This window comes from Panulirus ornatus, chromosome 3 (genome assembly GCF_036320965.1).
Source record: "Panulirus ornatus isolate Po-2019 chromosome 3, ASM3632096v1, whole genome shotgun sequence".
In the NCBI taxonomy this organism is placed as follows: domain Eukaryota; kingdom Metazoa; phylum Arthropoda; class Malacostraca; order Decapoda; family Palinuridae; genus Panulirus; species Panulirus ornatus.
Genome location: NC_092226.1, coordinates 43,176,396 through 43,320,574, shown reverse-complemented (window position 1 = coordinate 43,320,574; position 144,179 = coordinate 43,176,396). Strand labels below are relative to the sequence as shown.

General features: G+C 41.0%; 1 protein-coding gene and 1 long non-coding RNA gene across 3 annotated transcripts in view; both read right to left on the bottom strand.

The window, feature by feature from the left end:
* The window catches only part of LOC139759816 (uncharacterized), a 622,851-nt gene extending 610,189 nt beyond the window's left edge, over nt 1-12,662 (bottom strand). Inside the window, exon 1 of the long non-coding RNA XR_011715155.1 lies at nt 12,239-12,662. This is a non-coding gene — a long non-coding RNA (uncharacterized lncRNA). The remainder of the gene's footprint in view (nt 1-12,238) is intronic.
* A 14,312-nt stretch (nt 12,663-26,974) lies between these two features.
* Nucleotides 26,975-91,362, bottom strand: RpLP0 (ribosomal protein LP0). Of its 2 annotated transcripts, XM_071687483.1 has the most exons (6): nt 91,322-91,362; nt 69,384-69,656; nt 67,007-67,241; nt 51,082-51,267; nt 43,421-43,579; nt 26,975-27,151 (listed from the first exon to the last, which is right to left on the bottom strand). In XM_071687483.1, exons 2-6 carry the CDS (start codon nt 69,611-69,613, stop codon nt 27,017-27,019), a joined length of 945 nt encoding a protein of 314 aa, XP_071543584.1. In that variant the 5' UTR covers nt 69,614-69,656; nt 91,322-91,362; the 3' UTR covers nt 26,975-27,016. The 2 variants fall into 2 exon arrangements, with proteins under 2 accessions (XP_071543584.1, XP_071543575.1); XM_071687474.1 differs by lacking the exon at nt 26,975-27,151 and having other exon boundaries at nt 43,395-43,579; nt 91,234-91,333.
* Nucleotides 91,363-144,179: the final 52,817 nt, after the last annotated feature.

The following is a 144,179-nucleotide window of genomic DNA, read 5'->3' as shown; positions in this document are numbered from 1 at the left end:
GAGGAGCAGAGGATAAAGAAGAGGGGCATCACGGGTGAGGGAACGTTAGAGTCATCCAAGGCGGAGTTACAGGAGAAACGGGAACCAATGAGAGTTGCTTTGTCAACAGGAAAGACAGCTACAGTGCTAGAAGAACGGAAAAGCGAGGGAAAGGTAGCGAGACAGAATTTAACAATGATCTTAGCTAAAGAACAAAGAGATCTATACAAGGAGAGGTTATTGCACTTCCTGTGAATAAAGAACCGCTTACCCTCATCAATAACGTACATGCAGTGATAATGGGCAGTGATAAATGCTGTATACCTTCCACCTAAAATACGTGTCTGGCCGGAAGTACGTCGAGGTTTATACGGATACATCTACCAGTCTCTATCCGTACCTGTTGTATTACTAGGCCTCAGTTATCGTCCATATCGGATTCTTTCGCCAGTAATTACCAAACACCAGCCGACCCTCCTCCAGTTCTCCCCAGGACATGTACATTACACCTGCAAGACTATTTCCCTCATCATCTTTGGATGCTTTCCTTAGTCTTGCAAGTACCGAGCCGTAGATATACATCTGAACCAGTATCATCATCACCACTCATCATCATCATATTCTGAATATTCTGAATATTTTTTCTCTAATTTTATATATTTTATGACAGCGAGAAGCCTATTTAATTTTTCATTTACTCTTCTGCAGAAGCTCAACAGCTATCTTATTCATTCATCTATATGCACATCTATCTGTCTACCTAGCTATATATACATATGTGTATATATATATATATATATATATATATATATATATATATATATATATATATATATATATTCCCGGCATGTGGCAGCGGTCAACTAAAAGGGTTGGGAGAGGGGGCTGGAAATCTCTTACTGTTTTACTTTCTAAAAGAATGAATAGAGAATGGGGCCAAGTGAGGATTTTTCCCTCAGACTCGGTCATTTGTTCTTGACGTTACCTCGCTCACTCGGTACTGTGGGACGAATATAGTTCTACATTTAATAGTTTAACCACAACATCCACATTCCCATCCAGTGAGGACAGATAATCCTGCCCTCCTGCAGGGGATGACGCTGCCGCTGAACAACCTTATGCCTCACCAAATACCCTCACATTTCTCATAACTTCAGCCTCACATTCAGCCATGTAAATGTAATAACATCATCTACTCCTCTTACTACGGTTATTGCATTTATCAAATTAAGTTTCTGTAACTTATCACGAGTATCTTATAGCCTTACTTCCACCTACTGCTTTCACACAATATCGTATTCGCCCCAGTATAATTTCCACGGTTTCGTTCTACATTAATATTATGAATCCTACTTTGACCCAGCACAGAACAGGAAGGTACATACCTCATCCACTCAACCTAACACCTTATGTGTACATCGTATGTAAGACCGGCACCTCAACACAGGACAACACAGAGAGCGAACCAGTTATAATCCAGCTTCACACAAAGCTGTAACACTTCTCACTTCAACAACTTTAGCAACCCATTTACCGTTACTAAAATATTCCACCACGATTTACAATGGTACTCCCTTCCTTCGCTCAACAAATTCCAAATGTTTGCAGATATCTCTGAGCTCCCTTAATGCCACCTCCGGTAAGCTGTCATGATACTGTACATTACCCGTGTAAAATGTTGGTCTCACCTCTCGACCATACCCGACCCTTGTAATTCATTTCATTCATGCAAGAGCGTTGAGCATCCAGCCCTTATTGGATAATTTCCTAATGCAGGATATCTTATTACGGACAGTTTACCAAAGCCTAGCACACCTCTCACTAAAATAATGTGAGTTCCACCCTAATATTCTGCCAATTCATACACTATTAGTAAAAGGCACTGGGTTTGAATCCTGGTTTGTTGGAGAGTGTAATGTGTTTTATGAAAGTGCGCGTTCATATGCACTATACTCGTGTGTGTGTGTATATATATATATGTATGTATATATATATATATATATATATATATATATATATATATATATATATATATATATATATATATATATATATATATATATCATTATTTTTATCATTTATACTTCGTCGCTGTCTCCCACGTTTGCGAGACAGCGCAAGGAAACACGAAAGAATGGTCCAACCCACCCACATACAAATGCATATACATACACGTCCACGTCCACACACGCATATATATATATATATATATATATATATATATATATATATATATATATATATATATATATATATATAAATATATATATATATATATATATATATATATATATATATATATATATATATATATATATATATATATATATTATCCGTGGGGATAGGGGAGAAAGAATACTTCCCACGTATTCCCTGCGTGTCGTAGAAGGCGACTAAAAGGGGAGGGAGCGGGGGGCTGGAAATCCTCCCCTCTTTTTTTTTTTTTCAATTTTCCAAAAGAAGGAACAGAGAAGGGGGCCAGGTGAGGATATTCCCTCAGAGGCCCAGTCCTCTGTTCTTAACGCTACCTTGCTAACGCGGGAAATGGCGAATAGTTTGGCAGATATAGGGTGTTTTGGTCGAGGTGTTGTGCAAAGTGAGAGGGTTAGGGAAAATGATTTGGTAAACAGAGAAGAGGTAGTAAAAGCTTTGCGGAAGATGAAAGCCGACAAGGCAGCAGATATGGATGGTATTGCAGTGGAATCTATCAAAAAAGAGGGTGACTGTATTATTGACTGGTTGGTAAGGTTATTTAATGTATGTATGACTCATGGTGAGGTGCCTGAGGATTGGCGGAATGCGTGCATAGTGCCATTGTACAAATGCAAAGGGGATAAGAGTGAGTGCTCAAATTACAGAGGTATAAGTTTGTTGAGTATTCCTGGTAAATTATATGGGAGGGTATTGATTGAGGGGGTGAAGGCATGTACAGAGCATCAGATTGGGGAAGAGCAGTGTGGTTTCAGAAGTGGTAGAGGATGTGTGGATCAGGTGTTTGCTTTGAAGAATGTATGTGAGAAATACTTAGAAAAGCAAATGGATTTGTATGTAGCATTTATGGATCTGGATAAGGCATATGATGGAGTTGATAGAGATGCTCTGTGGAAGGTATTAAGAATATATGGTGTGGGAGGCAAGTTGTTAGAAGCAGTGAAAAGTTTTTATCGAGGATGTAAGGCATGTGTACGTGTAGGAAGAGAGGAAAGTGATTGGTTCTCAGTGAGTGTAGGTTTGCGGCAGGGGTGTGTGATGTCTCCATGGTTGTTTAATTTGTTTATGGATGGGGTTGTTAGGGAGGTAAATGCAAGAGTTTTGGAAAGAGGGGCAAGTATGAAGTCTGTTGGGGATGAGAGAGCTTGGGAAGTGAGTCAGTTGTTGTTCGCTGATGATACAGCACTGGTGGCTGATTCATGTGAGAAACTACAGAAGCTGGTGACTGAGTTTGGTAAAGTGTGTGAAAGAAGAAAGTTAAGAGTAAATGTGAATAAGAGCAAGGTTAATAGGTACAGTAGGGTTGAGGGTCAAGTCAATTGGGAGGTAAGTTTGAATGGAGATAAACTGGAGGAAGTAAAGTGTTTTAGATATCTGGGAGTGGATCTGGCAGCGGATGGAACCATGGAAGCGGAAGTGAATCATAGGGTGGGGGAGGGGGCGAAAATCCTGGGAGCCTTGAAGAATGTTTGGAAGTCGAGAACATTATCTCGGAAAGCAAAAATGGGTATGTTTGAAGGAATAGTGGTTCCAACAACGTTGTATGGTTGCGAGGCGTGGGCTATGGATAGAGTTGTGCACAGGAGGGTGGATGTGCTGGAAATGAGATGTTTGAGGACAATGTGTGGTGTGAGGTGGTTTGATCGAGTAAGTAATGTAAGGGTAAGAGAGATGTGTGGAAATAAAAAGAGCGTGGTTGAGAGAGCAGAAGAGGGTGTTTTGAAATGGTTTGGGCATATGGAGAGAATGAGTGAGGAAAGATTGACCAAGAGGATATATGTGTCGGAGGTGGAGGGAACGAGGAGAAGTGGGAGACCAAATTGGAGGTGAAAAGATGGAGTGAAAAAGATTTTGAGTGATCAGGGCCTGAACATGCAGGAGGGTGAAAGTCGGGCAAGGAATAGAGTGAATTGGATCGATGTGGTATACCGGGGTTGACGTGCTGTCAGTGGATTGAATCAGGGCATGTGAAGCGTCTGGGGTAAACCATGGAAAGTTGTGTGGGGCCTGGATGTGGAAAGGGAGCTGTGGTTTCGGGCATTATTGCATGACAGCTAGAGACTGAGTGTGAACGAAGGGGGCCTTTGTTGTCTTTTCCTAGCGCTACCTCGCACACATGAGGGGGGAGGGGGATGGTATTCCATGTGTGGCGAGGTGGCGATGGGAATGAGTAAAGGCAGACAGTGTGAATTGTGTGCATGGGTATGTATGTATGTGTCTGTGTGTGTATATATATGTGTATAGGTATGTATATTTGCGTGTGTGGACGTGTATGTATATACATGTGTATGGGGGTGGGTTGGGCTATTTCTTTCGTCTGTTTCCTTGCGCTACCTCGCAAACGCGGGAGACAGCGACAAAGCAAAATAAATATAAATATAAATATATATATATATATATATATATATATATATATATATATATATATATATATATAACAGGAGGGAGCAGGCTGGGAGATATGGCGCTTGTGTGTGTGTGTGTGTGTGTGTGTGTGTGTGTGTGTGTGTGTGTGTGTGCGGTGTATAAACATTATGCCTACCACAGTGCGGCCTATGTTGCCAGGGTCATGGGAGTCCAGCCCAGACTACCACCGCAGCGATAAGTCCTCTCTCCAGCTCGAGCCACATTACACGCTCTCCAGCCGCACCCCAACTCATCCGAGCCAACCAGCCGACCCCGAGTAATAGTGAACATGAGACTAGCCGACCGGACGACCACCACAGAGAGAGGTTATCTCCAGGTCCTGCCACCCAGCAAGCTCTGACCGCTCTCTGCACCCATACGGGCCGAGTTGCGCTGGAGTTTTGCTCGCCTGTCGGTGTTTTGCAGAGAACAGACGGACAGAAATCTTATGCGTGGTTACCAAAAGCATCGACCATAGTGTACGATATAGTGCACCTGATATAGTGGTACACACTGAAACACTGTGTACCAACCGAAAAATGATGTTTAGTGATATAGGATTGAACATCGGACGACAACCCCTCTCTGAACAAGGCCAGTGCCACGACTATCGACTCAGTCCCTGATAACTCCATCACCGCTACCAGCCAAGCCACCGCCACCCCCCACCAACAGGGATGGATCCATTTGGTAAACAGAAAACGGGATATCAGAGGGCCACCGTAACTTATCGGGAAACTGCGTTTTCCATGACGCCCTAAGAGCCCCGACCGCCACAACGATGACCACCATCACCGCCTCCACGAGCTCAACTCCGGCGCCTCCCAAGTTCCGGATTGTGACCACAGAGGCAACAACGGCCCATGGAACCATCCCGGGATTAGAGAAAAAGTTGCCCAATGCCAGCCAGGTTCACGGTCAAACCCAACCTTAAGGGGTGATGATTCTCTACCACAAAGACGCCTCCTTACCCAACGCCCTGGATGTCCTTCTGAAGGACTTAAGCACGGCCACCAAATCAGACCCAGCCAAGAAAGATACCAAATCCTTGGTAATGAAGTACCCAAAGGAACTACCCCTGGATCCCCTGAAAAACTGCCCCAATGTTCTGAAGGCGGAGCGCTGCACTCCGCTGACAGATAAAACTGCATAGACTCGGCAGGTTATCATCACCCATTATGGGCTATACTGAGTCACATACGCTTAAAAGTCTGGGGCAAATACGAGGAGAGGCCTTACGTGTGCCGGAACCCCTCACATGTTACCGCTGCCAGAGGTTCGGGCACCACCAGTCAAGGTGCTCCAACAAGGATATATGCGCAATAAGGCACAACACAGAACTGTGCCTCGCCAAAGAAGAGCGAGAAAGTAACGCCCAAATGTGCCAACTGAGAAGGGAAACACCAACGCGTGGAACCCGGGCTGCCCCGAGCGAACAAAGAGGGTGCACGTCAGCACGCCCGCGCCCCCTCCACCCACCAAACAAGCTGCCATCGCATACCAGCAAACCCCTCCAAGTACCTTCGTTTGAGGAGAGCAAAAGAAGAAGCAACAGCAGCAGCCACCGTCCCCACGGGATACGAAACACTTCCCCGAGCTCCCCAACGTCTTACAGGAAAAGCCACTCGAGACATCGGTGAAGAACGAGCAGCCGATCCGGAGTGGCATGATCCACGTGTCGGACCTAAGCAAGGTCCTGACCAACTTCGCAGAAGGTCTGACAACACTGCTGAGCCACAGGAACCAAGCGATACAGCTCTCCGCCCTCATGGGGAGCGTACCCGGACACGTGGCCACAGCCCCCACTTCAGTCAACAACTCCACAGCCCCCGTTCCAGTCAGCAAACCCACAGCCTCCCTTCCAGTCAACGATCCCACATCCACGCTGGAACAAATAAAAGTAACAGCCGAGGTGCACTCCACCCCAAAGAGAACCCCACGTGAAGACAACCGCAGCCACAGACAAGAAAAGAAAGCCCCGAGACTCACCAAACAGGAAGACCACCTCACTGTATCCCTCCGTCAAGAGAAGGCCAGCGAGAAACCCCAGCAAGACTTAGAGATGGACTTCACAGAGCTTGTCACCGAGCTGGAGCCTCCGACCAGGGAATCTCAACAAGGTCCAGCTCACTAATGGACGGAAGCACCTCCCTGAAGATTCTGTCATAGAACTTTCCGGGAATCAAGAACAACACGTACCTCCTCCAGACAGCAGCAAACAGTGAAGGCCTTGACATCATACTCCTTCAATGAACACTCCTACAGGAACACCTAAGCTTCCGTATCAGTGAGTACAAGGTGTAGAGGAAGCACTTTGGTCAGGCATCGACCAGAGGCTGCATGATCCTTGTCACATCGCACATCCCTTGATGCCTTGTGGCCAGGACGTCGAAGCGCAAGCCATAAGAATCACATTGCAAGACCTCACATCATCATGTATAACATCTACAAGAGCAAGAGGGGCTCTCGAGAAACCACGGAGTTATTTGCATCGGCCGCACACAACACCAAGCTAGTAGGGGGAGATTTCAATGCTCACTATCCCTTCCTAAACTAAACAAGAGCCACCAGTGAGGATGAGCTACACCTCTACCACACACTGCTTGACACGCCAGACATCACCCTCCTCAACAACGGCGAACCAACCCACATCAGGGGAAGAAGACCTGACCTCACCTTCCTCTCCCGCTCCCTTAAAGACTCAGCCCGCTGGCAACTGCACCCTTCTCTTGCAAGCGACCACTCTGCCATGCTGAACACTCTATCGGTCAAGCTCCCTCCGCCTCCACCAACGAGATGGAGGTACAACACCCAAAAAGCCAACTGGGAGCTTTTTAGAAGCAAGAGTAAAACATGGCAAGATGAGCACCAACAGCAGGTGGGTATCACACTCACGGACGAAGGTCACCTACATGAGGAACTAGTTCGAGCCCTTCAAAAAGCAGCAGATCTGGCCATCCCCAAGCCCTCAGCCAGACGACACCAAGACTATTGGTACTACTGCAGGAGACTGAAGGAGCTCAACAACAGGGTTAACATGGCAAGAAAAAACTACAGGAGACACCCCACCGATGCAGCAAGACACCTTCTGCAGGATGCAATCCGGCACACCAAAGTGACCAGAAGCATCAAGAAAGCAAGCTGGCTCAAACTGTGCTCTTGAGCTGAACGAGCACACCTTCCTCAGCAGGATGTGGGGGCCAGATATAGAGCATCTGGCACGACTGTACCGCCACCACCAGCTCACCCCAGTCCCAGGGTGGAAGTAGAGAGGTTTGTGAGTCTCTTCTGCGGCCGAACAGCCACAAACAACCGACCCACACAGGCAGAAGAAACACAAGAAAGACTCAGACAGGGTAGGATACAACGCATACGGGAAGCAAACAGCTGGCAAGACACAACGGACAAGGACCTTCACCAAGCAAGAACTACACAAAGCGATGAAACGGAGCAGGGACATGGCACCAGGGGCCGACAGAATTACGTCCCCCATGGTACGCCACGCTGGAGAAGCTGGACACGAGGCACTGCTGCAAGTCATCAACGCCTCGTGGACAACACAGAAACTTCCACTGGAATGGAAAAAGGCAGACATCCAGCCCATTCCCAAGCCCAACGAACCAGAGACACCACGACCCATCTCCCTCAGTTGCACTGCCAAGACGGCAGAGAGGAGGGATCTCAACAGGCTCAAGTGAAAAGTCGGCCTCGTACACTCCCACATCTTCGCCGACACGGGAAACATTGGGTCAACAAACAACACAGCGGAAATACTGAACATCATCGACAGCAAACCGGCTATAGCGGTCTTCCTGGACCTGGAAAAAGCCTTCAAATTAGCCAGTCCGCCGGCTACATTAGAGACTCTAGCTGAGAAGGGAGTCCAAAGAAGGCTCATCGGGTGGATCCAGGACTACCTGACGCATCATCAAGAACGAGTTCGATTTCATGGAGTCGTCTCGTCATACAAGCCCCTTGAGAACAGCACCCCACAAGGAGGCATCCTCAGCCCAACACTTCAACGTCCTGATGGAGAGCTTATTGAAGCTCCCCTTCAAGCCAACGGTTAAGCTCCTCTGCTAAGCCGATGATCTCCAGCTGATAGTGTGAGGGCACAAGAGATTCGCCAACGCCCAACACGGACTCAATTGAGCTGGTTGAGAACGAGGGCAATAGACTGGACCTCAAGATCAACCCTATCAAAAAAAAGTGATGTCCCTCTGCTGGATGAAGCCAGACAGGACGCACTCCATTCAGGAAACGCCGGTGACCTGGGTCGACACCCACCAATGTCTTGGGGTGTGGTTTGACAGAAACCTCAGCTTCAGTATCTCCGACACAGAACTAAAAATAGAAAAAAAATCACAAGGTCGATGACTAGCCTAGCCTCTAGTACTTAAGACGCACTACACCGCCGCCTTCAGATCGCTGGTAGACTACTGTGCTCAAGCACTAATTGGCTTGAGGGATGACCAGGTGACCAACAAGGTCATCCAAAATGATGCGCGCAGGGCCATGCTGGGAGCTCCCATGTAGACCAGCTTCTGCAACCTGCAGATGGAGACTGGGCTGCCACCCCTAGCAACAACTACGAAAGCCAAAGTCCGGGCAGCCCTCCACTTAGACCACAGAGTGCGAGGAACCTCCTGGACGCACGAGACGACCAATGCCATCCAAGCCTTTCAAGCGGCGACCTCCACACTGGAGACGGAGGATACACCACACCACCGTTACAGCGTACCGCCTCCATGGCACCCTCCACCTTCGCAGTCACAGCTTAAGGAGACAAGAAAGTCCAGCCTCCAGCAAGAAAACTTGACCGGCCTTAAAAGACATGGCCACTGAGACATCAGCTGAAACTGTGGCACACTTCACAGATGGCTCAGTGGATCCGACAGATGAAGGAAGGTCGGGCGCGGCCTTCCTCACCCAAGGTCATACTCGCCTCTGAAGGCTGTCAGATGGCTGCTTCACACTACAGACGGAGCTGGTAGCCATCTCCAAAGCCCTGGAACATGCAGCCGCCACGCACTCCAAGCCCATGATAATACACACGGACTCCAAGTCATCAGTGTTAGGCGCTGCAACACAGCCTCCCAAAAGACATTAAGCTTGTCACCTCGATCCCCGCTCAACTTCAGGAGCTACCAGCGACAGTGACGTCACCATACACTTGATCCCCAGCCACGTGGGGATCAAGGGGAACCAGACAGCAGACGAGGCAGCTACAGAAGCTACAAGCTTTAGCAATATCCAGGAGCGTGTTTCAGTGAGCCTACAACAAGTCAAACAAGTCAAACACCAGCTACAAAAAGCAGCAAGGCTCCGGACCAAGAGGAATCTACTGGACGCCTACAATGCCGGATCCCTGTCAGCCAAGTGGTGCATACATGATGGCCACGTCACTGGAGCCACCATATAACGACAGATGCATAAGAAGGAAAACACTAGTCAATCTACATCATCTACGACCTGGGTACTAATGTAGCTGGCAAAAAAATTGACGGCGTCATCAGAGACTGCGTAAACTGTCAGCCGTCAACACACCCACTGGAACACTACATACTGGACTGCTAAGTGTCAGTCTCCGCGCAAGACTCCCTGACTTCAATGAGGAAGACCATGTATTACCAGCGGTCTCACTACTTTGCAAGACCCAAAAGAACTAAATGGAACACCTGTTCCGGAACATAGGTGAATACCCACCTCCCAAATGAAAACAGCGCGCCCAGCACATCTGAAAAAGAGATTACCGGCATCTCAGAAGACCATGAACACACACACATACACACACACACACACAAAAAAAAAAAATATATATATATATATATATATATATATATATATATATATATATATACCATGCATAAAAACCAGGAAACGGGCCGCCAACAAGCAAAGGTTCGTACGGTCGGACCAAGCAGAGGTCGACCATCTTAAAACAAAAAACAAACTGGGTCATGAACCATCACGCCTCACTCACGCATAGAGAGATTACTGACTGAGGATATTCTTGTAAAATCAGTTAGTAGTAAATACAACTTCAGGTTGTAGGAGTAATGAAAGAGACAATCAATGTGACAACAAACGAAAATTTATCGACTTTGGAAAAGTGACCAAATGAATAAGTGGAGTAATTAACCAAGGATACTGAAATAATTGCCTTGGTAATACAACAAATGGCATCCTACATTCGCAGAGCAGAGACGAGGTCAATGAGTATCCAACCACCTTGGAGACGGTTTGCCCAGCCCGCGGGGAATAACATCAACATCTTCCAGGAATCCCGGGTACCAGTAAAGGTCGAACAAGAGTGCATGTCAATCAACAGCAGGGAATGAGTGTCAACAGTAGAGACAAGAGAATCTTAGCAGTGTGTGTACAAAAACAGTGAGCTGAACCAAGGACGTAAGCTGGGTGCACCGCTGCATGTGAATAGTGCACGTACAGGCCGACTTGACCTGGGCATCGGTGGCAGTCGCTTGGCACACCTACACAGGTTAGCTTCCCACCGGATGGCAATTATAAACCTTTATTATCAGTGGACTACATACTACATGTATTTACGAGCTTCTTCACCTTGTTGCAAGTAAAATTAGAAATAATCTTATCCAAAAGCCTACCTTTCGCCACGGTCATATCTACTTAGCCTTAACACAGTGTGCTGATTATAACGTTTTGTTTGGCCATATTCAACGAAGCCTACCCATATTAAGTTACACCCATATATCCCAACTAATCTTCATCAAACACAGCTTATTTCTATCTAGATGTCGCTCAATGCCAAACTCATCTACTGATGGGTTATACAAATATAAATGTGCTGTACGCATTACGCGGCACAACACGAAAAGTGATGTATAAGGCTAAGTAGATTTGACTGAGGGGAAAGATAGGTTTTTGCATAAGATTATTTCTAGTTTCCCTTATAATAAGGGGTAGAAGCAAAGTAGTATAAGGTTTTCTTCCACAAAGACTTAAGATAGCTTAGAGTCTTCCACAAGCACTGAGTTTACAGTAAGTCGGGTTCTTCCATAAACACTTGAGTTTAAGCAAGGTTAGGTTCTGCAAACTAAGTTTGCTAGGATATATATATATATATATATATATATATATATATATATATATATATATATATATATATATATCCTAGTAACTTTGTTTGCAGAACCTCACCTAGCTTAAACTCAGTGTTTATGGAAGACTCTAACCTATCGCAAGTCTTTATGGAAGAAAACCTTATCGTACTTTGCAGTTCAAATTCTTTTCCGTTATTTTAGTAGAGGCACAACATTCACATGAAATATTTAGACTGACCCTATGTCCACTTACCTTCTATACAGCCCAGTAAAATACAGTATATGAATGCAGCTGTATTAACCAGTGCTCGTCTCCCTAAATTCGAGAGAATGATTACAAACAAAAATGCATGCATCAAACGCCCGAATACTGGTTATCATTTGTATAAATCATCTTAATCAATATGCCTACATCCACCTGCTTTGCTTTTAACAAGACATACTTTCCCTTAATATGATTATAAACATTTTCAGCCTATTCTAGCAAACTGTACTGGAGCTAAACAAACTGAATGCTAATCACGATGCAATATATGTGCTGAACCATTCTATTAGGTACTTACCTTGGACTGCGTACAACCGTCTACCACGTATAAGGTCGTGTTGTTTCTATATTGCACTTATCATTACAATGTCAATTCAAGTTTCTAAATTGCACTTGTCCTGACTACGTTAATTTAAGTTTCTAAAGTCCACTTATCATTACCACGTCAGTGATACACGACCGACTGTACAGCGCTATAAATGAGTTTATCACAGTTATTACCATATAACTCGAGTGTTTCCAGAAGTTTCCCAGATGAACCAGTTCCTTATGTTTTGGTCAGTTTCTGGCATAAACTGAGAACGATTTCTCAGATTTTGTTGCGAGACTTTTGACAGAACACTTTTTATGTCTTCTCAACTTCACAATCACTTTCACAAACACGTCGGTAAGGTTAATCAGCACAAACAATATACACACTTCACCTCCGTCGTCCATCACGCCGGCTGGCGACCCTCTGCCTTCTGATTGGTCGGACGTCTTTTCAAATAACATAACGTTCGACTACGTGTCCGTATATAAATAAACAAGAAAATTCGGTATTGAAACCGTTCATCATAAACCTCATCTTACGAATCATATTACAATTTCTTATTTTTTTTTTTAAATAGTGTTTATCAACAATCTTTGCATAACTATTTATTTTAGTGAAGAAAAAAGTTGGAAGTTCGACAGTTTGCATCACATCAGGAAGTGCATTTCTGAAGTATAAAATGCATAGCATGAATGAGTTAGAATTATTGCTTACCTTTAATCTGCTTACCTTTAATCTATAATTATGTTTTAGGGAAGCAGTTGCATATTTATAAGATCCATCCTTACCCTGAACTGTCATCTCTATAATAGACCTTCTATCTATCTATACAGGCCACTCCCTGTACATGCAATATACCCGTAGCTCTTCCTTTTTCACATGGAATATTACTGAGGAAATACTGAAGGCTAACCTGCTTCAGGTCAACGTTGAATCATTGTTTACGTGTTAAAAATGTGAGGCTATCGTGACGAGCCTCTGCTGAGGATGCAAGATTTTGTACCAGGTTATCACAGTCATAACATATCAAAGTCCAAATCAAAAATTGTGCACAATATTCTTGCTATTTTGAGATGATCATATACGAGTAGTTCATTCAGAACGGGTCATACCGGAGCACCATTGCTAATCTGAGGGTAGCATTAGTTTAACGCAAAGACGTACATTGTGCTACTGAAATACTGTTTTTTTTTTTTTTTTTTTTTTTTTATACTTTGTCGCCGTCTCCCGCGTTTGCGAGGTAGCGCAAGGAAACAGACGAAAGAAATGGCCCAACCCCCCCCCCCCATACACATGTACATACACACGTCCACACACGCAAATATACATACCTACACAGCTTTCCATGGTTTACCCCAGACGCTTCACATGCCTTGCTTCAATCCACTGACAGCACGTCAACCCCGGTATACCACATGACTCCAATTCACTCTATTTCTTGCCCTCCTTTCACCCTCCTGCATGTTCAGGCCCCGATCACACAAAATCTTTTTCACTCCATCTTTCCACCTCCAATTTGGTCTCCCTCTTCTCCTTGTTCCCTCCACCTCCGACACATATATCCTCTTGGTCAATCTCTCCTCACTCATTCTCTCCATGTGCCCAAACCATTTCAAAACACCCTCTTCTGCTCTCTCAACCACGCTCTTTTTATTTCCACACATCTCTCTTACCCTTACGTTACTTACTCGATCAAACCACCTCACACCACACATTGTCCTCAAACATCTCATTTCCAGCACATCCATCCTCCTGCGCACATCTCTATCCATAGCCCACGCCTCGCAACCATACAACATTGTTGGAACCACTATTCCCTCAAACATACCCATTTTTGCTTTCCGAGATAGTGTTCTCGACTTCCACACATTTTTCAAGGCTCCCAAAATTTTCGCCCCCTCCCCCACCCTATGATCCACTTCCGCTTCCATGGTTCCATCCGCTGACAGATCCACTCCCAGATATCTAAAACACTTCACTTCCTCCAGTTTTTCTCCATTCAAACTCACCTCCCAATTGACTTGACCCTCACCCCTACTGTACCTAATAACCTTGCTCTTATTCACATTTACTCTCAACTTTCTTCTTCCACACACTTTACCAAACTCAGTCACCAGCTTCTGCAGTTTCTCACATGAATCAGCCACCAGCGCTGTATCATCAGCGAACAACAACTGACTCACTTCCCAAGCTCTCTCATCCCCAACAGACTTCATACTTGCCCCTCTTTCCAGGACTCTTGCATTTACCTCCCTTACAACCCCATCCATAAACAAATTAAACAACCATGGAGACATCACACACCCCTGCCGCAAACCTACATTCACTGAGAACCAATCACTTTCCTCTTCCTACACGTACACATGCCTTACATCCTCGATAAAAACTTTTCACTGCTTCTAACAACTTGCCTCCCACACCATATATTCTTAATACCTTCCACAGAGCATCTCTATCAACTCTATCATATGCCTTCTCCAGATCCATAAATGCTACATACAAATCCATTTGCTTTTCTAAGTATTTCTCACATACATTCTTCAAAGCAAACACCTGATCCACACATCCTCTACCACTTCTGAAACCGCACTGCTCTTCCCCAATCTGATGCTCTGTACATGCCTTCACCCTCTCAATCAATACCCTCCCATATAATTTACCAGGAATACTCAACAAACTTATACCTCTGTACTGTACACATGTATATTGTCTGAACACTAATTCCATAATGAAGGAAAACTGAGGCTGTAAACAAGTAAAAGATTCTGAGTCATTAAAGACAGGAACAGTAGGGTGTACAGAGCGGGGGATATCACCTAGACCAACCAGGCTCATTTCAGCATAATGATTCCATTTATGAAAACCCAAGATAACAAGAAATAGAAACAGGAACAATTCTGGGATGGGTCTACTCTTAAATAACCAGCCATATGTGGAATAGGCCTTCTGAAAACTGTGGTAAAGAATATGGAGAGGGAAATATTTGTGATGACTAAAGACTAAAGACAATTTTCCAAACAGGAAATGTAAAATGTTTTTATCTTTACGTAAGACCAAACTGCGCAGTAAACAGGTAAAAAACAAACAAACAATTATGAGCATTTAAGAAGGAAGTCCCGTAAACAACTTTGTCAGTTGGAAGAAAACTATTGTAGGGAAACTCACCGAGGGGCGGGGTCAGGCTCTGGCCCAGTGCCAAATTGATGGACAGACCCGGGCCTGGGCCCAGACGCCTGGCTCCCTCCCTACCTCACCCGCTCCCACTACGTCCATCCCACGTCTTCCCTCAGTGGGTCCTGCAACACCACTGTTTAGAAACTAAGATGTTAACTTGATAGTGAGACACTACCAGGTGTTAACACCACCAGTAAGATGAGAGATTCCTTGTTGTTAACTCTAGTGGTAATTCTTGGATGTTAACACTAGTGGTGAGATTACCAAGTGTTAAAACATGGAAGAACTTCCAGGTATTAACACCAGTGATCAGATTCCTGGGTGTTAACACAAGTGGTGAGACTATCAAGTCTTAACACCAGTAGTGGGAGGCTCACAGGTGTTAGCACCAATAGTTAACACCAGATCAGACTCTCAAGTGTTAAGACTTATGGGGAGACTCCCAGGTGTTAACACCAGTGATGAATGACCCAAATGTTAACATCAGTGGTGAATTATCGAGGTGCTAACGCTAGTGGTGAGATTCCCAGATGTTAGCTCCACTGGTGAAAGATCCCATCTGTTAACACCTGTGGTAAAAGAGTCCCAGATGTTAGAGGCGGTGATGAGAAACTCCCAGGTGTTAACACCAGTATGATGAAAGATCCGTGTGTTAATTTCATTAGTGGAAGACACTAAGTTGTTAACACCAGTATGATGAAAGATCCGTGTGTTAATACAACTAGTGGTAGACTCCTACGTGTTAACACCAGTATGATGAAAGATCCGTGTGTTAATATCAGTATTGGGAGATACCCAGATGTTAGCACCAGTGGTGAGGGACACCCAGATGTTAGCACCAGTGGTGAGGGACACCCAGATGTTAGCACCAGTGGTGAGGGACACCCAGATGTTAGCACCAGTGGTCAGGGACACCCAGATGTTAGCACCAGTGGTCAGGGACACCCAGATGTTAGCACCAGTGGTCAGGGACACCCAGATGTTAGCACCAGTGGTCAGGGACACCCAGATGTTAGCACCAGTGGTCAGGGACACCCAGATGTTAGCACCAGTGGTGAGGGACACACAGATGTTAGCACCAGTGGTGAGGGACACACAGATGTTAGCACCAGTGGTCAGGGACACCCAGATATTAGCACCAGTGGTGAGGGACACCCAGATGTTAGCACCAGTGGTCAGGGACACACAGATGTTAGCACCAGTGGTCAGGGACACCCAGATGTTAGCACCAGTGGTGGGAGACACCCAAGTGTGCAGTGTTATTAACACTGTAGGACGTGGGTCCTGGAGTGTATGGAACACATCCAAGATAACATGTGTTGTTGTGGAAAGTAAGAAATACGTCAAAGATAATGTAATTAGGAGTCAGTAACCTAGGAGCACATCAACGATAAAAGTAGTAGTCAGTAGATAAGGAATACACATCCAAAGTATGGTAGAAGTAGGTAGGCAACACAACTGAATCAGTAAAAGTGGCAATTCAAAAGTAATGAACACGTCTCAAGTCATAAAAGCAGTTGGAAAGTAAGCAAAACATCACAAATTTATCCCCTCGAGCACTGAAGACTGAAAACGGGATGTTAGATTTCGTTCTAGCTTGATGTGCTGTGGAGCCAGGTTTGGTTAGGTATCTCGGAACTTTGATAATCCCAAGGATTCTGAGTGAGTGTAACGGAACGAAGATGGAGCACGGCGAGGTGATAGATCCAGCCACATCTCTATGGTTATGTACGTGATATTAAAACACAGACACTGTAAAATGTCCACAACTACTTTCTTTCTTTCCTGTAGCTGAAGCATGAACAAGCTGAATATGTCAGACAGAGTGAAGATCACGAAAGGATGTAACTGTGATGTGTCTGGAAATAAGAAAAATCGTAAAAAAATATCAGAAATCTCTTATTCGCACTGTTAACAAATATAATCATATGCCACTGGCGGCAGCATAGCCAGAAGCAAGACCTGGATATATATGACCAGATCAGGACGGCCATTTGAAATGAAGGCAACTGATCTTACTGATGAATGCAAGATAATCATGCATGGATGAATGACCACAAACGATTATAGAGGAAAATGGAAGTTCAGTCCACGCATACATGGTGGAAGCCTTTAGCGTCGACACATGAGGCTGACCTTGTGGCGCAGACGCCTGCAGCACGTGTGGTGGCCTGTGATTGGTGTAATTGGTGTGATGCAGGAACCAATGAGATACCTAGAATTCCACGAGGAACAGCTGAGGGGTCTCTTGGCGCCCTCTTGATCATCCGACAGCCACATCCGCGAACTGGCATCGCTGCGTTGCGTCATCGGTAGAGTTTGTTACATTGTTTTGTACTTCAATGTTGTCAACAGTGAGGCGTGTTTGTTAAGTTTGGTGACTGTGGCTGTTGTGTTGGCCCGGCTGTAACAGCACAGCAATCGCCATGAATTTGGAAGCAATTGTAACACTGACGTTGCTCCTCGAGCGACTCTTAACCTCGTCATAGTTGTTGTGGTGTTGTACTTCCTCCGCCGTCCAGCTGGTCATCCAGGCCAGGTTCTACACATCCTTGGCCTCTGTGGCTCTCACATCATCCCTTGTGTTTTCTTGTATTGTCTTCTTGGAAGTGTCAGCAGGCATTCATTTTTTTTTTTTCTAATCACTGGAGGATGTGATACTTATCTCTGGCGCACAGCAGTTACTGCAGATGGCAGCACCAGTAACACTACGACGTGACACTCTTGGAATAATAAATATTTATGGCGGGGTGTGTGTGTGTGTGTCAGCGGGGAATATTTCGCGCTAACAACCCCATCCGATCTTTTCTCAGAAGAGTTTAAACCCTGAGTGGCAAAACAATACCACAACCTATGCCTTCGGTAACTTTCACCACAATAGCTGAGGTCAACTTCCCACATAAAGCCTAGATTAGTAAGAACGAATGACCTAAATATCTGCAGGCTACAAAGCCAGGCCTGGATGACCTACACTGGTCGGTTATTTAAGTGATGCTTGTTACACATAAACACACAAGGGTCGTTCTTTCATGACGCTTCATAATGAAGAATGAATACTCATACATCCTGTGTGTGTGATGACTTGTTACCTATTGATTACCTGTTCCTTGTTTGTACTGTACGGGGAGGGAAGTTAACACTCGTGGGGCCCAACCTCCTGAAAATTCTCGTCACACGTCTTAGATTTGTATATGCTGTCTTCACTGACCATGTCCTCAACCATTCCATTCTTATAACCGGAAAAGCACTTGTTTTCTTTTAATTAAAACAAATTCTTCGCTCAGTTTCACGTCCTCTGGCTGCTCCATCCCTACATATCTCGAGTTTGTGTGTGTGTGTGTGTGTGTGTGTGCGCGTTCGGTTCTGGTATTACCTGTAAATGTATTAGGGTCGTACCAATAGCTTTCCGAAACCAAAAATAGTTTCCTGTTCTTCATCGACCTTCTTGGAATCCACGAAATAATGATGATGATGATAATAGGAATAAGAATAATGATGATAATAATAATAATAATAATAATAATAATAATAATAATAATAATAATAATAACAATAATAATAATAATAATGACAATAATAATAATAATAATAATAATAATAATAATAATAATAATGGATACATGTAAATCACAGATTCATAACGATGGTAGTAATGAGTAGCAGCAGAGATTATGGTGATAGGAACATCAGACCAACACACTGAGTTATCCATATATTTCTTACACTGGCATTGCAACAATAGAATGGTTGGATATTTGATATAAAGCAATACATCATGAATATTCATACTTTTCTTGTGTTTCGTAAATTGAAATCATCACGAATCAAATCTAAAATATCCATCTTCTTAAGAAGTCTAAAAGCATTTCGCCTCCTCAGATGGGCTAAATCTGTCGGTGAGCGTCCATCTTGGGCTGCCAATGTCAGCAGCAGATGTGAACGACCCACGAGCTACGCTGCCCAAATACAGTGTTCCACCGCCGGGCCGGCCTGGCTGAGCATCATCATGCACGGCTGCTGGAACCTTCTATATGTTTTCTCAACTCTGTTTTCATATCCATCTGGCGGGAAATTCCAAAGATTCACTTAAATGATTATACAAACGTTACGGATATAAATATATATATATATATATATATATATATATATATATATATATATATATATATATATATTTTATTTATTATACTTTGTCGCTGTCTCCCGCGTTTGCGAGGTAGCGCAAGGAAACAGACGAAAGAAATGGCCCAACCCCCCCCCCCCCATACACATGTATATACATACGTCCACACACGCAAATATACATACCTACACAGCTTTCCATGGTTTACCCCAGACGCTTCACATGCCTTGATTCAATCCACTGACAGCACGTCAATCCCGGTATACCACATCGATCCAATTCACTCTATTCCTTGCCCTCCTTTCACCCTCCTGCATGTTCAGGCCCCGATCACACAAAATTTTTTTCACTCCATCTTTCCACCTCCAATTTGGTCTCCCTCTTCTCCTCGTTCCCTCCACCTCCGACACATATATCCTCTTGGTCAATCTTTCCTCACTCATTCTCTCCATGTGCCCAAACCACTTCAAAACACCCTCTTCTGCTCTCTCAACCACGCTCTTTTTATTTCCACACATCTCTCTTACCCTTACGTTACTCACTCGATCAAACCACCTCACACCACACATTGTCCTCAAACATCTCATTTCCAGCACATCCATCCTCCTGCGCACAACTCTATCCATAGCCCACGCCTCGCAACCATACAACATTGTTGGAACCACTATTCCTTCAAACATACCCATTTTTGCTTTCCGACATAATGTTCTCGACTTCCACACATTCTTCAAGGCCCCCAGAATTTTCGCCCCCTCCCCCACCCTATGATCCACTTCCGCTTCCATGGTTCCATCCGCTGCCAGATCCACTCCCAGATATCTAAAACACTTCACTTCCTCCAGTTTTTCTCCATTCAAACTCACCTCCCAATTGACTTGACCCTCAACCCTACTGTACCTAATAACCTTGCTCTTATTCACATTTACTCTTAACTTTCTTCTTCCACACACTTTACCAAACTCAGTCACCAGCTTCTGCAGTTTCTCACATGAATCAGCCACCAGCGCTGTATCATCAGCGAACAACAACTGACTCACTTCCCAAGCTCTGACTCACTTCCCAAGCTCTCTCATCCCCAACAGACTTCATACTTGCCCCTCTTTCCAAAACTCTTGCATTTACCTCCCTAACAACCCCATCCATAAACAAATTAAACAACCATGGAGACATCACACACCCCTGCCGCAAACCTACATTCACTGAGAACCAATCACTTTCCTCTCTTCCTACACGTACACATGCCTTACATCCTCGATAAAAACTTTTCACTGCTTCTAACAATTTTCCTCCCACACCATATATTCTTAATACCTTCCACAGAGCATCTCTATCAACTCTATCATATGCCTTCTCCAGATCCATAAATGCTACATACAAATCCATTTGCTTTTCTAAGTATTTCTCACATACATTCTTCAAAGCAAACACCTGATCCACACATCCTCTACCACTTCTGAAACCACACTGCTCTTCCCCAATCTGATGCTCTGTACATGCCTTCACCCTCTCAATCAATACCCTCCCATATAATTTACCAGGAATACTCAACAAACTTATACCTCTGTAATTTGAGCACTCACTCTTATCCCCTTTGCCTTTGTACAATGGCACTATGCACGCATTCCGCCAATCCTCAGGCACCTCACCATGAGTCATACATACATTAAATAACCTTACCAACCAGTCAACAATACAGTCACCCCCTTTTTTAATAAATTCCACTGCAATACCATCCAAACCTGCTGCCTTGCCGGCTTTCATCTTCCGCAAAGCCCCCACAACCTCTTCTCTGTTTACCAAATCATTTTCCCTAACCCTCTCACTTTGCACACCACCTCGACCAAAACACCCTATATCTGCCACTCTATCATCAAACACATTCAACAAACCTTCAAAATACTCACTCCATCTCCTTCTCACATCACCACTACTTGTTTTCACCTCCCCATTTGCGCCCTTCACTGAAGTTCCCATTTGCTCCCTTGTCTTACGCACTTTATTTACCTCCTTCCAGAACATCTTTTTATTCTCCCTAAAATTTGATGATACTCTCTCACCCCAACTCTCATTTGCCCTTTTTTTCACCTCTTGCACCTTTCTCTTGACCTCCTGTCTCTTTCTTTTATACATCTCCCACTCAATTGCATTTTTTCCCTGCAAAAATCGTCCAAATGCCTCTCTCTTCTCTTTCACTAATACTCTTACTTCTTCATCCCACCACTCACTACCCTTTCTAATCAACCCACCTCCCACTCTTCTCATGCCACAAGCATCTTTTGCGCAATCCATCACTGATTCCCTAAATACATCCCATTCCTCCCCCACTCCCCTTACTTCCATTGTTCTCACCTTTTTCCATTCTGTACTCAGTCTCTCCCGGTACTTCCTCACACAGGTCTCCTTCTCAAGCTCACTTACTCTCACCATCCTCTTCACCCCAACATTCACTCTTCTTTTCTGAAAACCCATACAAATCTTCACCTTAGCCTCCACAAGATAATGATCAGACATCCCTCCAGTTGCACCTCTCAGCACATTAACATCCAAAAGTCTCTCTCGCACGCCTGTCAATTAACACGTAATCCAATAACGCTCTCTGGCCATATATATATATATATATATATATATATATATATATATATATATATATATATATATATATATATTCCTATAAGTCCACGGGGAAAAATGAAACACGAAAAGTTCCCAAATGCACTTTCGTGTAATAATCACATCATCAGGAGAGACACGAGAGAGCAATATAACAGTCAGTTGATATACATCGAAGAGACGAAGCTAGGACACCATTTGGTAAACATGCGTTAGCAAGGTAGCGCAATGAAACAGACGAAAGAATGGCCCAACCCACCCCCATACACATGTATAAACATACACGTCCACGCACGCAAATATACATACCTATACATATCAACGTATACATATACATATATATATATATATATATATATATATATATATATATATATATATATATATATACAGACATATACATATATACACATGTACATAATTCATACTGTCTACCTTTATTCATTCCCATCGCCACCCCGCCACACATGGATAACCCCCCCCCCCTTCATGCGCGCGAGGTAGCGCTACGAAAAGACAACAAAGACCACATTCGTTGACACTCAGTCTCTAGCTATCATGTTATAAAGCACCGAAACCACAGTTCCCTCTCCACATCCAGGCCCCACAGAGCTTTCCATGGTTTACCCCAGACACTTCACATGCACGTCGACCCCAGTATACCACATCGTTCCAATTCTCTCTATTCCTTGCACGCCTTTCACCCTCCTGCATGTTCAGGCCCCGATCACTCAAAATTTTTTTCACTCCATCTTTTCACCTCCAATTTGGTCTCCCACTTCTCCTCATTCCCTTCACCTCTAACACATAAATCCTCTTGGTCAATCTTTCCTCTCATTCTCTCCATGTGACCAAACCATTTCAAAACACCCTCTTCTGCTCTCTCAACCACACTCTTTTTATTACCACACATCTCTCTTACCCTATTATTACTTACTCCATCTAACCACCTTACACCACATATTGTCCTCAAACATCTCATTTCCAGCGCATCCATCCTCCTCCGCACAACTCTATCCATAGCCCACGCCTCGCAACCAGATAACATTGTTGGAAGCACTATTCCTTCAAACATACCCATTTTTGCTTTCCGAGATAATGTTCTCGACTTCTACACATTCTTCAACGCTCCCAGAAATTTCGCGCCCTCCCCCACCCTATGATTCACTTCCGCTTCCATGGTTCCATCCGCTGCCACATCCACTCCCAGATATCTAAAACACTTCACTCCTCAGTTTTTCTTCATTCAAACTTACCTCCCAATTGACTTGTCCCTTGCTCTTATTCACATTTACTCTCAACTTTCTTCTTTGACACACCCCACCAAACTCAGTCACCACCTTCTGCAGTTTCTCACATGAATCAGCCACCAGCGATGTATCATCAGCGAACAACAACTGACTTACTTCCCAAGCTCTCTCATCCACAACAGACTGCATACTTGCCCCTCTTTCCAAAACTCTTGCATTCACCTCCCTAGCAACCCCATCCATAAACAAATTAAACAACCATGGAGACATCACACACCCCTGCCGCAAACCTACATTCACTGAGAAACACTCACTTTCCACTCTTCCTGCACGTACACATGCCTTAAATCCTCGATAAAAACTTCTCTACTTCTAACAGCTTGCCTCCCACACCATATACATTTAATACCTTCCACAAAGCATCTATATCAACTCTATCATATGCCTTCTCCAGATCCATAAATGCTACATACAAATCCATTTGCTTTTCTAAGCATTTCTCACATACATTCTTCAAAGCAAACACCTGATCCACACATCCTCTACCACTCCTGAAACCACACTGCTCTTCCCCAAGCTGATGCTCTGTACATGCCTTCACCTTCTCAATCAATACCCTCCCATATAATTTCCCAGGATTACTCAACAAACTTATATCTTGTAATTTGAGCACTCACTTTCATCCCCTTTGCCTTTGTACAATGGCACTATGCAAGCATTCCGCCAATCCTCAGGCACCTCACCATGAGTCATACATATATTAAATAACCTTACCAACTAGTCAACAATACAGTCACCCACTTTTTTAATAAATTCCACTGCAATACCATCCAAACCCGATGCCTTGCCGGCTTTCATCTTCCGCAAAGCTTTTACTACCTTGTCTTTTTTTACCAAATCATTCTCCCTTACCCTCTCACTTTGCACATCACCTCGACCAAAACACCCTATATCTGCCATTCTATCATCAAACACATTCAACAAACCTTTAAAATACTCACTCCATCTCACGTCACCACTACTTGTTATCACCTCCCCATTAGCCACCTTCCCCAATGTTCCCATTTCTTCCCATGTCTTACGCACTTTATTTACCTCCTTCCAAAACGTCTTTTTATTCTCCCTAAAATTTAATGATACTCTCTCACCCCAACTCTCATTTGCCCTCTTTTTCACCTCTTGCACCTTCCTCTTGACCTCCTGTCTCTTTCTTTTATACATCTCCCAATCACTTGCATTATTTCCCTGCAAAAATCGTCCAAATGCCTCTCTTCTCTTTCACTGATAATCTTACTTCTTCATTCCACCACTCACTACCCTTTCTAATCTGCCCACCTCAAACGCTTCTCATGCCACAAGCATCTTTTGCGCAAGCCATCACTGATTCCCTAAATACATCCCATTCCCCCCCCCCCCTCCTTTATGTCCTTTGTTCTCACCTTTTTCCATTCTGTACTCAGTCTCTCCTGGTACTTCCTCACACGTCTCCTTCCCAAACTCACTTACTCTCACCACTCTCTTCAACCCAACATTCTCTCTTCTTTTCTGAAAACCTCTACAAATCTTCACCTTCGCCTCCACAAGATAATGATCAGACATCCCTCCAGTTGCACCTCTCAGCACATCAACATCCAAAAGTCTCTCTTTCGCAGGCCTATCAATTAACTCATAATCCAATAATGCTCTCTGGCCATTTCTCCTACTTACATACGTATACTTATGTATATGTCTCTTTTTAAACCAGGCATTCCCAATCGCCAGTCCTTTTTCAGCACACAAATCTACAAGCTCTTCACCATTTCCATTCACAACACTGAACACCCCATGTACACCAATTGTTCCCTTAACTGCCACTTTACTCAACTTTGCATTGAAATCACCCATCACTATAGCCTGGTCTCGTGCATCAAAACTACTAACACACTCACTCAGTTGCTCTCAAAACACTTGCCTCTCATGATCTTTCTTCTCATGCCCAGGTACATATGCACCAATAATCACCCATCTCTCTCCATCAACTTTCAGTTTTTCCCATATCAATCTAGAATTTACTATCTTACACTCTATCACATACTCCCACCACTCCTGTTTTAGTAGTGCTACTCCTTCCCTTGCACTTGTTCTCTCACTAATCCCTGACTTTACTTCCAAGACATCCCCAAACCACTCTCCCCCCTTACCCTTGAGCTTCGTTTCACTCAGAGCCAAATCATCCAAGTTCCTTTCCTCAAACATACTACCTACCTCTCCTTTTTTCTCATCTTAGTTACATCCACACACATTTAGGCACCCCAATCTGAGCCTATGAGGAGGATGAGCACTCCCCGCATGACTCCTCCTCCTGTTTCCCCTTTTGGAAAGTTAAAATACAAGGAGGGCAGGGTTTCCAGCCCCCGCTCCCGTCCCCTTTAGTCACCTTCTACGACACGTGAGGAATGTGTGGGAAGTATTCTTTCTCCCTTATTCCCAGGGACAAATTTCAAAATATCACTGTCCTGATCAGAAAGGCAAAGTTTTAAGGGAATAATAGTCTTATCTCTTACTTTTTACACATAAGCAATGAGGAAACATTTCATCTCCAACACATCCACTCTCCTTCACATAACCGTATCTATAGCCCACGCCTCGCAACCATATAACATTGTTGGAACCACTATTGCTTCAAACATACCCATTTTTACTCTCTGAGATAAATAACACTAACTACTAAGGAACAAAATAGTGTTACACAGTCTTATCCTTCAACATGCAATCTTTGCAGTCTCTTCATTTCAACTTCTTACTCATGCCTAGCACCTTCCTTACAGTTTACCTCTCTCAAAAAACTTTGAAGAAAGAATATAAAGTAATATATTACACAAAGCAAGACTAGTCTCCACACCTCAACTCGTAACTTACACATTATGTCTACTGCGTCTGATATACATTCAATATCATCATCAGTTATATCTCTGGCCCTAAAGAACTTCACTCTGCTTCTGCAGTTCCTCTAATTTGGTCTATCTCTGCTCTCATTATGAAGCAAGCCAATATATATCATCTTACCAACTGCCTTGCATTCTATCGTCATATGATCTTTAAATGGCTTCATCAGGATCTTTCTAACAATTGCCTCAAATTATAAATATACAGCATTCTGCATACTATTTACGTCCTCCCTCAGCATTACCTTTGTTTCCCGAGTTGAAAATTGCTCTTTATTTCATGTCTTTAACTCGTTCTAAAAATCATACTTCCTTCCCCATCGATTTATAACACATATGTAAAAAGTACAATTTTAACCAATGCCTAAATACTTCAACTGATGAATTATCTGATCAGTAGACAGAAGTCGTCCATAATTGCGAAACACAGTACAACCTTCAAGCTTTAGATAAGAATGCCTGATCTCCAGCAACTTTGTAAATTATTAATTTTTGATGCAGGATATTGCTTACAATTATTAGTTCAAACTAATGAAACTATTTCTATGAGTGCAGGAAATAAGTTTTATATGGATAAGATGCATGGGAATAAAATAAATCCACAAATTAACTTCTTACAGAAGGCTATGAAAAAAAAAAATAATTCTCTCAGTTTATTCAGAGGTGATTCCATAAAATGTATCTAGTCAAAAAGACCCATTCCAAGGTCTTCGTCAGACTCTTCCTCTGATTCTTCCTTCTTGGGCTCTTCCTTAGGGGCTTGTGCAACAGGAGCTGGGGCAGCAGATGCAACAGCTGCAGCAAACTTACTCGGGTCCTATGAACAGAAAGTTTTACAAATTTAGAAAGAAATAAAGTAGCATGTGGTGGGACGGGAAAGTACAGTGGTAAGTGAAAGACGAGCAAATTATAGATGCATTACCTGCAGGGAAGGGATGTAAGTAATTGGGAGATGTAACCAAGAATGTGGCAGGAGTTCAAGAAGGTGCAGGGACTGAAAAAGGATGGCACATAAGAATTGGGGTGAGAGAGCAATGGCAAACTTTAACGAGAATAAAAAGATGTTTTTTGGAAGGAGGTGAATGACATGCATGGGACAAAAGAACAAATGGGAACATCTGTGAAGGGGCAAGGGGAGTACTAACAAATAGTGATGAAGTGAGGAGACAGAGAAAATATTTTGAAGGGCTGTTGAATGTGTTTGATGATAAGATTGGCATACATAGGGTGATTAAGTCAGGGTGGTGTGCAAAGTGAGAGGGGTCAGGAAGAATAGTTTGGTTAAGAGAGAAGAGGTGGTGAGAGCTTTGCAGAAATCTGGCAAGGCAGTGGATTTGGAAGGTATTGCAGCTGAATTTATCAAGAAGGGGTGACTGTGTTGTTGATTGGCTGGTAGGATCTTCAGTGTATGTATGGATCATGGTGCAGTGCCTGAGGATTGGCAGAATGTGTGCATAGTGCCACTGTACAAATGCAAAGGGGATAAATGTGAATGTTCAAATTACAGAGGCACAAGTTTGTTGAGTATTCCTGGGTAATTATATGGAAGGGTACTGATTGAGAAGGTGAAGGCATGTACAGAGCATCAGACTGAGGAAGAGCGGTGTAGTTTCAGAAGTGGTAAAGGATGTGTGGATCAGGTGTCTGCTTTGAAGAATGCGTGTGAGAAATATTTAGAAAAACAAATGGATTTGTCAGTAGCATTTATGGATCTGGAGAGCGCATATGATGATGATTGGGATGCTCTCTGGAGGGTCTCAGGATTATGTGATGTGGGAGGTGAGTGCTAGAAGCAGTGAATGGTTTTTACCAAGGATGTGAGGCTTGTGTAAGAGTAGAGAGGAGATTGATTGATTCCCAGCAAGGGTCAGTCTGCAGTACGGGTGTGTGATGTTCCCTTAGTTGTTTAATTTGTTTACGGATGGGGTGGTTAGGGAGGTGAATGCAAGAGTTTTGGAGAGAAGGGCAAGTAGGCAGTCTGTTGGGGATGAGAGGGCCTGGGAAGCAAGTCAGTTGTTAGCTGATAATACACCTCTGGTGGCTGATTCAAGGGAGAAACTGCAGAAGTTGGGGAATGGGTTAAGAAAAGTGTGTGAAAGGAGAAAGTTAGGAGTAAATATGGATAAGAGCAAGGTTGTTAGGTTCAGTAGGGTTGAGGGACAAGTTTACAGGGAAGTAAGTTTGAATGGAGAAAAATTGGAGGAAGTTAAGTGTTTTAGACACCTGGGAGTGGACTTAGCAGCGAAAGGAACCATGGAAGCAGAAGGTTTTGGGAGTGATGAAGAATGTGTGGAAGGAGAAAACATTATCTCAGAGAGCATAATGGATATGTTTGGAGGAATAGTAGTTCCAACGATGTTATATGGTTGCGAAGCATGGGGTATAGATTGGACTGTACAGAGAAGGAAAGGATGGGTCGGAAATGAAATGTTTGAGGGCAATATGTGGTGTGATGTGGTTTGATCAACTAAGTAATGAAAGGGTAAAAGAGATGTGTGGAAATGAAAAGAGTGTGGTTGAGAGTGCAGGTGTGTTGAAATGGTTTTGAGACATGGAGAGAATGAGGGAGAAGAGATTGACAAAAATGATATATGTGTCAGAGGTGGAGGGAACAAGAAGTGGGGGACCAAATTGGAGGTGGAGGGATGGAGTGAAAAAGTTTTCAGTGATCAAGGTCTGAACATACAGGAGAGCGAGTGGTATGCAAGGCATAGAGTGAACTGGAAGGATGTGGTATACCGGGGTTGATGTGCTGTCAATGTACTAAACCAGGGCATGTGAAACATCTGGGGTATACCATGGAAAGGTCTATGGGGCCTAGAAGTGGACAGGAAGCTGTGGTTTCGGGGCATTACACATGACAGATAGACACCAACTGTGAATGAATATGACCTTTCTTTGTCTGTTTTCTTGGCACTACCCCGCTGAAGCATGTGGTAGCAATGCTGTTTCCTGTGGGATGGGGTAATGCCAGAAATGGATGAATGCAAGCAAGTAGGAATATGTACATGTGTATGTATGTATATGTCTGTGTATGTGTATATATGTTTATAGAGATGCTCTGTGGAAGGTATTAAGAATATATGGTATGGGAGGCAAGTTGTTAGAAGCAGTGAAAAGTTCTTATCGAGGATGTAAGGCATGTGTGCGAGTCGGAAGAGAGGAAAGTGATTGGTTCTCAGTGAATGTTGGTTTGCGGCAGGGGTGCATGATGTCTCCATGGTTGCTTAGTTTGTTTATGGATGGGGTTGATAGGGAGGTGAATGCATGAGTTTTGGAAAGAGGGGCAAGTATGCAGTCTGTTGTGGATGAGAGTGCTTGGGAAGTGTCAGTTGTTGTTCGCTGACGATATAGCGCTGGTGGCTGATTCGGGTAAGAAAATGCAGAAGCTGGTGACTGAGTTTGGTAAAGCGTGTGAAAGAAAGCTGAGAGCAAATATGAATAAGAGCAAGGTTATTAAAACTGGAGCAAGTGAAGTGTTTCAGAAATCTGGGAGTGCAACTGGCAGCGGATGGAACCGTGGAAGTGAATCATAGGGTGGGGGAGGGGGGCAAAAGTTCTGGGAGCTTTGAATAATGTGTGGAAGTAGAGAATGTTATCTTGGAAAGCAAAAATGGGTATGTTTGTGGTTCCAACTATGTTATATGGTTGCAAGGCATGGACTATGGATAGAGTTGTGTGGAGGAGGGTGGATGTGCTGGAAATGAGATGTTTGAGGACAATATGTGTTGTGACGTGGTTTGATCAAGTAAGTAATGAAAGGGTAAGAGAGATGTGTTGTAATAAAAAGAGTGTGGTTGAGAGAGCAGAAGAGGGTGTTTTGAAATGGTTTGGTCACATGGAGAGAATGAGTGAGGAAAGATTGACAAAGAGGATATATGTGACACAGATGGAGGGAACGAGGAGAAGTGGGAGACCAAATGGGAGGTGGAAAGACGGAGTGAAAAAGATTTTGAGTGATCGGGGCCTGAACATGCAGGTAAATTATATATATATATATATGGTATTGCAGTGGAATTAATTACAAAAAAGGGGGTGACTGTATTATTGACTGGTTGGTAAGATTATTTAATGTATGTATGACTCATGGTGAGGTGCCTGAGGATTGGCGGAATGCGTGCATAGTGCCATTGTACAACGGCAAAGGGGATAAGAGTGAGTGCTCAAATTACAGAGGTATAAGTTTGTTGAGTATTCCTGGTAAATCATATGGGAGGGTATTGATCGAGAGGGTGAAGGCATGTACAGAGCATCAGATTGGGGAAGAGCAGTGTGGTTTCAGAAGTGGTAGAGGATGTGTGGATCAGGTGTTTGCTTTGAAGAATGTATGTGAGAAATACTTAGAAAAGCAAATGGATTTGTAAGTAGCATTTATGGATCTGGAGAAAGCATATGATAGAGTTGATAGAGATGCTCTGTGGAAGGTATTAAGAATATATGGTGTGGGAGGCAAGTTGTTAGAAGCAGTGAAAAGTTTTTATCGAGGATGTAAGGCATGTGTACGTGTAGGAAGAGAGGAGAGTGATTGGTTCTCAGTGAATGTAGGTTTGTGGCAGGGGTGTGTGATGTCTCCATGGTTGTTTAATTTGTTTATGGATAGGGTTGTTAGGGAGGTGAATGCAAGAGTTTTGGAAAGAGGGGCAAGTATGAAGTCTGTTGGGGATGAGAGAGCTTGGGAAGTGAGTCAGTTGTTGTTCGCTGATGATACAGCACTGGTGGCTGATTCATGTGAGAAACTGCAGAAGCTGGTGACTGAGTTTGGTAAAGTGTGTGAAAGAAGAAAGTTAAGAGTAAATGTGAATAAGAGCAAGGTTATTAGGTACAGTAGGGTTGAGAGTCAAGTCAATTGGGAGGTAAGTTTGAATGGAGAAAAACTGGAGGAAGTAAAGTGTTTTAGATATCTGGGAGTGGATCTGGCAGCGGATGGAACCATGGAAGCGGAAGTGGATCATAGGGTGGGGGAGGGGGCGAAATTTCTGGGAGCCTTGAAGAATGTGTGGAAGTCGAGAACATTATGTCGGAAAGCAAAAATGGGTATGTTTGAAGGAATAGTGGTTCCAACAATGTTGTATGGTTGCGAGGCGTGGGCTATGGATAGAGTTGTGCGCAAGAGGATGGATGTGCTGGAAATGAGATGTTTGAGGACAGTGTGTGGTGTGAGGTGGTTTGATCGAGTAAGTAATGTAAGAGAGATGTGTGGAAATAAAGAGAGCGTGGTTGAGAGAGCAGAAGAGGGTGTTTTGAAATGGTTTGGGCACATGGAGAGAATGAGTGAGGAAACATTGACCAAGAGGATATATGTGTCGGAGGTGGAGGGAACGAGAAGTGGGAGACCAAATTGGAGGTGGAAAGATGGAGTGAAAAAGATTTTGTGTGATCGGGGCCTGAACATGCAGGAGGGTGAAAGGAGGGCAAGGAATAGAGTGAATTGGATCGATGTGGTATACCGGGGTTGATGTGCTGTCAGTGGATTGAATCAGGGCATGTGAAGCGTCTGGGGTAAACCATGAAAAGCTGTGTAGGTATGTATATTTGCGTGTGTGAACGTATGTATATACATGTGTATGGGGGTGGGTTTGGCCATTTCTTTCGTCTGTTTCCTTGCGCTACCTCGCAAACGCGGGAGACAATAAAAAAAAAAAAAAAAAAAAAAAAAAAAAAAAATATATATATATATATATATATATATATATATATATATATATATATATATATATATATTTTGCTTTGTCGCTGTCTCCCGCGTTTGCGAGGTAGCGCAAGGAAACAGACGAAAGAAATGGCCCAACCCACCCCCATATATATATATGGATGTTTTGGCTCTGAGTGAAACGAAGCTCAAGGGTAAAGGGGAAGAGTGGTTTGGGAATGTCTTGGGAGTAAAGTCAGGGGTTAGTGAGAGGACAAGAGCAAGGGAAGGAGTAGCACTACTCCTGAAACAGGAATGGTGGGAGTATGTGATAGGGTGTAAAAAAGTAAACTCTAGATTGATATGGGTAAAACTGAAAGTGGACGGAGAGAGATGGGTGATTATTGGTGCATATGCACCTGGGCATGAGAAGAAAGATCATGAGAGGAAAGTGTTTTGGGAGCAGCTGAATGAGCGTGTTAGTGGTTTTGATACACGAGACCGGGTTATAGTGATGGGCGATTTGAATGCAAAGGTGAGTAATGAGGCAGTTGAGGGAATAATTGGTATACATGGGGTGTTCAGTGTTGCAAAGGGAAACGGTGATGAGTTTGTAGATTTATGTGCTGAAAAAGGACTGGTGATGGGGAATACCTGGTTTAAAAAGAGAGATATACATAAGTATATGTATGTAAGTAAGAGAGATGGCCAGAGAGCATTATTGGATTATGTGTTAATTGATAGGCGCACAAAAGAGAGACTTTTGCATGTCAATGTGCTGAGAGGTGCAACTGGAGGGATGTCTGATCATTATCTTGTGGAGGCGAAGGTGAAGATTTGTAGAGGTTTTCAGAAAAGAAGAGAGAATGTTGGGGTGAAGAGAGTGGTGAGAGTAAGTGAGCTTGGGAAGGAGACTTGTGTGAGGAAGTACCAGGAGAGACTGAGTACAGAATGGAAAAAGGTGAGAACAATGGAAGTAAGGGGAGTGGGGGAGGAATGGGATGTATTTAGGGAAGCAATGATGACTTGCGCAAAAGATGGTTGTGGCATGAGAAGCGTTTGAGGTGGGCAGATTAGAAAGGGTAGTGAGTGGTGGGATGAAGAAGTAAGATTATTAGTGAAAGAGAAGAGAGAGGCATTTGGACAATTTTTGCAGGGAAATAATGCAAGTGAGTGGGAGATGTATAAAAGAAAGAGGTAGGAGGTCAAGAGAAACGTGCAAGAGGTGAAAAAGAGGGCAAATGAGAGTTGGGGTGAGAGAGTATCATTAAATTTTAGGGAGAATAAAAAGATGTTTTGGAAGGAGGTAAATAACGTGCGTAAAATAAGGGAACAAATGGGAATTTCAGTGAAGGGGGCTAATGGGGAGGTGATAACAAGTAGTGGTGATCTGAGAAGGAGATGGAGTGAGTATTTTGAAGGTTTGTTGAATGTGTTTGATGATACGGAGAGTAGCAGATATAGGGTGTTTTGGGCGATGTGGTGTGCAAAGTGAGAGGGTTAGGGAAAATTATTTGGTAAACAGAGAAGAGGTAGTAAAAGCTTTGCGGAAGATGAAAGCCGGCAAGGCAGCGGGTTTGGATGGTATTGCAGTGGGATTTATTAAAAAAGGGGGTGACTGTATTGTTGACTGGTTGGTAAGGTTATTTAATGTATGTATGACTCATGGTGAGGTGCCTGAGGATTGGCGGAATGCTTGCATAGTGCCATTGTACAAAGTACAAAGGCAAAGGGGATGAGAGTGAGTGCTCAAATTACAGAGGTTTAAGTTTGTTGAGTATTCCTGGTAAATTATATGGGAGGGTATTGATTGAGAGGGTGAAGGCATGTACAGAGCATCAGATTGGGGAAGAGCAGTGTGGTTTCAGAAGTGGTAGAGGATGTGTGGATCAGGTGTTTGCTTTGGAGAATGTATGTGAGAAATACTTAGAAAAGCAAATGGATTTGTATGTAGCATTTATGGATCTGGAGAAGGCATATGATAAGAGTTGATAGAGATGCTCTGTGGAAGGTATTAAGAATATATGGTGTGGGAGGCAAGTTGTTAGAAGCAGTGAAAAGTTTTTATCGAGGATGTAAGGCATGTGTACGTGTAGGAGGAGAGGAAAGTGATTGGTTCTCAGTGAGTGTAGGTTTGCGGCAGGGGTTTGTGATGTCTCCATGGTTGTTTAATTTGTTTATGGATGGGGTTGTTATGGAGGTGAATGCAAGAGTTTTGGAAAGAGGGGCAAGTATGCAGTCTGTTGGGGATGAGAGAGCTTGGGAAGTGAGTCAGTTGTTGTTTGCTGATGATACAGCGCTGGTGGCTGATTCATGTGAGAAACTGCAGAAGCTGGTGACTGAGTTTGGTAAAGTGTGTGAGAGAAGAAACTTGAGATTAATGTGAATAAGAGTAAGTTTATTAGGTACAGTAGGGTTGAGGATCAAGTAAATTGGGAGGTAAGTTTGAATGGAGAAAAACTGGAGGAAGTGAAGTGTTTTAGATATCTGGGAGTGGATTTGGCAGTGGATGGAACCATGGAAGCGGAAGTGAATCATAGGGTGGGGGAGGGGGCGAAAATTCTGGGAGCCTTGAAGAATGTTTGGAAGTTGAGAACATTATCTCGGAAAGCAAAAATGGGTATGTTTGAAGGAATAGTGGTTCCAACAATGTTGTATGGTTGTGAGGCATGGGCTATGAATAGAGTTGTGCGCAGGAGGGTGGAGGTGCTGAAAATGAGATGTTTGAGGACAATATGTGGTGTGAGGTGGTTTGATCAAGTAAGTAATGATAGGGTAAGAGAGATGTGTGGTAATAAAAAGAGTGTGGTTGAGAGAGCAGAAGAGCATGTTTTGAAATGGTTTGGTCACATGGAGAGAATGAGTGAGGAAAGATTGACAAAGAGGATATATGTGTCAGAGGTGGAGGGAACGAGGAGAAGTGGGAGACCAGATTGGAGGTGGAAAGATGGAGTGAAAAAGATTTTGAGAGTTCGGGGCCTGAAAATGCAGGAGGGTGAATGGCGTGTAAGGAATAGAGTGAATTGGAATGATGTGGTATACCAGGGTTGACGTGCTGTCATTGGGTTGAACCAGGGCATGTGAAGTATCTGGGGTAAACCATGGAAAATTCTGTGGGGCCTGGATGTGGAAAGGGAACTGTGGTTTCAGTGCATTATTACATGACAGCTAGAGACTGAGTGTGAACGAATTGGGGCCTTTGTTGTCTTTTCCTTGCGTACCTCGAACACATGAGGGGGAGGGTGTTGTTATTCCATGTGTGGCGGGGTGGCGTTGGGAATGAATAAAGGCAGACAGTATGAATTATGTACATGGGTATATATGTATATGTCTGTGTGTGTGTTTATATATGTATACATTGAGATGTACAGATATGTATATTTGCGTGTGTGGACATGTATGTATATACATGTGTATGTGGGTGGGTCCGGCCATTCTTTCGTCTGTTTCCTTGCACTACCTCGCTAATGCAGGAGACAGCGACAAAGCAAAATAAAAATAAATAAATAAATGTGTATGTATGGGTGTTTATGTACATATGTATGCATATAATAAGAAGGGCCATTCTTTGTCTGTTTCCTGGTGCTACCTCACCGACACGAGAAACAGTGATAAGGCATAATATAAATAAATACTTCAACTAAGTCACAGCCTTCATCTAGACTTCTGTCAATGACTGGAGACTCCATCAGGTCAAATGAAATGGTCTATGAGACTTCGCTGAGGATAGAGCGCTCTGGTTTTGGTGTATCATCTATAACATACAAAGCAGTTGTGAGCAAATGAGGCCAATCTTCATTTGCTCCTGGCACTAACATGCTACTTAAAAAAACAACAAACAAGTGTGGAAAAAAAAAATCACCTACTTATGTTGGTTCCAAAAAATAAAACTTGTCATACCTAAAAATCTTGATGTGATAAGAGTATTTTGAATAACAACACTAAAGCAGCACCATAAATTACTTAAAACCTCAAATATTGTCATCAGTTAAGAGAAATAAGCTTAAAAATCTCAAATGTGTAATTATTATCCAGTTAAACAATAACTGACATAGCAATAAGAAGGTAGTAATTGGTACTATCCATCTGGGTATTGGGTGGGTCAGTGATGACTGCATAGAGAGCAAGTGCTTCAATGGTTGTCAAGTTTGAACTCTGACCCACGTAGATTTCTTTTCTCTCTGCTCAACTACATATGAACTACAAGCAATCTGCCCACAAACATACAAACTCTCCTTTGTAACACATAACAACACTCAACTCACACAGCTGATTCTTCGCAACTCTGGATTTTCTTGTGGTGAGCACTATGCGCTACTCCTGCCTTTTGGCAAAAAGGTGGGAGCAACAGATAGAAGTAGTAGGCAGGAATATTTAGGCAGGAGCATTAGGTGGAAACATTAGGTAGTAGTGCAAAGGAGCATTGGTGGGATATTAGACAGATGTGGTCAATTGGTACATTAGGCATGAACATTATGTAGCCATATCAGGTAGAGGTAGAAGCCACTGCAAATACTGCTCAAGAGTTGCCTTATGCCAGTTGTTTGTTAAAGGTGAAGCACTACAGGCTAAGAAGCGACAATGGAGTTCAAATTTTATGAAGACTACTGCCATGGCCACCCCTTCAAAGGGAAATTCAGGAGGAAACATGCGAGAGAGAAATAAACAGACAGAAATGAGTTCTAAATGGCTACTCTTTTCACACAAAAGTTTAAATTCATAAACAGACAGACAGAAATGAGTTCTAAATGGCTACTCTTTTCACACACAAATTTAAATTCATAAAAAGAAGCATGAGATTCAACTCACAGCTAAGTACTCCTTCAGAGTTTCTGCCTCCTTAAAGGTGATATCTGTGACTGCTGCAAGTGCCAGAAGCCTCTTGAAGCCATTACTAACAGAATGGGGTATAGAGACAATAGTGGGGTACCCAATGGAAAGAGATAAAGCAGCCACATTACTCAGCCCCTGAAATAATGAATTAAGTTATCAATACACATAAACATACCAAATGAAATATACAAATCAAACTAAGTTAATTACTTGTGGCAGACTGAGTCAAATACAACAAAATTCCATTTATCCATGACCTAGTTAACCTTAAACAACGTTACCTATCAATTTTTCATTGTACAGATAAAAACCTTTCAATCCCTGTACAAATAAAAACCTTAATCAATAGCACTGTTCAATTTTCCTCCTCCATGATCCTTACAAAGTTATATAATTCATACAATCAATGAAAAATGATTGAACTAATACTTTCAACAAAATCCCATTACAGCATAGCAATAGGATGATGCTTCTTATCTCGTCCTCAATACCTTTTTAAAATAATAGTAACTTGGGTATGTTCTATACTCTTCCTTGATATATTCAATCACTAATAGACAGAGTACACATACAAGGACCTCTTGTTTAAGCATATTTGATTTAAGCCATTTTCAGAATAATGTGCAATGCCAATTTAAACTTTTTCTAAATTTTCATAGGCTTAGTTCAGGAATAATGTGACCATCATTGAGCTGGCAGCATGGAGCTGCCAGCACACAGTGATAAGCATATGTATGCATGGCATGGATAAAGAATTTTTTGCTGATGTATACTGTGTATTGCATGTGTTTTGCCCCTTGCTTCAAGCCATAAAAACATCTTTGAAGTTCTCCCAATAACAGTGGTGCTAAGGAGCATGAGGATATCACCATTACGGTTAAGATGGATGTGCTAAAATGTTGTGAGAGGTGAACAAACACCTAATGTTAAATGTGCCCTTGGAATTAAAGAACATACTTTATGGGCTATTGGTGATAGTGCAAATAAGATCAGGGAGGGTGCCAAGACAAAAAGAGAAATCAGTGCATCTTAAACCCTTAATTCCAGAAGTTCATTTATGGAAATAATGAACGGAATGTTTAGCACAATGATTGAACCCCAATTTCGTCAACATGCCTGAAGTACAAGCAAAGGCCTGGAGTATATACGATGAAAAGGGGATGGAGGGAGGAACAAGAAAGACATTTCAAGGAAGTCTAGGTTGGTTTGCAAATTTTAGGAAACATTAAAACTATCAAAACATCAAGATCACTGGTAAGGCTGCTTATACGGATGCCGTTGCTACTGAAAAGGCCATTATCAAGTATGGTAGCTATCCTCCTAAGCTTATTCTTAACATGACTGATATCAGATAATTTTGAAGAGAATGTCTTCGAAAATGTACATTTCCAATGAAGAAAGAGCTGCAACATGATTAAAACTTTGATATCTTTTATTTTCATTCCTAGAATTCAGTGAACAGTATGTACATTACAGTATCTTATGTTTCCTGGTATAAATATACTACAGTTTTTCTCTTGTATAATGTTAGGTACTACCTTATTAATAACAAAACCACCTTATCTTCATTATCAACATTATTTGATTTATGCTTTTTGATTTACATAATCCTTTTCAAGAATATAAATATAATGTAAATCAAGACGTCCCTGCCTGTTTCATCAATACGCGACTCATAAATAATTTTCAAAACTGAAAACCCAAATGTGGTCACTGCATAAATCTACCTGCCTGTTTCATCAATACGCGACTCAAATAATTTTCAAAACTGAAAACCCAAATGTGGTCACTGCATAAATCTAGAGACCTCCAGAAGCAAAGCATTATGAATTTACAAAATAAATAAGAAACACAGAATCATGTCTTGACCTCCTCACAAACCCAGTCCCAAATATACTTTTTTTTTTTTGCTTTGTCGCTGTCTCCCACGTTTGCGAGGTAGCGCAAGGAAACAGACGAAAGAAATGGCCCAACCCACCCCCATATATATATATGGATGTTTTGGCTCTGAGTGAAACGAAGCTCAAGGGTAAAGGGGAAGAGTGGTTTGGGAATGTCTTGGGAGTAAAGTCAGGGGTTAGTGAGAGGACAAGAGCAAGGGAAGGAGTAGCACTACTCCTGAAACAGGAATGGTGGGAGTATGTGATAGGGTGTAAAAAAGTAAACTCTAGATTGATATGGGTAAAACTGAAAGTGGACGGAGAGAGATGGGTGATTATTGGTGCATATGCACCTGGGCATGAGAAGAAAGATCATGAGAGGAAAGTGTTTTGGGAGCAGCTGAATGAGCGTGTTAGTGGTTTTGATACACGAGACTGGGTTATAGTGATGGGCGATTTGAATGCAAAGGTGAGTAATGAGGCAGTTGAGGGAATAATTGGTATACATGGGTGTTCAGTGTTGCAAAGGGAAACGGTGATGAGTTTGTAGATTTATGTGCTGAAAAAGGACTGGTGATGGGGAATACCTGGTTTAAAAAGAGAGATATACATAAGTATATGTATGTAAGTAAGAGAGATGGCCAGAGAGCATTATTGGATTATGTGTTAATTGATAGGCGCACAAAAGAGAGACTTTTGCATGTCAATGTGCTGAGAGGTGCAACTGGAGGGATGTCTGATCATTATCTTGTGGAGGCGAAGATGAAGATTTGTAGAGGTTTTCAGAAAAGAAGAGAGAATGTTGGGGGTGAAGAGAGTGGTGAGAGTAAGTGAGCTTGGGAAGGAGACTTGTGTGAGGAAGTACCAGGAGAGACTGAGTACAGAATGGAAAAAGGTGAGAACAATGGAAGTAAGGGGAGTGGGGGAGGAATGGGATGTATTTAGGGAAGCAATGATGACTTGCGCAAAAGATGGTTGTGGCATGAGAAGCGTTTGAGGTGGGCAGATTAGAAAGGGTAGTGAGTGGTGGGATGAAGAAGTAAGATTATTAGTGAAAGAGAAGAGAGAGGCATTTGGACAATTTTTGCAGGGAAATAATGCAAGTGAGTGGGAGATGTATAAAAGAAAGAGGTAGGAGGTCAAGAGAAACGTGCAAGAGGTGAAAAAGAGGGCAAATGAGAGTTGGGGTGAGAGAGTATCATTAAATTTTAGGGAGAATAAAAAGATGTTTTGGAAGGAGGTAAATAACGTGCGTAAAATAAGGGAAACAAATGGGAATTTCAGTGAAGGGGGCTAATGGGGAGGTGATAACAAGTAGTGGTGATCTGAGAAGGAGATGGAGTGAGTATTTTGAAGGTTTGTTGAATGTGTTTGATGATACGGAGAGTAGCAGATATAGGGTGTTTTGGGCGATGTGGTGTGCAAAGTGAGAGGGTTAGGGAAAATTATTTGGTAAACAGAGAAGAGGTAGTAAAAGCTTTGCGGAAGATGAAAGCCGGCAAGGCAGCGGGTTTGGATGGTATTGCAGTGGGATTTATTAAAAAAGGGGGTGACTGTATTGTTGACTGGTTGGTAAGGTTATTTAATGTATGTATGACTCATGGTGAGGTGCCTGAGGATTGGCGGAATGCTTGCATAGTGCCATTGTACAAAGTACAAAGGCAAAGGGGATGAGAGTGAGTGCTCAAATTACAGAGGTTTAAGTTTGTTGAGTATTCCTGGTAAATTATATGGGAGGGTATTGATTGAGAGGGTGAAGGCATGTACAGAGCATCAGATTGGGGAAGAGCAGTGTGGTTTCAGAAGTGGTAGAGGATGTGTGGATCAGGTGTTTGCTTTGGAGAATGTATGTGAGAAATACTTAGAAAAGCAAATGGATTTGTATGTAGCATTTATGGATCTGGAGAAGGCATATGATAAGAGTTGATAGAGATGCTCTGTGGAAGGTATTAAGAATATATGGTGTGGGAGGCAAGTTGTTAGAAGCAGTGAAAAGTTTTTATCGAGGATGTAAGGCATGTGTACGTGTAGGAGGAGAGGAAAGTGATTGGTTCTCAGTGAGTGTAGGTTTGCGGCAGGGGTTTGTGATGTCTCCATGGTTGTTTAATTTGTTTATGGATGGGGTTGTTATGGAGGTGAATGCAAGAGTTTTGGAAAGAGGGGCAAGTATGCAGTCTGTTGGGGATGAGAGAGCTTGGGAAGTGAGTCAGTTGTTGTTTGCTGATGATACAGCGCTGGTGGCTGATTCATGTGAGAAACTGCAGAAGCTGGTGACTGAGTTTGGTAAAGTGTGTGAGAGAAGAAACTTGAGATTAATGTGAATAAGAGTAAGTTTATTAGGTACAGTAGGGTTGAGGATCAAGTAAATTGGGAGGTAAGTTTGAATGGAGAAAAACTGGAGGAAGTGAAGTGTTTTAGATATCTGGGAGTGGATTTGGCAGTGGATGGAACCATGGAAGCGGAAGTGAATCATAGGGTGGGGGAGGGGGCGAAAATTCTGGGAGCCTTGAAGAATGTTTGGAAGTTGAGAACATTATCTCGGAAAGCAAAAATGGGTATGTTTGAAGGAATAGTGGTTCCAACAATGTTGTATGGTTGCGAGGCATGGGCTATGAATAGAGTTGTGCGCAGGAGGGTGGAGGTGCTGAAAATGAGATGTTTGAGGACAATATGTGGTGTGAGGTGGTATGATCAAGTAAGTAATGATAGGGTAAGAGAGATGTGTGGTAATAAAAAGAGTGTGGTTGAGAGAGCAGAAGAGCATGTTTTGAAATGGTTTGGTCACATGGAGAGAATGAGTGAGGAAAGATTGACAAAGAGGATATATGTGTCAGAGGTGGAGGGAACGAGGAGAAGTGGGAGACCAGATTGGAGGTGGAAAGATGGAGTGAAAAAGATTTTGAGAGTTCGGGGCCTGAAAATGCAGGAGGGTGAATGGCGTGTAAGGAATAGAGTGAATTGGAATGATGTGGTATACCAGGGTTGACGTGCTGTCATTGGGTTGAACCAGGGCATGTGAAGTATCTGGGGTAAACCATGGAAAATTCTGTGGGGCCTGGATGTGGAAAGGGAACTGTGGTTTCAGTGCATTATTACATGACAGCTAGAGACTGAGTGTGAACGAATTGGGGCCTTTGTTGTCTTTTCCTTGCGTACCTCGAACACATGAGGGGGAGGGTGTTGTTATTCCATGTGTGGCGGGGTGGCGTTGGGAATGAATAAAGGCAGACAGTATGAATTATGTACATGGGTATATATGTATATGTCTGTGTGTGTGTTTATATATGTATACATTGAGATGTACAGATATGTATATTTGCGTGTGTGGACATGTATGTATATACATGTGTATGTGGGTGGGTCCGGCCATTCTTTCGTCTGTTTCCTTGCACTACCTCGCTAATGCAGGAGACAGCGACAAAGCAAAATAAAAATAAATAAATAAATGTGTATGTATGGGTGTTTATGTACATATGTATGCATATAATAAGAAGGGCCATTCTTTGTCTGTTTCCTGGTGCTACCTCACCGACACGAGAAACAGTGATAAGGCATAATATAAATAAATACTTCAACTAAGTCACAGCCTTCATCTAGACTTCTGTCAATGACTGGAGACTCCATCAGGTCAAATGAAATGGTCTATGAGACTTCGCTGAGGATAGAGCGCTCTGGTTTTGGTGTATCATCTATAACATACAAAGCAGTTGTGAGCAAATGAGGCCAATCTTCATTTGCTCCTGGCACTAACATGCTACTTAAAAAAACAACAAACAAGTGTGGAAAAAAAAAATCACCTACTTATGTTGGTTCCAAAAAATAAAACTTGTCATACCTAAAAATCTTGATGTGATAAGAGTATTTTGAATAACAACACTAAAGCAGCACCATAAATTACTTAAAACCTCAAATATTGTCATCAGTTAAGAGAAATAAGCTTAAAAATCTCAAATGTGTAATTATTATCCAGTTAAACAATAACTGACATAGCAATAAGAAGGTAGTAATTGGTACTATCCATCTGGGTATTGGGTGGGTCAGTGATGACTGCATAGAGAGCAAGTGCTTCAATGGTTGTCAAGTTTGAACTCTGACCCACGTAGATTTCTTTTCTCTCTGCTCAACTACATATGAACTACAAGCAATCTGCCCACAAACATACAAACTCTCCTTTGTAACACATAACAACACTCAACTCACACAGCTGATTCTTCGCAACTCTGGATTTTCTTGTGGTGAGCACTATGCGCTACTCCTGCCTTTTGGCAAAAAGGTGGGAGCAACAGATAGAAGTAGTAGGCAGGAATATTTAGGCAGGAGCATTAGGTGGAAACATTAGGTAGTAGTGCAAAGGAGCATTGGTGGGATATTAGACAGATGTGGTCAATTGGTACATTAGGCATGAACATTATGTAGCCATATCAGGTAGAGGTAGAAGCCACTGCAAATACTGCTCAAGAGTTGCCTTATGCCAGTTGTTTGTTAAAGGTGAAGCACTACAGGCTAAGAAGCGACAATGGAGTTCAAATTTTATGAAGACTACTGCCATGGCCACCCCTTCAAAGGGAAATTCAGGAGGAAACATGTGAGAGAGAAATAAACAGACAGAAATGAGTTCTACATGGCTACTCTTTTCACACAAAAGTTTAAATTCATAAACAGACAGACAGAAATGAGTTCTAAATGGCTACTCTTTTCACACACAAATTTAAATTCATAAAAAGAAGCATGAGATTCAACTCACAGCTAAGTACTCCTTCAGAGTTTCTGCCTCCTTAAAGGTGATATCTGTGACTGCTGCAAGTGCCAGAAGCCTCTTGAAGCCATTACTAACAGAATGGGGTATAGAGACAATAGTGGGGTACCCAATGGAAAGAGATAAAGCAGCCACATTACTCAGCCCCTGAAATAATGAATTAAGTTATCAATACACATAAACATACCAAATGAAATATACAAATCAAACTAAGTTAATTACTTGTGGCAGACTGAGTCAAATACAACAAAATTCCATTTATCCATGACCTAGTTAACCTTAAACAACGTTACCTATCAATTTTTCATTGTACAGATAAAAACCTTTCAATCCCTGTACAAATAAAAACCTTAATCAATAGCACTGTTCAATTTTCCTCCTCCATGATCCTTACAAAGTTATATAATTCATACAATCAATGAAAAATGATTGAACTAATACTTTCAACAAAATCCCATTACAGCATAGCAATAGGATGATGCTTCTTATCTCGTCCTCAATACCTTTTTAAAATAATAGTAACTTGGGTATGTTCTATACTCTTCCTTGATATATTCAATCACTAATAGACAGAGTACACATACAAGGACCTCTTGTTTAAGCATATTTGATTTAAGCCATTTTCAGAATAATGTGCAATGCCAATTTAAACTTTTTCTAAATTTTCATAGGCTTAGTTCAGGAATAATGTGACCATCATTGAGCTGGCAGCATGGAGCTGCCAGCACACAGTGATAAGCATATGTATGCATGGCATGGATAAAGAATTTTTTGCTGATGTATACTGTGTATTGCATGTGTTTTGCCCCTTGCTTCAAGCCATAAAAACATCTTTGAAGTTCTCCCAATAACAGTGGTGCTAAGGAGCATGAGGATATCACCATTACGGTTAAGATGGATGTGCTAAAATGTTGTGAGAGGTGAACAAACACCTAATGTTAAATGTGCCCTTGGAATTAAAGAACATACTTTATGGGCTATTGGTGATAGTGCAAATAAGATCAGGGAGGGTGCCAAGACAAAAAGAGAAATCAGTGCATCGTAAACCCTTAATTCCAGAAGTTCATTTATGGAAATAATGAACGGAATGTTTAGCACAATGATTGAACCCCAATTTCGTCAACATGCCTGAAGTACAAGCAAAGGCCTGGAGTATATACGATGAAAAGGGGATGGAGGGAGGAACAAGAAAGACATTTCAAGGAAGTCTAGGTTGGTTTGCAAATTTTAGGAAACATTAAAACTATCAAAACATCAAGATCACTGGTAAGGCTGCTTATACGGATGCCGTTGCTACTGAAAAGGCCATTATCAAGTATGGTAGCTATCCTCCTAAGCTTATTCTTAACATGACTGATATCAGATAATTTTGAAGAGAATGTCTTCGAAAATGTACATTTCCAATGAAGAAAGAGCTGCAACATGATTAAAACTTTGATATCTTTTATTTTCATTCCTAGAATTCAGTGAACAGTATGTACATTACAGTATCTTATGTTTCCTGGTATAAATATACTACAGTTTTTCTCTTGTATAATGTTAGGTACTACCTTATTAATAACAAAACCACCTTATCTTCATTATCAACATTATTTGATTTATGCTTTTTGATTTACATAATCCTTTTCAAGAATATAAATATGTAAATCAAGACGTCCCTGCCTGTTTCATCAATACGCGACTCATAAATAATTTTCAAAACTGAAAACCCAAATGTGGTCACTGCATAAATCTACCTGCCTGTTTCATCAATACGCGACTCAAATAATTTTCAAAACTGAAAACCCAAATGTGGTCACTGCATAAATCTAGAGACCTCCAGAAGCAAAGCATTATGAATTTACAAAATAAATAAGAAACACAGAATCATGTCTTGACCTCCTCACAAACCCAGTCCCAAATATACTTTTTTTTTTTTGCTTTGTCGCTGTCTCCCACGTTTGCGAGGTAGCGCAAGGAAACAGACGAAAGAAATGGCCCAACCCACCCCCATACACATGTATATACATACGTCCACACATGCAAATATACATACCTACACAGCTTTCCATGGTTTACCCCAGACGCTTCACATGCCCTGATTCAATCCACTGACAGCACGTCAACCCCGGTATACCACATAGATCCAATTCACTCTATTCCTTGTCCTCCTTTCACCCTCCTGCATGTTCAGGCCCCGATCACACAAAATCTTTTTCACTCCATCTTTCCACCTCCAATTTGGTCTCCCACTTCTCCTCGTTCCCTCCACCTCTGACACATATATCCTCTTCGTCAATCTTTCCTCACTCATTCTCTCCATGTGCCCAAACCATTTCAAAACACCCTCTTCTGCTCTCTCAACCACGCTCTTTTTATTTCCACACATCTCTCTTACCCTTACGTTACTTACTCGATCAAACCACCTCACACCACACATTGTCCTCAAACATCTCATTTCCAGCACATCCATCCTCCTGCGCACAACTCTATCCATAGCCCACGCCTCGCAACCATACAACATTGTTGGAACCACTATTCCTTCAAACATACCCATTTTTGCTTTCTGAGATAATGTTCTCGACTTCCACATGTTCTTCAAGGCTCCCAGGATTTTCGCCCCCTCCCCCACCCTATGATCCACTTCCGCTTCCATGGTTCCATCCGCTGCCAGATCCACTCCCAGATATCTAAAACACTTTACTTACTCCAGTTTTTCTCCATTCAAACTTACCCCCCAATTGACTTGACCCTCAACCCTACTGTACCTAATAACCTTGCTCTTATTCACATTTACTCTTAAGTTTCTTCTTTCACACACTTTACCAAACTCAGTCACCAGCTTCTGCAGTTTCTCACATGAATCAGCCACCAGCGCTGTATCATCAGCGAACAACAACTGACTCACTTCCCAAGCTCTCTCATCCCCAACAGACTTCATACTTGCCCCTCTTTCCAAAACTCTTGCATTCACCTCCATAACAACCCCATCCATAAACAAATTAAACAACCATGGAGACATCACACACCCCTGCCGCAAACCTACATTCACTGAGAACCAATCACTTTCCTCTCTTTCTACACGTACACATGCCTTACATCCTCAATAAAAACTTTTCACCGCTTCTAATAACTTGCCTCCCACACCATATATTCTTAATACCTTCCACAGAGCATCTCTATCAACTCTATCGTATGCCTTCTCCAGATCCATAAATGCTACATACAAATCCATTTGCTTTTCTAAGTATTTCTCACATACATTCTTCAAAGCAAACACCTGATCCACACATCCTCTACCACTTCTGAAACCACACTGCTCTTCCCCAATCTGATGCTCTGTACATGCCTTCACCCTCTCAATCAATACCCTCCCATATAATTTACCAGGAATACTCAACAAACTTATACCTCTGTAATTTGAGCACTCACTCTTATCCCCTTTGCCTTAAGACTTAAGACTTCAAATTACCACACATTAAATTGAGAAAGGTAGGGATTAACTGCACAGCAGAAAATAGCAGCACTGAAACAGCTTGATTTTTTTTTGTTTATTCTATTTTTACTTTTTATTATCTTTTTTTTTGAGAGAGGGAGAATCAGACAGAAAAGTTTTCCCTCAGCCAACAAATAACAAAACCAACCAAAGGAAATCACATTCTGAACATAATCTATACAAATAATGTGGACCTAATATGTAATATCAATATCTCAAACACTATATTATGACCACAACCTAAATGATGTAAAAACAAGCTTGGATGTTACACCACCAAATCAGCACACACAAAACAGCGGATATATTTTTAGTAATTTCAGTTTTTAAGAGTAAACTGATATACTGGGAGGTGGTGATCAATAAGATGTCTGCAACACAAAAGGAAACACTGCTGAGTACCAAAACAATACCCACAATGGTACTTAAAACATGCAAGACATACATTGACGAGAAAAAAAACACACAAGGTCTAACAAGAAAAACGAGCACCTTAAGGATTGCAAATCTTCAAAAGAAGCCACAGCTCACCCAGTGCACCTTAAGGATTGCAAATCTTCAAAAGAAGCCACAGCTCACCCAGTAAAGGAAAGCAAGCCAAAAACATTAAAAATGAACCAACAAACATTTCCTAAAAAGTAATTACTCCATGTACACACTTAGCAGACATTACCTTCCCAACACAAGATTTAGAATCTCTAGAGGGCAAATGAGATCATGACCACGCATTTCTGAAACAGATCACAACAGAGTTGTAAACCATGCCATCTCCATTGCCACCTAAGTAAAACACTCAAGTCTCCCAAGAAAATGAACTTGCACCCCTCCCATTCCTCATTTTCATATCTGGTACTTAGGCAAACACATGCAACAACTTCACATCATCCTTTGCACATGACATAAGAAAAAGTACGAAAATCACTTCAATAGATAATGCCAAAAGGCTTCAGAGAGACATAAACAAAACTTTTAACTGCAACAAATGCTTTTAAGTGGAGATAAATTTCAACTCCTATGGTATGGGGAAAATGAAATCATAAACAATCCAGAATATCATACAGACACAGACACTATCATAAACCAAATACATGCTTTGAAAGACCTTGTAGTAAAAAAGGGGCTAAGAAGTGAACCCTTCAAAACACACAACAAAACAACAGTTGCCTCATAGATGACAGACTGGTTCATGCAGACCTTCAAGACATGGGAGGAAACACCAATAATATTATTCAAGGCAACAATTCTTTCATGGACTAAATAGTTTATGTTCTAATATCACCCAGGGAATAGGGGAGAAAGAATCCTTCCCACACATTCCCCATGAGTTGTTGAAGGTGACTAAGGGGGATGGGAACATGGGGCTACAAACCTTCCCCTCCTTGTATTCTAACTTTCAAATTGGGGAAACAGAAGGAGTCATGCGGGGAGAGCTCATCCAGCCGAAGGCTCAGATTAGGGTGTCTAAATGTGTGTAGATGTTGAACAAGGAAATGGTGAGGACCATATGGATTTGTGTGCTGAAAAAAGACTGGTGATTAGGAACACCTGGTTCAAAAAGAGAGATATACAAAAATATACATATGTGAGTAGGAGAGATAGTGAAAGGGCATTACTGGATTACATGTTAATTGATAGGAATGTAAAAGAAAGACTTTTGGATGTTATTGTGATGAGAGGGGCAGCTGGAGGGATGTCTGACCACTATCTTGTGGAGGCGAAGGTGAACATTAGTAGAGGTTTTTGAAAAAAGAAGAGAGAATGTTGGGGAGAAGAGAGTAGTGAGAGTAAGTGAGCTTGGAAAGGAGATTTATGTGAGGGAGTATCAGGAGAGATTGAGTGTAGAAAGGCAAAAGGTGAGAGCAAATGATGTGAGGGGAGTGGGTGAGGAATGGGATGTATTCAGAAAAGCAGTGATGGCTTGCGCAAAAAGAAGCATGTGACATGAGAAAGGTGGGAGGTGGGCAGATTAGAAAGGGTAGGGAGTGATGGGATGAAGAAGTAAGGTTGTTAGTGGAAGAGAAAAGAGAGGCATTTGGATGATACTTGCAGGGAAATAGTGCAAATGACTGGGAGATGTATAAAAGAAAGTGGAAGGAGGTCAAGAGAAAGGTGCAAGGGTTGAAAAAGAGGGCAAATGAGAGCTGGGGTGAGGGAGCATCATTAAATTTTAGGGAGAATAAAATGATGATTGAGAGGGTAAAGGCATGTACTGAGCATCAGTTTGGGGAAGAGCAGTGTGGTTTCAGAAGTGGTAGAGGATGTGTGGATCAGGTGTTTGCTTTAAAGAATGTATGTGAGAAATACTTAGAAAAACAGATGGATTTGTATGCAGCATTTATGGATCTAGAGAAGGCATATCATAGCATGGATAGAGATGTGGGAGGTAAGTTGCCAGAAGCACTGAAATGTTTTAACCAAGGATGTAAGGTATGTGTACAAGTAGGAAGAGAGGAAAGTGATTGGTTCTCAGTGAATGGCAGTTGCGGCCGGAGTGCATAATGTCTCCATGGTCGTTTAATTTGTTTATAGATGGAGTGGTTAGGGAGGTGAATGAAAGAATTTTGGAGAGAAGGGCAAGGATGCATTACGTTGTGGATGAGTGGGGCATGGGAAGTGAGTCGGTTGTTTGCTGTTGATACAGTGCTGGTGGCTGATTCGGGTGAAAAACTGCAGAAGTTGGTGACTGAGTTTGGTAAAGTGTGTGAAAGAAGAAAGTTGAGAGTAAATGTGAATAAGAGCAAGGTTATTAGGTTCAGTAGGGTTGAGGGCCAAGCTAATTGGGAGGTAAATTTGAAAGGAGAAAAATTGGAGGAAGTGAAGTGTTTTAGATATCTGGGAGTGGACTTAGCAGCGGATGGAACCACAGAAGTGGAAGCGAGTCACAGGGTGGGGGAGGGAGCGAAGGTTCTGGGAGCCATGAAGAATGAGTGGAAGGCGAAAACATTAACCTGGAGAGCAAAAATGGGTATGTTTGAAGGAATAGTGGTTCCAACACTGTTATATGATTGCAAGGCATGGGCTATAGATAGGGTTGTGTGGAAGAGGGTGGATGCATTGGAAATAAAATGTTTGAAGACAACATGTTGCATGAGGGGGTTTGATCGAGTAAGTAATGAAAGGGTAAGAGAGGTGTGGTAATAAAAAGTGTGGCTGAGAGAGCATTGGAAGGTGTGTTGAAATGGTTTGGGCACATGGAGAGAATGAGTGAGGAGAGATTGACAAAGAGGATATATGTGTCAGTGAGGAAAATTTGACAAAGAGGTTACATGTGTCAGAGGTGGAGGGAAGAAGGAGACCAAATTGGAAGTGGATGGATGGAGTGAAAAAGATTTTGAGCGATCGAGGCCTGAACATAGAAGATGAAGAAAGGCGTGCAAGGAATAGAGTGAACTGGAATGATGTGGTGTACTGGGGTCGACGTGCTGTCAATGGATAGAACCAGGGCATGTGAAGCGTCTGGGGTAAACCATGGAAAGGTGTGTGGGGCCTGGATGTGGAAAGGGAGCTGTGGTTTTGGTGCATTACACATTACAGATGGAAGAGGAGGGGGAGGAGGATGAAGGGAGGAGGAGGAGGAGGAGGAGGAGGAGGAGGAGGAGGAGCAGGAGATTTCATGTGTGGTGGGGTGGTGACGGAGATGGATGAAGGCAGCAAGTATAAATATGTACAAGTGTATATATGTATGTTTGTGTATGCATATGTATGTATATGTGCATGTGTGGGCATTTATGCATATACATGTGTATGTGGGTGGGTTAGGATATTCTTTCGTCTGTTTTCTTGCACTACCTCAGTGACGTGGGAGACAGCGATTAAGTATAATAATAAAATAAATTATACTAAAATCAAAGAATGATCAAGAATACCCTAATGATATGAGTAATAAGCCTGATGAGCTGTGTGATGTTAGATCTGACCCTTACGACTCAGTCTGTCATGTGAAAACCTAAGCAGAACAAAAATCAGAGGCTCAAATAAGATGGGGTAATTTTCCTATCCATCTTTGAGATAGGTGTAAAGGCAAATACCGAGACAATAGCAAACTAACTAATCATGTATTTGCATCTTCACATTACATCCCAATGATTTAACTTTCATTTCAATGGCATTAATACCATGCAAGAATACATATATTACAAGAAAATAAAATAGTAAGGGTGAAATAATATCTTACCATTTGGAATGTCTTGGATAGGTCTTCATTGGTGATGTCAAGCACCTTCGGGGAGAAGACTGTGCCTTGGTCATACACCTGCAGCACTAACAGACCATATGTGAAGGGGGACACATTCAACATGTTAAGCAGTGTTGCCTCGCTAGCACCCACCTTGTCTCCTTCCTTCATTAGTTGCACATCATTCTGGGAAAGGCAAAATCCTATGAAAAATCTGTTACAGTGGGCATATCTGACTCAATGGGATTCTACCTTAATTAGACTTTCCCAATACAGAACATGTGATTTCTCCAGTAACTCAGATTGAAACCTGGAGTTCAATTGCCAGGAACCAAGGTAATGTGATGAGAGGTTTTGTGAAATTTACAGTGGGGCAGTAGAAACATGGGTAATTCAAGCTTCAAATACAGAGGGGATGTTAGAAAAAAGGGAAGAATGCTTTAACCCCTTAACATAATGATGATATTCTATGAGCTGATTGACACCTCTAGATGGATGGCCAAACATTGAGATTTGCACCTAAATTTCATGCCTGGATGGTGGCTGCAATTTATCATCGTCCAGTCATGCTAAGGAGAGCCCATTTTTGTGTACTTTCTAAGGAAACTGAGTATCTTTTAGCTAAGTATCTAGGCCTACAATGATCCTTAATTATCAAACAATCATTTAGAGACTGGTTCTTCCACCAATAATAAGTTGACCACTATACCAGAGGATAAGGTTTCCAAGCAAAAGTAAAGACAGTACTGTCAGTGCCTGCCTAACAGGAGGAGCCAGTAATTCTACAATTTTTAGTTTTGTTCCTATAAAAAAAAATCATCCATGAATGACATTGATATCAAGATTTATTACATTACATAAAACAGTAAATAGTAATAAATTAATCAGTGTAAACATTACCACATGCAGTGGAAACTCATCTAACACTAAGGCCTTAATACTACACTTTCTGGAGTAAATGTAGAGGATAAAATACATTTACGCCTAAAGAGAGATTTCATATTATAGGAATATCTTCAAAACTGTTTTTTTTTTTTTTTTTTTCCCAAACTATTCGCCATTTCCCGCGTTAGCGAGGTAGCGTTAAGAACAGAGGACTGGGCCATTGAGGGAATATCCTCACCTGGCCCCCTTCTCTGTTCCTTCTTTTGGAAAAATTAAAAAAATTGAGAGGGGAGGATTTCCAGCCCCCCGCTCTCTTCCCTTTTAGTTGCCTTCTACGACACGCAGGGAATACGTGGGAAGTATTCTTTCTCCCCTATCCCAAGGGATAAAAAACTGTAGTTAAATATGCTTTAAAATCTTGAAAAATCTGACTTTTGTGGGATGAAAAGAAAAACACAGCGACAACTATGGTTTCATAAAAGACAGTAAAAAGCAAAGGAGCTTCAAGATGTGCAGTGGTAAAGATATACAAACCAACTTTTGCTAGGTATGAGGGCACAAGGAATAAGTAATGCAGTATATAAAAGTAAGAACAGAGAAAATTTGAAATGAAAATTGTGAATGAGGCTGAAAAAATCCAAAACTTATCCAAATCAGGCTATAGGATTCTGAGAGAAGAAATGCTGTGAGGATAATGTGAGGATATGAGAGGAACTGTACTAGTGAGACGGAGCACAGATTAGGTTTCAGAGGATACTTAAAAGATGGAGAGGATGCCTAACAGGGTATACATGTCAGAAGTGGAGGGTAAAGAGGGAAGCTAAGGAAGGTGTGGAAGAAAAAATTAAAGAATCTTTGAAGGTTCAGGGCCTGAACATACAAGAGGGTGTGAGGTATAAGAATGATACAGTGAAATGGAATGATACGGTGATACGTAGTAGTCAGGGGAAACAACAGAATGGTCTGTGGGGTCTGGTTGTAGACAGGGGGCTGCAGTTTTGGTACTTTGTACATGACTACTAAAGAGTGGATGTGAGCAAATAAGTTTACTGCTTTGTCTTTTCCCGACAATTCCTCGCTAATGTGGGGAAAAAAAAAAAATTTTGTCCCACAAAATGGTCATGGTCCAACTGAAATTTCACCATGTGTGTGGAAGATACGTGCAGACATATTAAACAAAACTCTTGTTCAAGATATTGCCTGAGAAAGACAACAAGCCCAAAGGGTGGAAAGGAGCAAACACCATACCTGTCTATAGAGAATGAGACTGGGAACAGGAAATGAACTACTAGTCAATGATGAGTGTAATCTCTGATATTATATAAAAGATAATCAGAAAGAAAATGTCCAACTTTCAACACAGGAGAAATTATCCATGTGAAAAACAGCATGGCTTTAGGGAAAAGTTATGTGTAACAAACCACTCACATTTCTACGAAAGATCTGTCTTAGTCAGGAGTGAAGGCTGAGTGAACTGCTTGCATTTGGATTACCAGAAAGCACTTGACATTGAATTGCATACAAGGATGATTTAGATGCTGATCACCAGGTAGGAATATGGAAGAACTCCTTTGATGAATATTAACTAAGTAGAAGCACACAAAGGATGCATGTCAGAGGAGCCTTCCCAAGCTGGGGTGAGGTTACCAAGAGTGCCACAGGGTTCTATTGTAGGACCACTCCTTTTGATTTCTGCAAGTTACTTGCCATAAGGAATGGACTCCTTTGTAAATATGATGCACATGATGTGAGAAACTGCAGAAGCTGGTGACTGAGTTTGGTAAAGTGTGTGGAAGAAGAAAGTTAAGAGTAAATGTGAATAAGAGCAAGGTTATTAGGTACAGTAGGGTTGAGGGTCAAGTCAATTGGGAGGTGAGTTTGAATGGAGAAAAACTAGAGGAAGTGAAGTGTTTTAGATATCTGGGAGTGGATCTGGCAGCGGATGGAACCATGGAAGCGGAAGTGGATCATAGGGTGGGGGAGGGGGCGAAAATTCTGGGGGCCTTGAAGAATGTGTGGAAGTCGAGAACATTATCTTGGAAAGCAAAAATAGGTATGTTTGAAGGAATAGTGGTTCCAACAATGTTGTATGGTTGCGAGGCGTGGGCTATGGATAGAGTTGTGCGCAGGAGGATGGATGTGCTGGAAATGAGATGTTTGAGGACAATGTGTGGTGTGAGGTGGTTTGATCGAGTGAGTAACGTAAGGGTAAGAGAGATGTGTGGAAATAAAATGAGCGTGGTTGAGAGAGCAGAAGAGGGTGTTTTGAAGTGGTTTGGGCACATGGAGAGGATGAGTGAGGAAAGATTGACCAAGAGGATATATGTGTCGGAGGTGGAGGGAGCAAGGAGAAGAGGGAGACCAAATTGGAGGTGGAAAGATGGAGTGAAAAAGATATTGTGTGATCGGGGCCTGAACATGCAGGAGGGTGAAAGGAGGGCAAGGAATAGAGTGAATTGGAGCGATGTGGTATACCGGGGTTAACGTGCTGTCAGTGGATTGAATCAAGGCATGTGAATCGTCTGGGGTAAACCATGGAAAGCTGTGTAGGTATGTATATTTGCGTGTGTGGACGTATGTATATACATGTGTATGGGGGGGGGGGGGGGTGGGCCATTTCTTTCGTCTGTTTCCTTGCGCTACCTCGCAAACGCGGGAGACAGCAACAAAGTATATAAAAAAAAAAAAAAAAAAAAAAAAAAAAAATGATCCAAAGGACATGAGGGAAGTGAAAAGCCTGAAGGACTGCATCACCTTAATAAAAGACATAGCAACCTTGACAAAATCTGAAATTGGTATGATACATAGATAATTTAGTTCAACCAGTGTAAATGTAACATAACAAGTCACTGTTCACGATAGCCTAAATATCATCCTCATCTAGCTCGAAACAAGCTCTAGGAATCTGATTGTGTGATTAAGACTTAGGAGTCAACATCATCCCTAATCTGTCACCAGAATTCCATCTTTGGAAAATTAAGGAGACCATCTATCATTCTTGCTTGAAAATACTGCAGCTGCAGTGAATTTCATGGATAAAGAAGTAGCAGGGAAGCACTTGGAAAACAAACAAGGCCACATTTGTTCACACTCAGTCTCTAGCTGTCAGGTGTAATGCACCAAAACCACTGCTCTCTATCCACCTCCAGGCCCCAGAGACCTTTTCATGGTTTACTCCTCCAGACACTTCCCATGCAATGGTTCAGTCCATTGACAACACATCAACCCCAGTATACTATATCGTTCCAATTCACTCTATTCCTTGCAGGCCTCTCACCCTTCTGTATGTTCAGGCCCCAGTCGCTCAAAATCTTTTTCACTCTATCCTTTCACCTCCAATTTGGTCTCCTGCCTCCGCTTGTTTCCTCCACTTTTGACATTTATATCCTCTTTGTCAATCTTTCCTCACTCATTCTCTCCATATGTCCAAACCATTTCTGCTCTCTCAACCACACTCTTTATTTCCACACATTTCTCTTACCCTTTCATTACTTACTCGATCAAATCACCTCAAACCACATATTTTCCCCAAACATTTCATTTCCAATGCATCCACCATCCTCCATACAACCCTATCTATATAGCCCATGCCTCGCAACCATGTAACAAATGTTCTTACCACTATTCCTTCAAACATACCCATTTTTGTTCTCCGAGATAACTTTCTCTCCTTCCAAACATTCTTTATCACTCCCAGAACTTTGCCCTCTCCCCCACCCTGTGACTCACTTCTGCTTCCATGGTTCCATCCAATGATAAGTCCACTCCCAGATATCTAAAACACTTCACTTCCTCTAATTTTTCTCCATTCAAACTTACACCCCAATTAACTTGTCCATTAACCCTATTGAATCTAATAACCTTGATCTTGGTCACATTTACTCTCAACTTTCTCCTCTCACACACTTTTCCAAACTCAGTCACCAACTTTTGCAGTTTCTCACACGAGTCAGCCACTAGAGCTGTATCATACACTGGCGAACAACAACTAACACTTCCCAGGCCCTCTCATTCCCAAAAGACTGCATACTCGCCTCTCTCTCCAAAATTCTTGCATTTACCTCCCAAATCAACCCAACCATAAACACATCAAACAGCCATGGCGACCTCCAAAATCATCCCATCCATAAACACATTAAACAGCCATGGGGACATCATACAACTCTGCTGCAAACTGACATTCACTGGGAACCGATCACTCTCCTCTCTTCCTACTCATACACACGCCTTACATCCTTGGTAAAAACTCTTCTCTCACAACCAAACAACTTGACCTCTACCAATGAATTATCCAATGCATTAAAAAATCCTTCAAAGTACTTACTCCATCTCAACTTCATCATTGCCTGTTACTGATTCCCCATCTGCCCCCGTCGCTGATGTTCCCACATCATCTTGTTTTTCACACTATTAAACACCTTCCACTATACCCTCTTGACCTCCAACAACTTTCTCTTGTACATCAACCCCTGCACCCTCTTGACCTCCCAACAACTTTCTCTTGTATATATCCCAATCATTCACATGCCTTTCCTGTAAATACCACCCATATACTTCTCTTCTCTTTTACTACCAACTATACTTACAAACAACAAAAGAAATGAAGTAAATATTTTCAAGTTGAAAGCTGAAGCAGTAGCAGATATGTTGCATTTGAAAAAATAAATGACATGCAAAATTACTAAATGCAGTGAGCATATCATTATTTTGACTGTGAGGGTGCAAATAATGAGGATTGTTGACTTGAAACGAAATATTAATCACGTATATTCTTAAAGATACCTATAGTACTGCTTGCAATCACTCTACTTGGCAAATCTTTCCATGTGTGTGTAACAACCTTGTTGATGAAAAAGTACTTTGCCTCATTCGAGGTAAATCGTTTGCCCATGTCTGTTTCCCCTACTACTAGTAAAATCAGACAAATTAAGTCTTATTCAACTTGATGGATAAAGATCATCACAGCCTTTGATCATTTCTAATACTTGTATTCTATCACCTCTTAACCTCTTTTCTATGCAAAACTGATTCATTTTGTTACATCTAATATCACAGAATTTGTTTCTCAGTCTGGGAAACATCTTGGTACTCTACCCTTTCCATTTGGCCTCTGTCTATTTTTGGGTAGGTTGAGCCAAAGTGAACACAATATTGAAGATGGGGATGAACCAATGAATCTTAAAGGGGCTGGATGATTTCCCTTAAACTTAAATTCGAAAGTTCTATCAATGAAATCAAGAGCTTTGTTCTTTTCTCTGCTTCTGTGGACTGCATACTTGCTTTTAGATCACATGAGATTATCATATCTCAATTTTCTAACTCATATAATTTTTGAAGTTCAACAGAATTCATATTACATCTTGCTGTTTCGTTTTTACCACAAATAAGTAAATCTGTGCACTTAACAATATCAAAATTCACTTGCCACTTACGAGTTCTGTTTATCAGTTTGTCAGATGAAGATACAGACATTCATGTTCATTTGTAAACTATTTCCCAGATATGTATCATCAATGAATTTTGATATCTTGCAATGCATCCTATTATCAGTTTCATTAATATACGAGAAAAAGAACTGATCCCAAAATTGATCCTCGTGGCATTCCAAGTATTACATCTAACCATTCTGAGGCCTGACCATGAATTACAACTCTTTGTTTATGGCCGGTTAACCAATTCCAAAGAAGTATAACCCCATCAATATCATGTGACTTAATTTTTGCTAGTAATGTTTGATGCATAAAAGCTTTTTGAAAGTCTAGATATATATAAAAATAAATGCTTTACTTCTGTCGCACAAAATGATTACATAAATGAAATTAGGCACATTTATCAGGCGAGCAATTCCATCAAAAACCATGCTGCGAAACACTAAGTACTGGTTCTCTAATTGGTTTACAATTACATCTTGAATGACAGTTCCCCTTAGTTTTACAACCACATATGTTAATGCTGTAGGACAAAAATTTCAAGCAGTGACTTGTTATCTTTTTTAATATTAGTGTTCTATTAGCAAACTTCTATTCATCTGGGTCATTTCCTGTAGTGAATGATTTATTAAAAAGGGCAGTCAAAGGCTAACTATCTCATTTTATGCCTCTTTCACTGTTTTTGGATAAAACTTATCATGACATGGTTTAATTTTCATTGTTTATTGCTTAAAGTATATCTTTGGCTTTTATGTCAATTCCTTGAAGAACATTACCCTCTCTTATTAATAAAACTGGATTTGAGAAATGGGTTGTGTCTTCAATCATCACCATTTTCCTTAATTAATGGACCTATTGACTGGATAATGACTCTTGATTCTTTTTTTTTTTTTTTATACTTTTATACTTTGTCGCTGTCTCCCGCGTTTGCGAGGTAGCGCAAGGAAACAGACGAAAGAAATGGCCCCCCCCCCCCCATACACATGTACATACACACGTCCACACACGCAAATATACATACCTACACAGCTTTCCATGGTTTACCCCAGACGCTTCACATGCCTTGATTCAATCCACTGACAGCACGTCAACCCCGGTATACCACATCGCTCCAATTCACTCTATTCCTTGCCCTCCTTTCACCCTCCTGCATGTTCAGGCCCCGATCACACAAAATCTTTTTCACTCCATCTTTCCACCTCCAATTTGGTCTCCCTCTTCTCCTCATTCCCTCCACCTCCGACACATATATCCTCTTGGTCAATCTTTCCTCACTCATTCTCTCCATGTGCCCAAACCATTTCAAAACACCCTCTTCTGCTCTCTCAACCACGCTCTTTTTATTTCCACACATCTCTCTTACCCTTACGTTCCTTACTCGATCAAAACACCTCACACCACACATTGTCCTCAAACATCTCATTTCCAGCACATCCATCCTCCTGCGCACAACTCTATCCATAGCCCACGCCTCGCAACCATACAGCATTGTTGGAACCACTATTCCTTCAAACATACCCATTTTTGCTTTCCGAGATAATGTTCTCGACTTCCACACATTTTTCAAGGCTCCCAAAATTTTCGCCCCCTCCCCCACCCTATGATCCACTTCCGCTTCCATGGTTCCATCCGCTGACAGATCCACTCTTGATTCTAACAACTGTAAAATTAATTAGGGTCTCTAGTACTATTTTCAGCAATATATGCTTTACATTGACATTTGCTACGTCATATAACTCTCTTACTTTATGCAAATTTACATACCTTTCTGTATCATGTTGGTTACTAGATTCTATGTTTAAGAAGAGCTACATTCTTAGACAACAGGCACTTTTTTTTATTGTTCCACCACCTTGGTTTCATTTTAGAAACATCACCTAGTATATGCACAGGTACATATGTTCCCTCTGCTGCTTTGAAGGTTATTGTAAGGCTTTTCCAAGCTATGCTCATGTCATTTTCTTTGACCATCATTCCTGGTTTGCCGGTTAAGGGCAATGCAAAAATCATAAAAATTTGCATGTTTGAGAACAGGTATTTTATCATGATTGTCATTCTGACTAAAAAACATGCAGGGTTGAAAATGACCTCAAAAGCAATTTGTTGGTGATCACTTGCACCAAACTTTACTCCAACTTCAATGCAATTAACAAGATTCTTATTTGTAGTAAGAACTAAATCTAATATATTCTTGTCATGATTATGTTTCTCAACTAATTGGATAAGGGCACTATAAAAAAAATCTAGGTAAAGTCCATGCCCAGTGGTACTGAAAAGGGATTCCCTCCATTTAGATTATGTTAAAATCTCTTACAATGATACAATCTTCTTGTTTAATGACAATTTTCTGCAAGCTCATCACAAAATCTTTTGTCTACCTCTGGTGGCTGTGGAAGTAGAAGTGGAAGGATGGAATGAAAAAGATTCTGAGCGATCAGGGCCTGAACATTACAGGAGGGTGAGAGGCCTGCAAGGAATAGAGTGAATTGGAACAATGTGGTGTAATGAAGACGATGTGCAGTCATTGGACTGAACCAGGGCATTGGAAATGTCTGGAGTAAACCAGGAAAGGTCTGTGGGGCCTGGATGTGGATGGGGAGCTCTGGTCTTGGTGCATAGCACATGACACCTAGAGACTGAGTGTGAACGACTGTGGCCTTTTTTTTTTTGTCTTTTTCTGGCACTACCTTGCTGAGGCAGAGGATAGCGATGCTGTTTCCTGTGGGGCAGGGTAGTGCCAAGAATGGATGTAGGTAAGCAAGTATGAATATGTACACCCTTATTTGAAGTAAGAACTAAATCTAATAAATTCTTATCATGATTCTGTTTCTCAACTAATTGGATAAGGGCACTATAAAAAAAATTTAGGTAAGAGTCCATGCCCAGAGTTACTGGAAAGGGATTCTCTCCATTTAGATAATGTTAAAATCTCTTACATTATACAATCTTCTTGTCTAATGACAATTTTCTGCAAGCTCATCACAAAATCTTTTGTCTACCTCTGGTGTCTGTGGAGTTGGAGGTGGAAGGATGGAGTGTAAAAGATTTTGAGCAATCAGGGCTGGAACATAAAGGAGGGTGAGAGGCATGCAAGGAATAGAGTGAACTGGAACAATGTGGTATACTGGAGTCGACGTGCTGTTACTGCACTGAACCAGGGCATTTGAAATGTCTGGAGTACACCATGGAAAGGTCTGTGGGGCCTGGAGGTGGATGGAGAGCTCTGGTTTTGGTGCATAGCACGACAGCTAGCGAGTGAGTGTGAACGATTGTGGCCTTTTTATGTCTGTTTTTCTGGCACTAACTCACTGAAGCAGAGGATAGTGATGCTGTTTCCTGTGGGGCAGGGTAGCACCAAGAATGGATGTAGGCAAGCAAGTATGAACATGTACATCCTCAATTGTAGTAAAAACTAAATCTAATAAATTCTCATCATGATTATGTTTCTCAACTAATTGGATAAGGGCACTATCAGGAAAATTTAGGTAGAGTCCATGCCCAGAGGAAAGGGATTCTTTCATTTAGATAATAATAAAATCTCTTACAATGATACAATCTTGTTTAATGACAATTTTCTGCAAGCTCATCACAAAATCTTTTGTCTATCTCTGGTGTCTGTGGAAGGATGGAGTGAAAAAGACTTTGAGATCGGGGCCTGAACATACAGGAGGGTGAGAGGTGTATAGAGTGAATTGGAACAATGTGGTATACCAGAGTCAACATGCTGTCAATGGACTGAACCAGGGCATTTGAAATGTTTGGAGTTAACCACGGAAAGATCTGTGGGGCCTGGATGTGGATGGGGAGCTCTGGTTTTGTCACATAACACATGACTGCTAAAGACTGAGTGCGAACAATTGTGGCCTTTTTATTTGTCTTTTTCTGGCACTACCTCGCTGAAGCAGAGGATAGCTATTTGTCTATTTTTCTGGCAATAACTCACTAAAGCAGAGGATAGCGATGCTGTTTCCTGTGGGGCAGGGTAGCGCCAGGAATGGATGTAGGCAAGCAAGAATGAAAATGTACATTCTTATTTGTAGTAAGAACTAAATCTAATAAATTCTCGTCATGATTCTGTTTCTCAACTAATTGGATAAGGGCACTATCAAGAAAATTTAGGTAGAGTCCATGTTAAAATCTCTTACAATGATACAATCTTCTTGTTTAATGACAATTTTCTACAAGCTCTGGTGTCTGTGGAGTTGGAAGGATGGAGGGAAAAAGATTTTGAGTGACTGTGGCCTGAACATACAGGATGGTGAAAGGTATGCAAAGAATAGAGTGAATTGGAACAATGTGGTATACTGGGGTCAATGTGCTGTCAATGAACTTAACCAGGGAATGTGAAACATCTGGGGTGAACCTTGGAAAGGTTGGTGGGGCCTGGATGTGGATAGGGAGCTGTGGTTTTGGTGCATTACACATGACAGCTTGAGAGTGAGTGTGAACTATTGTGGCCTTTTCTTGTCTGTTTTCCTGATGCTACCTCACTGAAGCAAGGGGTAGCGATGCTGTTTCCTGTGAGGCAGGGTAGCGCCAGGAATGGATGTAAGCAAGCAAGTATAGGTACATCCTTATTTGTAGTAAGCAAGCAGGTATATGTACATCCATATTTGTGGTAAGAAATAAATCTAATATATTCTCGTCATGATTATGTTTCTCAACTAATTGGATAAGGGCACTATCAAGAAAATGTAGGTAGAGTCCACTCCCAGTGGTACTGGAATGGGATTCACTCTATTTAGATAATGTTAAAATCTCCTACTATGAAAGAATCTTGTTCATGACAATCTTCTGCACGCTGATCATAAAATCCTTTGTCTACCTCTGGTGACTGTGGAGGTGGAAGGATGGAGTGAAAAAGATTTTGATTGATCAGGGCCTGAACATACAGAAAGGCGAGAGACAGAGTGTAAATGAATGTGGCCATTTTTGTCTATTTTCCTAGCGTACCTGGCTGAAGCAGGGGGTAGTGATGCTGTTTCCTGTGGGACGGGGTAGCGCCAGGAATGGATATACACAAGCAAGTGTGAATATGTATGTGTATATATGCATATCTGTGTATGTGAATGTATAAAAGTGTATATGTTGATATGTATATGTGTGTGTATTGGTGTTTATGTATGTATATGCGTATATGAGTGGATGGGCCATTCTTTGCTTCCTGATGCTACCTTGCTGACACAGGAAACAGCGCTTAAGTATAATAAAGATATATTTCATTTATTCATTTATTATACTCTGTCATTGTCTCCCGCATTAGCGAGGTAGCTCAAGGAAACAGACGAAAGAATGGCCAAACCCACCCACATACACATGTATATAAACGCCCACAGATGAACATATACATACCTATACATTTCAACATACACGTACATATACATACACAGACATGTACATGTATACAAAAGTACATATTCATACATATTGCTTCCATCCATTTCCAGCCGCTACTGCGCCACACATGAAATGGCATCCCCACCTCCTCAGCACCCATGCGAGGTAGCGCTAGGAAAAGACAACAAAGGCCACATTCCTTCACACTCAGTCTCTAGCTGTCATGTGTAATGAACCAAAATCACAGCTCCCTTTCCACATCCAGGCCCAACAGAACTTTCCATGGTTTAACCCAGACATTTCACATGCCCTGGGTCAATCCATTGACAGCACGTTGACCCAGTACACCATATCATTCCAATTCACTCTATTCCTTGCATGCCTTTCACCCTCCTGTATGTTCAGGCCCTGATCGCTCAAAATCCTCTTGACTCCATCCTTCCACCTCCAATTTGGTCTCACGCTTCTCATTCCCCACACCTCTGACACATATATCCTCTTTGTCAATCTTTCCACACTAATTCTCTCCATGTGATCAAATCATTTCAATACACCCTCTTCTGCTCTCAACCACGGTCTTTTTATTACCATACATATCTCTTACCCTTTCATTACTTACTCGATCAAACCACCTCACACCACATATTGTCCTCAAACATCTCACTTCCAACACATCCACCCTCCTCTGCACCACCCTATCAATAGCCCATGCCTCACAACTATATATATTTGTTGGAACCACTATTCCTTCAAACATACCCATTTTTGCTTTCCGAGATAGCATTCTCGCCTTCCACACTTTCTTCAATGCTCCCAGACCCTTCACCCCCTCCCCCACCCTGTGAATCACTTCCGCTTCCATGGTTCCATCCGCTGCCAAATCCACTCCCAGGTATCTAAAACACTTCACTTCCTCCAGATTTTCTCCATTCAAACTTACCTCCCAATGCACTTGTCCCTCAAACCTAATGAACCTAATAAACATGCTCTTATTCACATTTACTCAGTCGCCAACTTCTGCAGTTTCTCACACGAATCAGCCACCAGTGCTGTATCATCAGCGAACAACAACTGCCTCACTTCCCAAGCTCTCTCATCCACAACAGACTGCATACTTGCCCCTTTCCAAAACTCTTCCATTCACCTCCCTAACATCCCTATCCATAAACAAACAACCATGGGGACATCATGCACCCCTGACACAAACCAACATTCACTGGGAACCAATCACTTTCCTCTCTTCCTACTCGTACACATGCCTTACATCCTCAATAAAAACTTTGCACTGCTTCTAGCAATTTACCTCCCACACCATATACTCTTAGAACCTTCCACAGAGCATCTCTATCAACTCTATCATATGCCTTCTCCAGATCCATAAATGCTACAAACAAATCCATTTGTTTTTCTAAGTACTTCTCACATACATTCTTCAAAACAAACACCTGATCCATGAATCCTCTACCACTTCTGAAACCACACTGCTCTTCCCCAATCTGATGCTCTGTCCATGCCTTCACCCTCTCAATCGATACCCTCCCATATAATTTCCCAGGAATACTCAACAGATTTACACCTCTGTAACTTGAACACTCTATATCCCCTCTGCCTTTGTACAACAGCACTATGCATGCATTCCACCAATCCTCAGGTACTTCACCATGAACCATACATACATTGAATATCCTCAACAAGTCAACAACACAGTCACCCCCTTTTTTAATAAATTCCATGGCAATACCATCCAAACCTGCCGCCTTGCCGGCTTTCATCTTCCGCAAAGCTTTCACTACCCCTTCTCTGCTTACCAAATCATTCTCCCTGACCCTTTCACTTCAACCACCAACTTGACCAAAACACCCTATGTCTCCCACATTCAAACACATTTAACCTTCAAAATACTCACTCCATCTCCCTCTCTCTTCAACACTACTTGTTATTATCTCCCCATTTGCCTCCTTCACCAATGTTCCCATTTGTTCTCTTGTCTTACGCACTTTATTTACATCATTCCAATACATCTTTTTATTCTCCCTAAAATTTAATGATACTCTCTCACCTCAACTCTCATTTGCCCTCTTTTTCACCTCTTGCACCTAATATATATACATATATATATATATATATATATATATCTTTCATTTTGGTCACATGGAGAGAATGAGTGAGGAAAGATTGACCAAGAGGATATATGTGTCAGAGGGAACGAGGAGAAGAGGGAGACCAAATTGGACGTGGAAAGATGGAGTGAAAAAGATTTTGTGTGATCGGGGCCTGAACATGCAGGAGGGTGAAAGGAGGGCAAGGAATAGAGTGAATTGGAGCGATGTGGTATACCGGGGTTGACATGCTGTCAGTGGATTGAATCAAGGCATGTGAAGCGTCTGGGGTAAACCATGGAAAGCTGTGTAGGTATGTATATCTGCGTGTGCGGACGTATATATATACATGTGTGTGAGGGTGGGTTGGGCCATTTCTTTCGTCTGTTTCCTTGCGCTACCTCGCAAACGCGGGAGACCGAAAAAAAAAAAGAAAAAAAAAACAACTTTCATTTCTACAAAAATTGAAGTTGACTTTCCCAATGGCAAAATTTTTCTTCAACTCGATTTAAATGAGCTTTAAAAAAGAGACCACCACCACCTACTTTATTCTCCCTATCCTATTCATCCCTTTTAAACAATAGTGTATCCTAGTACTGAGTATTCGGCAAGGAAATTTCAATTTTGATATCAAACCAAGATTCCGAAATGGCAATCCCTTCATGAAACCAACTAGTTCTGGGTTAGGAAGGTTGTTCACTTCCATAAATTCGGTCAGGTTTACCTCTCAGGATTCTTAAAATAATCTAATGATGAGCAATAGTAATACTATCGGTCTACAGTTTTTTGGGACTGCTCAGCTTCCATCTTCATAGAGTGGATCAATGTGAATCAGTTGCAGACTATCGGGAATGATGCCAGAATCTAGACTTTCTCCAGAGGATACCTAATCCATGTGCTAGAGGTGACTCACATTTCTTTATACCCCCCTACCTAGAGTATACTATGATTGGGTGGTATGGAAGGTAGATTCAAGGGATCTACTTTATGCTGGGGGTAATGGGCATGGGATGTCAAGTACTTGATGCTGACCTGACCTTGGTGGCAGACTCCAAAGAGAAACTCGAGAAACTAGTGACAGGATTTTGGTGTGTGAGAAAAGAGAAAGTTAAAAGTAAATATGAACAAAATCAATATGGTATAGCAGGAAAATGAGATAGGATGGTTTCAGTGAAGTCTGAATTGGAAGAACTGAAGTTAGTCATACTTTTGGAAAGGGAGCTATGGTCCTTCTTGCATCTGCGGGTGTGGAAGGAAGAAGTCAGTGTCTCTTTCAGTAAAGACGATTATGTTTGAAGATACAGAAGTCCCAAAAGTGTTGTGGATGAACTCTCCTCACACCATATTAATCTTCAGTAAATTTACTTCCAATAAGGCCACTGTCTTCCATTCTTCTGCATTTAGGGTCCAGAAGTCATCCATAAAACCATGATATTGTTACAATACTTTAAATATACCCATCTTTGTCCTAACAGGCAATGACTTCTTCCTCACACTCCTTTGTGCACCCATAATCTGACCATCGTCTTCCATTATGTGACTCACTTCAGCACCAATGATTTCAACCACTACCATGTCCACTCCCATATACTTCTTCCACTTCCTCCAGGTTTTCCCTAGTCAAATTAAAACCATCATGTTTCAGCTACTGCTGCATCTCATTGGCTTAATCTTGTTCACATTTCCTCTCAACTTACTTTTCTCAAACTTTCCCAGCTTAGTAGTCTGCTGTAAAAGCCATAAGATCTGCAAACAGCCGCTAATTCAACTCCCATGACCCCTGACCCGACCTTGCATGGAACCCACCTTTAACTTAAAGACACACATTAAACTCAATGCTACCTAATCCATAAACTGATTAAAGAGCAACAATAAAAATCAAACAACTTTGACATACACTCACCACCAGGGACCACTCACATGCCTTATTATCCCATGAAAAACTACTCACTGCATTTACTAACTTTACATCTATTCCTTCAACATCATATGATTTCTCAAGATCTCATTGAGGATAATGCAATAAATAAACAATCTTTTGACCTACACTACCAAACTGAGATGAAAAATCCAAGTAAATAAGTACCTTTTTAATAATATCCAACAAACCCTAAAAAATATTTTTCATAAAGGACAAAAAATAAACAACTCTGACTATACAATCCTTCAACTTACGACAATTTCAATCGTGCCCCTGGAAATCTTGGTTGGGATCTGCAAAGCCTGGAAGAAACTAGTCTTCTCAGGACCAAGACCAGTGTTCTGAGCTGGGATGGTCACAGCACATGGAGCAACAGCTCCAGGACGAGCAGGGGCCTTTTTCTTGTTAGCCAACAGCTTGTCGCGCACATCAACAAGGTCATCATTGGTGAAGACAAACCCCACATTGTTCACGATATGAGGAAGCAACCTATCAAAGGAAAAAGCTTACTAATACCTCTTCAACCCACTTTCTCTGTTTAACTTATGGATATATTCATGAGGCAAATTTAAAAAAAACAAATATTTGAAATTTTCAAGAACATAAAGTAACACTAAAGCAACATTCAACCTCAATTAAATGGGAATTATTTTTGCCTTGAGAGTCTGGAAATTATTTTTGCCGTGACAGTCTGGTGATGAAATCTCATGATCAAACTAGGAAAAGACAAATAATAGTTCTGATTGCTCACATCCATCCCTAGTTCTTAAGTACAATGCGCCAAAACCAGAGCCCATCACACACAGTCAAGCCCCACAGACTGTCTCATATGCCCTGATTAAGTCCACTGACATCAAATCTTCCTACTTTTAACATATCACATTCACCACACCTCTGTAACATCCTTAAATGTTCAGGCAGTGATATCTCAGAGCACCTTTCACTTCATCCTTCCATTTGCTCCCTCAACCTGTCACAAATTCTCTTACTTGTTCTTTCTTTCCTCATACTTTTGTTCTGTCCAAATCGTTTCAGCACACATTGGTCTGCTCTCTCAATCAGACCATGCTTACTCCCTTAACTTATTCGAATACTGTCATTCCCATCATAATCAACTAACTTCACACCCAATACCTATACAGGCATTTAATTTTCAACACATCCAACCTCTCTCGTTGTTCTCCATTAAAAGCCCAAGATTTGCATCCATAAAACACCAAATGGTCTACTATATCTTCAACAATACCCATCTTTGCTCTGACAGAAACAGACTTCTTATTCCACACACACTCTCTGATGCACAATATCCCATGCATGCCTTTCACCTCCCTGCATGTTCAGCAGCCAATCACTCAAAATCTTTTTCACTCAATAATTCCACCTCCAGTTTAGTCTCCTCCTCCTTGTCCTTTTAACTTCTGACACATATTTCCTCTTTGTCAACCTCTAATCACTCATTCTGGATGCAGATTCCTGTCAGAAACTGCTGACATTGCTGAATGAGTCTGGAGGACTGTGTAAAAGGAGAAAGTTGGGAGTAAATATGAATTAGGCCAAGTTATAATGTTTAGCAGGGGAGAGGGAAAGGTTAGCTGGGGTGTGAGTTTGAACAAAGAAAATTTGGAGGAAGTGAAATGTTTCAGATACCTAGGGGTGGACAAAGCTGCAAATGGGGCCATGAAATACAAATGAGTCATAGATTGAGAGAAGGGGTAAGGGCAAAGGATTTGGAAAGCACTGAACAATGTGTGTAAAGAGAAGTCACCATCTGGGAGGCAAAAATGAGTATGTTTGACAGTACATTAGTCCCAACAATGTTGTATGGATGTGAGGCATAGGCCATGAATGAGGATATGTGGAGAGGATGGAAGAGCAATAAATGAGATATCTGAGGATGATATGAGGTGTCAGGTAGTTTGATCATGCAAGGAATAAAAGGTTAAAAAGTGTGGCTGAGAGAACTGATGAGGGTGTGTTGACAATCTGGACACAGAAAATGGGTGAGGAGAGGTTGACAAAAATGATCCATGAGTCGAAAGTGAAGGGGACATGGAGAAGACCAAACTGACGATGGAAGGATGGAATTAAAGATTTTGAGTGATTGGGGACCAAACATGCAAGAAGGAAAGGCGGGAATGTGACTTAGTGAACTGGCGTAATGTGGCATACTGGGGTCAACAGGTTGTCTAAAAGACTGAACCGGGGTATGTGAATCAGCCAAGGGAAACCACAGAAAGGTCTACAAGGCCTGGTTGTGGATAGGAACATACATCCATCCAAAACCACACTTCCCAGACAAATACGAGTCACACTCTCCCATTTATCTGGATATCATCTATCACTTAAACACTACAAACATCGTTTCAGCATATTCCAAGACCATTCCTACCCATGACGGAACTACTATAAGGAAGACAACAAGCACTGATCACTTAACTGCTCCACACTTTCTGCACACAGACACACATCACAAAACTTTAAGACCTGTTTTCCCAAAAGATAGATGAGGCTAGTGCCGAGTCCAACAGGAGCCATGTAAGGATAGCAGGGACTCCTTAGGAAAGAAGGTATGGTATATACACACACTCATACATACATACACCCAGGGTGAATCATATATGTTTTACTTACTTTTCCAGAGCTGGGATGTTCTCCAAATGGCCACGGATTGCCTTGCGCATCATAGTGTTCTTCCCCATCAGTACAACCGCATAGCCACGCAGAGCCACACGGATCTCCTGCATCTGCCTGGAGCCCACATTGTCAGCACCAACTATGAAACAACGGCTATACTCATCAAAAAGCTGGGTGATCTTCGTGAAGTAATTAGCTTTCCACGTTGATTTATCCACCCTAACCATCTTGAATTTGTGGATTAAGGCACCGATGAAACGGACTTAGGGACTGGAAAGAAAATGTAATCTTGAGAATTTCAGAGAAATTTAGTTAAGTGTGGCTATATGTTACATAGTTTGAACATCATTATGTACACAGATCTGTTATGCTAAACCTGCAAACCATACCAACCACACTCTGATAAATACACTTGAGAGTCTGTAGACAGACAGAAATTCAGTTAAGGACATAATTACCTTCACTTGGTGATTAAAGTTGGGCTACTACCACAGATGTTACAAAACACTAAACAAAGTTATTTCTGTTGTTCTGACACCAGAAAATACATAAACACTAAACAAAGTTACTTTGGGGGAAAAAATCAACCCTAAGGTAAATCATATTAAAAAGACAGAAATCCATATCGCCACATTCATATGACATCTTTTCAAGAGATTGAAAGACTGATCAAGTTGACACAAAAAGTAAAAAAGATGCAATGAGGTACACCCTAAAGTATTCTTCAGTAGAGATTTAAGGAATACATGAAAATACTGTACTTTGAAAAAAAAAAAAACTGTGGACCCAATTCATTTTGCTAAAAAACTGCTATTACTTACAAGTCTACGAATACAATTCACGTAACAAACTTTTACTGTACTATATATCATGTCTACACAGATAGAAAAATAAGTTCAAAGGAAATCTGACAAAACAAATCTATCAAGACATTTTGAGAAACAGCATGCAACTCACAGCCCATACAAGAATTTCAGTATTATTAATGAAAGGTAATGCAAGTTGACTATGGCCCATAACTGCAATACTGGTAATACATATATATATAATGACATCAACCTTCATTTTTTGAACATGAAGAATAGGTAACCCCTTTACACCTCATACCAAACATGAACTCCATTATGCAAAAAAGATAATTAAGCAAAATTACTGGAGCAGATGAAAGAAATTTTAAAAAATAATATGCAATCACTTAAAACTAATTTACAAAGTGATTGGTACATGTCCCTTTTCAGGCAAGATAAAAAGGATGAAAAGTTTTTGAAATGCTATTCAATCTCACATCAATCATAGTTCACAAAAAATGTACGCTGTTTTCCTTTGTTTCTGTTACTCTTATTCTGAGTGAATTGCCAACAAATTTTCACTTATACACAGCTGAATCTCTAAGATGTAATAAATACAACAACCTAAAAGAGTAAGGGATGTCAACATCAGTGTATTCAACATGTGTGACAACCCCATAAGGGTTTAGTGTGGAGTTACAGATGATATTTCTAAGTATTCTCTTTTTCCTTCCTTAATGACCTGGAAAAAGTAACTGAACACCCAAAATCACCTTTGCTCTTCCGACACATCAAGTCTTTTTCACTTCTGAACCCCTTTCAAAAGTTACACCATTTCTGCCCACTTAAGGTCCTTCAACCAAAATCATATTTCCATCACTTCTTGTTGGGCAGGCCCACCTTCTTCTATCTCTGCCTTGAAATGCCAACTTTGGCACTTTGAGAAAACTCACTTTTCATTCTTGCACTGTTTTACTATTTCTCAGCATTGTTTCACTAGACGGGTGCCTTGTGTACTGAACGCATATCAGAGGTTATGTAGGCTGAGACTGGGGTATATATCCCATCTTCAACTAAATGAATCTCCCCTTAGTCATGGTATAACAGCTCCTACTCTGAAGCCTGTTGCATTATGGACTCAGCATGCAATGCCATGAAACTCTTAACTTCCACTGAAATCCACTTCACTTGTTCATTTTTGCATAGAATCACAGCAAAACCATTCTTTGTAAAGCAAACCTTCATAGATAAAAAAAAAATGTGCATGTCTGATTTCTGACAAATCAATCAGCTCACTAACCTAACACATCTCAAATAACTTATGTAATTCAAACGTTCTGCTTCTCTGTTTCCTAGAAAGGAGATTGCTCTTGTGACCTGATTAATCTACAGCTAACTCTCCAAATGTTACAGCCCATTCTTCTTAGTTCATATTTTCTTATAATTCAACTTGGAGGATTTTGTTTCTAGTCCTCCACACCTATCTCCTTCCAATAAACCTATGCCTGTGTTAAGCTAATGCAGGGTCTTTAAGCACTCTCCCAGGAATATAACCTAGTTGGCATACCTCCTCAAGTCCTACGGGGTGCTGTGTGTACCCCTGAGCTAACTCTGATTCTTGTTCAACAGTTTTGCCTGTCTAAATCTTACCTTCCTCTTGAAAGCATGCCTTGGTGCAGCCCATCCCTTAGAAAGGAGATTGCTCTAACCCCTTTAACCGTGCCACAGTAGCTTTTGACGAGTCTTCCCCTCCTATCCTATCAAAAGTGGTGTTTCTCAGGATTCTGTCCTATTGTTCCTATTCGAATCAATATTCACCCTTAGCCTGATAATTCACATTGATTTATGTCTGTACCACTGAGATACCACTGGTATCACTGGAGAAAAATGTAGCTTAGACATTGAAGCTTATTGATACAGTGGTTAAATTGATGAGAACTGCTATTGACGTTTGTGTAAATAAATTATACATTTCCTTTTTTCCATAGCCAGAGGTTGAACCATTATGTGACATTCATTTTTTTTTTTTTTTTTCAAGCTAGAAGTTTCAGTTTTCTAAATTGTTTCTTACATTTTTCATATGTATATATATGTATGTGTGTGTGTGTGTATATGTGCGTATGTATGTGTATGTGTGTGTATGTGTATCTGTATATATATATATATGTATATTATCCCTGGGGATAGGGGTGAAAGAATACTTCCCACGTATTCCTCGCGTGTCGTAGAAAGCGACTAGAGGGGACGGGAGCGGGGGGCCAGAAATCCTCCCCTCCTTGTATTAACTTTCTAATATGGGAAACAGAAGAAGGAGTCACGCGGGGAGTGCTCATCCTCCTCGAAGGCTCAGAGTGGGGTGCCTAAATGTGTGTGGATGTAACCAAGATGTGAAAAAAGGAGAGATAGGTAGTATGTTTGAGGAAAGGAACCTGGATGTTTTGGCTCTGAGTGAAACGAAGCTCAAGGGTAAAGGGGAAGAGTGGTTTGGGAATGTCTGGGGAGTAAAGTCAGGGGTTAGTGAGAGGACAAGAGCAAGGGAAGGAGTAGCAATACTCCTGAAACAGGAGTTGTGGGAGTATGTGATAGAGTGTAAGAAAGTAAATTCTCGATTAATATGGGTAAAACTGAAAGTTGATGGAGAGGGGTGGGTGATTATTGGTGCATATGCACCTGGGCATGAGAAGAAAGATCAAGAGAGGCAAGTGTTTTGGGAGCAGCTGAATGAGTGTGTTAGTGGTTTTGATGCACGAGACCGGGTTATAGTGATGGGTGATTTGAATGCAAAGGTGAGTAATGTGGCAGTTGAGGGAATAATTGGTATACATGGGGTGTTCAGTGTTGTAAATGGAAATGGTGAAGAGCTTGTAGATTTATGTGCTGAAAAAGGACTGATGATTGGGAATACCTGGTTTAAAAAGCGATATACATAAGTATACTTATGTAAGTAGGAGAGATGGCCAGAGAGCGTTATTGGATTACGTGTTAATTGACAGGCGTGCGAAAGAGAGACTTTTGGATGTTAATGTGCTGAGAGGTGCAATTGGAGGGATGTCTGATCATTATCTTGTGGAGGCTAAGGTGAAGATTTGTATGGGTTTTCAGAAAAGAAGAGTGAATGTTGGGGTGAAGAGGGTGGTGAGAGTAAGTGAGCTTGGGAAGGAGACTTGTGTGAGGAAGTACCAGGAGAGACTGAGTACAGAATGGAAAAAGGTGAGAACAATGGAAGTAAGGGGAGTGGGGGAGGAATGGGATGTATTTAGGGAATCAGTGATGGATTGCGCAAAAGATGCTTGTGGCATGAGAAGAGTGGGAGGTGGGTTGATTAGAAAGGGTAGTGAGTGGTGGGATGAAGAAGTAAGAGTATTAGTGAAAGAGGAGAGGCATTTGGACAATTTTTGCAGGGAAAAAATGCAATTGAGTGGGAGATGTATAAAAGAAAGAGACAGGAGGTCAAGAGAAAGGTGCAAGAGGTGAAAAAAAGGGCAAATGAGAGTTGGGGTGAGAGAGTATCATTAAATTTTAGGGAGAATAAAAAGATGTTCTGGAAGGAGGTAAATAAAGTGCGTAAGACAAGGGAGCAAATGGGAACTTCAGTGAAGGGCGCAAATGGGGAGGTGATAACAAGTAGTGGTGATGTGAGAAGGAGATGGAGTGAGTATTTTGAAGGTTTGTTGAATGTGTTTGATGATAGAGTGGCAGATATAGGGTGTTTTGATCGAGGTGGTGTGCAAAGTGAGAGGGTTAAGGAAAATGATTTGGTAAACAGAGAAGAGGTAGTGAAAGCTTTGCGGAAGATGAAAGCCGGCAAGGCAGCAGGTTTGGATGGTATTGCAGTGGAATTTATTAAAAAAGGAGGTGACTGTATTGTTGACTGGTTGGTAAGGTTATTTAATGTATGTATGACTCATGGTGAGGTGCCTGAGGATTGGCGGAATGCGTGCATAGTGCCATTGTACAAAGGCAAAGGGGATAAGAGTGAGTGCTCAAATTACAGAGGTATAAGTTTGTTGAGTATTCCTGGTAAATTATATGGGAGGGTATTGATTGAGAGGGTGAAGGCATGTACAGAGCATCAGATTGGGGAAGAGCAGTGTGGTTTCAGAAGTGGTAGAGGATGTGTGGATCAGGTGTTTGCTTTGAAGAATGTATGTGAGAAATACTTAGAAAAGCAAATGGATTTGTATGTAGCATTTATGGATCTGGAGAAGGCATATGATAGAGTTGATAGAGATGCTCTGTGGAAGGTATTAAGAATATATGGTGTGGGAGGAAAGTTGTTAGAAGCAGTGAAAAGTTTTTATCGAGGATGTAAGGCATGTGTACGTGTAGGAAGAGAGGAAAGTGATTGGTTCTCAGTGAATGTAGGTTTGCGGCAGGGGTTTGTGATGTCTCCATGGTTGTTTAATTTGTTTATGGATGGGGTTGTTAGGGAGGTAAATGCAAGAGTTTTGGAAAGAGGGGCAAGTATGAAGTCTGTTGGGGATGAGAGAGCTTGGGAAGTGAGTCAGTTGTTGTTCGCTGATGATACAGCGCTGGTGGCTGATTCATGTGAGAAACTGCAGAAGCTGGTGACTGAGTTTGGTAAAGTGTGTGGAAGAAGAAAGTTAAGAGTAAATGTGAATAAGAGCAAGGTTATTAGGTACAGTAGGGTTGAGGGTCAAGTCAAATGGGAGGTGAGTTTGAATGGAGAAAAACTGGAGGAAGTGAAGTGTTTTAGATATCTGGGAGTGGATCTGGCAGCGGATGGAACCATGGAAGCGGAAGTGGATCATAGGGTGGGGGAGGGGGCGAAAATTCTGGAAGCCTTGAAGAATGTGTGGAAGTCGAGAACATTATCTCGGAAAGCAAAAATGGGTATGTTTGAAGGAATGGTGGTTCCAACAATGTTGTATGGTTGCGAGGCGTGGGCTATGGATAGAGTTGTGCGCAGGAGGATGGATGTGCTGGAAATGAGATGTTTGAGGACAATGTGTGGTGTGAGGTGGTTTGATCGAGTAAGTAACGTAAGGGTAAGAGAGATGTGTGGAAATAAAAAGAGCGTGGTTGAGAGAGCAGAAGAGGGTGTTTTGAAGTGGTTTGGGCACATTGAGAGGATGAGTGAGGAAAGATTGACCAAGAGGATATATGTGTCGGAGGTGGAGGGAACGAGGAGAAGAGGGAGACCAAATTGGAGGTGGAAAGATGGAGTGAAAAAGATTTTGTGTGATCGGGGCCTGAACATGCAGGAGGGTGAAAGGAGGGCAAGGAATAGAGTGAATTGGAGCGATGTGGTATACCGGGGTTGACGTGCTGTCAGTGGATTGAATCAAGGCATGTGAAGCGTCTGGGGTAAACCATGGAAAGCTGTGTAGGTATGTATATTTGCGTGTGTGGACGTATATATATACATGTGTATGGGGGGGGGGGGGGGGGGGCCATTTCTTTTGTCTGTTTCCTTGCGCTACCTCGCAAACGCGGGAGACAGCGACAAAGTATAATAATAAAAAAAAAAAAAAAAACACTGAGATGTTTATTGTGCACCCCTTGAGACTCAAGTGGCCCGACAACTGCTAGATATACTAGTAAAAATTGGTCAGTCTTTCACTTGGGAAGTCAGATGCAAAAAGCAGATACAAGCTTGTGATTTCTGGCATCTTGTTATATACAGTCCCTTGAAATTCTTCAACCCATTTTAATTCTCCTCCTCCTAATACTTGTTCTCTTTCTTGCTGAATAAATTCCTCGCAAACGCGGGAGACAGCGACAAAGTATAATAATAAAAAAAAAAAAAAACCAATGAGATGTTTATTGTGCACCCCTTGAGACTCAAGTGGCCCGACAACTGCTAGATATACTAGTAAAAATTGGTCAGTCTTTCACTTGGGAAGTCAGATGCAAAAAGCAGATACAAGCTTGTGATTTCTGGCATCTTGTTATATACAGTCCCTTGAAATTCTTCAACCCATTTTAATTCTCCTCCTCCTAATACTTGTTCTCTTTCTTGCTGAATAAATTCCATCTCCCAATTCAGACCAGTGCATCATTTCTGAGTGGGTACACAGTAACTTAGTCAATTTGAATGGAGCTAAAACACAATTTCAACCTATATTTCTATCTTGGTCAAACATTTCTCAGTTATATACATAAAAAAAGAGAACAAAATATGGGCATAACCATATAGTTGGTTCTGCTTCTCTGTTTCCTAGTGCAAATTTCTCTCTGGCTGTTTCACTGCAGCAGCTGTTGATGATAGGTCTTTCCCCTCCTAACCCATTGAAAATGGTTTCTCAGGGTTCTGTCCTATTGTTCTGAATAAATTATCTTTCTTCTTCAAACACTATTTACTCATCCTCATATTTCTCCTTGATTTGATTTATGCCTGTATCACTGAGAAGTTTATTGTACACCTCATACTTCTCATCCTGTGAGTGGTAGTGCAAAAAGATTAGAAATCACATATGGTCTTTGTCCAACTCCAGTGGTCTGATAATCAATACACAAATTAGTAAAAATTGATTCATCGTATAAGCTATCAGTCTTTCACATGGTAAGTTTTACCAATTAGATGCAAAATGTGGATACATTCTTGGAATTTTGGAATTTCTGTTATCTTGTTATAAAGTCCCTTTACATACATCAACCCCTTTTAAACTCTCCCCCTCCTTCTTCTAACACTTGCTCTCATTCTTCTAGATCACATTCCATTTCTCAATTCATACCACTGCAACACAGCAGAATACAAAGCAACTTAGTTAACCTGAATGGAGCTCACACACAATTTCTACCTATATTTCCATTTCTCTTGTTCATATTTCAGATGAAATATACTAATGAAATTTATGTTTATACCAACAGTTTATTGTTTTCTATGTATCTTGTCAGTAATCTCTAACAGAGAAGATGGGCATTTTCTATGTTAACGATCAACATTCTTCTCTTATGGTACTAATATCAATGCATCCATTGCACAAAAAGATTTAAAAGGGTGAGATATTCCATTTACATCCACATAACTTAACCTGGTGAAGTCTTTCAGAGACTTCCTCCACAGCCTAGGATAGATATAAGCTTCTGGGATGGGTTGATGGTCAACCAAGCTGTTGGATGGCATAGCACACCCACATTGCCTCACTGGTGAAGTACATTTTGCAGGAAATTGTCCAGTGCCCTTTATCTTATCTCCTGTGCATCCCTTTGTGTTTCTGATGACAGCAGGCAAGGTGTTTAAGTCCTGGGCCCTGCATGTTACATCTTTAAATTTCACATGTATTTTACAGGAGCTTCCAAGCCGGTTGTGCTAATATGATGTTATTTCTGAGGGTACATGTTGCAACCCTGGTGAATATCTAGAGAAATCTACTCTTATAGACTGGGGTGGGCCCATCACTTCAAGGATATTCTCAGTATGGATGAAGATTTACCTCTCCCACCTGTGCTCCATAGAGTATAGCCTCAGAGGTTTCAGCTATTCCTTGTAACTCACTTCCTTTACCATATTAACATGAGCTGAGAAAGCTGTTTGGATTTTTATCTAAAAATGTAGATAATATATAACTTTAATGGTAGGATTATGAGGGAGAAGGAATATGTGAGACAAGATAATACTAAAAGCAATCTAAAATAACAATAAATACATAATGATAATTAGCTCATATGAATGCTTCAGATGACATGTGATGTCAAGTTATCTGCAAGATTTTAATTCAGCCAGATTCCATGGAAGCAATGCAGTATCCAGAGGAGCCGACTTCGAAATAACAATGGAAATTAGCTATTCCTTGATCCCAATGAAAGTTAACCTCATTTCAATAAAGCACAATGAGTTTGTAAATTGATTTTCAAACTTAATACAGCTCTAGACATTCTAAACAGGTGCCAGGTGTATGTTTATCTTTGGCTATCTGCAGGACATTCCTGAATTATTTGAAGATGCCTTTGGCACCCTTCCTGTTCTAGCTGACAGATTCTGACAAAAGTGGTACTGTACCCATCAATTCCTTATGTTTTGAACTGTAATGAAGTGTGTTTTTAACCCACAATTTCCTATATTCAAAGCACTGTCTACCTTACAAGGACTTATACACTGTGGGACTAAGAGGCACTAAAAAAACCCACACTCTATCAATTCTACAGAGCGCAAGGAATTCAGTAGTACCACTTTTGCAAAATCCTCTGATTAATTCCATTTCGTGAATTTCTTTCAAGATCAGCAAGACAACGCAACACCATGCTACCCAGTCTCTGAGAAATGGGTGCAATTCATGTGAAAAAAATTCTCTTACAAAACAAAATAACATATGAGAAAACAAAACAACTTATTAGCATGTAATATATTCCTCAACTTACCCCATGAGAAATGATTTAGTGAGCACATCACTAAGATGGCACTATTCTCTACACTATCTGATGATGACACATCTTGCTAGGTGTATGTGATTCTTTTTATATATTAGCAAAACCCCACCAACTACTAACCACCTATATCTCTGATGTCTGTTCCCAAATGAAACTCCTTCAGTCGGATGGTTGCACCAAGAGAGTCTCCATAACCAGTGAATTCTAGTGCCACTTCTTAGACTTTACTGCCTGCCTCACCCTTTACAGGCCAACAGGAGGGGGGAAAGTCTAACGCGGAGTTTGTAGAGACTCCTACATAATGTTCCTAACATCAACTTCTCCTTAACGCCTCCGCTACTAATGCCTCATACATATCCAAACTTGTTCCATATGTCTCCACAGCTTTTGATGATGCATCCAGTAAGAAATTTCATTTTGGCATTGTTTATTTGGTATTTAGTGGCATTCAACGATTAAAGAAACCTACTAAATCCCTCATCATTCATATCAACCCACATTTAGAGGCATTCAATGTTTAAGGAAACCTACTAAATCCCTCATCATTCATACCAACCCACATTATGATAGAATGCAGGAAGGATTATCAATTCTCATACATATGCTTCATAATGGTTTATGATGGTGGAATTATCAATCCAGTCATATACCTCTTCTTCAGAGGTAATGCGTGAGGGCTCTTCGTTTCAAGAGGTAAACTGTGAGCTTAAATGTCTATGGACATCAGAAGTGGTATAGAGCCCCTTATACAGTAATTCAATTTCTATACCATCTTTATAGACAACTAAACTCACCCAAGAATTAACAAAACCAATCAAAACTTCACATAACCTAATGAGGGAGCTGAAATTTACTTAACATTCCTTATCATAGCAGGTGCTACACCTAAAATCTCACCTTCTCTATCAAGTCTACATTGTGCAAGGATTCAAATGGTACCACTTTCATCAAAATCTGTTAATCAGAGAACATGCATCTATTTCCATAAAATATCCCTTCATCACAATCTACCAATACGATCAGCTGCTCAACACTTAGGCACCTACCAGCATTTTCTCTTAGTATCAACCAATATTTTGACCTGAACCAACCAACACTTTAGCCCCTTCTGATCAACACTTCAGCTCCTTCTCTATCTACCTCTGATGCCAGTTCCCTAAAGGAACTCCCATCAAGGGGTACCACGGCAATAGTCTCTCCACTTATCCCTGACCTTACATGCCTCCCTGACATCCAATGTTCTTCCCCTCCAGGATTCTTCCACTCTATTTGCCCATGTCACAGGAGGTCTTCCTCTCACACCAACCCCTTTAACTGTACTACCATACTCTCTCCTTCTAAATCCCAGTCTTGCAATCTTTCAACATGTCCAAACTATCTAAAAGTATTATGTTCTACCTACTCTACCATTCCACAATTCATTCTCTTTGCATTCCCTGCCACACCACGTCTCTCATGCATCCCTTCACTTCATTTTTCATTCTATCTGCTCACACGACATGCTCTTAAACAGCTCATTTCCATAACCTGGATTCTTGACCTCTGACTCACTCTACGTCCATTTTTTGGCTGCATAGATTAGACTATGCTGTCCTTAATCCTCTCTTCACTTTTATACTTACACCTCTACCCTTCATTATCATATGAAGGGACCCAATGACTATTCTTCCCTAAGCTGATCTCTCCCTTATCACTCCTTCAATATCAATAAACTTACCTAAGACAGCTCCTAAATACTTAAATTTCTTGCCTCTTCCAGTCTTTCTTCCCCCATTTCTTAAGCACAATTTAGTAACCTTCATTCTGTGGTTTCTGTACATTACATGACAGAGACTGTGTGTGAACGAATGTGGCTTTCTTTGACTTTTCCTGGCGCTACCTCGCTGAAGGAGGGGGATGCTATTTCCTGTGTGGCGGGATAGCGACAGGAATGGATGAGAGCAAGTAAGTATGAATATCTACATGTGTATGTATATGTGCACTTTGTAAAGCAAACCTTCATAGATAAAAAAAAAAAAAAAAATGTGCACATGTGTACATGAGTGGATGGACCATTCTTTGTCTGTTTCCTGGTGCTACCTCGCTAATGTGAGAAACGGCAATCAAGTACAATAAATAAAAGGTTTTCAGAAAAGAAGAGAGAATGTTGGGGTGAAGAGAGGTGAAGAGAGTGGTGAGAGTAAGTGAGCTCGGGAAGGAGACTTGTGTGAGGAAGTACCATGAGAGACTGAGTACAAAATGGAAAAAGGTGAGAACAATGGACGTAAGGGGAGTTGGGGAGGAATGGAATGTATTTAAGGAAGCAGTGATGGCTTGTGCAAGGGATGCTTGTGGCATGAGAAGCGTGGGAGGTGGGCAGATTAGAAAGGTTAGCGAGTGGTGGGATGAAGAAGTAAGATTATTAGTGAAAGAAAAGAGAGGCATTTAGATTTTTGCAGGGAAATAAAGCAAATGACTGGGAGATGCATAAAAGAAAGAGGCAGGAGGTCAAGAGAAAGGTGCAATTGGCAAAAAAGAGGGCAAATGAGAATTGGGGTGAAGAGTTGGGGTGAGAGTATCGTTAAATTTTAGGGAGAATAAAAAGATGCTTGGGAAGGAGGTAAATAAAGTGCATAAGACAAGGGAACAAATGGGAACATCAGTGAAGGGGCTAATGGGGAGGTGATAACAAGTAGTGGTGTGGTGATGTGAGAAGATGGAGTGAGTATTTTGAAGGTTTGTTGAATGTGTTTGATGATAGAGCGGCAGATATAGGGGGTTTTGGTCGAGGTGGTGTGCAAAGTGAAAGGGTTAGGGAGAATCATTTGGTAAACAGAGAAGAGGTAGTAAGAGCTTTGTGGAAGATGAAAGCCGGCAAGGCAGTGGGTTTGGATGGTACTGCAGAGGAATTTATTAAAAAAGGGGGGTGACTGTGTTGATGACTGGTTGGTAAGGTTATTTAATGTATGTATGACTCATGGTGAGGTGCCTGAGGATTGGCGGAATGGCTTGCATAGTGCCATTGTACAAAAGCAAAGGGGATAAAAGTGAGTGCTCAAATTACAGAAATATAAGTTTGGTGAGTATCCCTGGGGATGGGGAGAAAGAATACTTCCCACATATTCCCTGCGTGTCGTAGAAGGCGACTAAAAGGGGAGGGAGCGGGGGGCTGGAAATCCTCCTCTCTCGTTTTTTTTAATTTTCCAAAAGAAGGAAGAGAGAAGGGGGCCAGGTGAGGATGTTCCCTCAAAGGCCCAGTCCTCTGTTCTTAACGCTACCTCGCTAACGCGGGAAATGGCGAATAGTTTGAAAGAAAAGAAAAAGAGTATTCCTGGGAAATTATATGGGAGGGTATTGATTGAGAGGGTGACGGCATGTAAAAAGCATCAGATTGGGGAAGAGAAGTGTGGTTTCAGAAGTGGTAGAGGATGTGTGGATCAGGAGTTTGCTTTGAAGAATGTATGTGAGAAATACTAGAAAAGCAAATGGATTTGTATGTAGCATTTATGGATCTGGAGAAGACATATGATACAGTTGATAGAGATGCTCTGTGGAAGGTATTAAGAATATATGGTGTGGGAGGTGAGTTGTTAGAAGCAGTGAAAAGTTTTTATTGAGGATGTAAAGCACGTGTACATGTAGGAAGAGAGGAAAGTGATTGGTTCTCAGTGAATGTTGGTTTGCGGCAGGGGTGTGTGATGTCTCCATGGTTGTTTAACTTGTTTAAGGATGGGTTGTTAGGAAGGTGAATGCAAAAGTTTTAGAAAGAGGGGCAAGTTTGCAGTCTGTTGTGGATGAGAGAGCTTGGGAAGTAAGTCAATTGTTGAAGTAAGTCGGTTGTTGTTCGGTGATGATACAGCACTGGTGATTGATTCGGGTGAGAAACTGCAGAAGCTGGTGACTGAGTTTGGTATAGTGTGTGAAAGAAAGCTCAAAGTAAATGTGAATAAGAGCAAGGTTATTAGGTACAGTAGGGTTAAGGGACAAAACAATTGGGAGGTAAGTTTGAATGGAAAAAACTGGAGGAAGTGATGTGTTTTAGATATCTTGGAGTGGATTTGGCAGCAGATGGAATCATGGAAGCAGAAGTGAATCATAGGGTGGGGGAGGGGGCGAATGTTCTGGGAGCGTTGAAGAATATGTGCAAGTCGAGATCGTTATCTTGGAAACCAATGCTGTCAATGGATTGAACTGGGGCATGTGAAGCATCTGGGGTAAACCATGGAAAGTTTTGTGGAGCCTGGATGTGGAACGGGAGTTGTGGTTTTGGAGCATCATACATGACAGCTAGAGACTGAGTGTGAATGAATATGGCCTTTGTTGTCTTTTCCTAGCACTACCTCGCACACGTGGGTGAAGGGGGTTGGTATTTCATGTGTGGCGGGGTGGCGATGGGAATGAATAAAGGCAGAGAGTATGAATTATGTACATGTGTATATATGTATATGTCTGTGTGTGTGTATATATATATGTATACGTTGAGATGCATAGGTATGTATATGTGCGTGTGTGGACGTGTATGTATATACATGTGTATGTGGGTGGGTTGGGCCATTCTTTCATCTGTTTCCTTGTGCTACCTCGCTAACGTGGGAGACAGCGACAAAGTAAAATAAATATAAAATAAAAAAATGATTTGGAATGAGGTAAATAAAGTGTGTAAGACAAGGGAACAAATGGGAACATCACTGAGGGGGGTTAATGGGGAGGTGATAACAAGTAGTGGTAGTGTGAGAAGGAGATGGAGTGAGTATTTTGAAGGTTTGTTGAAAGTGTTTGATGATAGAGTGGCAGATTTAGGGTGTTTTGGTCGATGTGGTGTGCAAAGTGAGAGGGTTAGGGAGAATAATTTGGTAAACAGAGAGGAGGTAGTAAAAGCTTTGCAGAAGATGAAAGCCTGCAAGGCAGCGGGTTTGGATGGTATTGCAGTGGAATTTATTAAAAAAGGGGGTGACTGTATTTTTGACAGTTTGGTAAGATTATTCAATTTATGTATGACTCATGGTAAGGTGCCTGAGGATTGGCAGAATGCTTGCATAGAGCCATTGTACAAAGGCAAAGGGGATAAAAGTGAGTGCTCAAATTACAGAGGTATAACTTTGGTGAATATTCTTGGCAAACAATATGGGAGGGTATTGATTGAGAGGGTGAAGGCATGTACATAACATCAGATTGGGGAAGAGCAGTGTGGTTTCAGAAGTGGTAGAAGATGTGTGGATCAGGTGTTTGCTTTGAAGAATGTATGTGAGAAATACTTAGAAAAGCAAAAGGATTTGTATGTAGCATTTATGGATCTGGTGAAGGCATATGACAGAGTTGATAGAGATGCTCTGTGGAAGGTATTAAGAATATATGGCGTGGGAGGAAAGTTGTTAGAAGCAGTGAAAAGTTTTTATCGAGGATGTAAGGCATGTGTAAGTGTAGGAAGAGATAAAAGTGATTGGTTCTCAGTGAATGTTGGTATGCGGTAAGGGAGTGTGATGTCTACATGGTTGTTTAATTTGTTTAAGGATGGGGTTGTTAGGGATGTGAATGCAAGAGTTTTGGAAAGAGGGGCAAGTATGCTGTCTGTTGTGGATGAGAGAGCTTGGGAAGTGAGTCAGTTGTTGTTCACTGATGATACAGCACTGGTGGCTGATTCGGGTGAGAAACCGCAGAAGCTGGAGACTGAGTATGGCAAAATGTGTGAAAGAAGAAAGCTGAGAGTAAATGTGAATAAGAGCAAGATTATTAGGTACAGTAGGGTTGAGGGACAAGTCAACTGGGAGGTATGTTTGAATGGAGAAAAACTGGAGGAAGTGAATTCTTTTGGATATCTGGGAGTGGATTTGGCAGCGGATGGAACCATGGAAGCGGAAGTGGATCATGGGGTGAGGGAGGGGGCGAATGTTCTGGGAGCGTTGAAGAATATGTGCAAGTCGAGATCATTATCTTGGAAACCAAAAATGATAATGCTTGAAGGAATAGTGGTTCCAACAATGATACATGGTTGTGAAGCGTGGGCTATAGATAGAATTGGGCAGAGGTGGGTGGATGTGCTGGAAATGAGATGTTTGAGGACAATATGTGGTGTGAGGTGGTTTGATCGAGTAAGTAATAATAAGGAAAGAGAGATGTGTGGTAATAAAAACAGTGTGGTTGAGAGAGCAGAAGAGGGTGTTTTGAAATGGTTTGGTTACATGGAGAGAATGAGTGAGGAAAGATTGACCAAGAGGATATATGTGTCAGAGGTGGAGGGAACGAGAAGTGGGAGACCAAATTGGAGGTGGAAAAATGGAGTGAAGAAGATTTTGAGTGATCGGGGCCTGAACATGCAGGAGGGTGAAAGTCATACAAGGAATAGAGTGAATTGGAACAATGTGGTATACCAGGGTCGACGTGCTGTCAATGGATTGAACCAGGGCATGTGAAGCGTCTGGGGTAAACCATGGAAAGTTCTGTGGGGCCTGGATGTGGAAAGGGATCTGTGGTTTCGGTGCATTATTACACGACAGCTGGAGACAGTGTGAACGAATGTGGCTTTCTTTGACTTTTCCTGGCGCTACCTCGCTGAAGGAGGGGGATGCTATTTCCTGTGTGGCGGGATAGCGACAGGAATGGATGAGAGCAAGTAAGTATGAATATCTACATGTGTATGTATGTGGTTGGGCCATTCTTTCATCTGTTTCCTTGTGCTACCTCGCTAATGTGAGAAACGGCAATCAAGTACAATAAATAAAAGGTTTTCAGAAAAGAGGAGTGAATGTTGGGGTGAAGAAGGTGGTGAGAGTAAGTGAGCTTGGGAAGGAGACCTGTGTGGGGAAGTACCAGGAGAGACTGTGTACAGAATGGAAAAAGGTGAGAACAATGGAAGTAAGGGGAGTGGGGGAGGAATGGGATGTATTTAGGGAATCAGTGATGGATTGCGCAAAAGATGCTTGTGGCATGAGAAGAGTGGGAGGTGGGCTGTTTAGAAAGGGTAGTGAGTGGTGGGATGAAGAAGTAAGAGTATTAGTGAAAGAGAAGAGAGAGGCATTTGGACGATTTTTGCAGGGAAAAAATGCAATTGAGTGCGAGAAGTATAAAAGAAAGAGACAGGAGGTCAAGAGAAAGGTGCAAGAGGTGAAAGAAAGGGCAAATGAGAGTTGGGGTGAGAGACTATCAGTAAATTTTAGGGAGAATAAAAAGATGTTCTGGAAGGAGGTAAATAGGGTGCGTAAGACAAGGAAGCAAATGGGAACTTCAGTGAAGGGCGTAAATGGGGAGGTGATAACAAGTAGCGGTGATGTGAGAAGGAGATGGAATGAGTATTTTGAAGGTTTGTTGAATGTGTCTGATGACAGAGTGGCAGATATAGGGTGTTTTGGTCGAGGTGGTGTGCAAAGTGAGAGGGTTAGGGAAAATGATTTGGTAAACAGAGAAGAGGTAGTAAAAGCTTTGCGGAAGATGAAAGCCGGCAAGGCAGCAGGTTTGGATGGTATTGCAGTGGAATTTATTAAAAAAGGGGGTGACTGTATTGTTGACTGGTTGGTAAGGTTATTTAATGTATGTATGACTCATGGTGAGGTGCCTGAGGATTGGCGGAATGCGTGTATAGTGCCATTGTACAAAGGCAAAGGGGATAAGAGTGAGTGCTCAAATTACAGAGGTATAAGTTTGTTGAGTATTCCTGGGGATGGGGAGAAAGAATACTTCCCACATATTCCCTGCGTGTCGTAGAAGGCGACTAAAAGGGGAGGGAGCGGGGGGCTGGAAATCCTCCTCTCTCGTTTTTTTTAATTTTCCAAAAGAAGGAAGAGAGAAGGGGGCCAGGTGAGGATGTTCCCTCAAAGGCCCAGTCCTCTGTTCTTAACGCTACCTCGCTAACGTGGGAGACAGCGACAAAGTATAATAATAAAAAAAAAAAAAAATGTGCATGTCTGATTTCTGACAAATCAATCAGCTCACTAACCTAACACATCTCAAATAACTTATGTAATTCAAACGTTCTGCTTCTCTGTTTCCTAGAAAGGAGATTGCTCTAACCCTTTAACCGTGCCACAGTAGCTTTTGACGAGTCTTCCCCTCCTATCCTATCAAAAGTGGTGTTTCTCAGGATTCTGTCCTATTGTTCTGAATAAATTATCTTTCTTCTTCAAACACTATTTACTCATCCTCATATTTCTCCTTGATTTGATTTATGCCTGTATCACTGAGAAGTTTATTGTACACCTCATACTTCTCATCCTGTGAGTGGTAGTGCAAAAAGATTAGAAATCACATATGGTCTTTGTCCAACTCCAGTGGTCCTGATAATCAATACACAAATTAGTAAAAAATTGATTCATCGTATAAGCTATCAGTCTTTCACATGGTAAGTTTTACCAATTAGATGCAAAATGTGGATACATTCTTGGAATTTTGGAATTTCTGTTATCTTGTTATAAAGTCCCTTTACATACATAACCCCCTTTTAAACTCTCCCCCTCCTTCTTCTAACACTTGCTCTCATTCTTCTAGATCACATTCCATTTCTCAATTCATACCACTGCAACACAGCAGAATACAAAGCAACTTAGTTAACCTGAATGGAGCTCACACAATTTCTACCTATATTTCCATTTCTCTTGTTCATATTTCAGATGAAATATACTAATGAAATTTATGTTTATACCAACAGTTTTATTTGTTTTCTATGTATCTTGTCAGTAATCTCTAACAGAGAAGATGGGCATTTTCTATGTTAACGATCAACATTCTTCTACTTATGGTACTAATATCAATGCATCCATTGCACAAAAAGATTTAATAGGTGAGATATTCCATTTACATCCACATAACTTAACCTGGTGAAGTCCTTTCAGAGACTTCCTCCACAGCCTAGGATAGATATAAGCTTCTGGGATGGGTTGATGGTCAACCAAGCTGTTGGATGGCATAGCACACCCACATTGCCTCACTGTGAAGTACATTTTGCAGGAAATTGTCCAGTGCCCTTTATCTTAACTCCTGTGCATCCCTTTGTGTTTCTGATGACAGCAGGCAGGTGTTTAAGTCCTGGGCCCTGCATGTTACATCTTTAAATTTCACATGTATTTTACAGGAGCTTCCAAGCCGGTTGTGCTAATATGATGTTATTTCTGAGGGTACATGTTGCAACCCTGGTGAATATCTAGAGAAATCTACTCTTATAGACTGGGGTGGGCCCATCACTTCAAGGATATTCTCAGTAATGGATGAAGATTTACCTCTCCCACCTGTGCTCCATAGAGTATAGCCTCAGAGGTTTCAGCTATTCCTTGTAACTCACTTCCTTACCATATTAACATGAGCTGAGAAAGCTGTTTGGATTTTTATCTAAAAATGTAGATAATATATAACTTTAATGGTAGGATTATGAGGGAGAAGGGAATATGTGAGACAAGATAATACTAAAAGCAATCTAAAATAACATAAATTAAATAAACAAATAAATAAATAAATAAACAAATAAATAAATAAACAAATAAATAAATAAATAAATAAATAAATAAATAAACAAATAAATAAATAAACAAATAAATAAATAAATAAATAAATAAATAAACAAATAAATAAATAAATAAATAAATAAACAAATAAATAAATAAATAAATAAATAAATAAATATATAGGATGTGAATATAAAATCATAATCACATTTGGAGCAGTGGTATTTTTATATGCATTCATTAGTTGATCATCATTAATGATCTTGGTTAATCCAAATTAGTACTATCATTGTTCATTGATGACAGAACATTCAATGATAGTTTGATGATTTATTCACCTTCAATCAAGTCTACAGCAACTTTACTGACGAACACAGATGTCAGCCCATCCATAATCCAATAATTGATGGCTAGTTACAATATATATTCAACTTCAGTTGTCAAGTTATATGTAAAAAACTTAATCATCTCAGTATCAATCTGCCCATCCAAAAAAATAAAAACATCTGTCGATACAAGTCTCAGCCCATCCTTATGAACATAATCACCTTAAGGCAGTGGTGATAAGACAAAGACTGAAAGGCTATTTGATGATGTATTCATCCATTTATCATTTATAACTACCTCAGGACCCACTTTTTTTTACGAGTCCTGGTGTTTCCTAGGACCTTTTTACAGGCTCCTGTAATCCAATATTGCATTACTTCCAATCGGAAATGGAAACTCCTTGAGTGAGTGACAAGATTTTTGATGAAACTGTAATCTCAGTTATACAGCCTCACCAAAGATGGCTTTACACTCGTGGTGCAACCTCAAGCTGGCAGGGCCCAGTATCATCTGATGATCTATTCATATTCAACATCATACATGATCACAGGAGTATATAAAAAAAGGAAATTAAACTTTTAAATCCAACTAATAATATCACAATACAAGTCTTAATCAAAGAATATATACATCAGATGCAATAAGGACATGCAAAAAAGGGTACTTAAATACATGTGAATAGTAGCTACATAAAAAAAAAAATAAGTCAGAAGAGGTCAAGACCTGTCAAAAAATGAGCTGCCATCATGTTTAGTTGGATAAACTACAGACATGTCAGGAGTGAGCCACCACACATCTCTGGGAGTGAAACGTCAAAGTTTGTCAGTGAATATGCTTGCCATCCTTATTATCAATACAGCAATTTTGAGAAATTAGTGATGACTGATATTGGAGAGAACTTACTGGATGAAAGAATTATATAAATGTAAATGTATTATACAATACCATATGGAAAACAATTCACTTTACTGTAAATCTCATATGCAGCTTTCTGTAAAAAAAATTATGAGGCATTTATTTGGAAGATGACAGAATTAATGATATTGGTGCCAATGGATTCTTTACAATGTGGATGGTTTATACATATTGTAAGTTTTTAGGTGTAGCACCTCCAGCTCTATTTGTTTAAACTTCTCATAAAGTAGATAAGGCTTTGAAGTAGAAGGAAATTGTGGGGTAAAAACATGAAAAATAAAGATGCTACTTTTACAGGTGTCATGTTTTAGTTTTTCTCTAATGAAATTTCTATTGCTAATATAATGAATAATATAAGTGTGGAACTTTGCTTTAATACACTTTAAAACTATCTTTCAATAGTGAATGAGTCATGAAGGATGGGAAAAATGTGGGGATAAGCAATACTACTACAATAAAGTAAAATGTGGACATCAAATCAAATGCACTTTTAACCTTAAAAGACTGAATTTGTGAAGATGTTCTCAATATCTTTATATATTTTTGTGAAAACATGTACTACTAGTACCTCTCTTATCTGCCATGTTGTCATCATTCAGATGACATTATAAACAGTAAGTACAAAAATATACATATAGAGACTTAAGAATCTGACCCTGAGTGGGAGGGATCTCATAAAGATTAAACTGAGCCCTAAATCTATGCTCAACTGATCCAACATATCTGCAAAACTTGGATTAAATCTGAATCAAACATTATGATGCATAATGACATTACCTGAAATATATAAAGTTTAATAAGCATTTCTACAATCTAAAGGTACATCTTTTATGTTATATCACAGATTCTTTCACTTCGTACATCACAAAAAAGTATAAAGCTCTAAAAACTGAATAAGTGCCTAGTGGATGTTTCTTGTAAACTGTTCACAGAATGGGCACTTTCTCTGTCTGCAATGAATGTGAAAAGAATGCAATACTTAAATTATCAACTATTGCTTTAGTGTGTTCTTATCCCACAATTTCCCCTGGCCACTTTACAGAAACAGTAATCATTTTCATGAGTCACTTTTTAAGGTATGATATCAAAGTATTTCTCTTATGGAATCCTTTCTGCTACTCTAAGGCATATAAGATTATGGGATTTTGCTTTACAAACCATTTCAAATATCTTTCAATATCACATTGTTTAATAATACTGTAAAATATGGAAATCAAGTACTATGCACTTTTAACATAGCAGGACTACATTAATGATTTTCTCAAAAAAATTTCAAATATTCTTGTGAAATACTTGGAATACTCATCTCCGATATGTTGTTCCATCTGGATGGCAAGGTAACCATCTAACCCTGTGCAGGAGATACCTCATTAGCACTAACTCCAGCCGTAAATTACTGTAAACAACTAAGCTCATCCAACATATTAACAAAATTCAGAGTTAGATTCAAACATCAGAAGGTATGATGGCTTTATCTGGAACACATACAGGAAAAAATAGGAATGTCTACAATCAACGTAGTTTCCTTATTTCATTACATCGTCATTCACTTTGTTATTCAACATAAGAATCGAAGAACTTTGCTAAGCAAGCGCCAGATGAATGCTATTGGTTAGCCATCCGCATACTATCATTTTTCCGAAGAGAGACGGGAGACATTACAAATTGACATGAGAATACCACAGGCGTCATCTTTTGTTCGTTCACTATTTGCAAAATTCGTACGAATGAGAAATATCATTAAAACGTCAACAGTTGATTTTCAGTGTTATTGCCCATTTTCACAACTTCAAAGCCCTCTAAACAAATACAAAACTGACGGAGCTACCTGTGCCACATCTAATATCGAACACCATATATCACTATTAGCCTTAGTTTTAATAGCATGAGTTATCTTCAAGCCTTTCATTACATACAAAAGCCCTAGCATCAACCTGTCTGCTCTATCCTGCACATTTTGACCATACTCATCAAGCAGCAACACAAAGATTCATCAACCCGCCTTCTGCTGCACGCAACGAAAGTATATTTACGCCTCTTCAACACTCTAAACTATACAGAATGAATCTTGTCTACCTGGATATCTACTTTGATAACGCTTTCATGACTTTCAGTTGCAAAAAAATGTCACAAATAGTGTTTACTTGGGTAAGGTTATGCTTACCTATTCATCAACACGAGGAGAAAGAAGTATGAAACTCACTGCCAGTAAAACTTTGAACTTGGCTATGACACGCACCCACTTGATTATCATAATCGTGTTATAATCGCGTTCATTTTGTACGATTTAGAATGCTTTACATATAGCTTTTTATCTCAAATAAATGAGATAAAAGCAATACATAAATAATCACTTTGTACTAAATAAAATCTCGTCAGTCAAACTAAAAATTGTTTTAAGAAACGAGTAATGATTTTTGAGAGAAGTTAGTGCTAATGATCTTAATTTGTCCGTAAATGACTTTCAATCACATACACTAGTGTTAGATTTCACGATTAGTTTTTATAATTATAAAATAGTTCTACGTTCAAATTACGTTCTAGTACTTTTCATTGTTGACATATACTGTATGCCATCAATAACTATGAAAGTATTTTGAGGATAAGATTGGAAACAAGTATCTGTATTTACCTTATGTGCTATTCTTGGTAAAATATCTAAATATGTTCGCTAAGTAATTTGCCTAATTCACTCGCAACTGCCAAAACAAAAATTTTAATTGAAAAGTGTGAATCAAAATTAAACTGGTGTTAAGATTTGACATTGCGTTTAAACGTACATATTTTTATCCATTTTTAATAAAAAGCAACATTATTCGAGAACTGTACTACATTATCATAGTTGACTCATCGTACAAAAAGGAAGAGCAGTATTAAGCATATATATATATATATATATATATATATATATATATATATATATATATATATATATATATATATATTCCTACGAGTCCACGGGGAATTTGAAACACGGAAAATTCCCATTGCATACATGTACATACACATGCACAGACGTGTTCATGTACTCGTGAGCATGTTCATGCTTGCTTGCCTTCGTCCATTCCTTCATTCATTTATCATTCATCCATATATATGATATATATATATATATATATATATATATATATATATATATATATATATATATATATATATATATATATATATATATATATATATATATATATATATATATATATATATATATATATATGAAGCAATAATATAGTTACCGCACCTTAAAAATACACATAAATGCTACTGAAAATGTCCCATGAAAGAGCAACAAAACTTACACCAGGTTCTGAAAATCTGAGCTATGATGATGATGGGCTGACATGTCTGCTACACATGCCATGCCTTCGCTTGAGGGATGAAATGAACGAAAGTTCTGATTCGATATTTGATGCAAATGTGGCAGACTTTATCATTATCAAAATGAGCAGAAGCAATACAAGGCTCGTCAACACAAATCATTCAAGGTGATGATTTGGCATAATGTGAGGAAATAACTCTTGTACACAAATGTGTCATGCGCACATCCACCACCAGAGTGATGATGCACACCTGATGTAACAGACCTAAAGACCTATAACAGAAGGGAAATCTGAACGTACCTGTAAACTGTCAACATGACAGAAAGACTGTCATGTTTACTATCAAGGTCATCAGACTTGCCACGATTATTGGTGACATTTTGACGGGTTAATTCAGTTATCATCATTATTCTTATCTGTATTAATATCATTGTCACCAGTAGTACTCGTATTGAGTGCCTGTGTAATACTCAAAATGCTGAAAAAGTGTATCTCCAGCCAAATCCAACGGATGTTTCGATCAACTGTCATGATTAACATCGTATTTTCGTTTTTATTATGCAACCCCAAGACCCCTTCTCCAAGGGTTTCCGGACGGGGTCCGGAGGGTCCGAATCTGCTTGTATTAATGACAGTTATCCAGTAAAGGAAAAATGTCAGATTTTGTGTGTCATTTTGGTAAAGTTCATTCAAGTGTTGTAGCCGTTGAGAAACCAATAACGAACCTGTTTAAGTTCCACTTCAGCCAATTAACCCCCAACACACCAACACAAACTGGCGTGTCATGTCATCAAAACTATCAAGGCAGCAGTTCAACCACCTAGATACCATCACCATGTGAATAAATCATCAATGATGTCCTGATTAATGTATGATGATCAATCTGCTGACAAATAACAGTATGTATGTAATGATTAATGTATGATCAACCTTTTAATCAAGCAAAGATTGTAAGTTACAATCAATGTATGATCAACCTATCAATAAATCCCAGATCTCAAGTTGATGGTTGCTGATGGCTCAGCCTCCTTCCCCCTTTCTTCCACCAACATGGGCGTCTCTCAAGGTTCAGTCGTCTCCTATGCTTTTTCTCCTTTTATTAACGATTTTCAAACTTTCTTCCACAAGTAACCAACCGCACTCATATGCTGACGACACAACACTGCATTCCTCCATGTCCGTCAATTCTGCTCCTTCTCTCACTCGATCTGTATCTCTTTTCGATACAACTTCCAAAATAAACTCAGATTTGTACAAGATATCTCAGTGAGGTAGACGAAATCTGGTGGTTAAGTTTTATGCCTCCAAGATACAGTTTCTGCCAATCTCTCTAAAGAAAATTCCTCAACTTCTCTCCTTCGACGGTTCTGCAATTCCATCTCTTGACTCGATGAACTTCCTTGATACGACTGCAACATCCACTCTATCTTGGAAATCCTACATTACGGAAATAGCCAAGTCTGCCTCCATTTATGTAAAGGACTGATCCATCCTTGTATGGAGTACTGCTCTCACATCTAAGGTGGTGGTTCTAAGTCTGCATCTCCTCTTGACAGAGTTTAGTTAAGAGCAGTCCAACTTATCAACTTTTCTAGGCTAGCTTTCAAACTTGCCCTCAGCCATAACTTTGGTTCACTTTCTCTCTTCTATAGCTATTGCTTTTTTTCTTCCGAAAGCTGGCTGCTTGTGTGCCCTCACCAAAAGTTAAACCACGCAATAATGGCAAGCTGCTGCGTCACATGATTACTGTGTGGCCGTTGGTAACTCAGTGGTGGGGCCATTTTGATAACTGTTGCTTTCCCGACACCTCGAAGCTTTGGAACTCTCTCCCTTCTCCTGTCTTTCTTAATAACTATGACCTGGCATATTTTACAAGACAGGATTCTTGACTTCCTCCAAAATTCGTAAATACTTTCCTTTGTCACTTCTTATTTCCCTTTCAATAACTTCTCTATAGTTCAGTTAAGACCCAGCCATGATGTGGACTATTAAAAGTCCGTGACTGGAGCCTCAAAAATAAATGAGAGAAAATACAATTACTGTACTATCAGTTTGTTGATATATCACAAATTTACGTAACAATTAATGTATGATCAAACGGCTAATAACATCAAAGATTATTTATGAATCAAGATTAATGCATGATAACCCTACTAATAAATCATAGGTCATGATTACTGTGCAATGAACCTGTTGAGAAAACATAGATTTCAAGTTATGGTTAATTAACAATCAACCAGTTGATAAATCAACGATTATGGAGTCTCTTTACTGTATAATACACTTATTAATGAATCATAGACTATAAGTCAGGGTTAATGTATCATTAACCTGTTAGTATCTCATGATTTACGTATGATCACCCTGTCAATAAATCAGCATGACTTCTGATAAGTTACGCTTCAAGTACGATCACACCGCTGATAAATAATAATCAATCATAAGTTACAATTAATGTATGATCGATTATAAGCCTGAAAAAAAATGGCTTTTTATAATTCACATTTCTATCATCTCCATTCATCCTTTGACAAGGAAAGAGCTTGATCATGACACACACACACACAAACACACACATGGAGGGGGACACACTGTAATAAGGCTTCAATGTGATTATCATTATCTGGCAGGAAATAAGCTTCTGTAATGTGTGTGTAAGAGAGGGACAACAGGCATCATCAGAGTATTTAACACTGTCCTCGACATATCCTGTCACAAAAGATACTTGACACTCCCCTCTACAACAGTGACAAAAACTGGTTGGTCAATGACATATCCGGCCCTCGTGCCAGAGTCTCTCACAATGGCCTCAGTTCTAAAACCTTTCAATTCTTCAAAGGAGGTCCCCTAGAAGCAGTTTATCTCCAGTCTATCCCTCTTCAACCTATTCCTATACGACCTCTCATTGCCGCTACCAAACCACAACAAGCAAGGTTCTTTCATATGCAGACGACCTTACAATCACATCACAACCCCCTTAAACCACAGTAGCAACAACAACAAACATGCAGCATTGTATTACACAACTGGTGCAATGGTTCACTTACGAGAGAATGACTGCATATTGACAAAGTCTTCAGCCATTGTTAACCCCGGAAAGATACAAACCAGCTCACATCCTCCAGTCATTTTCAATGAATAATCACTCGTACTGAACACAATATCAACCATTCTAGGCATCACATATGAAACACACAAAACATTCACACCAGTAACATCAACACAAAATCAACACAAACTAAATGTCTTGAGAACATTAAATGACACCAGATTTGGGCAAGAAAAGGAATCCCTTAGTATCCCCTACAAAAATTAATCCCCTTCACTCTCAACTACACTTCGCCTGAACAGTCCAACACCCTCTCATAACTAAATATAACAAGGCTGCAAATCGAGCAAAACAGAGCACTCAGAACAATCACATGCTTCCTAGCAACCACAAATACTCAACGACTACACATTGAAGCAAAGTTCCTCCCAGTGCAATCCCATTTCAACTTGCACTACACTTTATTCTATGCAACAAAAGACAACCCTCCCCCTCATACCACACCATAACTAACAAATTAAAACTTACCCTTGTCTTACTTCAGCAAATTCACAAATCCATGTATCCACAGGAAATATAGCAGTTACAAAGCATGTACACACACTAATGACCCGGCAAGCTACACAACTACCTATCCACCTCAGTCCTAAACATCTCCCCACTAGATATACAGGCAGATAGATGGATAGTTTATTGACAACAGCTTCAATTACAAATAATACATCACAATTTATAAAACATATAAAAAAGTTAACAATAGAACATAAAAAACAAAACAGCCATAATCCACAAAGTAATGAAACAATACAGATTAAATTACACCAATCTAAAACCAAACTTCCAAGTCAAACATGAATAACCCAACCCTACATCATGACCAATGCCGCTTCAAAACATCCCAAGACCATTTGTGCCCTCAAGCCTGCTACCACAATGAAGACACTGAAAATATACTGCTAATTTGGTGCGTGCTACCCACACAGAGGCATGCTGTACACATCACTACCCTTTATGAAGTCCTGCTCGGTGGACATAGCCAGTTTCCTGGACGCTGCCGGAGTTTCATGAACATAGGATAGGACTCCTGTGGTAAGAATGTTAGTAACTTCAGTAATCTATGCTCATAGATCACCAAACACACAATAAATAAAACAAGAAAAAATGCAGACACTGAAATAACCCAACAAACACTAAACAACCGACCTTCCAACCCAGTCGTCAACTCCAGCCTACCAGACATACGTACATCCATCAGGAACCATATTCCTAAGACAAATGAATCACACTCTCCTGCATACGCTCTGGAAATCAACGATCGATGCATCACTACAAACATCCAGGTTTCTTTTCTTAAACATACTACCTATATCTCCTTTCTTCTAATCTTGATTACATGTGCATTTAAAAACTCCAGCCTGAGCCTTCGAAGAGGAAGAGCGCTCCCTGCTTGGCTTTTCTCCCATCTTTTAGAAACAGAAATTCAAGAGGGGGTAAAGGGATGAGAAGAAAGATCATGACAGGCAAGTATTTAGGGAGCAGATGAGAGATTGTGTCAGCAGTTTTGATGCAAGAGACCAGATGTTACGGAGAGGTGATTCAAATATGAGGTGAGTAATGTGGCAGTTAAGGGTATAATTGGGGGGAATGGGGCACTCAGTAATGTGAATGGAAATGGTGAACAGCTTGTGGAGTTGTCTTGAAAAAGAACTGGTAATTTGGAATGCCCGATTCTAAAAAAAAAAAGGATATACACAAGTGCGATATATGGTGTAGTGTGTTTGGATTGAGATGCTATGTGAATTGACAGTCATGGAAAGTAGTTTGGTGAAGTGAGAAGAGGTACTGACAGCCTTGCAGTGCATGGTACCTGCTGTTGAATTTCTTGTGACTGTGTTGTTGATTTGTTAGTAAGAGCTTTTACTGTATGTATAAATCATGGAGATACCTGAGGATTGGCAGAATGTTTTATTGTACCATTATATAGTGGCAAGAGGGATAAAGGCAATTGTTCAAACTACAGAGACACAAGTTTGTTGAGTGTACTTGGTACATTATACGGGAAGTGGTGATTGAGAGGGTGAAGGCACGTACAGAGCAGCAGATTGGGAAGGAACAGTGTGGTTCTAGATGTGGTACAGGGTGAATGGATCAAGTGTTTGCTTTAAAGGAAATGCATGAGAAATACTTAAAGCAATAGAAGGATTTGTGAGGCATTTATGGATCTGGAAAAAGCATAAAATACAGTTCATAGAGATTCCTTTTGGAAGGTTTTAAGATTATATGGTACGGGAGGAAAGTTGCTAGCAGCAGTAAGAAGTTTTCATCAAGGTGTAAAGGTGTGTGTACGAGTAGGAAGAGAGTGAATGGTTCCAAGTGAAGGCTGGTATACGGCAGGTGTGTTTGATGTAACCATGGCAGTTTGATTTGTTTATAATTGGGATGGTGTGGAAAGAAAATTCAAAGTTTTGGAGAAAGGAACTAATATGCAGTCTGTAAGGGATGAGAAGGCCTGGTAAATGAGTCAATTGATGTATACTGATAACAAAGCACTATTGGAGAACTTGGGTGAGAAACTGCAGAAGTTGGGGAAAGGAGGAAGTTGAGAGTGTGTGTGAATAAAAGCAAGGTTTAACTGGGCAGAGGGACAGATTAGCTGGGGAGTGAGTTTGAATGGAGAAAAATTGGTGAGTAAAGTAAATTCAAAGGTATTGGAGAGAGGAGCAAATATGCAGTCTGTAAGGGAAGAGAAGGCCTGGGAAATGATTAACTGTTGTATACTGATAACAAAGCACTATTGGAAAACTTGGGTGAGAAACTGCAGAGGTAGGTGAGAGGAGGAAGGTGAGAGTATATGCAAATAAAAACAAGGTTTAGCAGGGGAGAGGGACAGGTTAGCTGGGGAGTGAGTTTGAATGAAGAAAAACTGGAGACATGAGGTATCTTAGATACCTGGGATAGGAAAAGACAGCAAATGAAATAATGGAAGTGGAAGTGAGTCACATGGTGGGTAAGGGGGGGGCGAAAGGTCTGAAAGCACTTTAGAACGTCTGAAAAGAGAGGCTGTTATCTTGGAGGGCAAAAATGGGTATGGATGCAAGACACAGGCTGGTAATAGAGAATCTGCAGTGAAGGATGGATGTACTGGAAATGAAATGTTTGGGGACAATATGTGGTGTAAGGTGGTTTGATCAAGTAGGTAATAAAAAGGTAGGAGAGAGGTGTGGTTTAAGTAAGAGTTCATTAGAGAGAACTGTGTGCGTGTGCTTAAACAGTTTGAACATCAGTTGAAAATGAGTGCAGAGAGGTCGACAAAGAGAATATATGGGTCAGAAGTGAAGGAAACAGGAGAAGGGGGACACCCAATTGGAGATGGAAGGATTGAGTGATTTCTTTTTATTACTCCGGCCCTGAACATGCAGAAAGTTGAAAGACATGCACATATCAGATTGAATTGGAAAAATGTGATGTGCATGGGTTGACATACTGTCAGTGGACGGAACCAGAGCATGTAAAATGGCCATGGAAACCTTGAAGAGGTCTGTTTGGTCTGGTTTTGAATGGGAGCAGTAGTTCCGGTGCAAAACACATGAACGCTAGAGAGTGGATGTGAGCGAATGTGCCCTTTCATTGAGTGTTCTTGGCGATACCCCACTAATGCAGGAAACAGCGATCAAGTATGAAAAAAAAAAGCTTATTATCATTATACTTAATCGGTTTCCTGCATCAGTGAGGTAGCACCAAGACACAAATGAAGAATGGCCCAGCCACTCATATACTCGTATATATACATTCAAATCAAATGATGCGAGGACCCAATGAACACAGTGCATGTGGTCTTAGAATTATCCACATGAAGTTTTTTTTCATATTGAAGGCTCCAGTCACAGACGAAAGTCCACATTAAGGCCAGGCCTTAATTCAAATATAGAGATAATTATGGAACAGAAAAAGAAATGACAAGGGGAAGTATTTACGAATTTTTGAAAAAGTGAAAGACCTGTCTTTTGAAATGCACAATGTGTCATTTATTTTTCAAGAGAAAGATGCAATTATTGAGAATATAAAAGATGAACTATTCAATTATCTTATGAGATCTCGAAGTTATGAAGGAATACAGACAGATGAACAAGAACAAATCTTTGATTAATCAGACCATACTTTAATAAAGACTGATATGAAATCTAAAACTTATATGTCAATAATCCTCCTTATAAGTGTGCCAATAAAGAAAGTGGTTGAGAAAGCACAAGAGGGTTTGCTGAAATGGTTTGGACATATGGAGAGAATGACTGAGGAAAGGGAAACAAAGATATATAAGTCAGAAGCGGGGGAAGCAAGGAGAATGGGGAGACCAAACTGAACATGGAAGGAAGGAGTGAAAAAAAGAGCAATTAGGGTCTGAACATACAGGAGAGTGAAAGGCGTGCACAGGATAGAATAATTTTGAAACAATGTGGTATACTGGGGTTGACATTCTGTCAATGAACTGATCCAGGCCATGCAAAGCATCCAGGATAAACCATGGAAAGGTTTGTGCGGCCTGGTTGTAGATAAGGAACTCTGGTTTTGGGAGCATTACAGGTGACTTGCTAAAAATCAATGTGGGAGGACGTGGCCTTTCTTCCTAGCACTACCTTGCTAAATCAGGAAATGCTGATCATGTACGAAAAAAATACAGAAATGGCATATAAGATGAGAAAGGACATTCCCAATAAGAAAGAAACTGAAATAATATAAGTGACATTAAAAGGTGCCCTAAAGAAAATAATAAAAGTGGGGTGGGGGGGTTAATCTGAAACCAGATTATTCCAAGATTTTATCAAAGAGTGAGGCATATTTAGATGTTTCAAAAAAAGTTTAAATAATGTTATATAAAAAGGAGAAATACCAGATAGTTGGTGGTGGTCAAGATTAAGATGATACCATAGGTATCAAAAGTAAAGGAGCTAAGACCCTTTTGCTCTAACATACTGTGCATACAAAATGTTTATGATAGCAGAAGCTGGAAAACTGATCAAAAATCACATATCCATTGGTGATAAGGAGAATCAAAGTGGATTTACATAAGGAGAAAGAATAAGAAAAATCCTTTAAATTACAATATTGTATAGAAAGTACTTAGATAACTTCTTCAAAACAGCATTTGATTCAGTATAAAGAGAAAAAATTGATACAAATATGAATGAAATACATAGTACATCCAAAACTGCTTGACAGAACTGCCACCGTATAGTGAGGAAACAGTATATGTACAAGTTATGGAAAAGATAAGGTGGGTTTGAATGTAAGTGGAATAAGACAGGGATGCCCAGGCTTCGCTACACTTTAAGTTAATTTCATATAAAATTACACAAAAATTGGAAAATTTAGGCGAAGGCTTTGAAGATGATAAATTAAAACAATATGTTCTTTGCAGATGATTGCTTGCTTCTGGCTAGTACAAAAGTAGTGAAAGGAAGCATTATATAATCATATTCATGACATAATAACTAGAGAACACACACATTATAAAAGTAAATCACTCTATAAAATACCTGGGTTTTATAATAAATAACAAAAGAAACTGTATAACATGGGAAAAGAGAGGGCTATATAAAAAGTAAAATGATGGCAAATTCAATGCATCCTGTTACTATACAAAGCTGTAGAAAACTTTGATATGTAAAACATTTTGGAAAAGTATTAAATTACAACCATCTTGTGTCAATCAAATATCATAAATTTTTACTAAGACTGAAATAGCTCCTTTACCAAGTCGAAAATACTATATATAAACAAATATTAATAGCACCAATACATGCACAACAGACCACATTTAAAGGACAAACCGGTGCCTTAGCCATAGAATCAAGAATTACAAAAGGAAAGATAACATTTACAGGATATAATAGGAGATAATGAGAATGCACTACTTAGTAGAACAGGCCAGGAAATGAAAGGGGAAGGAGATAAATCGATAATAGCGATAACAAAATACCTTTAGAAAGCAAAAGTAAAATTTATCAAGCTTCACAGAAAAAAAAGGCAATAAAAACAAAAATAAATGTATGTGGTACAGAAAAATGGAGATCAGGGATAAAAATTTACCCAAAGCAATTGAAAATGGAATAAAAAGAAAATATATGATAAAAGGCCATCATCAGCAAAGTTGTAAAAATGTAGAACAATTAATTTATCATTAAACACCAGAAACAGAATCTTCAGTATAGAATTTAATGTAGAACAATTAATCTATCATTAAATAACAGAATCTTCGGTATAGAATTTAAGAAGCAATTAAACAAAGGAAATATGTACAAAGTGAAAAGGAAAAAGAGATGTACAACACCATATCTAACAGAACAAAAGAACTTGGTACACATAAACATGAGGATTTTTTTTTTTTCATACTATTCGCCATTTCCCGTCTCAGTGAGGTAGCGTTAAGAACAGAGGACTGGGCCTATGAGGAAACATCCTCACCCGGCCCCCTTCTCTGTTCCTTCCTTTGGAAAATAAAAGAAAAAAAAAATGATAGGGGAAGATTTCCAGCCCCCGCTCCCTTCCCTTCTAGTCGCCTTCTACGACACGCAGGGAATACGTGGGAAGTATTCTTTCTCCCCTATCCCCAGGGATATATATATATATATATATATATATATATATATATATATATATATATATATATATATATATATATATATATATATATATATTTGTATCTATAAGAGAAAACTAGTTTTGACATAAGAGAGACTTTTCCATGCAGTGGCAGAAATAAGCTATAAGTTGAAAAGTTGTCACATACTTATCACTCATCAATTTGTAACACACACACTAAAGGCCCAAAAAGCAACAAAGTTACTCCAATTTCCCCAATCCCACCTAAAATAAAGTGTGCTCCGATGACAACTCCACTGATGAACAGAGAAGCACGGTTACCCACCAAACACATCATGCACCATCATGGGTATACTTCTGGCAAGTCTCATTTCAATGGTAAACATATACACTGGGAAGAAAATAACTTATCTATGTTACAAGAGCAATCATGCCTTGCCTTACTTTACCTTCCTGCGTCAAGATCTCCTTCTATGTGGCTAATGCAGTGCTCTGGAAGCACACCCAACAGAACCAAAGTTTAAGGAATGAGGTGATGCCATGAGTTTGTCCTTTTAGGGTACAGTAGGGGTGAGGGTCAAGTCAATTGGGAGGTGAGTTTGAATGGAGAAAAACTGGAGGAAGTGAAGTGTTTTAGATATCTGGGAGTGGATCTGTCAGCGGATGGAACCATGGAAGCGGAAGTGGATCATAGGGTGGGGGAGGGGGCGAAAATTTTGGGAGCCTTGAAAAATGTGTGGAAGTCGAGAACACTATCTCGGAAAGCAAAAATGGGTATGTTTGAGGGAATAGTGGTTCCAACAATGTTGTATGGTTGCGAGGCGTGGGCTGTGGATAGAGATGTGCGCAGGAGGATGGATGTGCTGGAAATGAGATGTTTGAGGACAATGTGTGGTGTGAGGTGGTTTGATCGAGTAAGTAACGTAAGGGTAAGAGAGATGTGTGGAAATAAAAAGAGCGTGGTTGAGAGAGCAGAAGAGGGTGTTTTGAAATGGTTTGGGCACATGGAGAGAATGAGTGAGGAGAGATTGACCAAGAGGATATATGTGTCGGAGGTGGAGGGAACGAGGAGAAGAGGGAGACCAAATTGGAGGTGGAAAGATGGAGTGAAAAAGATTTTGTGTGATCGGGGCCTGAACATGCAGGAGGGTGAAAGGAGGGCAAGAAATAGAGTGAATTGGAGTCATGTGGTATACAGGGGTTGACGTGCTGTCAGTGGATTGAAGCAAGGCATGTGAAGCGTCTGGGGTAAACCATGGAAAGCTGTGTAGGTATGTGTATTTGCGTGTGTGGACGTGTGTATGTACATGTGTATGGGGGGGGGGGGTTGGGCCATTTCTTTCGTCTGTTTCCTTGCGCTACCTCGGAAACGCGGGAGACAGCGACAAAAAAAAAAAAAAAAAAAAAAAAAAAAAACCAAGACAACTGAGGTGTTTTTGAGTTTAGTGTCTTCAATAAGAAGCTGCATCTTGGAATGAGGGATCTCGATATATTAAATCACTGCTTGTTATGCTGCTGAGATGAAGAGTGTTCTGAATATAAATGTGACAGAGTAACTTGCACAGGTATGAGTAAAGTAATTTCAGATACGAGTATAATGAGTTTGGGGTTGTTGTGTGCTCACTTAGTCATATGTGTGAATGTGTTCTGTAAGTGTTGTTCCAGCTGGGAAAGGGAGGGGTTTACATGCATAGGTTGCTATAGTGAGAGATGAGGGTTGTCTCTTTCAGTTTGGGGGCGAGCAATTGCATATATTATTTCGGCAGGAAAGATCAGGTGCTGACAAAAAAAAAGGCAGAGGGGGTGAACATGTTGAGGTGGGAATATACTGGAAGCATGTTTGTTCAAGTGCTGACTGTTTGTAGCTACTATGCAGCCAGTGATTATTCTAAAAACTGTTCTTTTTTAGTTTGTTGCTTTTTACATTAGCTTTTTTGTGGGTAGATGACCAAGGATGCGAGGTATGGTTTAAATGAATGAATTTTTTGCAAAGGATTTCTTGTCCAAAGTTGGTGATGGGAAGTGACCTGAGGACATTCAATTTGTATTTGGCCTTTGTGTTGTGCCACAAATATACAAGCATGAATATAAAGTAGCAAGGGAAATAACAGACTGTAAAAGTTCAAATAATACGACGTAGAAGCTTTACAAAAACTAAGGATGAAATAATGCAGTAAACTAAGATATATTCAAAAATTCTATAAAGAAAATGGTGAAGAGGTGACAGAAGAGAAGACTAGAGGTGAACTATGCTGGAGTGGTATCTACCAAAATCATGTAAATGATACAAATGGAAAGGTGGAAACAAAAAATGAGCATTCAAGACAGCGCGAGGAAGGAGCAGAGGAGGAAAATGTACAAGATTTTATTTTGTGGTGTCCGAAAGGAATATCAGGAGACCAGAAGAGAACCAAAATTATAACAGCCATGTGTAACATAATATAAAAAGATATAAGACAGATAAGAAATCACCAACATAATATAAACACTTAGCTATACAGAGCAGACCACAGTACAATGAATTTGATACAACAGAAGAGTTGCCGCTACAAAGGGAAGAACTCTACAAGCACGAACTGAACTGCATGGCGCCTATTCGCTAACGCGGGAAAAGGCAAACAAGTATCAACCAGGGGAAAAGAATACATACACGCAATAAGCTTAGGAATAATGATGATTACTGCATTCTTATAATAATTCAACTCTTTTAATCACCTAATAGGAGGAAGATAGTTTCAATTTCAGATTTATTTTTCTATGTCAATAAACAACCCTGTCAGTTTCACTACCTTTCCAAAACCATGATGTTCGTGAAATTCTACCCCTGCAAAAGCATATGTATTCATTCCATCGCACAAGACTTACTTGATTTTCGCGATCAGCTGTTTTATAGTATCAAGTAGTAATAAATTTTCATTCAAAACAGTGTCCGTCTAATACGAATTATATTCAATTTTACAAGAATTTGACTAATATAAACAAGTAAATCTAACATCCAAATGACTTAAAAACCGCGAAGTTCTTTAAACTACGATGTTGTCTTACGTGATACTCATCTCCAGCTTTTCATCGGTCACTGAAAACCATAATCCACCACCACGCCAACCACTCCTTAAATGTTCATAATTCACTTTCCCCTTGACCAAATCCTGGATACTCACCTGCATGGATTGATGAGCAAATTTGCAAAATCGGCTGGATGTGTTGTATGTCACTTAGAGTTCACATTAAGATGTACTAACAGAGTATCTAGCTTGCTTGACCATGCCTCCTTATATGTACATGCCTCTGGTTTATGTGCTCGTCATAATTCCGGTAATCTTTATCTAATGTATTTTTGAAAATTTTAATCATTCTAGCGATACCTGTACACAGAATTTTGTTAAAAAAAATGGCTGTACGCGATGAGCTTTCAGTATACATTTCTAAAATGTTTCAATAGTTAGAGAGTTTGTGTACGATCATTCATATATGACCTGGAAACATAAATACTGCAAACACGAGGACATTGTCACTCAAGGCAAAGTGATTATTTCTATTCTTGCAGTTTTACGTGGTAAGTTTTTCTTTGTTTGATTTCATGTCTTCGTGGTGTGTCCTGTGTAAACTGCATTATCAGAAAAGACATTAAGTAAATGAATTCAGGCGTAAAGTAAAGAAATTTGTTGGTAGTTTCATGAGATATGGTGTCTTGCAAGGGCGCGAAAGCCTCCTCAGAAAGTTGAATTAAATGATGTTCCATTTGTTCTGATTTTGCATCACATGCGTGATGTGTGATATGTGACTTACAACCTTAAATACTCAAGGAATCTCGTTGGAAATATTTGTATATTTCCACGCTTCTAGATGCGAAACAAATTTTTTTGTGGGGGGGAGGGGGGTAAATTTAATTTAGTAGCACGGGAAGTGTACTGTTTGTAGATTAAAAGAAGGGATCGCTGGTGACAGGTAATGTAGGCTTGGATGCACTTAAGCCACATGGCGCCTAAGCCTTTGGGACATTCATTTAGAATGATCTTAATTATTTAGCGGCGTTGGTGCCCCTTCAGGAGACCATTCATTCTTTTTATGTTTAGATCCGCTTTTGGTACTAATTTTGACTGAGGTTTGTTTGTTTCAATGACAATAGTTGAGCCTGTTTTGTTTGAATGAATTGCTTATTTTAATGCACGATGTATAAACACATTGAAACTGTCCAGTACCTTCAGTCGATTGTGTGGAAGACTACTATTCAGTGTAACGTAACGTATTGTTTCTAATCAAAATAGTGTAGCTCAGATTTTTGCAAGAAATACCAGCAGGAAAAGTACATAGCACCTTAGATTGTCATGGGCCATAGACATTTGGTTTCATATTTATCAGTCGAACGCATGCATACGTCACGGCTTGGCCATGTGTGCTTAAATTTGCTAGAAGTTAGAGAGACTAATTACCTCCAGCCATAATTATGTCCTGCTTAGCTACATACAGGCATATGCCTCATACAAATCGTCACCTTTGACCCAAATGACAACTCGGCCAGAAGGCTATGCAGAGATTTCCCCTTTAGTTTTAGTTTTAAGTTTTCCTGAACTTTCGGTTTTAGAGATTTTTAGCTGCGTGTAGGGGTGAATATTTGGTAGCGTAAATAGTAATCAAAACATTTTATTGGCAAGACAACCAGATGAATATTGTACACTGGGGTTAAAAGACGATTTTCGGTGGAAGGGCATGATAACCAGTGGGGAATCAGCGCGCCAAGATCTTTTTAACGCCGCGAGTTAATTGGGGGCATTATCACTCACCGATTACGCAACTCGGCTCATGACCATAAAGGACTTTAGCATCAAGCGTAACCGGCGTCTTCGGGCCATTATGACGTAAGAGCAGTAGTCGCTTGCACCCGAACCAGCCACTTCAACACGCATCTCAGCTTTCAAACGTCTATTCCACCCACTGTCGCCCTATTGTGCATCAATCCCTGTCATATACTCTACATGGCATTGCCCAACAGTATATGGGGCCATGACGTCTAATGTACACGTCGTCCCCCAACTTCATCCAGGCATGGCTTAAGCTCATCATTTCTTTGAACTTTTGTATGCCCACCGATGCAGACTTACACAGCATCGTTCCCATATCATGGATCACCTTAAACAATGAAATGCACAGAAATTATACACCTATCATACTGTATGAGACGTATGACTAATGCAATTTATGATTATGACATTCCTGTAATTTTTATTTAATATTTTGTTAGGGGAACTCCATCCTCTTAATACAAACATAGCTTTTATTAATCGACCACGTCTGCTACGGTATTAGAGAAGTACCTCACTGAATCTCTTACAAACACCCTGTATTTTGATGGATTTTGTTGTTTAGGGATATCACTTGCACATCAACAGAGGCCAGTCCGTAACTGTTTACACCACCACCCCATTGCATGTCGAAATCTACACTCACCCTACCAAAGCTACCCTACAAATGTCCAAGCACCCAACCGTCAGCTTCGTATGACTTCGTTGTCTATCACCAACGCAACTCGGCTTAATAGCTCATTGTACGAATTGTGCAGCTGTTGGTGCTTGAACGAATGCATTGTAACGATATTGTAACGATCTCCGGATAAGTTTTCACCAGTGGCATTATAGTACTTGCTTATGTAAATTTAGTACAAGTGAATTTCCGGGATAAAAATATGGACACACCTGCGGGAATTCATTTTAAGTTAGGCCGGACGGCCGGGCTTTTCTATATACGATACTCTTCCTGACCTCAGCTGCATGATATTCAGTTTGCGTACTCGATGGAGGTGATGCTTTATTAACGGCCTATTCATTATGTGTTCTTGCGAGGGATTGTTTGTCTAGCCAGGCAGTGACGTCACCAGACCTGTGCCCACCGTGCGGATGGTAAACGTTAACCCAAACAGTGATATTAGGGGCCATTCTGGTATTACTTAACACTTTTTGGGATTTTTTTTTTACCTCTTGTATGTAACACATGACCATAACCCCCCCTCCCTGATTTTCAGTGGGAGGGGTTAGGGCGGTCAGGATCCATGGATCCATATACTTCTCATCACCTGGAGAAACAGCACAAGCGTGGCAAAGTTTTATTTTTCATTGAAACTGTTCTGTTGCATAAGTCTCATCCGTATCCCCTTCCTCTTTAAGGTGTAACACATAGTATGACACTCTTCCCCCATCTAGTTTTACAAGATAATGTGTTGATCTAAGTGTAAAGATCATACTGAATTTTATATTTACGTAGTGTCGCATGTTTACTTAGTTACATTTACAGTGATATACATTATGAAGTGTTGCATGTAATCAGTGTCGTATTACAATTGTACCAGTGTGCTACAGTTATGCTGCAGTACAATGGACTGAACCAGGGCATGTGAAACGTCTGCGGTAAACCATGGAAAGGTCTGTGAGGCCTGGATGTAGATAGGGAGATGTGGTTTCGGTGCATTACACATGACAGCTAGAGACTGAGGGTGAACAAATGTGGCCTTTTTGTCAGTATTCTTGGCGTTACCTCGTTGAACCAGGGGTAGCGATGCTGTTTTCCTTTGGGGCCGGGTAGGGTTGAGAATGGATGAAGGCCAGCAAGCATGAATATGTACATATGTATATATGTGTATATTTATATATATGTTCGTGTATGGGTATATATATATATATATATATATATATATATATATATATATATATATATATATATATATATATATATATCGATCCTGGCTGTTGGAGCTTTGTATGTTCTATGAAGGTGCGCGTTCATATACACTTTATTCGTATTCATATAACACCGTGTTGTACAGTCAGGTTCGGTAAAACGCTATCAGCTATGTGTTCTGTTCGGAAACAACCGATAGACCCCGTTGCTCACCATAGTGAGACGAAGGGTATTCGAGTACTTAGTATTTCGAATAGTCTGTTAACAGTCCTTTAGCCTTGCGGTTAGCATGCCTGTCTCTTGCACAAGGGTCCCAGGTTCGATCCTGGCTGTTGGAGCTTTGTATGTTCTGTGAAGGTGCGCGTTCATATACACTTTATTCGTATATATATATATATATATATATATTATATATATATATTATATATATATATATATATATTACATATATATATATATATATATGTATGTATATATATATATATATATATATATATATATATATATATATATATATATATATATATATATATTTTTTTTTTTTTGCCGATGTAGGAAGAGAGGAAAGTGATTGGTTCTCAGTGAATGTAGGTTTGCGGCAGGGGTGTGTGATGTCTCCATGGTTGTTTAATTTGTTTATGGATGGGGTTGTTATGGAGGTGAATGCAAGAGTTTTGGAAAGGGGGGCAAGTATGAAGTCTGTTGGGGATAAGAGAGCTTGGGAAGTGAGTCAGTTGTTGTTCGCTGACGATACAGCGCTGGTGGCTGATTCATGTGAGAAACTGCAGAAGCTGGTGACTGAGTTAGGTAAAGTGTGTGAAAGAAGAAAGTTAAGAGTAAATGTGAATAAGAGCGGGGTAATTAGGCACAGTAGGGTTGAGGGTCAAGTCAATTGGGAGGTAAGTTTGAATGGAGAAAAACTGGAGGAAGTAAAGTGTTTTAGATATCTGGGAGTGGATCTGGCAGCGATGGAACCATGGAAGCGGAAGTGGATCATAGGGTGGGGGAGGGGGCGAAAATCCTGGGAGCCTTGAAGAATGTGTGGAAGTCGAGAACATTATCTCGGAAAACAAAAATGGGTATGTTTGAAGGAATAGTGGTTCCAACAATGTTGTATGGTTGCGAGGCGTGGGCTATGGATAGAGTTGTGCGCAGGAGGATGGATGTACTGGAAATGAGATGTTTGAGGACAATGTGTGGTGTGAGGTGGTTTGATCGAGTAAGTAACGTAAGGGTAAGAGAGATGTGTGGAAATAAAAAGAGCGTGGTTGAGAGAGCAGAAGAGGGTGTTTGAGTGAGGAAAGATTGACCAAGAGGATATATGTGTCGGAGGTGGAGGGAACGAGGAGAAGTGGGAGACCAAATTGGAGGTGGAAAGATGGAGTGAAAAAGATTTTGTGTGATCGAGGCCCGAACATGCAGGAGGGTGAAAGGAGGGCAAGGAATAGAGTGAATTGGATCGATGTGGTATACCGGGGTTGACATGCTTTCAGTGGATTGAATCAGGGCATGTGAAGCGTCTGGGGTAAACCATGGAAAGCTGTGTAGGTATGTATATTTGCGTGTGTGGACGTATGTATATACATGTGTATGGGGGTGGGTTGGGCCATTTCTTTCGTCTGTTTCCTTGCGCTACCTCGCAAACGCGGGAGACAGCGACAAAGCAAAAAGAAAAAAAAAATATATACATACATAATGTGTATGTGAGTGGATGGGCCATACTTCGTCTGTTTCCTGGCGCTATCTCGCTGACGCGGGAAACGGCGAATATGTTTGAAATATATAAATATATATATATATATATATATATATATATATATATATATATATATATATATATATATATATATATCCCTGGGGATAAGGGAGAAAGAATACTTCCCACGCATTCCTCACGTGTCGCAGAAGGCGACTAAAGGGAACGGGAGCGGAGGGCTGGAAACCCTCCCCCCTTGTATTTTAACTTTCTAAAAGGGGAAACAGAAGAATGAGTCAAGCGGGGAGTGCTCATCCTCCTCGAAGGCTCAGATTGGGGTGCCTAAATGTGTGTGGATGTAACCAAGATGAGAAAAAAGGAGAGATAGGTAGTATGTTTGAGGAAAGGAACCTGGGTGTTTTGGCTCTGAGTGAAACGAAGCTCAAGGGTAAAGGGGAAGAGTGGTTTGGGAATGTCTTGGGAGTAAAGTCAGAGGTTAGTGAGAGGACAAGAGCAAGGGAAGGAGTAGCACTACTGAAACAGGAGTGGTGGGAGTATGTGATAGAGTGTAAGAAAGTAAACTCTAGATTGATATGGGTAAAACTGAAAGTTGATGGAGAGAGATAGGTGATTATTGGTGCATATGCACCTGGGCATGAGAAGAAAGATCATGAGAGGCAAGTGTTTTGGATGCAGCTGATTTAGTGTGTTAGTAGTTTTGATGAACGAGACCGGGTTATAGTGATGGGTGATTTGAATGCAAAGGTGAGTAATATGGCAGTTGAGGGAATAATTGGTGTACATGGTGTGTTCAGTGTTGTAAATGGAAATGGTGAAGAGCTTGTATATTTATGTGCTGAAAAAGGACTGGTGACTGGGAATACCTGGTTTAAAAAGAGAGATATACATAAGTATACGTATGTATGTAGGAGAGATGGCCAGAGAGCGTTATAGGATTACGTGTTAATTGATAGGCGCGCGAAAGAGAGACTTTTGAATGTTAATGAGCTGAGAGGTGCAACTGGAGGGATGTCTGATCATTATTTTGTGGAGGCAAAAGTGAAGATTTGTAGAGGTTTTCAGAAAAGAAGAGAGAATGTTTGGTTGAAAAGAGTGGTGAGTAAGTGAGCTTGGGAAGGAGACTTGTGTGAGGAAGTACCAGGAGAGACTGAGTACAGAATAGAAAAATATGAGAACAAAGGACGTAAGGGGAGTGGGGGAGGAATAGGATGTATTTAGGGAAGCAGGGATGGCTTACGCAAAAGATACTTGTGGCATGAGAAGCGTGGGAATTGGGCAGATTAAAAAGGGTAGTGAGTGGTGGGATGAAGAAGTAAGATTATTATTGAAAGAGAAGAGAGAGGCATTCGGACGATTTTTACAGGGAAATAATGCTAATGACCAGGAGATGTATAAAAGAAAGAGGCAGGAGGTCAAGAGAAAGGTGCAAGAGATGAAAAAGAGGGCAAATGAGAGTTGGGGTGAGAGAGTATCATTGAATTTTAGGGAGAATAAAAAGATGTTTTGGAAGGAGGTAAATAAAGTGCGTAAGACGAGGGAACAAATGGGAACTTCAGTGAAGGGGGCTAATGGGGAGGTGATAACAAGTAGTGGTGATGTGAGAGGAGATGGAGTGAGTATTTTGAAGGTTTGTTGAATGTGTTTGATGATAGAGTGGCAGATATAGGGTGTTTTTGTCGAGGTGGTGTGCAAAGTGAGAGGGTTAGGGAAAATGATTTGGTAAACAGAGAAGAGGTAGTAAAAGCTTTGCGGAAGATGAAAGCCGGCAAGGCAGCGGGTTTGGATGGTATTGCAGTGGAATTTATTAAAAAAGGGGATGACTGTATTGTTGACTGGTTGGTAAGGTTATTTAATGTATGTATGAGTCATGATGAGGTGCCTGAGGATTGGCAGAATGCTTGCATAGTACCATTGTACAAAGGCAAAAGGGATAAAAGTGAGTGCTCAAATTACAGAAATATAAGTTTGTTGAGTATTTCTGGGAAATTCTATTGGAAGTATCAGATTGGGGAAGAGCAGTGTGGTTTCAGAAGTGGTAGAGGATGTGTGGATCAGGTGTTTGCTTTGAAGAATGTATGTGAGAAATACTTAGAAAAGCAAATGGATTTGTACGTAGCATTTATGGATCTGGATAAGGCATATGATAGAGTTGATAGAGATGCTCTATATATGGTGTTGGAGGCAAGTTGTTAGAAGCATTGAAAAGTTTGTATCGAAGATGTAAGGCATGTGCACGTGTAGGAAGAGAGGAAAGTGATTTGGTCTCAGTGAATGTAGGTTTGCGGTAGGGATGCGTGATGTCTCCATGGTTGTTTAATTTGTTTATGGATGGGGTTGTTAGAGAGGTGAATGCAAGAGTTTTGGAAAGAGGGGCAAGTATGCAGTCTGTTGTGGATGAGAGAGCTTGGGAAGTGAGTCAGTTGTTGTTCGCTGATGATACAGCGCTGGTGGCTGATTCGTGTGAGAAACTGCAGAATGTGGTGACTGAGTTTGGTTGGGTGTGTGAAAGAAGAAAGCTGAGAGTAAATGTGAATAAGAGCAAGGTTATTAGGTACAGTAGGGTTGAGGGACAAGTCAATTGGGAGGTAAGTTTGAATGGAGAAAAACTGGAGGAAGTGAAGTGTTTTAGGTATCTGGGAGTGGATTTGACAGCGGATGGAACCATGGAAGCGGAATTGAATCATAGGGTAGGGGAAGGGGCGAAAGTTCTGGGAGCGTTCAAGAATGTGTGCAAGTCGAGAACCTTATCTTGGAAAGTAAAAATGGGCATGTTTGAAGGAATAGTGGTTCCAACAATAGTATATGGTTTCGAGACATGGGCTATAGATAGAGTTGTGCGGAGGAGGGTGGCTGTGCTGGAAATGAGACGTTTGAGGACAATATTTGATTTGAGGTGGTTTGATCGAGTAAGTAATGAAAGGGTAAGAGAGATGTGTGGAAATAAAAAGAGTGTGGTTGAGAGAGCAGAAAAGGGTGTTTTAAAATGGTTTTATCACATGGAGAGAATGAGTGAAGAAAGATTGACCAAGAGGGAATATATGTGTCAGAGGTGGAGGGAACGAGAAGTGGGAGACCAAATTGGAGGTGGAAAGATAGAGTGAAAAAGATTTTGAGTGATCGGGGCCTGATCATGCAGGAGGGTGAAAGGAGGGCAAGGAATAGAGTGAATTGGATCGATGTGGTATACCGGGGTTGACGTGCTGTCAGTGGATTGAATCAGGGCATGTGAAGCGTCTGGGGTAAACCATGGAAAGCTGTGTAGGTATGTATATTTGCGTGTGTGGACGTATGTATATACATGTGTATGGGGGTGGGTTGGGCCATTTCTTTCGTGAGGGTATTCCCTCAAAGGCCCAGTCCTCTGTTCTTAACGCTACCTCGCTAATGCGGGAAATGGCGAATAGTTTAAAAGAAAAAAAAAAGATATTATATTTATTATATTATTTTTATTATACTTTGTCGCTGTCTCCCGCGTTAGCGAGGTAGCGCAAGGAAACAGACGAAAGAAATGGCCCACCCCCCCCCCATACACATGTATATACATACGTCCACACACGCAAATATACATACCTACACAGCTTTCCATGGTTTACCCCAGACGCTTCACATGCCCTGATTCAATCCACTGACAGCACGTCAACCCCGGTATACCACATCGCTCCAATTCACTCTATTCCTTGCCCTCCTTTCACCCTCCTGCATGTTCGGGCCCCGATCACACAAAATCTTTTTCACTCCATCTTTCCACCTCCAATTTGGTCTCCCTCTTCTCCTTGTTCCCTCCACCTCCGACACATATATCCTCTTGGTCAATCTTTCCTCACTCATCCTCTCCATGTGCCCAAACCACTTCAAAACACCCTCTTCTGCTCTCTCAACCACGCTCTTTTTATTTCCACACATCTCTCTTACCCTTACGCTACTCACTCGATCAAACCACCTCACACCACAAATTGTCCTCAAACATCTCATTTCCAGCACATCCATCCTCCTGCGCACAACTCTATCCATAGCCCACGCCTCGCAACCATACAACATTGTTGGAACCACTATTCCTTCAAACATACCCATTTTTGCTTTCCGAGATAATGTTCTCGACTTCCACACATTCTTCAAGGCCCCCAGGATTTTCGCCCCCTCCCCCACCCTATGATCCACTTCCGCTTCCATTGTTCCATCCGCTGCCAGATCCACTCCCAGATATCTAAAACACTTCACTTCCTCCAGTTTTTCTCCATTCAAACTCACCTCCCAATTGGCTTGACCCTCAACCCTACTGTACCTAATAACCTTGCTCTTATTCACATTTACTCTTAACTTTCTTCTTCCACACACTTTTCCAAACTCAGTCACCAGCTTCTGCAGTTTCTCACATGAATCAGCCACCAGCGCTGTATCATCAGCGAACAACAACTGACTCACTTCCCAAGATCTCTCATCCCCAACAGACTTCATACTTGCCCCTCTTTCCAAAACTCTTGCATTTACCTCCCTAACAACCCCATCCATAAACAAATTAAACAACCATGGAGACATCACACACCCCTGCCGCAAACCTACATTCACTGAGAACCAATCACTTTCCTCTCTTCCTACACGTACACATGCCTTACATCCTCGATAAAAACTTTTCACTGCTTCTAACAACTTTCCTCCCACACCATATATTCTTAATACCTTCCACAGAGCATCTCTATCAACTCTATCATATGCCTTCTCCAAGTCCATAAATGCTACATACAAATCCATTTGCTTTTCTAAGTACTTCTCACATACATTCTTCAAAGCAAACACCTGATCCACACATCCTCTACCACTTCTGAAACCACACTGCTCTTCCCCAATCTGATGCTCTGTACATGCCTTCACCCTCTCAATCAATACCCTCCCATATAATTTACCAGGAATACTCAACAAACTTATACCTCTGTAATTTGAGCACTCACTCTTATCCCCTTTGCCTTTGTACAATGGCACTATGCACGCATTCCGCCAATCCTCAGGCACCTCACCATGAGTCATACATACATTAAATAACCTTACCAACCAGTCAACAATACAGTCACCCCCTTTTTTAATAAATTCCACTGCAATACCATCCAAACCTGCTGCCTTGCCGGCTTTCATCTTCCGCAAAGCTTTCACTACCTCTTCTCTGTTTACCAAATCATTTTCCCTAACCCTCTCACTTTGCACACCACCTCGACCAAAACACCCTATATCTGCCACTCTATCATCAAACACATTCAACAAACCTTCAAAATACTCACTCCATCTCCTTCTCACATCACCACTACTTGTTATCACCTCCCCATTTGCGCCCTTCACTGAAGTTCCCATTTGCTCCCTTGTCTTACGCACTTTATTTACCTCCTTCCAGAACATCTTTTTATTCTCCCCAAAATTTAATGATACTCTCTCACCCCAACTCTCATTTGCCCTTTTTTTTCACCTCTTGCACCTTTCTCTTGACCTCCTGTCTCTTTCTTTTATACATCTCCCACTCAATTGCATTTTTTCCCTGCAAAAATCGTCCAAATGCCTCTCTCTTCTCTTTCACTAATACTCTTACTTCTTCATCCCACCACTCACTACCCTTTCTAATCAACCCACCTCCCACTCTTCTCATGCCACAAGCATCTTTTGCGCAATCCATCACTGATTCCCTAAATACATCCCATTCCTCCCCCACTCCCCTTACTTCCATTGTTCTCACCTTTTTCCATTCTGTACTCAGTCTCTCCTGGTACTTCCTCACACAGGTCTCCTTCTCAAGCTCACTTACTCTCACCACCCTCTTCACCCCAACATTCACTCTTCTTTTCTGAAAACCCATACAAATCTTCACCTTAGCCTCCACAAGATAATGATCAGACATCCCTCCAGTTGCACCTCTCAGCACATTAACATCCAAAAGTCTCTCTTTCGCACGCCTGTCAATTAACACGTAATCCAATAACGCTCTCTGGCCATCTCTCCTACTTACATAAGTATACTTATGTATATCTCGCTTTTTAAACTAGGTATTCCCAATCATCAGTCCTTTTTCAGCACATAAATCTACAAGCTCTTCACCATTTCCATTTACAACACTGAACACCACATGTATACCAATTATTCCCTCAACTGCCACATTACTCACCTTTGCATTCAAATCACCCATCACTGTGACCCGGTCTCGTGCATCAAAACCACAAACACACTCATTCAGCTGCTCCCAAAACACTTGCCTCTCTTGATCTTTCTTCTCATGCCCAGGTGCATATGCACCAATAATCACCCACCTCTCTCCATCAACTTTCAGTTTTACCCATATTAATCGAGAATTTACTTTCTTACACTCTATCACATACTCCCACAACTCCTGTTTCAGGAGTATTGCTACTCCTTCCCTTGCTCTTGTCCTCTCACCAACCCCTGACTTTACTCCCCAGACATTCCCAAACCACTCTTCCCCTTTACCCTTATATATATATATATATATATATATATATATATATATATATATATATATATATATATATATATATATATATATATATATATATATATATATATATTGTTTGAATCTCTTGAAAGATTGTCACCAATTGAGACAAGTTCTTTTCTCTTTCAGTCTAGTTGTGTTATATTTTGTGTTGGTAAAAGTTGAGGATAGGCGAGTGATTTCTGTCGTTGATACAATTGTTTTTCGCTGACTCAGGTCGTCTGTGTTTACTTTTTCATTGTAATTGGAGGTATGAATATTAGAGTCCTTAACTGCAAATAAATACGCGTATTAATTGATGTTAAACATTATTTTTCTGTCCACTGTCAGTATTCATGGGCGATGCAGATAACTTGTAAACGTACGGCCACGAGCTGCGTGCCACTCTGGCTGGCTTGGCCGGGATCTTTGGTGAAGTGGTCATTTCGTTCCATGTGTTTTGTCGTACTTGTAGAGTTGTTAGCGGATGACGCCATTCACCACTACCACCTCACTTTAGTCAGAAGAGAGATCCGGGTGACAAATTATAATTATTCTGGCAGAGGCCATGCAACTTGGTATCACAATCAGGCACCCAAATAGAGACTGGAGCTACAGAATTTTGAATACAGCACAAACACCTACACTACAGTATTTGCATTTTTGTCACCATATTCGTTTCGTCATGAAGCGTTACATTGTTTCTAATGGCTTTGCTATTGCACTGGCCTGGCCACAGGAAGCCTTAGATTATGGTTTAACATGAGGAAGATATCCCTCGGTATATACAAGACATATACGATGGTTCTGGTCGTTGGATGGCTGCTGATCTGGCTCAGAAACAACAACCGCCTGACCTGGTTTCTAAGCTCTGGGAATCTTTTCAAGTCTCTGAGGGCAAAAGAAGAGTGCTCATGAGTGACAGATGGGAGTAAGAGGGAGAACAACAATAACAAACGAGATGGGAGACTGAAGAAGAAAAGGTTGGCCGCGAACAACAAAAGGCTCCTTGAGAGCAAGAGAAGAAACTTCAAAGGTAACAACATGCTGAAGCTGCTGACAAAAACACTGTAGAACTGTCTGCAAAACAAGCATAACAAGCAGTCTGCTACACTAGCGGTTACAGCTGCACAAGTACCTGATCAGACTGCGACCATACCAGTGTAAAGTTGTTCTTTGATTCGTTGACAGACTTAGCCAGGGCTACGGGCTCTCGCACCAACTAAAGAAGCTATACTTTTCTCATGTTTAAAGGTAAGACTGATGAGATCATTAACCATCTCGATAGAACTACACAGTCCTTGGAAGGAATGAAGGATGCATTATTGAAAGCTTACGACTACGCTTAGGAGTGGGATAGACATTTCCACACACTTCTCTTCCAAGACAGCTAGGCTGCTGTCCAGTTACCGGTCAGGCTTTGTGATTATGTTTCTGGCTGATTCGCCAAGGTCAGCGTGTATAACAGGAAGAAAAGTATGGAGGATATAGTCTTGAGGACACGGTTTGAGAAGTCGTGTGTAGAGGCGTTGATCACTTGAATTAAGTCAGAGCAAGACAAATCAGTGAGATTTAGAAGGTTAATGTTCATTGTGAGGCACACAGTTATAATACCCGCTGGCGAGGTTAAACGCAGTTCACTAGCAGTAGTGGCCATAACGAGCGGTCGGGTCACTAGTTTAATAAGACCAGCGAGGCTTAAGACTGTTCAGAACTCAGTAAACATTTTTCTTTATGCTAAAAGAAAAATGGGATTTTTCGCCATATCACCTCCCACAGCAGTGAACATTGCCTCATTCAAAGCTAGCTCCCTGGAACATAACTGCCGTAGCAGTTCAGCTACATAACTCTCAGCACGCTGATGCTTCCTCACACGGCTTCATCGTCAGGCAAGGTCCCGCCATGTGTGGCGATCTCCGTCTGGACGACAGCCAACGTTGTTAGCCCAAGGTCACCTCAGTTCGCAACCTCACACACGGCTGACATTTAAAATAAAAGATCTGACTGACACATATTTGCAACGCATATGATTTCCAGCTATATCCAAACACTCACTTGCATGTATTGTTACAGAAAGGTGCTACTTCAGTGGCCTTGTCACATACTCATATTCGTAGTCACTCCAAACTGTGCCTTCTTTCGGAGGGGACCGGTCGTGACGGTGCTGTTACTGTGCCCAGTAAAGTCGGTGGTGTCGCCGCACTCACTGTTATTAAAGCCAGTGCTGCAGGCATTGCTACACCTGCAACTTTTTCGTATGGCAAAGTTACCTTATCTTCCATGGAGACAGCACCTGTATTGCTGGCCCATTTGTTGCCACACCCAGCACTCAGTCTGTTCATTGAAGACCTGCTGGTAACTCCTCAGCTCACCTAAACTCTCAAGTTAACCAGCGATGTACCTTGACGACAGCCATCGCCACTATTACACGGGAGCCCACAACCACTACTGTTGCAGGAGCAAGTCTTTACACGAGTCCAGTGACTGCTGTTCCTTTAGCCACACAGCGAAGTTAGCAGCGCCTTACTGCTGCTCCTCAAGCAGCATTTTACATCACCACAATCGTAACAACTTGCTAGGTCCTGCAGCTGCCCCACCTTGGTTGACCTCAACTGTCGCAACATTTCAACAGGGCTCACTTCCCGCTGTAGGTCAGGTGTGGGGAAAGGAATTCGGCAAGAGCAGAGCGGGGGATATGTCAGGGTTCAGGTGATGTGACCTCCATGGCAGGCTCAGTTATGTCTGATCTCCATGGTCTATCACTCCTGGGATCTGTATGGAGAGGGGTCGGTGCTGTCGGTAAGTTACTGAGGGCTGGTGTACACGTCTCATCGGCTGACCACCATATGACGGGGACTGTGGCCTGTATGTTGATGTCTGGAGTTTTGTCGCGAATGTAGACAGTTTGCAGGACTAGATGGTGCCATTTGGCCGTACCTGAAACGTTTGATATATGTAGGTGTTTCTTTTTATATCGTCTATAGTGAGAGTCGTAATGTGTTCCTGCCATTGGTATTGGCACAGTCCCTGGTATATTCCTGTCACTCGCACCTGATCAAACTTATATATATATATATATATATATATATATATATATATATATATATGTGTGTGTGTGTGTGTGTGTGTAAATGAGGGATTAAAGCTTTCTCACTTTTCATTCGTAATGAGCTGGAGCAAATTATCCCCCACCTCATCCATATTCCGACCGCTGTGACTGCTCTCCTTATATTCTTGATATGTTTTTCACTCAGATCCTTCACGCTGTAAATACATATTCTCGCTCCTAATTGGTTCATCTGACAACACTCATAAATTTACCTATTTAAACAGCCCCTCTCCCTCTAGCACCCACCCCTTCCCCTAGACTTAAACACTGTCACCTCAACAAAGCTGACTGGAATAACTTGCGAAAATTCATACTTTCCTTGGCTAGAGTCTTATGTGATAATGGTTCTGTCCCCGCCAGACGTATAGCAGAACTTACTGTTGTGGGGATGGACACATCTAGCCCCTCTTCCTCAATGGCATTATTCCAGTCCTTCGTTCAACCGTTCCTGTTCTGAGGCCAAGGGATCAGGCACCTGTATTTACGATCGAAGACACAGCCCATGTCGCGAGTCCAGTTTCACAGGTAAGAGAGGAGATAGATCTTCAACGAAAAGACATAGAAGCCGAACTCATTTTCAGCAATGAACGGACTGAAAATTAATAAAACGGCAGTCTGATAAGTTTTGTCCAGGAATAATGAAAGGGCCAGAAATGAGATAGCTAAGCCCTTAACTGCACTTTTCAATAATTCTCTTGCAAGGGGAAAAGTTCCACATGAATGGAAGTTTGCCAGTGTAATAGCGATATTCAAAAAAATGTAGTAAGTCCCTGCATTGCTTGGAAATTATCGTCCAGTTAGGTTAACGTCTGGAGTTGGAAAACGTATGGAAAGCATCATTCGAAAATTTCATTTAAATACATTGCTGTCAGTCTGATGTTTATATGTATATTACCTAACGTTTCTAGCCTTTCTGCAGTATTGGTGAGGTGTGAAACAAGAAAGTTGAGAGTTAATGTGAATAATAGCAAGATTATTTGGTACATTAGGGTTGAAAGACAAGTCAAGTGGGAGGTAAATTTGAGTGGAGAAAAACTGGAGGAAGTGAAGTGTTATAGATGTCTGGGAGTACATTTCTCAGCAGATAGAACCATGGAAGCGGAATTGAGTCACAGGGTGGGGGAGTTGGCGAAAGTTCTGGGAGCGTTGAAAAATGTGTGGAAGGGGAGAACATTATCTCGGAAAGCAAAAATGGGTATGTTTGAAGGAATAGTGGTTCCAACAATGTTATATGGTTGCGAGGCGTGGGCTGTAGAGAGGGTTGTGTGGAGGAGGTGGATATGTTGGAAATGAGATGTTTGAGGACACTATGTGGTGTGAGATGGTTTGATCGATTAAGTAATGAAAGGATAAGAGAGATGTATGGTAATAAAAGAGTGTGGTTGAGAGAGCAGAAGGGGATATATTGAAATGGTTTGGTCGTTTGGAGAGCATGATTGACAAAGAGGATATATGTGTCAGAGGTGAAGGGAACGAGAAGTGGGAGACCAAATTGTAGGTGGAAGGATGGAGTGAAAAAGATTTTGAGTGATCGGGGCATGAACATGCGGGATGGTCTGGGGTAAACCATGGAAAGTTCTGTGGGGCCAGGATGTGGAAAGAGAGCTGTGGTTTCGGTGCATTACACATGACAGCTAGAGACTGAGTGTGAACGAATGTGGCCTTTGTTGTCTTTTCCTAGCACTACCTCTCGCACATGCGAGGTGAGGGGGTATTTATTTAATGTGTGGCGGGATGGTGACGGGAATGAATAAGGGCAGACTATGAATTATGTACATGTGTATATATGTATATGTCTGTGTGCGTATATATATGTATACGTTGAGATGTATAGGTATGTATATGTGCGTGTGTGGACGTGTATGTATATACATGTGTATGTGGGTGGGTTGGGCCATTTTTTCGTCTGTTTCCTTTCGCCACCTCGCGAACGCGGGAGACAGTGACAGAGTATAATGGGGAGGTGAGTTTGAATGGAGAAAAACTGGAGGAAGTGAAGTGTTTTAGATATCTGGGAGTGGATCTGGCAGCGGATGGAACCATGGAAGCGGAAGTGGATCATAGGGTGGGGGAGGGGGCGAAAATTCTGGGGGCCTTGAAGAATGTGTGGAAGTCGAGAACATTATCTCGGAAAGCAAAAATGGGTATGTTTGAAGGAATACTGGTTCCAACAATGTTGTATGGTTGCGAGGCGTGGGCTATGGATAGAGTTGTGCGCAGGAGGATGGATGTGCTGGAAATGAGATGTTTGAGGACAATGTGTGGTGTGAGGTGGTTTGATCGAGTGAGTAACGTAAGGGTAAGAGAGATGTGTGGAAATAAAAAGAGCGTGGTTGAGAGAGCAGAAGAGGGTGTTTTGAAGTGGTTTGGGCACATGGAGAGAATGAGTGAGGAAAGATTGACCAAGAGGATATATGTGTCGGAGGTGGAGGGAACGAGGAGAAGAGGGAGACCAAATTTTAGGTGGAAAGATGGAGTGAAAAAGATTTTGAGTGATCGGGGCCTGAACATGCAGGAGGGTGAAAGGAGGGCAAGGAATAGAGTGAATTGGAGCGATGTGGTATACCGGGGTTGACGTGCTGTCAGTGGATTGAATCAAGGCATGTGAAACGTATGGGGTAAACCATGGAAAGCTGTGTAGGTATGTATATTTGCGTGTGTGGACGTATGTATATACATGTGTATGGGGGGGGGGGGGTGGGCCATTTCTTTCGTCTGTTTCCTTGCGCTACCTCGCAAACGCGGGAGACAGCGACAAAGTATAAAAAAAAATATATATATATATATATATATATATATATATATATATATATATATATATATATATATATATATATATATCCATACACACACATATATATATATATATATATATATATATATATATATATATATATATATATATATATATATATATATATATATATATATATATATATATCCATACACACACACATATATATATATATATATATATATATATATATATATATATATATATATATATATATATCCATACATATATATATATATCCCCCCACTTTTAGAAAGTGGAGGGGAGGGTTTCTAGCCCCCCGCTCCCGTCCCCTTTAGTCGCCTTTTACGACACATGAGGAATGCGTGGGAAGTATTCTTTCTCCCCTATCCCCAGGGTAGGGGGCGAAGGTTCTGGGAGCGTTAAAGAATGTGTGGAAGTGGAGAACGTTATCTTGGAAAGCAAAAATGGATATGTTTGAAGGAATAATGGTTCCAACAATGATATATGGTTGCGAGGCGTGGGCTATAGATAGAGTTGTGCGCAGGAGGGTGGATGTGCTGGAAATAAGATGTTTGAAGACAATATGTGGTGTGAGGTGGGTTGATCGAGTAAGTAATGAAAGGGTTAAGAGAGATGTGTGGTAATAAAAAGAGTGTGGTAAAGAGAGCAGAAGAGGGTGGTTTGAAATGGTTTGTTCACATGGAGAGAATGAGTGAGGAAAGATTGACTAAGAGGCTATATGTGTCAGGTGGAGGAAACGAGGAGAAGTGGGAGATCAAATTGGAGGTGGAAAGATGGAGTGAAAAAGATTTTGAGTGATCGGGGCCTGAACATGCAGGAGGGTGAAAGGCGTGCAAGGAATAGAGTGAATTGGAACGATGTTGTATATCGGGGTCGACTAGCTGTCAATGGAATGAACCAGGGCATGTGAAGCGTCTGGGGTAAACCATGGAAAGTTCTGTGGTGCCTGGATGTGGAAAGGAGTTGTGGTTTCGGTGCATTAACATGACAGCTAGAGACTGAGTGTGAACGAATGTGGCCTTTGTTGTCTTTTCCTAGCGCTACCTCTCGCACATGCGGGTTGAGGGGGTATTTATTTCATGTGTGGCGGGGTGGCGACGGAAATGAATAAGGGCAGACAGTATGAATTATGTACATGTGTATATATGTATATGTCTGTGTATATATATGTATACGTTGAGATGTACATGTATGTATATGTGCGTGTGTGGACGTGTATGTATATACATGTGTATGTGGGTGGGTTGGGCCATTCCTTCGTCTGTTTCCTTGCGCGACCTCGCTAACGCGGGAGACAGCGACAAAGTATTATACCACATCGTTCCAATTCACTCTGTTCCTTGCACGCCTTTCACCCTCCTGCATGTTCAGGCCCCGATCGCTCAAAATCTTTTTCACTCCATCCTTCCACCTCCAATTTGGTCTCCCACTTCTCGTTCCCTCCACCTCTGATACAATATATCCTCTTTGTCAATCTTTCCTCACTCATTCTCTCCATGTGAACAAACCATTTCAATACACCCTCTTCTGCCTTCTCAACCACACTCTTTTATTACCACACATCTCTTACCCTTTCATTACTTACTCGATCAAACCACGTCACACCACATATTATCCTCAAACATCTCATTTCCAACACACCGACCCTCCTCCGCACAACCCTATCTAGAGCCCACGCCTCACAACCATATAATATTGTTGGAACCACTATTCCTTCAAACATATCCATTTTTACTTTCCGAGATAATATTCTCGCTTTCCACACATTCTTCAACGCTCTCAGAACCTCTCCCTCCTCCAACCTGTGACTCACTTCTGCTTCAATGTTTCCATCTGCTGCCAAATCCACTACCAGATATCTAAAACACTTCATTTCCTCCAGTTTTTCTCCATTCAAACTTACCTCCCAATTGACTTGTCCCTCAACCCTACTGTACCTAATAACCTTGCTCTTATTCTCATTTACTCTCAGCTTTCTTCTTTCACACACTTTACCAAACTCAGTCACCAGCTTCTGCAGTTTCTCACCCGAATCAGCCACCAGCGCTGAATCTTCAGCGAACAACTGAATAACTTCTCAAGCTCTTTCATCCACAACAGACTGCACACTTTCCCCCTCTCCAAAACTCTTGCATTCACCTCCCTAACAACCCCATCCATAAACAAATTAAACAACCATGGAAACATCACCCACCCCTGCCGCAACCCGACATTTACTGGGAACCAATCACTTTCCTCTCTTCCTACTCGTGCACATGCCTTACATCCTCGATTATAACTTTTCGCTGCTTCTAGCAACTTGCCTCCCACACCATACACTCTTAATACCTTCCACAGAACATCTCTATCAATTCTATCATATGCCTTCTCCAGACCCATGAATGTTACATACAAATCCACTTGCTTTTCTAAGTATTTCTCATATACATTCTTCAAAGCAAACACCTGATCCACACATCCTCTACCACTTCTGAAACCACATTGCTCTTCCCCGATCACGTGCTCTGTCCATACCTTCACCCTCTCAATCAATACCCTCACATATGATATCCCAGGAGTACTCAACAAACTTATACCTCTGTAATTTGAACACTCACCTTTATCCCCTTTGCCTTTGTACAGTGGCACTATGCATGCACTATCCTCAGGCACTTCACCATGAGTCATACATACATTGAATATCCTCACCAACCAATCAACATTATAGTCAACCCCTTTTTTAATAAATTCCACTGCAATACCATCCAAACCGCTGCCTTGCCGGCTTTCATCTTCTGCAAAGCTTTCTCCACCTCTTCTCTGTTTACTAAACCATTCTCCCTGACCCTCTCACGTCGCACACCACCTCGACCAAAGCACCCTATATCTGCCACTCTATCATCTAACACTTTCAACAAACCTTCAAAATACTCACTCTATCTCCTCACATCACCACTACTTGCTATTACCTCCCCATTTGCCCCCTTCACTGAAGTTCCGATTTGTTCCCTTGTCTTACGCACTATATTTACCTCTTTCCAGAACATCCTTTTATTTTCCTTAAGATTTAATGATACTCTCCCACCCCAACTTTTATTTGGCCTCTTTTTCACCTCTTGCACCTTTCTATTGACCTCCTGCCTCTTTCTTTTATACATCTAGTCATTTGCATTATTTCCCTACAAAAATCGTCCAAATGCTTCTCTCCTCTTTCGCTAATAATCTTACTTCATCCCACCACTCTCTACCCTTTCTAATCTGCCCACCTCCCACGCTTCTCATGCCACAGGCATCTTTTGCGCAAGCCATCACTGCTTCCCTAAATTCCCTATCCCTGGGGATAGAGGAGAAAGAATACTTCACACGCATTCCTCACGTGTCGTAGAAGTCGACTAGAGGGGACGGGACCGGGGGGCTAGAAACCCTCCCCTCCTCGTATTTTAACTTTCTAAAAGGGGAAACAAGAAGGAGTCACGCGGGGAGTGCTCACCCTCCTCGAAGGCTCAGATTGGGGTGTCTAAATGTATGTGGATGTAACCAAGATGAGAAAAAAGGAGAGATAGGTAGTATGTTTGAGGAAAGGAACCTGGATGTTTTGGCTCTGAGTGAAACGAAGCTCAAGGGTAAAGGGGAAGAGTGGTTTGGGAATGTCTTGGGAGTAAAGTCAGGAGTTAGTGAGAGGACAAGAGCAAGGGAAGGAGTAGCACTACTCCTGAAACAGGAGTGGTGGGAGTATGTGATAGAGTGTAAGAAAGTAAACTCTAGATTGATATGGGTAAAATTGAAAGTGGATGGAGAGAGAATGATGATTATTGGTGCATATGCACCTGGGCATGAGAAGAAAGATCATGAGAGGCAAGTGTTTTGGGAGCAGCTGAATGAGTGTGTTAGTGGTTTTGATGCACAAGACCGGGTTAGAGTGATGGGTGATTTAAATGCAAAGGTCAGTAATGTGGCAGTTGAGGGAATAATTGGTGTACATGGGATGTTCAGTGTTGTAAATGGAAATGGTGAAGAGCTTGTAGATTTATGTGCTGAAAAAGGACTGGTGATTTGGAATACTTGGTTTAAAAAGAGAGATATACATAAGTATACGTATTGAAGTGGGAGAGATGGCCAGAGAGCATTATTGGATTACGTGTTAATTGATAGGAGTGCGAAAGAGACTTTTGGATGTTAATGTGCTGTGAGTTGCAACTGGAGGGATGTTTGATCATTATCTTGTGGAGGCAAAGGTGAAAATTTGTAGAGGTTTTCAGAAAAGAAGAGAGAATGTTGGGGTAAAGAGAGTGGTGAGAGTAAGTGAGCTTGGGAAGGAGACTTGTGTGAGGAAGTACCAGGGGAGACTGAATACAGAATAGAAAAAGGTGAGAACAAAGGAAGTAAGGGGGAGTGGGGGAGGAATGGGATGTATTTAGGGAATCAGTAATGGATTGCGCAAAAGATGCTTGTGGCATGAGAAGCGTGGGAGGTGGGCAGATCAGAAAGGGTAGTGAGTGGTGGGGTGAAGAAATAAGATTATAATTGAAAGAGAAGAGAGAGGCATTTGGACGATTTTTGCAGTGAAATAATGCAAATGAGTGGGAGATGTATACAAGAAAGAGGCAGGAGGTCAAGAGAAAGGTGCAAGAGGTGAAAAAGAGGGCAAATGAGAGTTGGGGTGAGAGAGTATCATCAAATTTTAGGGAGAATAAAAAGATGTTTTGGAAGGAGGTAAATAAAGTGCGTAAGACGAGGGAACAAATGGGAACATCAGTGAAAGGGGCTAATGGGGAGGTGATAACAAGTAGTGGTGATGTGAGAAGAAGATGGAGTGAGTATTTTGAAGATTTGTTGAATGTGTTTGATGATAGAGTGGCAGATATAGGGTGTTTTGATCGCGGTGGTGTGCAAAGAGAAAGGGTTAAGGAAAATTATTTGGTAAAAGAGAAGAGGTGGTAAAAGCTTTGCGGAAGATGAAAGCTGGCAAGGAAGCGGGTTTGGATGGAATTGCAGTGGAATTTGTTAAAAAAGGGGGTGATTGTGTTGTTGGCTGGTTGGTAAGGTTATTCAGTGTATGTATGACTCATGGTGAGGTGCCTGAGGATTGGCAGAATGCTTGCATAGTGCCATTGTACAAAGACAAAGGGGATAAGAGTGAGTGCTCAAATTACAGAGGTATTAGTTTGTTGAGTAATCCTGGTAAATTATATGGGAGGGTATTGATTGAGAGGGTGAAGGCATGTACAGAGCATCAGATTGGGGAAGAACAGTGTGGTTTCAGAAGTGGTAGAGGATGTGTGGATCAGGTGTTTGCTTTGAGGAATGTATGTGAGAAATACTTAGAAAAGCAAATGGATTTGTATGTAGCATTTATGGATCTGGAGAAGGCATATGATAGAGTTGATAGAGATGCTCTGTGGAAGGTATTAAGAATATATGGTGTGGGAGGCAAGTTGTTAGAAGCAATGAAAATTTTTTATCGAGGATGTAAGGCATGTGTACGTGTAGGAAGAGAGGAAAGTGATTGGCTCTCAGTGAATGTAGGTTTGCGGCAGGGGTGTGTGATGTCTCCATGGTTGTTTAATTTGTTTATGGAGGTGAATGCAAGAGTTTTGGAAAGAGGGGCAAGTATGCAGTGTGTTGTGGATGAGAGATCTTGGGAAGTGAGTAAGTTGTTGTTCGCTGATGATACAGCGCTGGTGGCTGATTCATGTGAGAAAGTGCAGAATCTAGTGACTGAGTTTGGTAAAGTGTGTGAAAGAAGAAAGTTAAGAGTAAATGTTAATAAGAGCAAGGTTATTAGGTACAGTAGGGTTGAGGGTCAAGTCAATTGGGAGGTAAGTTTGAATGGAGAAAAACTGGAGGAAGTAAAGTGTTTTAGATATCTGGGAGTGGATCTGGCAGCGGATGGAAGCATGGAAGCGAAAGTGAATCATAGTGTAGGGGAGGGGGTGAAAATTCTGGGAGCCTTGAAGAATGTGTGGAAGTCGAGAACATCATCTCGGAAAGCAAAAATGGGTATGTTTGAAGGAATAGTGGTTTCAACAATGTTGTATGTTGTGCGCAGGAGGGTGGATATGCTGGAAATGAGATGTTTAAGGACAATATGTGGTGTGAGGTGGTTTGATCGAGTCAGTAATGCAAGGGTAAGAGATGTGTGGAAATACAAAGAGCGTGGTTGAGAGAGCAGAAGAGGGTGTTTTGAAATGGTTTGGTCACATGGAGAGAATGAGTGAGGAAAGATGGACCAAGAGGATATATGTGTCGGAGGTGGAGGGAACGAGGAGAAGTGGGAGACCAAATTGAAAGTGGAAAGATGGAGTGAAAAAGATTTTGAGTGATCGTGGCCTGAAAATGCAGGAGGGTGAAAGACGTGCAAGGAATAGAGTGAATTGGACCGATGTGGTATACCGGGGTTGACGTGCTGTCAATGGATTAAACCAGGGCATGTGAAACATCTGGGGTAAACCATGGGAAGTTCTGTGGCTCCTGGATGTGGAAAGGGAGCTGTGGTTTCGGTGCATTATTACATGACAGCTAGAGACTGAGTGTGAACGAATGGGGCCTTTGTTGTCTTTTCCTAGCGCTCCTTTGCACACATGAGTGGGGAGGGGGTTGTTATTCCATGTGTGGCGAGGTGGCGATGGGAATAAATGAAGGCAGACTATGAGTTATGTACATGTGTATATATGAATATGTCTGTGTGTGTATGTATATGTGTACATGGAGATGTATAGGTATGTACATTTGCGTGTGTGGACGTGTATGTATATATATGTGTATGTGGGTGGGTTGGGCCATTCTTTCGTCTGTTTCCTTGCGCGACCTCGCTAACGCGGGAGACAGCGACAAAGTATTATACCACATCGTTCCAATTCACTCTGTTCCTTGCACGCCTTTCACCCTCCTGCATGTTCAGGCCCCGATCGCTCAAAATCTTTTTCACTCCATCCTTCCACCTCCAATTTGGTCTCCCACTTCTCGTTCCCTCCACCTCTGATACAATATATCCTCTTTGTCAATCTTTCCTCACTCATTCTCTCCATGTGAACAAACCATTTCAATACACCCTCTTCTGCCTTCTCAACCACACTCTTTTATTACCACACATCTCTTACCCTTTCATTACTTACTCGATCAAACCACGTCACACCACATATTATCCTCAAACATCTCATTTCCAACACACCGACCCTCCTCCGCACAACCCTATCTAGAGCCCACGCCTCACAACCATATAATATTGTTGGAACCACTATTCCTTCAAACATATCCATTTTTACTTTCCGAGATAATATTCTCGCTTTCCACACATTCTTCAACGCTCTCAGAACCTCTCCCTCCTCCAACCTGTGACTCACTTCTGCTTCAATGTTTCCATCTGCTGCCAAATCCACTACCAGATATCTAAAACACTTCATTTCCTCCAGTTTTTCTCCATTCAAACTTACCTCCCAATTGACTTGTCCCTCAACCCTACTGTACCTAATAACCTTGCTCTTATTCTCATTTACTCTCAGCTTTCTTCTTTCACACACTTTACCAAACTCAGTCACCAGCTTCTGCAGTTTCTCACCCGAATCAGCCACCAGCGCTGAATCTTCAGCGAACAACTGAATAACTTCTCAAGCTCTTTCATCCACAACAGACTGCACACTTTCCCCCTCTCCAAAACTCTTGCATTCACCTCCCTAACAACCCCATCCATAAACAAATTAAACAACCATGGAAACATCACCCACCCCTGCCGCAACCCGACATTTACTGGGAACCAATCACTTTCCTCTCTTCCTACTCGTGCACATGCCTTACATCCTCGATTATAACTTTTCGCTGCTTCTAGCAACTTGCCTCCCACACCATACACTCTTAATACCTTCCACAGAACATCTCTATCAATTCTATCATATGCCTTCTCCAGACCCATGAATGTTACATACAAATCCACTTGCTTTTCTAAGTATTTCTCATATACATTCTTCAAAGCAAACACCTGATCCACACATCCTCTACCACTTCTGAAACCACATTGCTCTTCCCCGATCACGTGCTCTGTCCATACCTTCACCCTCTCAATCAATACCCTCACATATGATATCCCAGGAGTACTCAACAAACTTATACCTCTGTAATTTGAACACTCACCTTTATCCCCTTTGCCTTTGTACAGTGGCACTATGCATGCACTATCCTCAGGCACTTCACCATGAGTCATACATACATTGAATATCCTCACCAACCAATCAACATTATAGTCAACCCCTTTTTTAATAGATTCCACTGCAATACCATCCAAACCGCTGCCTTGCCGGCTTTCATCTTCTGCAAAGCTTTCTCCACCTCTTCTCTGTTTACTAAACCATTCTCCCTGACCCTCTCACGTCGCACACCACCTCGACCAAAGCACCCTATATCTGCCACTCTATCATCTAACACTTTCAACAAACCTTCAAAATACTCACTCTATCTCCTCACATCACCACTACTTGCTATTACCTCCCCATTTGCCCCCTTCACTGAAGTTCCGATTTGTTCCCTTGTCTTACGCACTATATTTACCTCTTTCCAGAACATCCTTTTATTTTCCTTAAGATTTAATGATACTCTCCCACCCCAACTTTTATTTGGCCTCTTTTTCACCTCTTGCACCTTTCTATTGACCTCCTGCCTCTTTCTTTTATACATCTAGTCATTTGCATTATTTCCCTACAAAAATCGTCCAAATGCTTCTCTCCTCTTTCGCTAATAATCTTACTTCATCCCACCACTCACTACCCTTTCTAATCTGCCCACCTCCCACGCTTCTCATGCCACAGGCATCTTTTGCGCAAGCCATCACTGCTTCCCTAAATTCCCTATCCCTGGGGATAGAGGAGAAAGAATACTTCACACGCATTCCTCACGTGTCGTAGAAGTCGACTAGAGGGGACGGGACCGGGGGGCTAGAAACCCTCCCCTCCTCGTATTTTAACTTTCTAAAAGGGGAAACAAGAAGGAGTCACGCGGGGAGTGCTCACCCTCCTCGAAGGCTCAGATTGGGGTGTCTAAATGTATGTGGATGTAACCAAGATGAGAAAAAAGGAGAGATAGGTAGTATGTTTGAGGAAAGGAACCTGGATGTTTTGGCTCTGAGTGAAACGAAGCTCAAGGGTAAAGGGGAAGAGTGGTTTGGGAATGTCTTGGGAGTAAAGTCAGGAGTTAGTGAGAGAGGACAAGAGCAAGGGAAGGAGTAGCACTACTCCTGAAACAGGAGTGGTGGGAGTATGTGATAGAGTGTAAGAAAGTAAACTCTAGATTGATATGGGTAAAATTGAAAGTGGATGGAGAGAGAATGATGATTATTGGTGCATATGCACCTGGGCATGAGAAGAAAGATCATGAGAGGCAAGTGTTTTGGGAGCAGCTGAATGAGTGTGTTAGTGGTTTTGATGCACAAGACCGGGTTAGAGTGATGGGTGATTTAAATGCAAAGGTCAGTAATGTGGCAGTTGAGGGAATAATTGGTGTACATGGGATGTTCAGTGTTGTAAATGGAAATGGTGAAGAGCTTGTAGATTTATGTGCTGAAAAAGGACTGGTGATTTGGAATACTTGGTTTAAAAAGAGAGATATACATAAGTATACGTATTGAAGTGGGAGAGATGGCCAGAGAGCATTATTGGATTACGTGTTAATTGATAGGAGTGCGAAAGAGACTTTTGGATGTTAATGTGCTGTGAGTTGCAACTGGAGGGATGTTTGATCATTATCTTGTGGAGGCAAAGGTGAAAATTTGTAGAGGTTTTCAGAAAAGAAGAGAGAATGTTGGGGTAAAGAGAGTGGTGAGAGTAAGTGAGCTTGGGAAGGAGACTTGTGTGAGGAAGTACCAGGGGAGACTGAATACAGAATAGAAAAAGGTGAGAACAAAGGAAGTAAGGGGGAGTGGGGGAGGAATGGGATGTATTTAGGGAATCAGTAATGGATTGCGCAAAAGATGCTTGTGGCATGAGAAGCGTGGGAGGTGGGCAGATCAGAAAGGGTAGTGAGTGGTGGGGTGAAGAAATAAGATTATAATTGAAAGAGAAGAGAGAGGCATTTGGACGATTTTTGCAGTGAAATAATGCAAATGAGTGGGAGATGTATACAAGAAAGAGGCAGGAGGTCAAGAGAAAGGTGCAAGAGGTGAAAAAGAGGGCAAATGAGAGTTGGGGTGAGAGAGTATCATCAAATTTTAGGGAGAATAAAAAGATGTTTTGGAAGGAGGTAAATAAAGTGCGTAAGACGAGGGAACAAATGGGAACATCAGTGAAAGGGGCTAATGGGGAGGTGATAACAAGTAGTGGTGATGTGAGAAGAAGATGGAGTGAGTATTTTGAAGATTTGTTGAATGTGTTTGATGATAGAGTGGCAGATATAGGGTGTTTTGATCGCGGTGGTGTGCAAAGAGAAAGGGTTAAGGAAAATTATTTGGTAAAAGAGAAGAGGTGGTAAAAGCTTTGCGGAAGATGAAAGCTGGCAAGGAAGCGGGTTTGGATGGAATTGCAGTGGAATTTGTTAAAAAAGGGGGTGATTGTGTTGTTGGCTGGTTGGTAAGGTTATTCAGTGTATGTATGACTCATGGTGAGGTGCCTGAGGATTGGCAGAATGCTTGCATAGTGCCATTGTACAAAGACAAAGGGGATAAGAGTGAGTGCTCAAATTACAGAGGTATTAGTTTGTTGAGTAATCCTGGTAAATTATATGGGAGGGTATTGATTGAGAGGGTGAAGGCATGTACAGAGCATCAGATTGGGGAAGAACAGTGTGGTTTCAGAAGTGGTAGAGGATGTGTGGATCAGGTGTTTGCTTTGAGGAATGTATGTGAGAAATACTTAGAAAAGCAAATGGATTTGTATGTAGCATTTATGGATCTGGAGAAGGCATATGATAGAGTTGATAGAGATGCTCTGTGGAAGGTATTAAGAATATATGGTGTGGGAGGCAAGTTGTTAGAAGCAATGAAAATTTTTTATCGAGGATGTAAGGCATGTGTACGTGTAGGAAGAGAGGAAAGTGATTGGCTCTCAGTGAATGTAGGTTTGCGGCAGGGGTGTGTGATGTCTCCATGGTTGTTTAATTTGTTTTATGGATGTGGTTGTTAGGGGAGGTGAATGCAAGAGTTTTGGAAAGAGGGGCAAGTATGCAGTGTGTTGTGGATGAGAGATCTTGGGAAGTGAGTAAGTTGTTGTTCGCTGATGATACAGCGCTGGTGGCTGATTCATGTGAGAAAGTGCAGAATCTAGTGACTGAGTTTGGTAAAGTGTGTGAAAGAAGAAAGTTAAGAGTAAATGTTAATAAGAGCAAGGTTATTAGGTACAGTAGGGTTGAGGGTCAAGTCAATTGGGAGGTAAGTTTGAATGGAGAAAAACTGGAGGAAGTAAAGTGTTTTAGATATCTGGGAGTGGATCTGGCAGCGGATGGAAGCATGGAAGCGAAAGTGAATCATAGTGTAGGGGAGGGGGTGAAAATTCTGGGAGCCTTGAAGAATGTGTGGAAGTCGAGAACATCATCTCGGAAAGCAAAAATGGGTATGTTTGAAGGAATAGTGGTTTCAACAATGTTGTATGTTGTGCGCAGGAGGGTGGATATGCTGGAAATGAGATGTTTAAGGACAATATGTGGTGTGAGGTGGTTTGATCGAGTCAGTAATGCAAGGGTAAGAGATGTGTGGAAATACAAAGAGCGTGGTTGAGAGAGCAGAAGAGGGTGTTTTGAAATGGTTTGGTCACATGGAGAGAATGAGTGAGGAAAGATGGACCAAGAGGATATATGTGTCGGAGGTGGAGGGAACGAGGAGAAGTGGGAGACCAAATTGAAAGTGGAAAGATGGAGTGAAAAAGATTTTGAGTGATCGTGGCCTGAAAATGCAGGAGGGTGAAAGACGTGCAAGGAATAGAGTGAATTGGACCGATGTGGTATACCGGGGTTGACGTGCTGTCAGTGGATTAAACCAGGGCATGTGAAACATCTGGGGTAAACCATGGGAAGTTCTGTGGCTCCTGGATGTGGAAAGGGAGCTGTGGTTTCGGTGCATTATTACATGACAGCTAGAGACTGAGTGTGAACGAATGGGGCCTTTGTTGTCTTTTCCTAGCGCTCCTTTGCACACATGAGTGGGGAGGGGGTTGTTATTCCATGTGTGGCGAGGTGGCGATGGGAATAAATGAAGGCAGACTATGAGTTATGTACATGTGTATATATGAATATGTCTGTGTGTGTATGTATATGTGTACATGGAGATGTATAGGTATGTACATTTGCGTGTGTGGACGTGTATGTATATATATGTGTATGTGGGTGGGTTGGGCCATTCTTTCGTCTGTTTCCTTGCGCTACCTCGCTAACCCGGGAGACAGCGACAGAGCAAAATGATAATAATAAATTAATAATAATAATAATGATAATAATATATATATATATATATATATATATATATATATATATATATATATATATATATATATATATATATATATACACGTGTGTGTGTGTGTATATGTGTTATACTTTGTCACTGTTTTTCGCGTTAGCGAGGTAGCCCAAGGAAACAGAGGAAAGAATGGCCCAACCCACCTACATACACATATATATACATACACGTCCACACACGCACATATACTTACCTTTACATCTCAACGTATGCATATATGTACACACACAGACATATACATATATACACATGTACATACTTCATACTGTCTGCCCTTAATCATTCTCGTCGCCACCCCGCCACACATGAAATAACAACCCCTTTCCCCCCGCATATGCGCGAGGTAGCGCTAGGAAAAGACAACAAAAATGCCACATTCGTTCACACACAGTCTCTAGCTGTTATGTATAATGCACCGAAACCACAGCTCCCTTTCCACATGCAGGCCCCACAAAACTTTCCATGGCTTACGCCAGGCGCTTTACCTGTCCTGTTTCAGTCCATTGACAGCATGTCAATATACTGTTTTTCTCCATCTCTTCCCTTAGTATATCAAGTCTTATAAAAGATGTACCAAATTCCTTGTTTTCAATTTTATTGGCTTGTCTGACATACCTATTGGCTAGATGACTCCACCCTGAATGTAACTCTAATGTCCGCAGTCTCCCACTCAGCAGGCAGATATACTGATATACTGCTCTCATAGGTTGATTCAAAATTTTTAGAGCTGATTCTTTTGGGACCTGGTTATTTGTCTGTTTTCAGGGAGATGGGCATTTTTTTAAGAATATATTTACCAGTTCCAGCATTAAATGATGTATCATTCAATCCTTGAACTTGTTTGGTTTTTATATGTGGCTGTGTATCATATGGATCTGGTGTAAAGACTTATGTAAAGGCGACAAGAACATATGCCTTATCTCTGTCATTGTCAATAAGATCAGGTTTATTGTCGTCACCCGTGTTGCTGACGGTTCTGTTTTCGTTGTTTTCTACTAAGTCCAAAATTTCATAGAATTTTCCTTTATAATATCTTTCTGTTTCCCTTGAACTTCACATCCTTCATATATAGCCTTCCAACCTGACTGTGGTCTTTTTGTCCTCTTCTCTTGATTCATTATCTCCATAAAATCTGTGCCACAAGCCTTCTTTTGTGATTTTTGTATTTTATTTTCGTGTCCATCACAAATAACTTAGTTCTCATTGTCTTGTTATTTCTTCTTGTAATCCATGGCCCGTACGTTTCTGCAGGTGATTACATTTTCACTGTACACACTTTCCATTTCTCATCAGGGTGTTTGTTACATGATGTTCCTCTGTGTTTTGCATCTCCCTTATTTTACCATAATTTGTTTTCATTATTTTATCGACATTTTACCATGTCAGTCTTGTGTATGCATGAAACTGTTACTGTATCTCTAAATGGTCACTTTTCCCAAGGGGTACAGCTAAACAAAAGTTACCTTACTTCTAATCAGTTTTCGTATACTCTAGAACTAAACTCAGTTCTTCAAAATATCTCCAAACATACATTGAATATCCTCAGGTCTTACCTGTATTGTGTGTGTGTGGCAGACTGTCTTGGTAATTCTTATCTCCTGCTATAGTGCTGTGAGATTTTTTTTTATATATTTCACTTGATAGTTTTTTAAGATTCTCCTTATTTTCCTTATTAGAGGTTGGGCACCTGTAAAGTAAACAAGCGAGAAGCCTATCCATTTTATCTAGTGGTCTTTCATTACTGGTATAAATCTTGAAATTTATCTTCTAAAAATAACTGGATTATATTTCATAATGTCTTCTTCACAAGTAATCCTCTTTCATCGATATCTGTACTGACACTCTACCTAGCTAGTTCATATCCTCCAGTTCTATTTTCAGCTACATTTTTTTTAATGATGGAAATTCTGGTTTCTCTGTCTGCAAAGCATAGGAATTGGGTTTTCTCATCTGTTAACAATCATTCTCACTTTAGCCAGTTATCCGGAGATAGATTGTCAACACTAGGGAACATGATATGCAGCTGATGAGATGTATTTACAGTGTTTATAACATCATCATCGCCTTACTTCAGTTTCCCCTCTCCTTTCCGTTCCTATCATGCTTTGTAACGGTTTTCCCGAAATAATGGCGTGTAGATTTTATAAGTTTATGAGCACTTACTTAAATTTGCCTTAGACAGATTTTTTTTTTTTTTCATTTTGACATCTTCATATTCGGTACTTCTTTCCTGCAATGAAATTTGGATACCCATCTTCAATAGTCTTTTTCTCCTTAAAACATTCATCGATTTCTTCATGTACAAGGAATTGAACCAGGGAAAGTGGTAAACAGTGTCTACATCTGTGGTTACCACAGTACTTACAAGTGTTTCTCAAAATTCTCAGAGCAGCTGTCACACATCCGACAGTTAAGCTAATTTGGGGAGTCATATGTGTGTGTGGGATATATGACGCATCTCCTTGCCGCCACTTGCTTCCTCCACTTATACCTGAGCTTACAAGACAACTTCTATCTTGGATTACATATTTTTTCACGAGCATTGGAGGTCACAGCTTCTGCCACATCCCGTGTTGTTATGATACAAAAATGATTTTCCTACCACACCCTCCAGTTACGCGTCTTGCTTCTCTAAAGAACACGGGTTTTGATTGCCACTGTCCAGTGTGACATTAATTCAGCAATATATGTCAAAACGTTTTGTTGAATTTTAGCGTACATTTTATAACACTTTTTCACTCCCAGAAAAGATTTCTTTGATGAATCTTTTCACTTACATAATCTCAGTTTCACGCTTCCTTTTGAAGCATTTTTTTTCTTTACTTAAACGGCTTTTTGAAATTTTACTTTGTTGACTTTGGCAGCACTCATGAGCAATAGATTTGAACTTTCAAATGTTGCTGACACTGCCTCTGCTGCTGTACGATACATACAAGACTTTCATTCAGTGGCCTCTCTCTCTCTCTCTCTCTCTCTCTCTCTCTCTCTCTCTCTCTCTCTCTCTCTCTCTCTCTCAAAATAGGTCTGGGAAACAGACATGTCTGCTGCTACTAACTTTGTTCCTGGAACCAATATGTAGAACTATTTGTTTGTCTGTACCTATTTTTACAGTACGGGGAAGGAATTGTACGCTCGTGGGGCTCCATCTATTGAACATTTTCTACCGCCATAATACTATTCCCTTATTCACTTGCTCTTCTCATTCATAGTAAATTAGTTCTTTACATATTTTCTTAATAAATTTCTTGCTTGATTTCCTATTATGTCCGTTTGTTCTGTTTTTATTATTTGCGAAGAACTCTTCTATATTTACTTTATTAGTCTGGTTTGAAAATAAAGGTTTTATGATCAGGTCACCCCTCACTCTTCTCTTGTCCATGGTGGCAAAATTTAAGGCATCTAGCCTTTCCCTGCACCTCAAGTATCTTAATTCTGTCATCATCTTTGTTGCCCTCCTGTAGACTTGCATTTGCTCTTTGTGCTTCTTTAGATGCGTGGACCAAACTTAGGAAATGTACTCTAGGTTAGGCCTTATGTATGACGTGTCCAGCTTGTTGAATACTGCCTTTTCCTTGAACTTGAATGCGGTGCTAGATTAGCCAGGGAACAGTTGGTTTTCTAAACTATTCTTCTAAGTATTGACTCCAACAACAAATTAAGAACGATTTCGACCACCAAGTTTCTCACGCGGGTTCCTACAGCTGATTTCCTGCTGAGTGATATTCTTATCGAGGCTTTCTGTTTCATGTTAACCCATCCTCATTACTTTACATTTACTCGTGTTGAATGTCATTTACCATGCTATCAGACTAATTAAAACCATAGTATCAGACTAACTCTGGAGTCTTACTATACCTTGCATTACTTTTGGCAAGTCATTTACATATGTTAGGAATGGTGGTGGTCGTAGAACAGAACCCTGAGGCGCTCCACTCCACTCCTCAACCCATTTTGAGAGGGCTTCCTTGACGTACTTCCTTTGTTCCTTATCACTAAGATACCCTTTTTCCATCGAGGAAGTCTCCCCATTATTTCTGTTTGGTGATCCAGCTTCTTGATCATCTTCCCAAATGGTGCAGGGCCAAGTGCTTCCTGGAGGTTTGGATGAAGACAACACACCCGGCTTTTTCTTATGTCAAGAGCAGAATTCACTCTCCCGTAAAGATCTAAGAGGTTTATTACACATGACCTTTCCCTACGTCCCTGTTCTCTCTCGCATGGGTAATGTGTCCTCAGCAGGAGGTTTTGCTTGTAGGTTCCTGATTATCTCCAGTACCTCACAGTCATCAGCGCCCCTTCCTGGTCTCCTTTCATTTAGCCAGGTATGACGTTTACTGTATTCTACACTCTTGATACATTGGCTTTATCCAGCTACACCTGCAACAGTATTTTAAAGCGGTTTGTCAAGTGTATCTGCATACGTCTTCGACACGAGGTGAAATTTTATCAGGATCATGGGCTTTGTATAATTAAGATCGTGTAGTATACTGTTAATAACTTTACCAGATATCTTTCTGCTTCCTACGACCACCTACCCCATTCCATCTCATTGGTGCTGGGTCTAGTGTCTTCCACTGTGGAAACACTTGTGTAATCAGTTCCTCTCGTTTCCTTACATGACTCTGCAACTCTTCCCTTTGAAGCCCTAACGTGATTAGCTGATCTTGGATGATTTACACTTGAATTTATGGAAAAGTTGCTTTCTCCTGCCTTGTCCATTTTTTTTTTCAAAGTTTGGTGCTCTTACTTTTTTAAACTATAATACTCGTTCCTTACTCTGTTATGATTTACAAATGCGCGTGTGTATGTATTTACCAATTAGCCAAGTTCTGTTTACACATTTGTCCTGCACGGGGAGGGAGTTTTCCACTGTGTGTGTGTGTGTGTGTGTGTGTGTGTGTGTGTGTGTGTGTGTGTGTGTGTGTGTGTGTTACCGGACTTCACAGTGAAGTGGTCACAGTGCGAGTGAGAAGTTACCTTCTATGAAGCTTGTATCATTGTCAGCGGAGAGAAAGGAGTTCAGTCATGTCGAAGACTTTCTTGCTCAGTGGTCTGGCATTTCTCTGCTCCCAGCTCCCCAGGAAAGTGTTCTTGAGAGAATATATATATATATATATATATATATATATATATATATATATATATATATATATATATATATATATATATATATATATATATATGCTATTTCATGTGTGGCGGGGTGGCGATGGGAATGGATGAAGGCAGGAAGTATGAATACGTACATGTGTATGTATGTATATGTCTGTGTATATATATGTGTATCTATGTAAACGTTAAAATGTATAGGTATGTATATGTGCGTGTGTGGGCGTTAATGTATATACATATGTATGTGGGTGGATTGGCCATTCTTTTGTCTGTTTCCATGCGCTACCTCGCTAACGCGGGAGACGGCGATTAAGTATAATAGTAATGATAATAATAATAATAATAATAGTGTATATATTTATATATATATATATATATATATATATATATATATATATATTTATATATATATTTATATATATATTTATATATATATATATATATATATATATATATATATATATATATATATATATATATATATATATATATATATATATATATATATATATATATTTACCAAATGGCGTCTTAGCTTCGTCTCTTCGATGTATATCAACTGACTGTTATATTTCTCTCTTGTGTCTCTCCTGATGATGTGATTATTACACGAAGGTGCACTTGGGAACTTTTCGTGTTTCATTTTCCCCGTGGACTCATAGGAATATCTTGATCACACGCAAAATTGTGATCCTTTCCAATATATATATATATATATACAGTAAGAAATGAGAGTAATGTGATTGTCATTTCCTTGGAGGTTGCATTATCTGTTCGTGGTTCAGTATGTCGATAAGACAAAAAATTTGGTCTCTCCCACCGAAGATAAGATAGAGAACTGTGCCAGCCGGGTGCATTTGACATCACCCAATCCTCACACGTATGTCGATCCTCTCTCACGTGATGTTACAGGCTACGTATACTATGGATTCAACGTTGTTTAACGAACCCCCCCCCCCCCCTACATCGTCAGATACCTCCCTTACTGACATCTTGAGTAAACCTGACGTGGCTGAGTATAATCATATGACTCGGCAGTGTATACCCTTATCTGTGACATAAGCAGTTATACACATTTCTCATAGTGTGGTCTTTGATTTTAGAGTAGACTCTTCAGTGACTTCACTAAATGCATAATCTTCTGGTAATATGAAGTCCCGTTACTAGTAACCTCACTGAACACACTTCACCACAAAACGTTCATACCAATCAAGGACACTTACTGTGACATCATCACAAAATACTTCAGTCTCCGACCTTACATGAAGCTCTGATTACTGATGTCACAATGAATGGTTATGTTTGATGTCATACTCTCGCCTCCTCTGACCCTAGGTTATATTCATGTCTGATGTCATAAAAACACTTTATATCTAATGTCATTGCTCTTATTGCTGACGTCACGAAAGTATATTTGCCTCTGACATCTTAAGAGTACATTTATCTCTGACTTATCCCTGATGGAGCTTGATATATCCATATATAATGTCATCAGGAATATGATAATGATGATTACGATAGCAATAATGATGATGATAACAGTAGTAATAATGATGATCATAATTTCAGGAAGAACAAGGAAGGAGATGAATAGCGTGAGAAGATAAGAACAAATTGGAGGAACAGTGAAGGGAATGGATGGTGAGTTGTAACAGACGAAACAGAAATGAAGAGGAGATGAAGTGAGTATTCTGAAGGAATGTTGAATGTATTAGATCAGCGTTTCTCAAAATTTATTTTAGGCGTGCGACCCATTATTAAACCTCATCTGGCAAGGTTGAGGGAGTGGTGATTGGCAGGGTGGTGGCATGCACAGGACATCGAAAGGAAAGGCGGCGTGAACTGTGTGTATCTTGGCTGCCAGGAAACGTTTGACAGTACCGTGTGGGAGGGAGGCTGATTCTTAATCAGCAGGGATGAAAGGAAAACTGCGATGGAGGGATTATTTCAGTGAGTAGGAACAAATAATGTCAGTGGAGCCTTTTCCAGATAGGTTGAAGTGACCAGCTGAGTGCCATGGGGTTCGGTTCTGGGAAAATTACTCTCCTTAGTCTATATTAATGACTTGCATGAAGGTATGGAAGCCTACCTGAACATATTTGCGGATGATGCAGTGGTCACAAAGAAAGTGAAAAGCGAGGAGAATTATATCAGCTTACAAGGAGACCTAAACAGACTCAAAAGATAGTCTGAAACGTGGTGGATAAATTCAGCCGATGTAAATGTAAAAAGGTGAAGGACAAAGTGATGGACAACCTCGTTATTATTACTACCCAGCTGAAAATAAGCAGAAGTTTATAAGTGAGAAGGACTTGGTAGTCGACATCGTCCCTAAGGAGACAAATTATATGGCAGATATCAGTATAGCTTTCAAGTATATGGATAAGGAAACATTTAGCAAGCTATTCTTATCCTACAAAAGGTCATAACTTGAATATGCTTCTCAGGTTTAGTCACGCACTTGGGGAAGCACAGAGGGCTCATAGAGAAGGTCCAGAGCAGGGCAACAAAATACCGAAATGAAGAGAGCAAAGTTATAGGAAAAGGCTGGAGGCTTTAGATTTACCCACCTTGGAAGAAGAGAAGAATGAAGGGTGAACTTATCACAACTTGTAAGTTTTTAAGAGATCGACGATGTTAATCATGGACATTTCTTCGAAAGATGTACAGATAAAGCATAACAGGAAGTAAGTAAAATTTTTCAGTAAGGATGTAAAGAAATTAAGTGAGGGCATGGTTCATGCAGACGGCATGCATAGATTGAGTGAGGGCATGGTTCATGCAGACGGCATGCATAGATTTAGTAGAGAGTGTTCACGACATTAGGTACCTCGAGTATAAATCTCTCCTCCCATACAGTACAAATAGGTTGGAAAGGGGGAGTGAGGGACAAGTGTTGTTTTGGAAAGTTTGTTTGAGAAATACTTGGAGAAAAAGAGGGATTTATATGTGACTGTTTTGGCCTCGAAGAAAGTGTATGATAGGGTTGACAGAGATGCCCAGTGGAAAGTGTTGCGATGATGTGGTCTAGGGGGAAAACTATTAGATGCAGAGGCAGAGGAGTTTTATCGAGAGAGTTAGGTGAGTACAAATAGGTTGGAAAGGGAGATTCAGGGACAAGTGTTGTTTTGGAAAGTTTGTTTGAGAAATACTTGGAGAAAATGAGGGATTTATATGTGCCTGTTTTGGACCCAAAGAAAGTGTATGATAGGGTTGACAGAGATGCCCAGTGGAAAGTGTTGCAATTATATGGTGTAAGGGGAGAGCTATTAGATGCAGAGGAGTTTTATCGAGAGAGTTAGGTGAGTGTGCGGCCAGTAAGGGAAAAGGTGGAGTAGTTCCAAGTGAATATGGGTCTGAATCAAGGGTGTGTGACGTCAGCATGGCTATCTAATTTGTTCTTAGAAAGCGAGGTAAGGGATGTTGAAAGTAAGGAACTTGGAGAGGGGCGGGTGTACATTATGTTGGGGGTAGGGGTGGGAGGCTTGGGAAGTGGGTTTGTTGCTATTTAGCAGATGACACAGTTTTGGTGGCAGACTCGAGCGAGAATTCTAGAAGCTGGTTTACGGAATATGGGAGAGTATACGAAAGAAGGGAGTCGAGAGTTAATGTGAATGAAAGTAGGGTAATAAGATGGAGTAGAGTGGCGAGACAAGATGATTCCAAGGGTGAGAACCTAAGATGAGTATAGTACTTTAGGTACCTGGGAGTGGATGTGGCAGTAGATGGAACCATGGGAGCTGAAGTAAGTCTCATGGTGACAGAGGGGGCAAAGATCTTGGGAGCATT

Bases quoted from the DNA above. Each gene is read 5' to 3' on its own strand.
- RpLP0 (XM_071687483.1), bottom strand. From the start codon at position 69,613: ATGGTTAGGGTGGATAAATCAACGTGGAAAGCTAATTACTTCACGAAG. The intron at 67,242-69,383 runs GTAAGTAAAACA...TTCCTTTGATAG, and splicing joins AACATCCCAGCTCTGGAAAA to GTTGCTTCCTCATATCGTGA. The intron at 27,152-43,420 runs GTGAGTTGAATC...TTCTGTTCATAG, and splicing joins CTCTGAAGGAGTACTTAGCT to GACCCGAGTAAGTTTGCTGC.